The sequence below is a fragment of the Sebastes umbrosus genome, chromosome 3, assembly GCF_015220745.1.
Source record: "Sebastes umbrosus isolate fSebUmb1 chromosome 3, fSebUmb1.pri, whole genome shotgun sequence".
NCBI lineage: Eukaryota > Metazoa > Chordata > Actinopteri > Perciformes > Sebastidae > Sebastes > Sebastes umbrosus.
This window is the reverse complement of record NC_051271.1, coordinates 20,997,235-21,141,413: the sequence shown is the minus strand read 5'-3', so window position 1 is coordinate 21,141,413 and position 144,179 is coordinate 20,997,235. Positions and strand designations below refer to the sequence as shown.

Here is a 144,179-nt window from a genome sequence, read left to right as displayed (position 1 = left end):
CGAAAGCTGAATGGCAGTCCGATACCACTGGTGCCGATGTGGCCGGGGCTCAGCGCCGGATTCTGCCGTCTATTGCTTTCCACTATGCTGGATGTGTTGGATGCAAGGCTTTCACGCGTCCTGCACAGGAGACAACACAGAGTCAAGTGTTTGCATTCAAAATGCACTGAAAAATCTCACAGTGTGTCGCAGAAGTGGTGCTCGGCTAGAAAGAAGAATACCACTAAGATAAACTGAAACTATACTATATAAGAAAAACAGAGATAAATTCTGGTTGATGAAAATAATAAAAATTCTTTCCAGGTTTCCTTCATTAAAAAAAAGAAAAGAAAAATAAGCACAAAAGCTTTTTTGCCATTCATCCTGGAAAATACATTAAAATAATAATAGTACAAAATAGATTAAAGCAACTTTGAGTCGCAAAGTAGAAGCCTTAACCATATTAGGAGTTGATAAATAATGAAATTATATTCATACAATAACTTGTAAATATGTGGCACATGTTTCATGTTATGTCATTTCTAGTTCTACATTATTTTATATATTTAAGCCCAATATTTATGTTAAAAGAATACTTCAGGGTTCAATGTTAACGTTAATTTTTTCACTCAGAAATATACTTGCCCAAAGTCAGTTTTTACTTGCCCCTAGACACAGTTAATTATCTTATTTAATCCTTATTTAAGTAAATTAATCTAGAGTTTCGCCCGCATCCTCTAACGCCACCCAACTAAACTCCTGTTTCCAGGATAATTGAAATGCTCACTTGCGCTTCATCTCATAAACTTTGTCTTTGTCCCACCTCCATTTTTTGGAGAATACCTGATCAGTACTGCACATGTGCAACTCTCAACAGAGATGAGAAGGATGCGAGATGGCTCATTCCTTAGCTACTTCCATTTTCAGCTCCGGAAAAAACAATGTGTTTACTTCCTCTTTACAGTGAGTTGCTAGATTTACTAGCCCGGCATGGCATTATATTTGCCCCGGGCAAGCGGGCAATCCTGCACTATCTCAGGAGCCTACATATGTAGCATTTTTTAATAATATGTATTAAAGGGGCATTCCGTGTAATGTCTTCTGTAGCTCTGAAGGGAGCTTTCTCCCTGATGATGTCATCAGGGTTATTTTCTTTTAACTCGGATTGAGAATTTTTTGACAGAAAGCTTGTTACAGGTAGAATAGCATGTATCTAATGAAAGACGCCTCAGTTGCATTATGGGAAGTGTATCCAGTATATTGTTTTGAGTCAGTCCAACATCATCATGGAAGTGCAATATTAAATTGGTGGTTATCTCTTCTGGCAACTATCCGGTAAATTTTGCTGGTTCACAAGGGATTCATTTCACAAGTGATTAAACTGCAGCCTTGTGTTCATGTTTCACTCAAGGAGCAGAAACAGTTTGCTAGCTAGTACATTTGTTTGTCTGATAAACAGATGTTTGCAGTTGTTTATATAAAACTTTAAACTATTCATCTCAAGTTGATGCATTGTATCCATTAGTCATTTGCTGCTTTAAGCTGTTTTTAAGGTACATAACATGCATTTATAAACAAGTTGCTTATTACTGAATACTGACTGTTTCATCAAAAGTTGAAACAAAAAAAATGTATTTATTAGAATCATGTCGAAGGGTTAGTAAGCCATTTATTTGTTGCCATCGAGATGAAGGAAATACAACAAAGACACTTCCGTGTCCAAGCTGTGTGATTCAAGTTGCTTTAATACTAAATACTAAAGGTATTATTGTCTATTGTTTAGCATGGAACTGGTGGTAACCAAAGAAGTCTGAATCTGTGAATCAAATTAATTTAATTCAACAATTAAGTGTGTGCTTTACATGTGATCAGCTAACCCCAAAGCCAAGTTCATGGTCGAAACATATGAATTGTGAGCATGATGACACTGCAAACCTCTTATAGAAACAAAGATTTGTCCAGTCTTGGGTAGATTTCACTCAGAAATGTTACTAGATTGTTGTTAAAGCAGGAAACTGGTCCTTTTCACTGTTTTACCAACATTTGTCTGATTAAATGGGGAACATTGGAATACGTCACAAACAGCTGCTCCTAAAATAGCAAAACATTATATTCAATATAAACATACACTTAGTTTCCACTTTATTAGCTACACCTGTATAATCAAATGCAATCCAACCTCAATAATAAACATATAATTGAATTTACACATTGACCGAAAACATTATGAGCTTCTTAAAGATGGATGTTATATTGGATTGAATTATATTCTACATGTGTATCTATTAAAGTGGCCACTGAGTGTAGATACAAATTCAAGACCTGAATTTGTTTGTAGATGCACCAACCTCCATACTTCAGTCATGTGATGACAACTGAACAAACTCCGTCTAGTGAGGAAAACTGTGAGATGCAGCTGAATGCTCCAAAATAAAGCTAGCAAGTGGACCTTGAGACTTTTTTTCGTTTTGTCAAAATAAAAAGAGAGCATTCAGAGTTACCACCACCTTTTGTTTAGCTTTTTAAAACAAATTGAGGGACTTTAACTTACATTATATTACATAAAGACCTCCAAATGCTAACATCTGGTTTGACAGTAATCCAGACGCTTGGGGGTATTTTTGGTTGCACTGTGTTCTACTTCAGTTTACCACCCAAACTTTACCAATAATGCTGGTTTAAGACGTTTTAAGAGCAAACAGTTTGATAGTGTCATAGTTTATTTTGGCGCATACCTTGGGGAGTTGAATCCACTGTCCACCGTGACACTGCTGCTGTCCATGCTGTCCAAACGGGCAGAGTGGGCCGACTTCTGGCTGCTGCTGTTCTCCGTCTCCTTGGGGCTGAGTAAGGTCAGGTTGGTCTCCAGTTTCCGCTGCAGATCATGGTCCTTCTCCCGCTCCAGGAGCCACTGCATGGTTCCCTCCCCACCACCACCACTGCCTCCACCGTTACCACCCACTTCCCCGTGGTCTTTGTTGTCCTCTGCAGTCGCCAACTCTTTGTGCGAGTCCTCCTCTGCCTCTTCCTCTTCCTCATCATCTGATACATTATAATAGTCAAAGGAGGCGGAGGGGACTGTTGGCTCTAAGCAGCCCTGTAAAACTGCCGGTGACGCTGAGGAAGTGGCTGAATTGGAAGGCTGCTGGGGCTCAGGATTGTCTAGGGCCTCTGTTGATTTGGCATGTGAGGCTTTCCGCAATGTGCCGGACTTGGTGTAGCTGCTGTCCACGTAGCCTGTGGACAAGGCATTGTGTGGAGGTTTGAACAAAGTGTCCTTGCTGAAGATTTCTTTCCTCTTGATCACCATACTGCCTCCTCCCCCACCGGGATCTACATTGTGTTGGTGTGGCGTCAAACGGGCATTTTGCACCGGCTCCGGCGTCTGGCTTGGCGTCAGTCGCACTGAGCCGTTCTGTCCCTTTGCTGCCGACAAGTCCTCTTTGTACTCCATCGTGTGAGGAGAAGTGAGGTGAGGCGTTTGGCGGTCAGCCGGAGAGCCCTTTCGGAGTCCCCCTGATGAGGTTAATGTGTCATATTCTGATTTTGCCTGAGGCGAAGGGGCAGTTAGGATTGTTTCATTTGACGTATTGCACTGGAAGTACTCATCTGTTGAGGGCTTAGGAGAAAGTCCCATTAGCTCATTGTACGATGGCAAGCTGTCTCTGCTTTTGTTCCTCTCCATCGTACTCCGGATCCTTGACTCGTCCAAACTCCCTTTCCCCAAATCAGGCACATTAAAATCAGAGTGGAACTTAGCAGCAGAGAACATGATCCTTGAGTAGTGGGAGGACTTCTGCGTGGCGCGCAGGGTGCCGTCATCCGTGTAGTAATGACTACGCTCCTCCAGAGTGGGGTCAAAGTCTTCTGGCGCCCCCAGTGACGGGCCCTTGAGGGAGTTGTCCATGGACCGAGAGCGTTCCTTAGCTTGATCTGACCTCTCGTGACGCGACTTCCTGTCCTGATTGTGACTGTGACTTCTTTGCACTCTGGACTGGCACGTCCCGCGCGACGGCTCTGGGAAGGGCATCTCCGTCCGTCTCTTGGCTAGCTCCCCAGACACGTCCCACTCAGGGGTAACAGGGCAGTACGATTCAGTAATGTTGGGGTTGCTATGGACCAGGTAGGTTGCACCTCCACTTCGCCTGCGCTCCAAGGTGTACATGGCCTCCCGAGGCGAGCGAACTAACGAGTGGCTAAAGAAGCGGTAATCCCTTTCCATGAACAAAAGGTCCCAGTTTGAACCCTCAGACGGGTCTCCCCTGGAGGTTCGGGGCTTGCTGTGTGAGCGAGACTTCCCATGTAGGGTCCTCCTGTGGCCCCTCCCCCTCCTGCTCCGTGCACTGTGCTGGGCTGACCCCGCCTTGTTCTTCTGCGTACGCTCCTCCTCCAGCCTCTTCATCACAGCCGTGTGCCTTGCCACATTCTCCACTGTTAGGTCAGGGTTGATTCGGCGGATTATCTCCATCTCCACCTCGCGGGGAATGGCCGTGGTTGGCACTTCCTCGTCACGAAGAGGCCACTCCTCTGGGGGGAACTGGGCTGAGAAGGTGGCCAGCTGCCTCATTTTGTCCTTCTTGAAACTCAGCCTGAAGAGCCTGAGACCGAACCTTTTGGATTGCTTCTCGCCACTTCCACCGCCACCACTTCCTTCTTTCTTTTTGGTCAGAGTGTCACTTTTATAAGGGAAAGAAGTGATGCTTTTACTCTTTTCAGCAGGCTCTTGAGGCGGCGATTGCTGGACAGGAGGGGGAGTGGGAACAGGGGGATAAGGGTATGACGGCGGTTCTCCTCGGTGCTCCTTGGCTGACGTGTTTGGTGGAGGTTCCCCGCCCTTGTGATCCTTGGGGGGCTTACTTTGATGAGAATCTCCCCTGTGCTCCTTTGGTGACTTACTACTGTGAAGTCTGGACGAGTCTTCGCGATAGGAGTTGTATGAGTCATTGTGATTCTTGCGAGGAGGCCTCTCTCTCAGGCAGCCAGGTGTGGATGGTGTTACGTTGCCAGACGGCGGCGAAGTGCATTGCTGAGGTTGCTGCTGCTGCTGCTGTTGATGTTGCTGCTGCGGTGACTGTTGCGGTTGGCGCTCTTGCAGCCGATCATCCAGGTGATACCACTTGTTGTTGGTTCTGATGAGGGAAGGAGTGATAAAGTAGGTCTGGGGGGTGACAATGAAGTAGCCCTCTGGAGTTGGGTAGATCTTCCTCTCTCGCACCAGCATGTTCAGGGTATGTCGCAGAACCTCTGAGCTGGGTGTAGGCACGCCTGCAGGAAACACAGATCAGACAAAGTTGAAGCACAGCTTTACAAATTTCAGTTAAAAAAGATAGAGCTGAAATGATTAATCGATTGGATGTCCATCCATCCATCCATCTGCAACCGCTTATCCCGTTAGGGGTCGCGGGGGGGCTGGAGCCGATCCCAGCCGACATTGGGCGAAGGCAGGGTACACCCTGGACAGGTCGCCAGTCCATCGCAGGGCTGACACATATAGACAGACAACCATTCACGCTCACATTCACACCTACGGGCAATTTAGAGTCCACAATTAACCTAACCTGCATGTCTTTGGACTGTGGGAGGAAACCGGAGTACCCGGAGAAAACCCACGCTAACACGGGGAGAACATGCAAACTCCACACAGAAGGGTCCCAAGCCGGATTCGAACCTGCAACCCTCTAGCTGTGAGGCGCCAGTGCTAACCACTGCACCACCGTGCATCCGATTGGATGTCAACTATTAAATTAATCGCCAACTATTTTGATAATCAATTAATCAGTAATTAAAAAATAAAGGGTAAAAATTCCCTGATTCCAGCTTCTTACATGGGAATATATTCTAGTTTCTTTACTCCTCTATGACAGTAAACTGAATATCTTTGAGTTGTGGACAAAACAAGATATTTTAGGAAGTCATCTTGGGCTTTGGGAAATGGGCTTTCTGATGGACATTTTTCACCATTTTCTGACATTTTATAGACCAAACAAATAATCAAATAATCAAGAAAATAACCGACAGATTAATCGATAATGAAAATAATTGTCAGATGCAGTCTTAATTTTTTTTTAATTTATATTAAAATTGTTCAAATACAGGACATTTTGAACATTTTGTTGTTGAAGAAAAAAAACTGAGATTTCTTTGTCTTGCACAATGTGAGAATTTTTTGGGGATAAAATGACAACATAAAACTAGCTTGAGGGCTATTTTATTATGAATACAATGTGGAACTTGATGTTTCAGTCACTCACAATGCATGTTTTAACATCTATTAAAATGTAAATCAGACATATATAATCACGCCAGAGGCATATTAAATATGAGAAAAATAGTAGTGAAAGATGGAACTGGGTGAGGATGATGCAAGGTATTTCGTAATTTTTTTCAGCGCATGGAAAAAAAACAAAACTAATTATTGACATTATTTGAAGAGCCAACTAAACTGAAGTACTATTTAAACTTTTTCCCTTAAATTTCTCATCACCTTTTTTTAAATAAAAAAAAATGCATATTCTGCATCTTCGTATTCCATCATTTCATTCACGCTTTATATAATGCTCATGTGGAGTGAATTTTTCAAACGAAAGTTGCCATGTTTTTCATGAATGCACCATCACATCATGTAGAAAAAAAACAAGGCACGTAGAAAATGTAAATAACTCAATCAAATTGAACAGCTTAATGCTTCATCCACACACTTGAATCTTGCTTGACAGCACATGAATGAATGAACATGATTTTTTACAGACAGACTCACTGAGGGGTACATCAGAGTTTTAACAGCTATTTATTTGAATAATAATATAATAATAATTTTTTATCATTTTTAAAATTAATAATAGAATTTGTAAAAAATTAAATAAGAATAAAAATGACGCAATTCATATATTTTTTTAAATCCTCCAAATCATCCTAAAATGATAAAAACAAATGATGGCAGGTCTTTCCTGCTCCTCTTTAAAAAGTTTTAGGTGAGTTTTCACATCAAATAGGCTTTTTTTTTTTTTTTTTGTTGACTAACCCAACTTTTCTTAAATTGACAACTACCACAGCTCCCATAAATCCTTGTATATTTTAAGGAATGTCCATGACTTGTATATACTATAATACTGATACCATGACATGAATCTGTATGTAAAAACAATTGGTACTTAATAAATTAAACACTGCATTCCCAGGTGACTCCTGAGGATATTTAATCACCTCAAAAGCTTATTTAAATTACTAAATCAACATTACCAGTAGTCCATTTTAAACAACATCATTCATAACCTTTGTCTAGCATGGTCTTGTGTTGCCTGACATTACATCACCTTGTGTTTTTTTTAAACAGAAATGATGCAACCTATAAGTTCGACTCCTTTTCACTGTGGTATCATATAGAAGTAAAGATGAATTTGAGGGACATGCTTCCCATTACATTTGACTGACAACTTGGTTAAACCTGTACTTTTAAATGTTGTGTTTGAATACATTTTAGGCTTTTCTCAAATCCTGGATTTAATTGTTTTAATCATTTTAGTAAAGAAAAAAAATAACTATACTGTTAAAACATTACACATATTCAACCTGTTAAAATAAACAACATTGTAAACATTTTTTGGAACGACGTGACAATTTGGAGACGGTAAAAACAGATTATAGTTTTTTTTTAGCCACCTAAAAGAAAGGCCCACCTAAAAAATCAATATCAGTTTAAGTGCACACTATATTTAAAATATTTTCCAACTGGAAACTGAACTGAAAGTGAAACTTATCTATACTGTATTTGTCAACGGAGTCCGGTAGCTTTGAAGAGAGCATAGATAAGTTTCACTTTCAGTTCAGCTCCCCGTCGGAAAGTGCCGTCTGACAGCAAGATAAAGCGGTGAAAATATTCTAAATATAGCGTACACTTAAAATTATATTGATTTTTGATTTTCTTTAGGTGGGCCTGTCGTTTAGGTGGCTAAAATAAGTTTTGCTGCCTGTTCCGTCCACAGCAGTACATTGCTTTGTTCCCGCCTGCCTCTCTAAACTGAGGGCGCGCCAGCTGCCATCTACTGTAGGTAATACACAAGTGTAACAATGAATATTGGTCTGATTGTTTTTAAAGTATATAAACTAGTTGAGGTTTTTCAAATCACTTTAACAGAATGTGTTCATAGACAGTGTCATCACTTGTCACTTGTGAAGAAAACCCAAAACAATATACTGTATACAAGTAAACAAAATAGGAGAGGAGGATGGGACGGGGAGCTGAAGTGTTTTTGTACTTTTTAGGCCTGTTTCACCTAAAAGAGTGATTGTGTATTTAATATGAAAGATAATAATAACTTTGTCTATAACATGTCAGAAAATAATGAAAAAAGTAGGGATGTCACAATACCAGAAATTTAGTAGTTTATACCAATAGCAGTGAAATTCCACGATTCTCAATTTTCAATTTAATACCACAGTAAAAACAACAATAAATCTCATGTATGTCAACATCCACTCTTTATTACCGTTTGCATAATAGTTTTTGCATATTTATTATTAATAACTGATGATCCGCCTCAAGTTTCTCGCCAAAAACTGAATCTGACAAGATTACATTTGAACACATCATGATAACGTCATAATTTACCTTCGCCCAATATTCATATTTACTGAACGCATCATAATGTTACTCAGTGCAACCTCCGTACGTTAGCTGTTAGCTGAGTACCTTCACGTTTCGTATCACGTATCGGTTCTCGTGACATCCCTAGAAAAAGTCCACCAAATTTTTCACCGTGATCTTCAAATGTCTTGTTTTGCCCAAACAGAAGTTCAATTTCCAAACGTATTCTGCTTAATATCATATATAACAGAGAAAAGCAGCAAATCCTCACATCAGAGAAGCTGCTTGAAAAATGACCATTAAAATAATAAATCGATTATCAAAATAGTTGCCGATTAATGTTCAGACAATTGACTAATCGCTTAATTGACTAATAGTTTCAGATATATCCCTGTTGAAACATTATGATATTGCTTGCAAGATTTTACAGGATGAAATATCACCGAAATGGGTCCCTGAGGTGAGATCAGTAGATGTTTAAAGCCTACATAGATCACTACTTTGCTCTTTGAACCTGGCTTTTATGTTAGACACATGTAAAATGAAACTGATTAAAATAAGCAACACCTCAGAAGACAATAAACCAGATGTGACATATGCACGGATGCATTTTTACCTTTCAAACAACATATGCCACATAATGTATTCAAAAATCAGTTTCTGCATGCTTTAGTGCAGTCCCATTTTTAAGAAGGAGGTCATAGGAGCGTACCTGGGAAGCTGGCAGTGAGGTGCTCCACCAGAGCCTCCTGGTTGACAGACTTGTGGGCAGAGTTCATAGCAGAGATGGCCAGGCACAAGATCTCCCCCAGCGGGATGAACTGTGACTGGCTGATAGGTGACATACTGATCGGAGACACGTCACCTGCAGGAGGAGGAGGAGGAGGCACAACTGTTAGATCATGAATGAACAGCAGGCGCAGCGTGTGAAGCTATGATGTAATGGTCAAACAGCAGCAGTTTGCATGCTGCCTCTCACAGCTCCACCCCTCCTCTCCGTGCTTCCTTTAGCCTCTCGTTCCTCCTGTTTCTCGTAGGTTAGCAAAGCGAGGCAGCCGCTGCAGCAAACAGTAGTGCGAGATTCACCTGAGTCTTTGCAAATTATTCAATTCACATCATCTCACAAAAACAGAAAAAGGAAGCGCACACAATCAAACCCAACATATTTGAAAATTGATCAAAATATAAGTTGACTTAAGCGCCACATCGAGAGCTTACACACAGAAATTCTCTGTTGCCTTTGTTGAATTAAGCTGGCTTTGCTGTCAGCAATAGTGAGTAGTGAGATCATCCTACAACCAGACGGCCTCGCTTCAAGCCCCTCTGAGAGCAAACATCTGCCCAGCTGAAAGGTTGTAAAGCAACACACTGAATCCATCGCTGCAGCATCTGTGCCGTAGCTGACCCCGTCCTCTGACCTAAATCTGGTGATCGATGGAGAATCACGCGATAGACTGTGTAGAAAATACTCTCCATCTTTGATATCCTAACCTAACATTACGTCTCCTGATGTCCAAACGGATAAACAACAGAATTAATGTTGCCTCATTGATTACTGTTTTAATGTTATCATTTTACTATCCACACTTCTTTTACCTGAGCTGAAGTCTGTGCAAGGCCCTGTGTCCTCGCCACACTGAGCTGAATGGTCAGTTAAGCAACACGATGACGTTATCTCTGCTTAGTATCACAGCCCCTTAAGCTTTATGTGGCTTTACTCATATTTTTTTCTTTAGTAAACATGAGAAAAGCTGGATTTGCCAGTGAATTGCTCAAAAATATCTCCCTGTCCTGTGCTTTTTATAGTATAGTATAGTATGGGAATGAGGTTGTAGTATTTATGTTTCATATCTTATAATGAAGCAAGAAAGACAGCTCAAAGATATGCAAATATTTATAATCAAAGGGACAGAAAGGATCTGATTTTCTTGGTAAGTACATTAGTTTGTGATGAGATGTATTCTCAAACTAAATATAAATCTGTCACAAAATTTGTCGCAAAGGTGATGCAACTGATGTATCGTACATTGACTGAAGTTTGGGGTTTATAAAATGTTATACATGATGTAAAAAAAAATCATTTTTTAAAATACAGGTCAGTAAATATGAAGGAGATGGGAAAATGTGTCAGGAAGTAAAAAGGTTACAGAGATTTGGACCCACAGAAATACCGTTTTGAATTTCAAAATGAGCCAAAAGAGTCCAAAGATTTAGATTGAATAATTCAAAAATATATTTCTCCTTCTCTATTTTACATCATTTGATACTATATATATATATTGAAGTCATCATTTCCTACTTGATAACACGGACATTTTGTCCACTTTGAACTCTGCCCTTTGCCCTCAAATCAAACGGTGTCGTTGCTCTGCGTAGAAAGAGGGTGGAGCTTCTGTTTGGTGGGAGTGTCAAAAGACTCACCTGGCGCACGATAACTTGGCGGGGACGGAGAGAAATGAGGAGCAGGAGGGGGAGGAAGATGCTGCTTCTGCACACGGATGTCTTTCTCACTACGGGAGAGATTGTGCTCCAGCGGGCGTTCGGTAAGCTCCGGGCTGGGCCAGGCCCGCCGCAGATTGCTGCTGCGGTTCTTCTTCATCGTGACCCCTTTACCAGGTGGCCTTCACCCCCGGGGGCTTCTGGGATAAGGTGGAGTGGGGGTGGTGGAAGGGGGGAGGAAGGAGGGAGGTGGGGAAGGGGGGGGGGTGTGCAGGGGGAGGTCGACCAACCTCAGGCTCAGTGCCTCCCCCGCATCAGTAAGAACGTCCCGCTAGAGCGATCACACACCAGACATGGCAGGAACCAGTGTGCACCTTCACACACATACACACGTCTCATTTACATCCACGAGCAAGCTACAAACGACCGTGTTCGCACTGTGGGTGGTTGTCATCGGCTGCTGGGCTCTCCCAGGCTGATCTGGAGCGATGGCAGCGGCGGCGGAGGTGCAGGTGATTGCGCGAGGCATCACCCTTTCATCGGCATCAGTCCCAGCCACCATTTGTAGCATCCCCATTTGCATGCGTAGGGAGGCACATTACGTAGCCGCTCTGATGTGGGAGGAGGGAGCAGGAGAGAGGTGGGGGGGCAGGGGTAGAGATGAGGGAAATGGGGCATTGGAAGCAAGGAGGACGGCGAGGAGAGATTTCAGTGGAGGTTTTTGGGATCCGCTTGTTCCTTTTCAGTAGAAGGTAAAGGGGGAAGGAAGGGAGGGGACGGATGGATGGTCAAATATTCAAAGCTTAAGAGGCCCAGTCTTCGACAATAGCTCAATTCACCACAGGAGTGCTCGGCCGATCCCCGCAAAACAAAAGAGCCCACTTAAAAAAAAAACAGAAATAAAAGCTCCATTCACCCTAATGGGCAGTGAAACCTCAATAGTATGCCAAGCACCGGAGACGCCACGTTCACCTCCATCTTTATCCGATCAAGCACAAGACCCCATCGTCCTTTCGACAACAGCACACCAGGAGAGGGTGGGGAGAAAAAAATGGAGAGCATAGAAATAAATAAATAAATTTCAAGAATAGATATCCACCGTTTCCCGCAATCCAACGCAAGAAGCTCCCGAGCCCATCGCCGTAGCATCCATTCATTAACAGGGGGGGATGCAAACTCCAGTCAACGGCAAATCTCTTTCAACGCTAATGCTGCAGCTGCTCCCAGCACCTCCAGGAAGGGTGTGTGAGTATGTGTGTGTGTACGTGTATGTGTGTGTGAGAGAAAGTGTGTATGCGCGCATCCGCCTGCTGCGCGCGATTCTGCGTGAGCATGCATGCGTCTGTGTCTGGGTGATTGAGGCTGAGGGGAGGGGAGGAGAGGATGCAAGAGAGAGAGAGAGAGAGAGAGATTGAGGACATGCATAAGGCAGAGAGGAGAGCAACTATCAACAGCTCCAAACACACACAAGAAAAAATAAAACATATTCAGCTCTCAGATGATGTCCGGGGAATAGCTCAGGCTCTGAATCTTTGGCTGAATTTCCATCCTTCCCCTCTTGTTCCCTCTGCTCTTGAAGGATGAGGGGCCCCTTGAACCACCATCCTTCCTTCGTTTTGTGTCTCACCTGACAGGGCCACAACCGAAGGGAGTCATTTTAAAAGGTGCTGATTTGTGTCTTTCTCATTAGTGCTTTCCACCGGTTGATTCAGTAACTAATACCATGTGGAGCTGTCAGGGAAAAAGGACCAAAGCATCACCTTAATCACGTCCAGAGTGGCAGCTCCTGCTAGCTGCAGACTCCTGCTGACTCACATGTGTGGAGTGTGAATGGACGGTTGGAGGGACAGAATAAGGAGCAAAGTGAGAGGGCAGGACGGGCCACGGGTGGAGGAGGAGGAGGAAGGTGGGGGGGCGACGGTGTCACAACCAATCTGCTCCAGTTCACTGATACCAAAGAGAAAGAGGAGAGGAAGGGAAGGAGGGGTGAGGAGGAGGAGGAGGAGGGAGAGCGACACCACGCCAGCCATTTTATTTCTCAGTAGTGCTGCAACAGCCTTTGTTGCCATGACGACGCAAGCCGATGATCTCATAGCTGTTACCTTTGAGTGCTGTTCCCTTAAAGAGCCAGTTACTCAAGATAGAAGCAGACAGACACCACATAGACGAACTGTCTGTTATATGGACAGAAAATACACCATCGCATCGCTGCTGAAACACTGAGGTCCTTCAACACTTATCTTACAACAACTATAAGACACAGTTACACTAACTGGGAGAAAGGTGACTCCTGATAGTGGCAAGAAAGTTTCTGAAAAATACAGGTATCCACAGTAGGGCCGCACGATTTTGAAAAAATATCTAATTGCAATTATTTTGACTAATATTGCAATTGCGATATGATTTGTAATATTAGAGGAAATTATAATTTTTACATCGTTATTCTAATTTTTATAGAAAAACTAGGGCTGTCTATCGATTAAAATGTTTAATTGCGATTATTACATGATTGTCCATAGTTAATCATGATTAATCGCAAACTAATCGCACATTTATTATATGTTCAAAATGTATCTTAAAGGGAGATTTGTCAAGTATTTAATACTCTTATCAACATGGGAACGGGCGAATATGCTTGCTTTATGCAAATGTAGGAATATATTTATTATTGGACATCAATTAACAACACAAAACAATGACAAATATTGTTCAGAAACCCTCACAGGTACTGCATTTAGCATAACAAATATGCTCAAATCATAACATGGCAAACTGCAGCCCAACAGGCAACAACAGCTGTCAGTGTGTCAGTGTGCTGACTTGACTATGACTTGCCCCAAACTGCATGTGATTATCATAAAGTGGGCATGTCTGTAAAGGGGAGACTCATGGGTACCCATAGAACTCATTTTCATTCACATATCTTGAGGTCAGAGGTCAAGGGACCCCTTTGAAAATGTCCATCACAGTTTTTCCTCGCCAAAATTGTGCGTAAATTTGGATTGTTATTTAGCCTCCTTGGCGACAAGCTAGTTTGCCATGTTGGTACCAAAAGATGGTTTCCTTAGGTTTTCTAGTTATGATACCAGTATCTTCACTCTAGCTTTAAAACTGAGCCCGCTACAACCTATAAATCGCAAGTTGTGTTAATGCATGGCTGCGTATGTATCTTCCACCGCTCCTGACGGTGTATTAAATGAATAAAGTGTAAAATTGCCAATATGTCTTGTTTGTTCCTTGTTACTGATAGAGAGTTAAATCATCCAATCCACCAAACAACTCAGAACAAGAGTCAATTCAAACAGGAGAATACACTGTTTACCATTGGCAGAGCATTTTGGCAAATTTTTCTTGGGCGCTACCAACATAATCAGCTGTGCTGCTCATCCCACAAATGCATGATCCTTACAAGTTGGACATCATCGTGAAGGTAAATAAACAGGCTTTCCAACGATGTAAAATACAATGACCATTAGTACTAATTAGCACTTAACACAATGTACAGCTATTTAGAGTTGGTTAGTTTTGCAGGTATATGGTCAAAACCAAAGTATTAGATGAATTATAACTTTGAGCCAATGATGGTGTTAAATGAAAAGTCAGTGGATCACCATTCAGACAGACCAACATCTGTAGAGCCATCACTAGCGTGGCTAAACATTTTTGAAGAGTAACATTGTGTTGAACTCTCATAAAATGTTGTTACAGTTGTTTATATCATGAAATAAATTATCTCCACATATTTATTACACCTAGGTGACGTTTAATAACTGCTCTTTATCAGACTATAGCTGCGCATCAAATATCTTTTAGGTGAAGTACATCAGCTCAGAGTAAGACAACAATCTAATGCAGACTGAAAATGTCTAAAGGCTCGTGTTAACAATAAATTACCAATAAAATGTAATGAAATGAACCCAACATGCAAGATAAATCCCTCACAGATGTTGCATTGTGTTCACATTAACATATCAATAGTGGGATAGTACCATCCTGCTGTTTAAGACCGTAGTTCTGAGCTGTGAAAGGATTTGTGGCCTGTTACAACTTCATCCAACTTCCTTGCTAAACAGGATCATTTTCGCCGGTGGTCTGCCCTCCAGTGGAATATTTATGACAACACATGTCTTTTCACAATAAGCTCTCTAGGCCAGACACCGAATAAAGACACAAAAGACGTTTTTTGCCACAACAGCCTACATAACACGTCTGACATTAAGATATACGGCAACAAATCTCTTTGCTGCGTTAAACATTTCCCCCAATTCTCTACTGGGAGCCTCCCTTTCCTTCCAGTGGAGACCTCGGCTACAGCAGGGAATGCAGTGCCATAGTGTTTTCCTGAACAAATGCTCCACTTTTCCTTCCTCCAGAGCACACACTCCTCCCAGTCCATTGTTTATATCCTGCCAACGGATACAAAGTCCCTCAGTTAATCAGATTGAATTGTCAAAAATTAAAAAAACACTTGGTTTCCACACAACTTTTGTCTAAATGTTGTAATCCAGCTCAGCCTTGATCAAACACTCCCAGGCAATTTGGGGGATAATCTGCATTGTGTAAACACGTAGCAGTCATATGAGTAAATGTATCTCTGTATATCTTTACAAATCAGACATCAAAATGCATTTCCCTACAGCTACATGACTTCAGCCATCTAAGACTTAAAGAAAATTCAAATAATCTAGATTTTATTTATCCATTTTTTAAGTAATTGAGATTTTAATGCCTTCTTGTTTCCCTGCAACCTGTTTGAGTTTTTTCCTGTAGTCTTCTGTGCAACTTATGTCCATAAAAAACACTTTTTCAGATGTATCATTTTGCAAGTATACATAATGCTAAATGCTGACCTTCTACACACACAGTTAATGAACAGCCTTATTTGTCTAAACTTTGTTTAAACTTGTCTCGCCAACTCAAATCTTGACACTACAGCTGAGAAAATGAGTCACAGAAACTTGCAGCTCACACTAGAAAATCTACACTGCAGTGGTTTTCATCTGCATACTATATTATTATTACTTTAGGATTTCAATAAGAATAGCACCTCAAAAAGGTTTTGCATGCTCGAGCTGTTTCAGGTGATCTCAAACACAGTTAAAATTTAACTCCTGGTTGAATTCACATGAGCTTGCTATCAAACTAAAGATTGATTGTGCTGCACAATAATGTGGTGGCCACATCCCCTTGCACTGTTTCATGCATTGCAATGACACAACAAAATTACTTTTCGGATCCCGCTCTGAGTTCATTTCTATTCTATCGTAGATTATAGGTTTACTAGTGGTGAAAAATATATCTCATCTGCATGTGGACCAACGGCATATAAATTCTGTTGGTTTTGGCATTATAGAGTCTGGTGAGTTATTAGCTATAAGACAAACATTCCACAGCTTATCAGTGTTTGCTTCAGTCAGTGAAGCTACGTCACTTCCTCTGACAGACAGATACAGAAAAAAGCAGCGACACAAAATCCAAATCTATCTAAAATTTACCTTTGGACTATATAACCGGCCTTATTGAAGCTTTTCAATTCAATACAATCAATGTCTAGCAGCTCAATATAGAAATCTGATTACAGGAAGTTGCTACGCAGAGGTTGTAAGCCACCCAGATCCAGATGTTTCTCATCTTGTGATCAAGTTTGAGTTTATTAGCATCCAGACTCCCTGTTAACAACTGAATAGAAGCAGAATTTACAATATTAAAAAAAAATAGAAATATATCTATATTGTACATAATAAAAAAATGAAAAACAACAACAACAACAACAGAATTTAGTTATGGCCTAAACAGTAGCTATACTTGTTAAATATGAACTTGATGTTTTTTCAGAAGGTTCCTGCTTTACTTCATTAAAGTTTATCAATTTGATCTGATACCATGAAACCAAAACAATAACCTTTAAGACACTAAAACGCTCTCTAGACCTAAAGGGAACTGCAGATTTGGGAGATTTTTGTCTTTGGATTCGTCATTGCAAGCAACACCTTTCACATTACACAACTCATTTGACCCGTTGTTAAAATAAAATTATTGATTAGTGCACCTTTAAATATATTGCATTTGCTGTGTAAGATGGCACCACTGCTCTTTTCTCCAGAAATCTCATGTCGTATTTCCTTAAAGTATATTACTATTTTCTTCACCTATAGAACACAGCTGCAAACTTTACTTTTTTCCCTCAAATTGCAGAACAAATGCGTCATGTAAAATGTAATATTAGACATGCTTTTACAAAAGTTCAAGGAATCCGGCGTCCGCTTTATACAATTATCAATATATACCAAACTGACAAGTATTTTCTAACTTTTTCCCTGTTTTCTTTGCTTCAGTTTGATGCTGCTCACCGATGGAACTGACGATCTAAACTGAGGCTCTATTGGGTAATAGACATAAATAAGGTAATCTATGACAGGCTCAGCACGCCTCTATCTCATTTGGCACACACACACACACACACACACACACACACACACACACACACACACACACGCACACACACTGAGATAAAGAAGCTTTTGAGGGCAGTATGATGAGTGCAGCGGTTAGAATCTCTGACAATAAAGTCGTCCAAACCTGTCCTAACACATACATGAGTTATTACCTTGTCAGAAGAAGATGAGTATGAGTGTGGGAATGTTGAACTGGTCCTAAGTCCTGATTCCTCTTTCTGAAAGAGTGAACCCACCTGATAAGAAGCAGTAGAGTTTATAAGGTGAGATGCTGCCTAAACTCCTCTACTAAACTACCTACGACTGGTTTCATGTCCCGACTCACAGAGGGAGTAGACAATATTATATAAAAACCTCAGACGAAAGTATTTTCACTCACAAATATAAAAAAGGAGATGCATATTAGCATTTGCCAGCTATTAAAGATGTGTGGAAATCAGCATGAAACAACCAGCAGAGCTCTGAGGAGCCACAAACTGCAGAAAAGTATTTGGATTATCAAAGGTAACAGTCTCATAAACAAACACAGAGAAACTGCATGGACAAAGAGACACAGAGGTCACAAGCTGAAACTGACAAGATGTTTTAGGTCTCTTGGGGAACGTCTAAAGTCTCGAGTCCATCAAGTCCACCTCTCAAGTCTTGTCAAACACCCTGTAAATCACCCTGATGAAGACCCTGATGAAGACCCTGATGAAGACCCTGATGAAGACCCTGTGCCGTAACAGGTCGGTGAAATAAAGAAGAATCTTTCAATTAGTCAGTTAGAGTTGCAGAGCTGTTTTTTTTTCATATTTGGTTCTTTGTTACTTTTAGGGCTGCATGTGTATTGGCAGGAATCTAACGATACAATAAGTATCCCGATACAGGGGTTACAATACAATTTATTGCGATACTGTAAGCCAGGCGAAATATTGTGATTTTTTAAAATCTAATTTATGTATAAAATCTTTTTATGCAATCAGAACAGTGGGATCTGCATTTGCATTTATCACAGTCCCTGTAACATCCAACATCATAGCACTACTTTGAGAGGGTGCATATCTTTACAAATTAAATAAAGTATTGACTGAGTTAATCATTGCATGTAAACTATTAATTAAAAATCAATAGTGTTTTTTGAGAATCATTACAGTATCACAAATCATAATATTGCAATATTCAATATTTTCGATATTTTCTTACACCCCTAGTTACTTGAGCACCTAGTTTGCAGTTGACGTAAAGACAGTGCACTCATTGTTCCGGGATTTTATGGTGTAAAAACCTGACACTTGGATGTTTTTGCTATCAAGTCTCAAGTTAGCTCAAGTCTTTACGGTGTCAAGTCTCAAGTACAGTTAACTGAAGTCTGCAAGCAGTCAAGTCCAAGTCCTCATTTTTGTGACTTAACTCTGACTCAAGTCCACGTCTCAAGTCTACAGCTCTGGACAGACACATACAGTGTAAGGGGAAATACTGCTAAGTGGTACGAGTTAATATCGCCCACCGCAGTTCAAAGTTTAAATAACTTTATTTGTGTCATCTAGTTGACTCATTCTGACTGACTTTTGTGGTTGGAGGCCAAGATTTGTCAGATTAATTACATGTTATTGCCTCTATACACACTATACTTATTGTTAGTACTCTTAACTCTCTAAACACTTGCCTTTACTACTAATGTGTGCAACTTATCTAAAAGATTTTTTTTTTTTTTACTGGTGGATGAGTCTGCTTTGATGGGCATGTTTTTGTGGCCAAAAAACCTAGTTTCCAAAGCACATGAATGACAGCAACTTCAGTGCTGTCTCTGAAAACCTTCCCCTTTAAATCAAAACACATCCATGTAGAATGAAATGAAGTGGAAAGCAACCACTCTTGTGTAAAGGACTTCCTATGCAACTTTTAACTTCAGCTGAGTGCAATAGCATGATTATACATGTATCTTAAAGGTCCCATATTGTAAAAAGTAAGATTTCCATGTCTTATATATTATAAAGCAGGTTTAAGTGCTTTATAAATATTGTGAAAGTATCGAAGCGCTCAATATACAGAGAAATACACACAGCCCGTATTCAGAAATTGTGCGTTTGAAACAAGCTGTTAGGATTTCTGTCCATTTGTGATGTCGCAAATATACAATATTTGGACCATTAACACGGTTTTAAACGTAAACATTCTAAATGTGTCCCAGTTTATATCCTGGTTGCAGTGTATGTGATTGACATCAGCTGACAGGAAGTACACATGGACCCAAGCTGTTGCCAGGCAACGAAATTCCATTGAAATGCACTAAAACGGAGCGTTTCAGACAGGAGGGTAAATACAGGCATATTCAAGCAGACAGTATGAGGAAAATAAAGTTGTTTTTTTAACATTACAGCATGTAAACATGTTCTAGTAGAAACACAAAATACAAGTATGAACCTGAAAATTAGCATGATATGGGACCTTTAACATACCCACCTATGCACTTGATGTGAAAGCCCTGTGGTGGTTTGAGGGTCCGTCTGGTCCATCCGTTCCTGAGCACCTGAAGATGAACTTCTTGTCCCTGAAGCAGCAGCACATGCTCATCTATCCAGCCCAGGAAGAAGATCTCAGACAGAGCCAGTGTCAGCTCCTTGTTCCAGAAATGCTGCATGTTTACAGCTTTGAAACTGGCGAACACTTCGTAGCCGGTGTGATGCTGTAACTTTATGGTGGTGGGTGATGATGATGGGGAGTCCTCTTCATCTTCTCTGCAGACTTGAGACAGCACCAGAGCCAGAGAGAGCGGAGCGACGTCAAGGGACTTCTCCATTGTCTTTAATCAAAGTTAACTGTGACAATCACAGAAAACTACTGTTTTTAGACCACGCATGTCGTTTCTATCCAAAAACTGCCGGATAATCTTAACTTGATCAAACATATTAAAGAAATCCAGATGATCCAGAGTCTGCAGCACAAAGTTCAACACAGGTGCTCCATGTAAAAGCAGGGAAATAAGCAACCTGACACTGCGTCCTGCTGCAGCCAACTAACCCCTACAGTCAGAGTATTAGATACTGTAGGCCTATTAACAGCCACAAAAGAGGCGAGGACTTGTGCTGCGTTCAAGGGCCGCTAGTAAACTCCTAAATTACACTTTGCAAGACAATCAATGTCAGTTTTTTTTTTGTTAGAAATTGTTGTTTACCAATCTTAAGCTGATATAGTCATTTTTAATGTATAACTGAAACACCAAAAGAAGTCTAGCAAAGTTTTGTCTCAACAACATACTAATATGGCATAAAAAAAAGTGGCCAGAAAAAGAAACACCTGCAGGATTCAATTCATTTCATTTCAAAAATGTATTTAGAACATGTAGAATAAAAAAAAAAAAAAAAAAAAAAGATCATACCAACAAGTGGACAGTCAGAAACAAGTAGTATTTACATACAATGAAAAGCGTAAGAAAACATAAATTGTCATCACTTGATGCCTTGATTTATATATTCGAAAAGGAGTGATAAGAAGTATAACCTTATTTAATCCCACCCCTTCTCCATAAGTCAATTATTAATTATTAACCAGCTTCCTTATTGAGCCATACATATACTCTAATTAAATTTAATGCAATATCAACTTCAACTCAACTTTAACTTTGTTACCAAAGGGCAATGTGTCCTGCTGCAAGCTAACATTGAACAGACACACATATAAAGCATAATAAAATATCAATAATAATAATTATAATAGTGATGATGATGATAATAATAATGATAAAAATACTAGTGATAATAATAGTAATAATGAAATACATTATACAATATATGTAAAACAACCTAAACTACAATAGAGTTTAGAGCTACAACAATTAATTGATTAGTTGTCAACTGTTAAATGAATCACCAACTGTTCTGATAATCGATTAATCGGTTTTTTTTTAAAGAAAAAATTGATTCCAGCTTCTTAAATGTGAATATTTTTTGGTTTCTTTACTCCTCTATGACAGTAAACTGAATATCTTTGAGTTGTGGACAAAACCAGACATTTGAGGACGTCATCTTGGGCTTTGGGAAACACCTTTTCACCCTTTTTTGACATTTTATAGATCAAACAACTAATTGATTAATCGAGAAAATAATCGACAATGAAAATAATTGTCACTTGCAGCCCTAATAGAGTTGAATCAACACCAACAAATATGTTTCACAAAGGTAGCTAGTTTCTACCTTGAAATACTAGTATTTATTACAGGACTTCTGTACAGGGTTGCTTTATAATGTGCAGGGTTATCACCGCATATCCGTTATCCCCTATTAATGGACACTTGATTAGAATTAGAAGTCGTTTAGTTGATCAATAGAAAACTAATTATTTTGACAATCATTCATTAAATCATTAACAGTCATTTTTCATTTGCAAAAATGCCCCTATAGTTAAATCTGATATTTATGGTCTAATGCAAACAACACTCATACAATACAGTTAATACAATGAATCATTCACTTTTGATTGTGTATCTGCTGATTTTATCCCTATAATCTTAACATTAAAGGTGCTATTGATAACATCACAGCCACTAGATGTCTCATTCTCTCTCCCCCGTTCTATTGCATTTACTTCACAACAAGTCGTTGCCAGACACTTACCATCAATCTCAGCCATTTATCCGGGCTTTTCCCTACTAACTGACGACCCAGAGATACCACATGATACCAACATTGTTATACTATTGTCTCACAAGTCTTGGTAGAAATGGGAACCAACATAAGATATCTTCCACAGAGATAAAAAAAAAAAACATTCATTTAGGACCCGCCAACATTTTTAAAACATATATAATATTTTTTTAGGAAAAGCCATTCTTTTATTAGGCACATTTCTTTAAAAAATATTTGTCTACATAAAAATGATATCAATAAGACCCTTAACAAAGGGGAAAAATTGAGTGAATGTCATACTTGTATACTACTCAGGTGGCTATATTGAGGTGCAATTTGATAAATCAGCTTCTAATTTAGAGCTATATATTGTTGGTGTGTGTAGGTGTTGTTTAGGTGTCAGCTGTGAGCCTTTGTATTCAGTCCATCAACAGGTACTAAGTAGCCTGTTGTTGTTTGTGAGAGCTAGTTTAGGTGACGTGTGTCTGAGCTGGCTGTGGGGGAATCTGAGGCCCAGTTTTATTTGGCTCAAGGCCTCAGGATCTGGTGGCCCAGTTCTTCACACCTCGAGGCATGCCAAATCTGGAGTAATCCTGCCTGTTAACACTTGGCAGTGTGCACAACTAGACCGTTAGTTAACTCTATCTAGGAGATATAAACAATGCTGGCAAGACTTGATGGGAAAATTAGCACTTTAACTTTAGTAATATATATTAATGATCTTCACTATTCTTATAAGAGCCAAAAATAAAATCAGTAACACTGTTGAACAACACAGAATGAAGAAAAGTGTTTTTTATTTATCAGGAGAAACATTACACCAACCTCACAGTACCACTGCTTACAAAATAGTGATGATAAAAAAAGCCTCAAAGTGTAGTATATTGACATGACATACAAACTGGATTGTCAAACAGTGAAATGTTTTAACAGTTAAAGGGATTTCAGCTAGTTTGCTGTAAATATTGAAATATTTACTCAGCAACTGGATCAGTACACAATCAAATTGTGCTTTGTCTGTAATATATCACTCAATGCTGATAGTTACATGTAAAAGTTTGACTCACAGTTCCACAACAGTCCATTGGAAATGTTTTAAGGAGAAATATTAAAGCTAAGTGAAAAAGTAAAAGTGAAAAGGCGTCCTATTTGCCGTTTTATATTTAAAAACCCACAAGAAATACATGAGCTACTGCCTGATATAAAATGTAAACTTGTGTTCAAGTATGGAAATGTGCCTCAAATAAAAGCAAGAGGGCTGTCATTACTCATGCATGCTATGAAGCCTGACACAGACTCATATGAGGAAATTCGCAGGCAACCGTTCATTCAAAGAAATCCATTTTTAGAAAATGGAAAACATTAAAACCAACAGAACACAAGATAGCTTAATGGGTGTTCCTGGATTTGCTACACAACATTATCCTTTACTTTACCTCCTGAGGTCATCAGGTAATATTTCAGTAAATGATTGATTATTTTTGTTTGTGCATCCTTCATGTTATTAGTCACTACACTGACTCAATAGTGAACAAAGATAACACGGATGTAAAGAAAAGAAAAAAAACAGGCACAGAAATGACACATGATCCCTTCACAGACACTCAACTTATAATAAACTGCTGACTCATAAAAATGCTGATGCAGAAAGACCATCTATGGTTTCATGATTATTAAACAAATATAGAAGGTCAAACTTCCCAACAAACTGGCTCCCGATATGTTTCCCTGAAATGTGTTACGTGTAAACAGAAGAGAGGCATTCACTGGTAGAAAACTGGGAGCTTGGAATTACAAGGTTGATTACATGTTATCTTTAGATTCATGATTTTTCAATGTTATTTTATGCTTTTCTTTTACATCGACACAAACAAATACCATTTTAGGTTAAATGTTTAAAATTGAATACAAAACCGTTTCCTACAGGGATACAATTTTTAATTAATGCCTTTATATCTCCGAACTGTACTCCACACAGAAGGAACCTTATAATGCCAAGCTTGTGAAATTTGACTTTGCATCACATCTACTCTCCCTGAAAGATGTCAGCTGAGATATTCAGTCAGACGCTGTAAACTAAAATAATTCCCCATACACATCCTCAGCCTTTCTTCTGCGGGTGAAGGCTGAAGACGGCATTAAGGAGAAAAATACATCTCTTTGGTCAGCATTGACACAATGCATGGGATCTGTTTCTTTGCATCGAAGCCTGGTGAATTGGAGACCGACTCAAACTCTACTGCCACCTTGTGGTTCACTCGAGTCATGATGTGCAGGAGCTCCAATTCATTTCCATATTTGCTGATCATGTCACACAGTGACTGCATGAACCAGGATCCAGTCATAGTGTTCCTCCATGAGTAGTAGCCTGTAGACAGACGAGTGATAGAATAAAGGGTGTATCAATATAATAAGTCAAAAAGGGTACAATTAGTATACAAAAACACGTGTTTGTGTGTATGAGTGTTAACCTGGGGCTGTGGAAAAGGCATAGAGGAAGTCAGCTTCCACAGGGATCTTGGTAGTGCAATCATCTCCACTGTCGGCTTCAATGCCTCCATCCAGATCAGTGCCTCTGCAAGCCTATGCAATGTGCATGCAAACAAAACGACTTGGTTACAGGTTAGACCAAGTAGTCTCCGACAAGTAGCTCGCTACCGTTTCTGAGTGGCTCGCTAAAGTTTCAAAGAATATGTACATACATTTGCTAACACAAAATGATAATTTGTGAATCAGCTGTCAATTAAAGGAGTTACGCTGCTTTCAAGTTACATTAAATCAGTGACGCCATAACATTAGGCGATGTTAGCAGACTAGCAAGCGCACCAGGTTTGACAATGACTGCAGAAAATAGCCAGGCCAATAAAAGGCTAAACAAATGATCTTTTCTTAAGGAATGAGTACGATTTATTTTTGCATGAATGTGAATGACATATGTGTGCGTCTCATTTGCGGTGTGAGCATGTCAGTTGGTAAAAGATGTAATGTCAAGCACTCCTTCACCAAAGCCCACAGCAACTTTTGTCTGGCTCATAGCAGTCTCCAAACACAGAAGGTAAAGGAGCTGAAAACAATGTTTAAAAGACTCTCTGGTTTACCAAACTGCCGAAGAACGCCAACGCAGCAACAGAGTCTTCGTTTAGTGGCGCACATCCTAACGAAACACAAGAAGCCCTTCACCCATGGTGGGATTGTAATAGAGGCGATGACTGCGGTGGCTGAAACGTTATCAAGTAAGACGGAAATTAGGTTTGCTATTGGCGATGTACAACTTGGTGCTATGAGTAGCTCACGGCCACTTTCATTTTGTCAAATTAGCTCTCAGAGGAAAAAAGGTTGGAGACCCCTGGGTTAGACACTGGTAAGTTAATGCAGGAGATAAAAACAAAACTCTGGCTTCATCCGAAATTGCATACTATGCTCTACATACCCAATATGTGAAACTATCGTTCAACATACTTTTGTGTGAATAAACAGTAGTGTGAATCTTTTCTGACGCACTGAGCAGTAATTTACGTTTCATTTACGTTTTCACTTCCTGAGAGCCTCCCAGGCCGGTTGGAGATGTGTAACTATGGTAACCCGTGCCAACTTCATGTGACCAAACGATGATTTGTGAGAATCAAAGTCTGAACTAATTTAAAAATATTACACCTAGTGAAAAGTGAAATCTTATACTTACACTTAAACTGAAGCGTTATTGATGTTACAGAGCTGTCCGTCAACATCTGTTATGGCCGTCATAGTAACTACCGCATTGCATTGTGGGATATTTATGCCACCATAGTGTACAGCGTTTGCAAACTGAAATATTTCACCCGGAAATAATATGAAATTCGCGTACTATTGGTTTCATGCTAAGGTTTCGGACATACTTACTGTTTTAGCGTACTAAATAGCATGTTGGTTCGGAATTTCGGACACAGCCTAACTCTTACATACCTGGATGAAGAAGAGTTTGGGCTTTCCCACCAGTGATTTGCAGCGATCGCCTCGAAAAAGTGATGTCAGATACTTGAGCTCTACCGAGCCGTCCGTACCGAAGAACACACCCTCGTCTCCGTGACTCAACAGAACGCAGACGAATGAGGCGTAGCAGCTGTGATCGTCCTTTGACGCTGAAGACATAGAAATGTATAGCAATTAATATACAAGATGATATAAAAGACAGCAGCTGAATTGAGCCTTAGTATTAATTTGTCTGTGCACGTTTTGGATGAATTCTGCAACAAACTTACCAGAAATTAAAACCTGTTTCATCTGCTCGACTGACTGGTCGTTGTAAATCTTCACTTTATAGCCCAACTTCCCGAACACTTTCACCGCGTTTGCTGCGTCTACATCTGTACCGTTTCGTTGATTCATGCCTTTAAAAACAAAAACAAAGACAATCACGTTACTTGAACACAGTGAAAACACAACTACTTTTAAAGGAACCAACATCTCCAGTTACTTCCTCGCAATTAGATTTAACCTTTAGAACAGACAGTTGGATACAAAGCACATATTGATCTGTTTTCCTATCACTTTAAAGGCCATGCACACCCACACAGGTGATTTTTAAAGGTGATTATTTTGGCTGAGTAGACTTCTTCTCGTGACTGTAGGAGTGTTTAGACTCAGTCATGACAAACCATCTGAAAAATGTGTTCCTTAGCCTATTATTATTAGATATGATGCTGTTGGTATTTGGTTCACGTGCGACACAGCCATGGATTCAGGACGTTTTGGGAGCGGCCTTTTTTGTGCACGCACAACCTGCACAAACCCAAACTATGATGGTGGGATTTTGGAGTGCACTCTTTCTTATTAGTACATGACGTCTGGTTACTTCACATTAGCTCCACGTATCTTCAACTTAATCAGCCAGAAAATGTGAAAACACCTACAGAGGTGTAAATAATAAAATGATTGCTGGCTGAATAGCATTTGCTGTCACACTGTCATGGCTGACTGGGACATTTGAATAGAGCGGAGCCATAGATAATGTTGTTAGTAACACCTGTGCTTTTCCTACTATGACGAGTCAAAATGTCTGCTGTGAAAAAGGCAGTTTAATACAAAATATCCCTAAAATCTTAATTTTGTACAATTTGTTGCAATTAAGTGTTGCTTTTATTCAATCTTTTAATTAATTCTATTGAAATTCTCTTATTACTTTTTACTACTCTTAAAGCCTTTACACACCAGGGGCATGACAAATAAACAACATGAATATGCAAAATACTCAAAAAATAAAATACTCAAAATAAAATACTCAAAAATAAAATACTGCAAATATTATATATCATGGGCTTTTATTGTGAAAAGTAAGAACATAAGGAGTAGATCTGGTCTGCGCTGCCTTTGTCAAGGTTGAAAGTAGTAATAAAGTTTGCCATCCTGGTTCGGACTATGAAGCATGGATGTGTTATAAAAACTGGATATCGGACCCCAAGATGACGCCTATTCATGCCAATGATAATTGCTCGCCTGGCGCATACGCCAAAAAAGTTTTCTAACTTCCGGGTTTACTTCAAGGAGGGTGAAAAGAGGAGAGGTCACTCGCCATCAACGTGTCATATCTTTGGGGTACAACACATGCCAAGTAAAATCTGGTCTGCACTCGCTGAAATTGAGCCGATCGCAAAGCACGACCGCAGCTCCAGTTACACCGTGCATGTTATACCCCATACCCTGTGACCCGTGTCCCAGCCTCTTTCAATTGGCCTTGGTTTACTTCCGGGGTATGCGGCCCACTGAATATGTGAAGCAGTGTTTCTCCCGCTGGCCCTGCCCTCGGTGTGTAAAGGCCTTTAAGGGGGCGTTTTTTTTCATGCGATTAATTCGCACGTCAATATATTTTTTCGAACTGCTGTTTTTGTCAGGTGTACTTTCACACAGAATGTGAATATTACGCTGCAGAAAAGCGACAATTTTTTTTAGGAACAACGAATAAAGTCATCAACCAATCATGTTGTGCTGAATGGGTTGATTGCACCTATACTTACAACAACATGGAGGCTCCGTAGTCCAAACCAGGATGGTAAACTTTATTACTCCTTTCAACATTGACAAAATGTTGAAAGCGCAGACCAGATCCCCTCCTTCCATTCTTACCTTTCACAATAATGGCCCTAGACATATAATATTCACAAGAGAGTATTTCGCATTTCTGTGTCGTTTATTCATCATGCCCCCGGTGTGTAAAGGCCTTTAACTATGGTATAACTACATTGGCAAAACTTTTCAACTCAGACCTACTTTACCAAGTTTACTTCTTCCTACAGAGTTTATTGCATGTTATTATCGTGTGCTGTCAGACTACATCCTCTAGCCACCCGCCTACTGTCTGTCTCTTTGTCTGGAGCTTTTGTGTTCAGCATTGAACACATCTCTAGTTTGTTGGCTGCAGTAACTGTGGTCACCTGCTCTGTTTCTAAGAGTGCGGCTGTGAACCACAACAAGCCTGCTCACTTTTACACAAAATCTCATTGGCTCTTGCACAAAAAGCTGTAATGTTGTCTGAAACATGCGTGGGGGGTTACAGAGTGCACATATCTACCATAACAGGAACCTTGTGTTGGTTTAACAGGCTTAACCACAGCTGTTTTTTACCCCTCTCATATGATGTACTTATGGAACATTGTTGACCAAGCAGTCATGTGTACTCAGTTAGTCCTGCTAGACAGGTTCGTCAAACACAAGTCTGACAACAATAAGACCATCATACAGTAATTCTCACGCAAAGTAGACTGAAGATGTATTCACTGATATCCAAGGTGTTCTCGAACAGATAGAGGCACATACGGCTCTTCTGCTTTTCAAACTAACAGTACATTGCACAATAAAGGGCAGACAAGGACTAAGGTCAACTCAAGGTTTCCTACATTATCTCCAACTATTGTAAACATCAAGCCTTTATATCTAAAGAGAAGTAAGCGCTGGATAATCGTTCCCTGATCGATTCTTGAGGATTATGAACACCCAAAGGACACATGCCAATTCTGTAACGGCTGTTTTTCTGTATCCTGCCTACGCTAAAGCAAGACTACCACCATATCTTACATCAAACTTGAAAGAGGAACTATTCTATACTAATATCAAGCCGTGGAAACCCATGTGATGCATGCCAAGTCATACTGCAAGTCATGTGGACACCTGAACTTCCTGAAGAGCCACTGACAGTACGCTGCACTGGTAGTTATTGAATTGTCTAGTCAAATGCAATGATGCATACAAAAGGAATAGTACAGCTGCCTGCTTGTTCTCATTCTCACTGAAGCCAACACAAGGACTGTCTCAGAGCTAACTTCATCATCTAACTAACTGGCATGGAATGCAGTTGAATGGAATCCCCGAGCACACACACGTCGAGATGTTTGACCCGCTTTGTTGTACATGGAGATTTCTGTGTAAAGAACAGCTCTAGGCCACATATCATCATTCCTGCTGTAAATAACATGTTGCAACAAGCGGCTAAGATGCAGAAGGAGATACAAACACTACAAATAATCAGAGATCTACCTCCCCAACACAAACTTGTCACCACCAGACTGAAGAAAGGTGCCCAGAGATCTCACCATGGAGTTCAACCTAATCATCACCTCACAATTATAGGCAGTTTCACAAGCGACATCCCACGAAGGGGTCCGCTTCTCCAGTTTTCTGACAGGGATGTCCATCCTCGCACCAAATTAATCTACCATAACAGAGGGACCAAGTGGAGAAGCTTGTGTACACCACAGGCACCTCTACAGCCGGCTTAGCTCTTACTCCTAATGAAATATTTAACAGTGTACATTTGAGCCAACTGACCCCTTAACTTTGGGCTAACCTGTTAGTTTAGTCTACAGATTAACTAAGCCTTTGTTGCATTGTTGATCACATATGAATTATTTTATTCTATTAACATTTTACTACTTTTAACATCCTACGTTTTCTCAATCGCTTGTAAAGCACTTTTAAATTTAATTTATTTTTATATAGTGTCAAATCATAACCAAAGTTATCTCAAGACGTTTTTCATATAGAGCAGGTCTAGACCGTAATCACCTGTTCTTCTGTCAAAGTTCTTGTTGTTGATGATGATGCACTGGCCGATGCTGGGGAAGCTCAGGCTGTATCTGAAGCTGCTGTGGCCGCTGGGCTTGGCATCCACCTCCATGGAGCCAGAAGCAGACAAAGACAACTCTGACCTGGAGGGACAACAGAAAACATAACACTAGTCTTACTAAATACTTTAAGTAAGTGTAAGACAGGGGTCAACAACCGTTACTATCAAAAGAGCCATTTTAGGCAAAAAAATAAAAATAAAAATCTGTCTGTAGCTGCAAAACATTTGAGCATTGTGATGAAGGCAACAGTTTATAGTCTAAGTATATAGTATATAAGTCTAATACAGTGAGGGGCCAAAGTGCAAATGCACTATGGAGTATTAGGGCCACATTGAGGGAAAAAAAAACATCTGAGATTTACAGAATAAAGTCATAACTTAACGAGAAAAAAAAGTAGTAACATTACGAAAATAAAGTCATACCTTTACGAGAAAAAAAGTTGTAATATTACGAGAATTAAGTCATAACTTTACGAGTAAAAAAGAACATAACACGTAAAATTACTACTTTATAATATTATGACTTTTTTCTCGTAAATCTTACTTTATTCACATAATATTATGACTTTTTTCACTTAAACTTCTGACTTTATTCTCATGATACTATGACTTTATTCACATAATATTATGACTTTATTCACATAATATTATGACTTTATTCTCATAATATTATGACTTTTTTCTCTTAAACTTCTGACTTTATTCTCATGATACTATGACTTTATTCACATAATATTATGACTTTATTCTCATAAATCTGACTTTATTCACATAATATTATGACTTTTTTCTCTTAAACTTCTGACTTTATTCTCATGATACTATGACTTTATTCACATAATATTATGACTTTATTCTCATAATATTATGACTTTATTCTCATAATATTATGACTTTTTTCACTTAAACTTCTGACTTTATTCTCATGATACTATGACTTTATTCACATAATATTATGACTTTATTCTCATAATATTATGACTTTTTTCTCTTAAACTTCTGACTTTATTCTCATGATACTATGACTTTATTCACATAATATTATGACTTTATTCTCGTAAATCTGACTTTATTCACATAATATTATGACTTTTTTCTCTTAAACTTCTGACTTTATTCTCATAATACTACTTTATTCTCGAAATCTCAGATTTATTTTTTCCTCAATGTGTCCCTAATAATAAAAAAAAAAACAGTTATTAATTTCCATGTTTATAAGTCCACAGGGAGCCACTGGAGAGGAGCTGAAGAGCCTCGTGTTGCTTAGACACCGCTGATGTAAGATGACTGCAGGATAAGTAATGCACGACAAAGACCGGCTAGAGAAGCATTTAAACAGAGTTAAACAGAGTTAAACAGAGTTACAGGCCTGCAGCAGCAGTGCTTCATATATCACATGAATGCTCAACCAGTCTAACCTTACAGTCTAACAAACAGCTGTCATATGTAATAATATGATAATAACGGAATAGACAGTAGAGAGGAAGAGGAGGAAGCTTCACATCAGTGCCTGCCTGGTGACTCAGAGAGGACAAACAATGAGCTGCAGATAAATACATCGATCACCAACTAAATAAATCAATAGATAAACTCACTGCAGTCCATCGCCGCTCTTTGCGTCCGTGCGGTCTTCTCCAGGCATGTTTGCCGACATATTTCTGATCAGATACTTAACCACACAGTGTAACTGCACGTCCTGTGTGATGATAAACCCTGCAGACAGACTCAGATGCTAGTTGCTTAGCTCGACTTGCTGCGCCCGGCGAGTCAACAAAGATGCTGATGTCATTGAGGAGCAGCGGGGAGCGCTCGTTTTAAAGCCCGATGCCTACCGTGAGAGCGGGGCGGGTCACACAGGCCTCATGATGAGGGGTGGAGCTAGGTTTTTATTTTTATTTTTAGACATATTCAAGGGAAAAGAAAAACTGAGCATTTTCTCATTATTTAGATTTTTTATATAGTATTTATTCAATTAACTATTATTGTTTGTTATCACTATTAATTGTTTGTTATCACTATTATGTAGTCATATTATTTCTTTATATTAATCGTGTCTTTAGGTGGAGGCTTCAGATAAGCCCAGTGTTTTTTTTTTGCCTTTTCCTGCACTGTATATTATTCTTTTTTTTTTATGTTGTATAGTCTTAAATTGTGCAAAACAAATAAACAAACTAAAATAGAAAAAAAGTCTCCAATCACTCCATCCCCCAAAATGCTGTTTTAAGGCCTTCTCCACACTGTGAAGAATACAGTTCAGGTACTGAAATCTTAGTGTTATTGGCCTGAAAATGTTGGTCAAATTTAAATATATTCATTCTGAAAATACTAAATTTAGCCTGTAAAATACCCACTGTGTCAAAGTTCCAGTTTCAGGCTGTAAACTCCCCCTAGTCTGTAAATCCCCAAAATGTCCACAGAAAATATGTCCCTGCTTCTGATGTTGATGTAGTTTTTTTTTCTTTTTAGTTGTAGATTTCAGACTCAATTGTTATTTCTTCTTCCTAAATATTCTACTTTTTTTCATCCTGGAGTGGAGTCACATAATGTAATCACAAGCCTCTAGCTCAGGGGTTCTCAACCTTTTGCAACTGAAGGCCCACTTGTGATTGTCAAAACATTTCCGAGGACTACCTTCCCAAATAAATGAGTAAAAAACCTAACATGTTTATACAACAAATAATAAACTGGGCTGTAGATATGTGTTATGCCACTGTCAGCTGTAATGACCAAAATACATATTGTGCTTACCCTCAGTGAGACACTTGGGCTTGCCTCTGGGAAATAATGGGATCAAGTCGTGGTGGGATGGGTGAGAGGCTGACACGCAGAGTAGCATTCAAAGTTGCTTTCAGTTTGTTCCTTGCCTTTGATTTTGTGACAGTCACAATGGAAAACCCTGACTCACATAAATAGGTGGGGGTGAAAGGCAACAGAAATTTGATTGCCCGTTTTGACAGAGAGGGATATTGACTGGCAGCCAGTATCCAGAATGAAGCAAGGTCTAGGTCAAGGTCTATAACACTGGATATGTTGACATGAGGAGTGGCTTCCAAAGTTTCACTTAGGAGTGAAAACACATCAAATCGTCCCTCCTTGACTCTTCTGTTCCACAGAATAAGTTTTTTCTTGAAGCCCTCAATTTTGTCTGAAACTTCCTTCAATAGGCTTTGGTTTTACAGCAGCTGGCATTTTACCTCCTTTAGGTTTTACCTGTTCACTTTGCTAAATAATAATAAAAAAATAATCTAGTACCACTGCCTCCGCGGCCCACTGGATGGTGCTCTGCGGCCCACCGGTGTGCCGCGGCCCACTGGTTGAGAATGGCTGCTCTAGCTGACAGTCACCCATACAGTATAGATCAGTGATTCTCAAAGTGGGGTCCGTGGCACTCTGTCAGGTGGTCCTCAGAATAATTAGCTATAAATTATATAATTGTGCTGTATCTTTAACAAGTGCATATCTACAGATAGGGACTATTTGCAGCAATAAAACAAAGTATATTGTGTCCATTACTCCCACCCACGTTAGTTTGGGCCAATAGAAAGTCTGATATGATTGTGACACACAGCAATACGTTTATTATTTTTAAGTTGAAGCACTTACTGAAAGTCAGCTTTAGAGTGGTAAGTTTTAATATGTGGATTTATTAGGACTATGTCAGTAATCCTCACTTCCCAACTAGTTTAAGCCACTTTGTGATGCTTTGTTTGGGAAAATCAAAAACACCGATATGCACTTCATTTCCATTCAGACTTTAATATTGTCAACCTCTAACACAATCCTGCAAAAAACAAAAAACAAAACTGCATTGAAGGACAGAAAATGTTAAAAGTATGCTCAGAAGAATACATATTTTAACCAGTGTACACATGTTTACAATTACTGCACATGGTTTAGGAAAAGTTTTCAAAACAAACTCACAAGTCTTCAGAAGCCAACATCAAAAGTTGACAAATAGTCAAATCACGTAGGGCATGATAAATAATGTACGTGTAAGAGACACACCTTGAGTCAGTTTTTGAGAATTGTGGGAAATTGCAGGGCAAAAACAATCTTAGCTGGAAACAATGAAAGGGATGAAAAAGGTAGAAATTTCAGAAAAAAAGTTAAAACCACACATGATATGATGGGGCTAAAAATCAAGATTATATGTTGAAAAAGAGAACAGACAGAAACCTGTAAAATGTGTAATTTAAGAGACATGGGATAGCATCAAACTGTACATTCCTCACACACACTCTTCATCATGTGTTTAAATGATGTAGTAAATCACACTACGGGATGATTCAGACCAAAACAAATTAATATATTTAAAATAACGCTATCCAACTGGTAGAGGACTCATGATAACACAGACAATGAAGATGCATCCAGTTCTAAGTAAACAACAATGAAAAAAGCAAAAGTGCATCACCGCCATTAGATTCTCTATCAATATCACCAGTTAATATCACAATTACTTTGCTATTTAATATATTTACACAGAAATATTTGCAACATTATGTTTTGTGATCTTCATTTTCAGTGTTTTAAGTACACTTGAATATAAAATGAAATTTAGATTTTTGAGCAAACACACAGTCCTTCCATTCAAATAACGAACAGAGACAAATACAATGTCAGAAATCAGTTTTTGCATTTTTAGCGATCTCACTTCACACATTTCATTTTGTGCCACATGTATACGCACTGAGGCACTCTTATTGCTGTCTGTTAAAAAATTACACTCACGACTAAAATAACCTACATCAAGATTAAAGCTTTTGTTTGAAGGAAACCAGGAAGACAAAAACACTTGCCTCACATTTCCCTTCACTAATCATGAAGCCGGTAGAAATCAGCACACAGCTCAGCTCTGCTGCTCTTAAATTAATATCAACTGTTCAAATGGTGAGCCTCAACATTTACTTTGAAAGCAGAATTTAAATTATTGATCCAAGTTTTAGTGAGGGCATAAACTTAAGTTATGAAAATAGTTTAACATTAGTGTACTTGGGTGGAGAATAAAATAGAGTCAATCTCAGACACAATATGATTTAATCTTACAAGGCTCTTACTCACAATAACCTGGTCAACAGCAATTTAACACTCCATGTTAGCTTGAACACGCCCCTTTACAAAAAAAAAAATGCATCTGCTGCCCATCAATAATGTCAGGGGGAATGTGACATTGCTTCGTAGTTCGGGGTCATAGTGTACCACAAAACATAAGATTTTTCACAGGTTGTTCAGGGTCTACAGGACAGAATTACAGGGTTTTCTCTGTAAAAGCAAACGTCTGTTAGAATAAAGAGTATAGAATGGGACAAGATCAATTTATAGTGTAGTAAAGTAACTGTATATGTAATTTACTAACTAAAAAAAAAAAAAAAAAAGAAAGTTTCCCCTCGATGCAGGCAATAGTGCCACTGGTATTTTTTAATACTTCATATTTTCATGGTACTAATACATTTAATACCACTATTTCAATTCATATAGTATATTAAATAAAGAACATATATTCTATTCAACTTAATGTGCTACACAGAGAAATATTCCTCAATGAAAAACGTGTAGAAAAAACCCCCGTTACATTTTATTCTTCTATAATGAAAAAAGGTAGTTTTAAAAAAAAACAGACTTAATTGGGCCAAAATATGAGGAGCGGTAATGTAGTATAATCCTAATGAACTACTTTCATATCTCTTCACAGCTACCATGTGTTTTATAGGGCGGTTGAGGGAATAAAAATATATATATATAAAAAAATAATAATCACAAACCTATTTTGAAACGGACTAGTTGAGGGCAAAAAATGAAAAAAGACTAATATACTTCCGGAGTTGTTTTACTTCAGGGAATAAAGTAGCACCACAAATTACTATAAATTGAAAGGCAAACTCTGTGTCATGTCTTGGTGTTTGTGACACTTTTCATTTTATACCAGTCCAAAGATCATTGTTGACATATGCCATTAATTACTTCTTTAAAAAAACAAAACAGCATTTATCTCTCCTTTGTCAGAACCATTGAAGCATCTCTGCATTTGATGTGGTCTGAAACTGGTATAGTGAATATTTACTGTGTTAACATTGGGTATGATTGAACTTTGACTCGCAGTGGTGCTGTGCTGGGGAAGCTGCAATAAATTAATTGCAAAAGTAGTCATAATCAGGAGTTAACAACAAAACCACACACATAAATTACATGTTCTGTAGTAGCTCACTCTCTCTAAGCAAACTTGTATATTATAAGATGACATCTGAATGGATTATGCCTTTGATAGTAGTGCTTTTAAAGAAAATGCATAATGCAACTCAAAGAGTGTACCAAAGAACCCTGGGCTGAGAAACAAGCAGTGGATCAAGATAAACATCAGTGTTTGAGAGGCAGTAAGAGGGAATCCTGAACACTAAACAGCTGCAATGTTACAACAATGCTACAATGTGCATTGTATCTACGTTGAAGTCCAGATGCCCTTAACCCTGAGCAAATCACTGCTGGAAAAGGGGAGCTGAGTGGGAGTGATCAGCTGAAGCTACGGACATTGAAGATAGGTTGACGTCAGGCTTGAATCCCCTCTTTAGCTGACGGAAGGTTTGTACACCACAGAGGAAGACAGGCCGACTCAGCTGGGATCAGAAGATGTCAGGGCACGCGTCCCAGTCGCCTTGGTCCTTCGTCTCCCAGTAACCGCCCTTGTAAACATGCAAGGTCTCTCCGGAGACGGGGTCGTCTAACTTCTCAAACCACATCGATTGGTAGTTGTCTGAATGAGCGCCTTTAAAGGAAAAGAAAGAACATCTCTTACAAAAAATAAACTTAAGAGGGACCTAAGGCGAGGGTTAAGGAGCCACTGAGCCATGACAACACATCATGCCTGAATCAAGCCGATATGCCCTCACATGCTTGACTAAGAGATACTTAATGTTTCCGATCGCTTGGTCTTCAGATGCACCTTATTCAAACCGAAAGCAAAAAGGAGGCAAATTATAGACAAATCCAGTGACCGCTTGGTGTGTCGTAGTGACTACTGTTTGCTAACAGTACTAACTGGGGACTTTCAGCTGATAGCGTCCGTGGTGGATTGAAGTAACTAATGGTTGGCGTAAATAAAAAACACAGGTAAGTATGTATTTAATATTGATTTAAGGAAAATTGAAGGCGAGGACACAGCTATCGTCTCTACAAGCAACCACGACACATTGGACTGAAAGTCACCAGTTAACACGGTTAGCAGACACTTTGTACGTGTTGTTTTGTGATGCCGACTGAATGATGTTTACTTTGTGATTTGGTTGCTCTAGTTAGAGAAACTAATGTTATATTTCATAATAATGCCACAGTTAGTCAGTGTCTCAACCCACTAGTGTCGTTAGCTACGCTAGCTAAGATTAACTGACGTTACTCGTTTCATCATGTTAGGCAGCTGAGAACTGCTCAGGTTCTTTCCGAACTCCTTGACATCATTGTCAAAAGTAACGTTACATGGAAAGTAAAGGTAAAAGTCGAAAATTGTACACGTCAACACACATGTATTGTACGGAGACGCATTACAACTAATGCCCCGACTACTCAGGACCAAAGTATACTGAACAATGACAAGACAAAATGCTACTCTAAAGTATCCAAGTACTAGGGTTTGTGCCAGTTCTACAGTAAGCTACAGTCTTCTATAAGGTTTCCTAAGGACTACCAAGACAAATCTAAATAACAAAATAAAACAGGGGATACTGGAGAGCAACACTGATGTTACTTGCTTTTGACTTGAGTTCCATAAGGACCTTCATTGCCTTCCACTAAGAGAGACCAAGTTGCAAAGGATGTAAAGGGGAAATGGTTAACAGAGGGGTTTCTTAATCTAAATTAAATTACTAGAAAAATGTGAAGAAATTGCACTGTATGTGTTATGTCATGATCAGAATACTTGCTTAGATAAGGGGAGAGTGTTGGTCCATAAGGGGCTGAAAATAGAAGAATTAAGGATGAATCTGAGAGTTGAGACATAAAAGATTGGGTATGAGCTGATACGAAAGGCAGTGAATGAAATGTAAGAGGCTACTTGCATGCAACAGGTGTAAGAGGCGGAGAGTCCTCTGTGTCAGCTTAACATCAGCACAAAAAAAGATGTGAATCTACAACTCAAACAGTATCCACAAGCCACACAAATTCCTTGTTTATGTCCATTTTAAAAGTGCTGTGTGTAGCATTTTTAAGCCAAATACAGTGACAGTTAAATATACTAATAGTCAACAAAAGACCGTAGTCAAAAGACAATTTTTTTACCTCTTACTCGTACATCACTCCCTGTCACAAAGAGGATCTGCGCTTCTTAAGTTCAAGATTTGTCTTGCTATCTTTGTCTGCAGTACACTGCCCTCTTCCCATTTGTGCTGTAAAGTAATATAAGTTTTTGGCCAAAAAAAACCCCAGGTGATTTCCAATTTAATCTGAGTTGTTGGCAGTGGGCAACCTCCAGGTCTGGCGACAGGCAAAATGCCAAACTCGAGGCTTCAAAACAGCAGTCCACAAACCAATGGATGATGTCCCGGTGACTACGTCCACTTCTTATATACAGTCTATGGTTGTTGGCAGTGTAGAGGCTGCTATAAACTACAATCTTTTCAGTGCTGGTCTCAGTTGCGTAAGTCAATTATATTTAACGTCAAATTAAGAAAATTTAGTGATGTCAAATTGGTACTGGTATTGGTATTGTGTCAAACTGTCACTTGTATCTCTGTCCACTATGAACAAGCTGAAAATGCCGAATGAGGGAATCTTGAGCATCTTAAACCAAACAGCATGTGACAAAAAGCACGTTTTTTTCCAAAAAAAAACGGCTCTTGTTTGAGTAACTGTGAAGTCACTAGAATTGAGAACAAGCTTATCAGCCTCCCTTGGATATATTTGGGTCACCGCTCTGTTAAAATGCTACACAAAGCACCTTTAAAAGTTCATATTATGTTAAGCTACAAAGTGATACTTGCTTTCATCAGAAACCTCATGTGCTTCTGTGCCAGTCTCCACTGCATCAGCTAAATGGAACAGAAATGGATGAATGGATGGTACAAGTTGAATGATGTTGAAGACATTTAGCACCTTTCCTATTACACACAACATACTGTACATGTGTTTTTTTTGCATCTGGACTTGATAAATAGCGTAGATCAAGGGTGGGAAAAGACAGAGAAGAGTACTTGCTTTTCAAGGGTGAATCATTGATTGAATCCTCAGTGACAGCTTAGAGTTGAGACAAAGACAAGGTATTCCAAGACAGACAAAGTGGACATAAGATGAATGGACAGAAAGACATTGGACAGAAACACAAGACAGATAGATAACCGCCAAAAGAAAACCTCATTTCCTTCTGTTTTTTACCTTCCTCTGGTGAGCTGGCTGCTTTAACAGCCTCCCTCTCCCTTTCTCGGCGAACGATGCGCTGTTTCTCTTCCAGCCTCTGTTTCTCTGCGTTAGCCTCATCCCATCGGCCGTCCTCCATTAACCTCTGGTCGGGGCGCCGCCGACTGTCTGTTGGCGCCACTCCCTCTTCGGGTTCATTGAGCGCCAAGGCCAGTGAGGAGAAGAAGTACATGTTCTCTGCTCCCTCTCTGTAAAGTCATCACCATAAAAGATCAAAGCTACAACACTTTACAAGCTCCGTTAGTTTACAACCACTTTCTCAATACTACCAGAACTCACGGTAAAGGGTTCTTTCTCCAGATTTCTTTGGCTTTGAGGGTCTGATAGACGGTCCTCTGTTTGCCTTCAGTGCCGTTCTCACCTTTACTGCTCTGCATTACCCTGGAGAACTCCATCTTCTCATCCCAGGTTCCCGATAGCACGTGGTGGGCCTTCCCGTCCTTATCTGTTACTACTCCTGTTACCTGAGAGACAAAGACTTTCAGTTAAGAGTGTAATCAAAGAGCCAACAGTAGGCAGTACAAGGATTAACATTAAACACAGTTAAATACTACAGCTCTGCCATTAAGTCTACTTTTACAATGTAAACAATGTTGTATTATACATATTCCTGTAAAGAAGCATATCAGCTCTGGCTATATGAAAAAAAACAACAACTATAAGCCCACCTTTCTTGGTACATCTCTGGAGAAGTAACTGTAGGGAGCAAACTTGAGGTGGCAGCGATCTCCTGTCTTGTGGTTCACCACATCTATCTCCCCTGACTGGAAGGGGACGAAGGAAAGAGACAAATGTTTAGTTGTAGAAGAATTAGGACCTGATCAGACAGCGCATTTTGCAGGTGGAAAAAGTGGGTGCACTGCATTGCCTTTTTGTTGTCCAAACAGAGCGTTTTTGCAGGACGGGTTTTTTAAAATTCTTGCTGTGCAACTACCAAATGAGTGCTTAACACAAACCATGAACTGTACGCTACTTAATAGTTAATAGTACAAATTAAAAGAATGAATTTGCAGTATTATTATTGCTAGGCCTGCTGTTTTCTGTTCAGATCGTAGTAACTACAGTTGATAGAGTCATATAGCTCCGGGTATCCAGCAAAAGTCAATGAGAAATACGCTGGGTGTTTTTCTGATCAGAATTGAATTTTTTTCAACTTGAGGCGTTCATGCTGGTCCTGTAAAAACGTGAGGCGCATAGAGCAGTAAAACTCAAAGCACTCAGCAACGCTAAAGCAGCGCCCAAAACGATTCACTCTCATTGAAAACAATTACAAAAAGCCGCCCCAGGCTGCTAAAACATACTCTGTATGATCATGGCCTTAAAGGATAAACCCAGTAGAATCATAAGCAAAACGTTCCATTAAGACGACTATGTAGTTAGTAGCTGTGTTAAGGTTTTATCAGCTTTAAATTTACCTGGTCAATCCATAATTTTCCAACGATGATGTTGTGTACTGTCGTAGTCACTTTCTTCCATGAGTAGTGATTGTTGCTCTTCTCAAATAAACACTGGATAGAACCTGAGGATAGAGAGGGAATAATGTTCGACCTGGCAGTATTCATTTTTAACCTGCTCACCCAAAATATAAACGTCACATGTGGTCTGCACACACTCACCCAAAGGCATGATAGAGAGATATTTCCCTCTAAACTTGCTGGCCAGGGTAATTTCTTGTCTGAGGGTCCAGCCCTTTTCAGAGATGGCATGGTGAGCTGCAGCAGGTGGGTGGTGACTCACCTGAGAAGAGAAGAGCGATAGCAAGTCAAGATTTGACCATCACAATTATGTGATGGCTTAACACTATTCAATCAATTAAACATGCTTGCATAAACGTCCTTCAAGCATGCTTATATATTTCCAGTGTTTTTTTTCGATATACCTGTTCGCAGAGGGAGCGGTAGCCACAATCTTTTAGCCGATCAAGCTCAAAGGTTTCTCCCAGCAGAGGATTGAAGGGTTTTCCTGTGCGGTGGACAGTGGTGGAGTAGGAAGAGACTGTGAACGCGGCCACATAACACATCTGCTCTAGAGAGCTCTGACATTTAGCAGCCTTATCCAGCAGCTCGTAGTACTCCAGGTCTTCGGATAGACGTTGCAGCATCGAGAGGGGCTCGTTGAAATTCACCTAAAGTCACAGAGAGAAGAAGTGCTGATTACTTCTAGTTACTCTAATAAGGAAAAGCCACTTGGATACAAACATGAGTGAGTGTTTCTTACAGGCATTGGTATCTTTGAGAGCTCCTTTCCAATACAGTTCTTCATGATGCTCCACAGATTGAGGTAATAGTTGGGCTTGTCAGGGATGCGAGTCCGTCTTTGTCTAACTGGCTCTAACTCAAGGGGCTGTGGAGACTCTGGGTTGGATGCCAAAGACAGCTCATCAAACTGGAAGAAGAGAAGGCAAACAGCCTTAAGGGTCAGGTGACTGTGACGTGTTGATGAGCAGAGGAGGAGAAAAGTCAATACTAGGGCTGTGCAATTAATAGAAATTTGATCGAAACTGAAATATATATTTGTTAAAATCGCAATAGTTGTTAAAAGCAAAATGTCAAAATACCATTTTGATTTAATATTGTGGTCCTGGCCTACACATCATATTCTACAGACTTAAGAAACCGTCTTTGTTTGGAACAGGTCCCTATCAAAAAAAAATCATATCATAATAATTTGAATATGTTTAGCAATGAAAATGAGAATAATGATTTAAAAATCATCATTCCCTCTAATATCGTGACTCATATCGCAATTGCAATATCAAAATAATCGCAATTAGATATTTTTTCAAAACCGTGCAGCCCTTGTCAATACACATCAGAACTTCATCGCAAAAACAAAGTTGACCCACATTTACTGACTGATCGTCCATTCCAGTCTCACTGCTGAGCCCACTAAGGTTGCTGTTAGATCTCCTGGTGGACAGATAAACACATTTAAAACAAAGCAGTACACAAGGAGACAAAATGACAACAAAAAGCAAGGTTGATATTAAGAAATAAAACCAGTGACATTTGAATAAAAGACAGACAGTTAATCACCTGTGATACTTGGGGTCAGCAGGGACAGTAATAAACTGGTCTGGGTCTTCCATAGCGTCAAAGAACTCATTGTCATCATCCTCGTCACTGGCATCACCTTTTACTGAAACGGCACCTACGGTGAAGAGACGAATAAATGACTAAATAGCTCGACTGGCCTTTGTTGATTGGCGCAAGTACGTAGCATAGCGAGCATACTTTGAGTAACATTAAGGGTCCACAGACAGAAGCTTACCTTTGTTACCTAAGGTGGGATTGCTGAATGAAGAGGGGACTGTAGATCCTCTGAAAGCTCTTTCCAAGTGATTGTGCTGTTTGGCCAGCTGCTCCAGAGTCTCCTCCAGCCGTATCCTCTGGTCCCGTTCAACCTGTAAGGCCTTCGTCCAGCGCTTACTGTGGTTCTGGGCCAGGGAGAGGAAGTCTCTACATGCCTTGGGGAACAAGCAAAAACAAGAGCAACATTTCAGCAAAGGAGTCAACAGCAATGTTGTGCGTTCATCAGCAAATTTACTCTTTGTTGACTTACATTAATCATGGCATTGGAGGTGATTCTGAACAGTGTGGCTCTCTCTGTAACTTGTCTCATCTTTTCCCCCATGTCTCCTCCGACACGAATCCCCTCCAGTTCTGACAAAGACCTGTTATGTGTGGAATAAAATGAATAGGCAAACAAAAATAATTAAAGATAATATTGGTTTTCCTAAAGTAATCAAACTACACAGTCTGATAATCGATACCTTTGGAGGGCAGATCCATGCTTGACAATGAGATCATTGCAGGTGTTGAGGTCCTCCACCTTGCTGCCAAGTGTGCGCAGTGTGGACTGGATTTCTAAGTTACGGCAGCCTCCACCCTGTCCTGCGGAGGGGGGCGCTGCAGGACAATCGTCACCCGAGTCATCTGAGGGAGAGAATGGGGAAGATAATGAACAAAAACAAAACAAAAAAACAGACAGAGAAATACACACATTTCTGCCTGATATAGGTGCTACTGTATAAGCTGTCTCCAACACACTGTAAATTTATTTTCCCTCTCACCAGATTCAGCCTGCATGTGGACAGCCTTCGCCTTGGCGAGCTCCAGAGCAGTGATCCATCGTTGTCGCTCCACTTCTGAGCTGGCCTTCAAGTGGTAGGTCTGCGCACCTCCGTTGGAAATGACAAAATTGCACGAGTCCTCCACAGCAATATTGGCTGTGGCCAAGTTGATGGTGCCTCGGCATGTGTGACCCATCTCTGCCTGGGTCCTGGACACAAACAGAATGCAAAGTATCTGAATCCCTGTTTTGTGAATTAATTATTATTTTTTTCTTGTAAAGCAACTGCACATCTGCTTAAAACTGTACACACAACATGCTATATAAGTACTTATTAGGGCTGGGCGATATGGAGAAAATCAAATATCACAATGTCGATATTGCGATGATATTGTGGGGTTAACCATTGGTGCTTTTACAAAATATTTACACAGTGAGATTTTGATAAATAATCATCAGTAATGTGGATATAATGACGAAGTGGGTAAAGGCAAATAATAGAACTGCTAGAACAGATTGGTAAGTTCAGAAAATGAAATCACTTTACTGTAATGCAGCTTTTAAAACCAGGAAAAGACAACACTTATGTCATATTGCAATATCCAAAATCTAAGATGATATCAAGTGTCATATCACAATATCGATATATTGCCCAGCCCTAGTACTTATTTGAGTGCACTTCTCATTTAAATGTCCTTTAAAAGCTAAATTAAAAGACACTGGGTTACTTATTCATTTATTATATATCACCAATCCCTTTGTTAAACTCAACACACACCCCTCCCCTCCCTTAGGTACCTCCTTGGCTTCTTGTTGAGCCAGGGAAAACTCTTTTAAATTAATTGCAAATTCAGTCATATACATGTAACTTACCTGTAGTAAGACAGCAAGCCATTGCTCAGAACAAACCAGCGTCTCTGGTAACCTTTAATGTAGTTAGTCCACTTGAAGAGCCAACCCTTGTACGTGTCTCCAGGGGTTGGAGTAGGGGGCTTAGGCTCCGACATCACAGCAGCCTGTGGTTTCACTGGGTGAACTTATAGCCTGTTGAAAAAATAAAAAATAATAATCAAGATTTACATTGCTATTAATAGTTGGACATGCTACTGTTCAGCCTGCTTAATGCACAATTGACACATGAAATGTATGCACAAATTAGTCTTATGGTTGCTACAGACACTATCATGACAGAGTAAATTGGGTCGTTAATGTCAACACCATTAGATTCATTGTGTCATCCTATTATGACATACATTAACTTATCATTAGCTATACAAGGAATAATGATGTGTTGGTTTAATTTTCTTGTTAAAAAAATCAGCAAATAGTCTACTTGTCTCTACTAAACCATTAATTATAATATAAATTCCAGCCTGCTGCTTAGGTTTTCTGAATTTTTTATTTAAACTGAAAGCATTAAATCGAGACATAAATACTAACCTCCCAATGTTGGCTGCAATTAGTTGAATAGGGTGGAAAAAACATACTAATAGATATCATCATGAAACTTCCCCGGTTGATTACTTACATCGAGACAATTATTTTTTGTATTACAGGTTTTTTAGAAATTCTATGTTTAAATATGCAAATGAGGCATTATCTTATCGAATATGTTCTAATTTGCACACATTTCCAGAACAGAAATCTGAACAATGGATAAAGCCAGGTTAAAAACTATTGTTTCATTTTGTTGACATATAAGAGACAAAGATCTTTACTAAAATAATAGAGAAAACGGCCTTTAAAAGATACGCATTATAAAAATCCATACATCTTGAAGACACTACAGTTGATAGGGTTAAACATTTAACTAATAGATATCACCATGAAACTTCCCCAGTCGCATACAACAATTATTTTTTTTGTATTACAAGTTTTCTTAAATGTTATGTTTAAATATGCAAATGAGGCATTATGTAATGCTAACTTGATGAATTTAGGTAAAAATCGACAGACGCAAACAGACAAAGTAGTAAAATAGAGACCTAAATGTGTATTTTGGATGTTTTCTTTCCACTGGTCTGAAAGAAGACATGTGCAATTTTGTTAATATTCTGTTTATTGTCAATACTGTATATACTGCTCCTATTTTTATACTTCCTTCTATTTAAATAGTTCATATTTTGTTTCACTTTGTTTAGCTCTTTTTCACTGTGTAAGCTGATGCTTCTTGTTTCTGCACTATCCCCTTTGCTGCTGTACACTGCAAATGTCCCCACTGCGGGACTAATAAAGGAATATCTTATCTTATGTTAAATAAAGACTCATTTGCATATTTAAACATAACATTTAAGAAAACTTGTAATACAAAAAAATAATTGTTGTATGCAACTGGGGAAGTTTCTTGGTGATATCTATTAGTTAAATGTTTTACCCTATCAAATCAAATATTCTTTTAATGAGAACCAAAATGTGTTAATGTAACAATTTTGAATGCCTTTGTTTTAGTTTCATGACAGCTATTGCACATTTTGTGGCATGAGGTTAGGAACATGTCCAGTAGTAAAGAACAAGGGGAAGAAGTATTTATCAAAATTTCAAATGCATTTGGATTCTGATTATAAGTAGCAAAAGCAGATAGAAAATTGAATTCAGCTCTTTTTTTAAGTTAAATGTGGTTAACAACAGAACTCAAATTACAGTAAATAAAATAATGCAAAAATTAACACTAAATTATTTTTTAAAAACCCAGTTGATTAACATTTCCTCTCCTATGGTTACACCCTAACAGTTATAGTTATACATCACATAATTTTTTATTAAGATAATATCTTACCTTATCTTAAAATAGCCCAAAATCTCAAAATGGACCTGTGCATGATTGTACCTGTAGTGTCTCCCCTTAACGTTACAAGAGCTATGGACTTTAGGTAAATCCGTCGAAGCCCCCAAAACATGAATCGGGGATAAAGCCAGGTTAAAAAAATATTGTTTAATTTTGTTGACATGTTAGAGACAAAGGTCTTACTGAGGGAATTTTAGATATCTATTTTTTATGAATAAAATATATAAAATCAGGCTATGAATGATATATGAACAAACCTCTTATAAGATAAGATATTCCTTTATTAGTCCCACAGTGGGGAAATTTGCAGTGTGCAAAGGGGACAGTGCAGAAACAAGAAGCAGCAGTATATATTAAAAAAAAAAATAAAAAATCAGGATACAACACAGTGCAAAAAGCAAAACAAAAATAGACAGGCATTTAAAATATGAGCAATTTAAAAAGAAGGAATATTTAATATTTATTGAATGCTAACTTGATGAATTTAGGAAAACTCTACAGAAAAAGTATTAAAATAGAGACCAAAATGTATATTTTGGATGTTTTCTTTCCACTGGACTGAAAGAAGAAGACATGTTAAAATAAAACCAAAATCTCTAAATTGACCTGAGCATGATTTTACCTGTAGTGTCTCCAGAGCTATGGATGTGAGGTAAATCCATCCAAGGATGAATTAGCACACTGAGCTTCTTGTTTCTCTAATGTCACTATAATCTTTACAGCTTGGATTAAACATTAATATGAATCTGCACATTACAGCTCAGTGCTGACATGCCTCCTGTGTAGCTAACCTTACTGAACCATAACTCTCACAGACTGAGGACCAACACAGAGCTAACTACTGATAACAGTCATGTTAACACTCCGGCTCTCTGCCAGGATGACACACACTAGAGTCCAGTAAACACAGCCTGGATATACTGAAGGTACTTCGAGGTACTTCTAGGAACTAGGAGCCAATTCCCAACATCAAAGCTCCTTAAAACAGTGTCCGTCACTAAGCTCGCTGCTAGCTGCACAAACAGGAAGCTGTCAGACAGCCTGACACGTCCTCCTCCTACCAGCCCAGACGATCGCTTTACAACTCTCTCAGCGTTTCTCTGTGACATTAAAACATGACTGTCTCTTCATGACGCTTACCTTTAACCGTGCAGGACTCTAGCTGTTAACGTTGTGCATGTCGTGTCGGGTGAAGAGATGTGCTAGCTCTGCTGACTACTTTCATGGATGTGTTTAAGGAGAAGAAGCTACTTGGCTACAGGTTCTTCTGCTTCGTCTTCTTCTTCTTCTTCTCTGAGATTTTACGGCAGTTTGGATGCCGTAAAGTTGCATTACTGCCTCCCTCTGGTTATAGCAGAGACTGCATTATTGGTTATTGTCTTCATCAATACAGCAGCAAAGGGGATAGTGTAAAAAAAACAAGATGCATCAGCTAACACAGTAAAAAAAAGAGCTAAACAAAGTGTAACAAAAAATTAACAATTTAAATAGAAGGAAGTATAAAAATAGGAGCAGTATATACAGTATTGACAATAAACAGACTACTAACAAAATTGCACAAGTGGAAAATGATATTGCACAGTGAGAATTACACCTGAGTAAAACTGATAGACAGTTGGTGTACAGTAAAGTGCAGTTCTTGTCAGTTTTTTACAAGCAACAATAAGCAGATTGAGAATTGGACACCTTAACAGTACACTTTTCATTATGTGGAAAAGAGACAGTGGAGCATACAGTAACATGCAGACAAAATATAGAGAAAAGAGTCAAGTGATGAGTACACAATTACAGAAAACATGACAAGTAGAGGCCAGTTTATAAAGTAAATTAGAGTGTGGATGGTAGAAATGGCTGTTAGGTTTTATCAGAGTAACTGGACTAAATGCTGCAGAAAGGAGCAGTATATACAGTATTGACAATAAACAGACTATTAACAAAATTGCACAAGTGGAAAATGATATTGCACAGTGAGAATTACTCCTGAGTAGTACTGATACACAGTTGGTGTACAGTAAAATGAGAATTAATGGATTAATGAATGAATGAAAGAAATTCCACCTGAAAATATCAGGTTATTGTCAGTTTTTCAGTGTTTAAGTGTAAGTGGTTTACTGGGAGCAGTGCTGCTTGTGGTCTACTGGGAGCAGTGCTGGTTGTGGAGTCTGACAGCTGCAGGAAGGAAGGACCTGCGATAGCGCTCCTTCACACACTTTGGGTGGAGCAGCCTGTCGCTGAAGGAGCTCGACTGATGGATGACAGCTTAGCCATCATCCTCCTCTCTCCCACCACCTCCACTGTGTCGAGAGGGCATCCAAGGACAGAGCTGGCCTTCCTGATTACTCTGTCTAGTCTCTTCCTTTTCCGCAGCATTTAGTCCAGTTACTCTGATAAAACCTAACAGCCATTTCTACCATCCACACTGTAATTTACTTTATACACTGGCCTCTACTTGTCATGTTTTCTGTAATTGTGTACTCATCACTTGCCTCTTTTCTCTATATTTTGTCTGCATGTTACTGTATGCTCCACTGTCTCTTTTCCACATAATGAAAAGTGTACTGTTAAGGTGTCCAATTCTCAATCTGCTTATTGTTGCTTGTAAAAAACTGACAAGAACTGCACTTTACTGTACACCAACTGTCTATCAGTACTACTCAGGTGTAATTCTCACTGTGCAATATCATTTTCCACTTGTGCAATTTTGTTAGTAGTCTGTTTATTGTCAATACTGTATATACTGCTCCTTTTTTTATAGTTCCTTCTATTTAAATTGTTCATATTTTGTTACAATTTGTTTAGCTCTTACACTGCAAATTTCACCACTGCGGGATTAATAAAGGAATATCTTATCTTATCTTCTTATTTCCTGTTAGTTCCCCTACTTTTTACCATACCTTTTATATTTTGGATTGAGTCTAGATGCCCTTTTGTTGCGTTACACCAATTCTGTTGCCACTGTTGATTTAATTTTCCACTCTGAATTTGACAGTCTAATAATAATTTAAACAACTTGTTTTTTTTATACAGTGGTGGAAGAAGTAATCAGATGTTTTACTTCAGTAAAAGTAGTAATACCACAGTATAAAAATACTCTATTACATATAAAAGTCCTGCATTCAGCATTTTACTTAAGTAAAAGTACATAGCATCAAAATATACTTAAAGTACCAAAAGTAAAAGTACTCATTATGCAGAATGTCCCATTTCAGAATCATATATATTATATGACTGGATTGTAATTATTGATACATTAATGTGTTCATCACTAATGTTGCAGCTGGTAAAGGAGGAGCTAATTTAAACTGCTTTATATACTACTGGGTAGCTTAACCTATAATAATACACCAGAATTATTAGTTGATTATAAAATGTATATTAATAATCTAAATCTTTGAAGTAAATAGTAACTAATGTTATCAAATAAATGTAGTGGAGTAAAAAGTGCAATATTGGTTTCTAAAATGTAGTGCAGTAGAATTATAAAGTCGCATAAAATGGAAATATTCAAGTACCTCAAAATTATACTCAAGTACAGTAGTTGAGTAAAAGTACTTAGTTACACTCCACCACTGCTTTTTAATCACTTATTTTCCCAATTTGTCTGCTTTTTCATTACCTGAATGTGTTCGGATCCACATGAAAGTCATATTTCTCCTTCGCAGATTGTGATGATTACTGGCTGTACCTGTCTTCATGTTTGAGTGCTGATACAGAGTCAGTCACTACATTTTTTGTTGCTCTCACCTGTTCAGCCCATTCTAATGATTTGCAAAAATGACATTCAAATAATCTGACGTTCTTTTGCTAATTTCCACCTATAACTGTGAATCACAACTGCAGATCCCATCATATCCGTTTGTGGATCCTTTGATCCACAAGTACAAATCTAGTCCATGTACTTACAGTCTATAATGATAGTATTCACTAATTAAATCAGTGGTTTTGTTATTGTGCTTTAACTTAAACAGTCCCAGATCTACACATTAATGTTCTAATACCCAGACCGGTCTAATAGACCATACCACAGTTGAAGAATTTTCTATAAAACTGAAAGGGACACCCCGCAAGTTATAGTCATGTGCCTTTTAACAAACCATTGCAAGTCTGCCATCTATTGAAAGTATAAAAATCAACCCTGTTTTTAGACAGTGTCTAATGGAAACATTTGTGGAATGCATATTCACAATGTGGGGTTATATTCTCTCTAATTTGCTGTTAGTTAACCAAAATCAAAGGCCAACAATGACATTATTGAGCCATAAAGCATGGCTATCAGCCCACTTCCTGTGAAAAATGATCTAATGTATAATTATAACTGTTAGGGTGAAACCATCGGAGAGGAAATGTTAATCAACTGGGTTTTTAAAAAAATAATGTAGTGTTAATTTTTGCATTATTTTATCTACTGTCATTTTAGTTCTGTTGTTAACCACATTTAACTTAAAAAAAGAGCTGAATTCAATTTTCTATCTGCTTTTGCTACTTATAATCAGAATCCAAATGCATTTGAAACTTTGATATACTTCTTCCCCTTGTTCTTTACTACTGGACATGTTCCTAACCTCATGCCACAAAATGTGCAATAGCTGTCATGAAACTAAACAAAGGCATTCAAAATTGTTAAGTTAACACATTTTGGTTCTCATAAAACTCAATACTCTTCACCTTGAAAATTAGCAACACAGAAAACAATAACACATTTATGTAATTTGCACTAGTTTTATTGGACAACTATTTACTACAACAACAAAGCTTGTATGAAGTAGGCATTTACTTTACTTAAAACATCCTGTGTGTGTGTATATCTAAGCATGTGTCAGGGTATGATTGTGTTAAAGATAATTCACTCTCCCCCAGACTTATTTGGTGATGGTGTTTGCATTCATACTTTTCCCACTCCCACTAAGCACAATATATGGTGTTTTCTGAGATTTCTGCTTCTCTTGGAGCAAAGCCACCGTCCCTAGAGGAGTATCACTGCTGCTCATCTTCTTCAGCAGCGCCTCCTCCTCCAGCTTTTTCATCCTCCTCTCTGTCTTCATCTTTCCAGAGCCTTTCCCGTGGAATCGATGTGAAAGCTGCCTGAAAGCTTCTTTTGGAGTGAGCCTCCGCCCAGATTCATCCACGTACTCGATCTTGACGTCGGGCTTGTAGCCGTCTTTATCCTTGAAATCTTGAGTGAAGCCTCTGTATTCTTCTCTGCGGCTGTACTTGTCGTCAAAGCCCATCTTGTCCTCGATGCAGTAGTTGTCATTGGGCAAAGCGCCTTTTGTTGCCCTCACACGGGCTATCTTCTGCATTTCAGTGTCCAACAGACCTTTGTTTTTGCACAACAGCAAGGCAGCAGCAAGACCGGAGTTGACAATGGGCTCTTCATCCAAAATGGTGGCACAGGCTGTGGAAAAATCGGGCTGTTTCTGCTCTTCATCCAAGTTAACTGTGCTCCATCCAACATTGTCATCCAATTCAGATTCTGAATCTCCAGCATCATCTTTCTCTTCTTTCTCTTCAAAGTCCATAATGTCCTCTTGGTCCTCTCTGTTGCCGGACAGCCCATAAGTTGGAATATCACCAAGAGTTCTGCAAAACTCTGAGGTGGCGTTGAAAACAATGTTGTTCTTCCTCTCAGGATCATTGTCAATTTTGCCTTTATCGAGCTCTTTAATCTTCTCTGCCACCTTCTCCCCAGAGTCTTTGAGGAGCTGCTTTTGCTTCAGCTTCCTCTGCTTCTCCAGTTGTTTCTGCAGCTCCTGCTCTGCCTCGTCCTCCTCAATTACAGCTGGCTCAGGAGGTGTGAAGTCTTCGTCATCACTTATGTCCATTTCTGCCATCCTAACGTCATCAGACAGAAGGGGGATATCGTGTACCAATGTGCTCTCCTTCTCCTTCTCCTCCTCATCCTTTACTTCCCCACTTTCTTCATCCAGCTTCTTGCGGCCTCGACCGCGTGTCCTGGAGCCAAAATCAGTGCTGCGGGTGTCGTCAATGCGAAGCTCATCTGCAGCCGTCTGCTTCTCCTTCTTCCTGATTTTCCTCACACGGCGTTTTGTCTTTTTAAAGCCCACCATTTCCTGAGGTGAGTAATACTCAGAGGCGATGGTGAGAGCAGGCATGTCCAAGGTCTGGGCCTGATTATGTAGAGCCTCTCTCATGGCCTGAATCTCCCGCTCTCGCTCACCGTCAGCAAAGCCGCCTGTATTCAACCGGAAACTCTTTTTCTTTTCTCCCTCAATTTCCTCATCATACTTTGAAAGTACAATGCGGGGCTTAATCGTAATCATATCATCCACACTCTCCTCTTCTGCATAGGGCTTGTAATCAGGCTTTTTCTTTTTTAGCTCCACGTTCTTTTCTGCTTTTTCCTTGTCCACCATGTTCACGTTCACAAGCACATCTTCCTCCTCTTCGAGTACACCTTTGTCTTCTAGGGTCAGGATGACAGTCTGGCCCTCGTTGAAGGAATCCACCTTGTGCTGCACTTTGAGTCCCTTCAGATCTTGAGCTGTGTATGCATCCTTTTTCTTCTGTGCAAACTCCTCCTCTACCAGATTGCTGACACCAAACTCCTCATCCATCTCTTGCAGAAGTTTGGCTCTTTTCTCAGCCAATTCTTTTTCTTTCGCCATATTTCTGCTTCTCTCAACCCAGGCAGTTGTATCATCCAGCCAGTCGTCCTCTGCTATGGTCTTGACTTTCCCCAGTTTCTGGTTCTGGATGCGTTTTTCTTTCATAGCCGCGAGCTTCTCTCTCATATCTTTCTGCCTTTTGATGAGAACAGGGTTGATGGTCTCAGCCACCAGTGGTTCCTCTTTGGTGCCCAGCTCTTTCTTGTTCTCATTCAGCTCCAGAGGCTTCAGACCCAGCTTGGCTCTGAGTTTGTTGGTCTCCTCGACGCTGAGAGATGCGTCTCCGCTTGCAGACTGAGGCTGAGGCTGAGCATTGCTTTCTTCATATCCAACATCAACCTTCTCCTTCTTCACTCGTGGCTCTCCGGTGCTCCTCTCACCCTTGCTGCGGCCCTCTCGTCCGCCTCTCTCCCGGGACCTGGAGCGTTTCCGTTTCTCTTTATCCCGAGTCCCCTCTGCTCGGTCTGCAGCATCTCGGTCCTTGTGGCGATGCTTCTTATGCTCACGACGGTCCGTGTCCTTGTCGCGACTCTTCTCCTTGTGTTTCTTGGACGACCCCATTGTTTTCTTTTGAAGGTTGTAACTAAAAAAACACGCAACTGTTTAAAAACACTTGTAGTGTTGGATGATGGGAGGAAAAAAGGCTGCTAGTCTTCCTTCGCTGGTTAGCTCACATTAGCTGTGAATGCTATGCTGCTAAGTGACGACACAGCTCGCTCAGTGCGGAGGCAAAAACGAAACCTCACCTTCAATATCAGATATTACTCGACGACGAGTGAGGATGTGGAACAATTACTTAGCTGTGTGTTTTCTTCACGCCAGGTTAACTATTCCACGTTCAGGTACACAGCTCAATACGTCGTCTAAGCGAACGAACCTTGAACGACAATAAGACGGTTTCCGGGCGACACACACTTCCTGTGGTTGGACCTTCTTCTTCTTCTCTCAGTTTCTGGCGGATCGCAACCTGGTTTAAGCTGCATACCGCCACCTACTGGACTAGAGTGTCATGTAATTTTACACATTACTGCTACTCTTAAATTACACCCACCAATCCGGTGTCTCTTAAAGGTCCCATATGAGAACTATGAGGACTTTAAGAACTTTAAACATGCACTATCTGCAACCATATTGGACTCTAACCACTGGCACACTTTACACTAACTTTACACTATACATCCTCTATACCACTTTATAATCAGAACCAGAATCAGAATCAGAAAGGTGTTTATTGCCAGGTGTAAGGGGTATACACGAGGAATTTTCTTTGGCTTTCTTGGTGCGAGACAAATAGTATAATAACAAAGAAATAGATAAAACTTTAGAATAAAATAAGAATAAAAATGTACAATTAACAAAATAAGCTATAAAAACAAACATGATATAAACAGATAGTATAAACAGATAGTGCAAATATATATATATAGGCTATATATATATATAGACTGCACATATGCACATATTACATTTATTTATTGTACATACTACATTTATTTATTGACGGACTGCACACACTATGTTCACCGATTCACTCTGTGTATTTTATATCTCTATTATTGCTTTTATAATTTTTGTATACCTTTACCTCTCCTGTGTTTCACTCTGTTTGCTGATGTTGCTGCTTTGACACCTGAATTTCCCTCCGGGGATTAATAAAGGTTCATCTTATCTTATCTTATATCATGCTCATTTTCAGGGTTCATACTTCAGGTGCTCAGGAACGGATGGACCAGACGGACCCTCAAACCACCACAGGGCTTTCACATCAAGTGCATAGGTGGGTATGTTAAAGGTCCCATATCATGCAAATTTTCAGGTTCATACTTATATTTTGTGTTTCTACTAGAACATGTTTACATGCTTTAATGTTTAAAAAATAAATTATTTTCCTCATACTGTCTGCTTGAATATATCTGTATTTACCCTCCTGTCTGAAACGCTCCGTTTTAGCTCATTTCAATGGAATTGCAACAGAATTGCGTTGCAAGGCAACAGCTTGGGTCCATGTTTACTTCCTGTCAGCTGATGTCATTCACATACACTGCAACAGGAAATAAACTGGGACACATTTAGATCATTTATGTTTAAAAACATGTAATGGTCTAAATATTGTATATTTGTGACATCACAAATGGACAGAAATCCTAACGGCTTGTTTCAAACGCACAATTTCTGAATACGGGCTGTGTGTATTTCTCTGTATATTGAGCGTTTTGATACTTTAACAGTATTTATATCACATTTAAGCCTGCTTTATAATATAAAAGACATGAAAATCTCACTTTTTACAATATGGGACCTTTTCAGAACATTAATAGTGCCTTTCTGGTGCCTTCAACCCCCTCACCCTCTGTTCCCGAGGCCCGCAAGGCCTATAGAAAGAGGCTAGGTCACGGGTCTTGGGTTGTAGTATTACGCATGCGCAGTGTGACTGAAGCTGCGGTTGTGCTTTGCGATTGGCTAAATTTTTCTGCGCATGTGTTATACCCCCTAGGATATGAAGCGTTGATGACGCGTGATCTAGCCTCCTTTCTATAGGCCTTGGCTGGCCTAGAAGGGAACCAGGAAACTCTCGAGAGATTGTTGAGATTGAGGCAATGATCTCGAATAGTCGGGCAGCCAGTCTCGCGATAATTCAGATCCGATTTCGCAATTTGCGGGTTAGACACGACCAAGACAGCTAGTAATGTTATCCTGCCGCCTGCCGGATGGGAGTGTTTATACCAGGCCAGGATCACATCCATGAGTTGCTGCGTTTTGGGACCTGTTTTGGAACCGATACGACGTTTATTATCAATATCATATGGCTTTTTACCAGAATCAGAGAGAATCTGTAAAACCTTTTTTGTAATATATGAAGTAGCGTTACTAGGCAACGACGTTTCCTTCACCCTCCCTCTGCATGGTAATACAGGATATCTTACATTGTAAGCTAACTTAGCAAGCGCAGTTTTAAATAACATGACTAAAAGAAGACAGTGTTTTAAACCTGCTGCGTTTGTATCGTTAGCTAATGTTGATTATTCACTACAGTTTGCACACCCTTATCTCAGTGCGTTAACTAACGTGATTATAAAGCTGTAAAGTTTAGCTTCGCTAAGCTGAGATGTTTGTTGTTGCTTCCAACTTTCTATGGTGACATTTAAAGTTAGCTCCAGCTAGGTAGCATTAGCGAGCTACCACAGCAAGCTCGACAACTTTAGCATAATGTGTAGATTGTTTTGATCGACACGAATAAGGACAAAGTGTTGTTGTGTTGTGGTGAAGCAGCAGGTCAGCTAGCTGCTGCAGGTCGGGGGTATTGCGTGTTGCCATGGCGATTGTTGGACAATAACTAGGTCACAGACATAAAGCTAGTAAAGTTGCTCACATTGTTAACGTTTGTTCAATCTAACTACAAGAGGGGATTGCTGCACTTTCTCTGCACGTTAAGCTAACAGTAGCTGGTGGTGCTTATGCAAGAGGAGCAGTAGTGACAGGAAGCTCTCAGCTACTCTCATTGTGTGTTTTTCCCGGGAATCCGAGCGGGCCAAAACCCACCAACGGCAGCTAACGGTTAACGGACAAGTCGCAAAAATAGCCAGTAGCCAGTAAACCGTCAACCGTACTGATGTTTACAAGCTGGTCGTGATTGGAGAGTTAGCTAAAGTTAACGGCTCGTTGGTAAGACATGACGCATTTTAATGCTTTATTGTAAGTTAGCTGTAACAATTTATATAAAAACCGGTGTGCGTTATTAACATTAACATGCATATCAGTTTGTAACGTACGGTGAGTAAAAACGTCGTTACTGATAGCGAACGGTAACTAACGTTACTGTTGGCTAGGTAACCCAGTTCACATGGTTAAGTAGTTAGCTAAATGTCAAGTTTGCTGTCGTTTTTAGGCACTAACGTTAGGTTAACTTACAGTGACAGGTATGAACCACAACTAGTTAACGTTAGTTAGTAGATTATCTTCCATATATACTCCTGAAATGACCTTTCTTGTTTGTTGTTTTAAAGGTCCCATATCGTGCTCATTTTCAGGTTCATACTTGTATTCTGTGTTTCTACTAGAACATGTTTACATGCTGTAATGTTCAAAAAACACTTTATTTTCCTCATACTGTCTGCCTGAATATACCTGTATTTACCCTCTGTCTAAAACGCTCCATTTTATTGCATTTCAATGGAATTGCAACAGAATCGCGTTGCTAGGCAACAATTTGAGTCCATGTTTACTTCCTGTCAGCTGATGTTATTCATATATACTGCAACATGAAATAAGCTGGGACACATTTGGTATGTTTACCTTTAAAACCGTGTAATGGTCTAAATATTGTATATTTGTGACATCACAAATGGACAGAAATCCTAACGGCTTGTTTCAAACGTGCAATTTCCGAATATGGGCTGTGTATGTTTCCCCGTATATTGATTTGGTAGTTTAACAGTATTTATATAGCACTTAAATCTGCTTTATAATAAGACCTGATAAATCTCACTTTTTACAATATGGGACCCTTTAAGCTTGTTTAACATGCTTGTTGTTCTGTGGTCCTGTGTTCCAGCAAGCTGTTTCCTTGACTGTTAAAATGTCCTTTTCTTATAATGTTTTTTAATGTAGACTTGTATAACTTTCTTTTTGTTCTGTGTGGTGACCAGTATGCATTTTGTTGTGGATTCCAGCAAGCTGTAAGTGGGTGACATGGCAACCGGAGGGAGCCCCTTTGATGACAGTGCAGAGGAGCTGCACAACTGGACTGTAAGCAATGGCACTCTGGAAGATAGACTCAACAACCTGGTAAGGGCTCGTCAGAACCATATAGAAGAAAATTGAGGGGATCTCAACACTTTCTACTTTTATTATCCAGCCAATTTCCAACCATAATTTTGGAATTCAAACTCTAAAATGCAGTACATGTTGTTCTGTAATGTTAAGCTTACAGTCATGTCACTATCATGGCTTATTGATATTGATATGTACACAATATGCATCAGTTCCTATTAGTTTAGTTTATTAGGATCCCCATTAGCTGACGTCATGACACCAGCTAGTCCTCCTGGGGTCCGACACATAAATCAGAAACAATTATCATCATTAAACATCTCATACAAAAATCACTGTACTCACATTACCTTATATAAAAATGATGCCAGCAAATTTCATGCAATGAGGTATACATATTTCAAATCTTAAGACACCACATACAAACAAAAGCAAACAAACAAACAAATAAATAAAATATCAGCACGCCAGAAGAATCATTAACTATTCGTTCATGCAGTTAATTGCATTAGATACTTTCATCAATCTAGTATCCAACACAATGCCTATTAAAGTAAACCTAAATAATAATGCAAATGTTTTTGCTGTTGATCAGGACTGGGGTGTTCAGCAGAAGAAAGCCAACCGATCATCAGAGAAGAACAAGAAGAAGCTGTCGGCTGCGGTGGTGGAGAGCCGCCTGACTAATGATATTTCACCAGAGTCCACCCCTGGGGCTGGTCGCCGGAGAGGACGCACTCCTCATTCCTTACCCCACATCAAATACACCACCCAGATGTCTGTCCCAGACCAGGCTGAGCTGGACAAGCTGCGTCAGAGAATCAATTTCACAGACTTGGATGAGGTGAATTGTTTCTGTTCAGTGTTGTCAATATGTTGTTGTTAGTTCACATTCCAGGCATACAAGGATAGATTTTTTTGACATAAGGTGGCATGAGTGACATGCGGTAGATGTTTGGGCACTGGCGAGTAGCTCAGTCTGTGGATAGAGACACCACAATGAGCTGATGGTTTGACAAACTAATACAGAAACAGTTTAAAATAGAAGCCAGCATTGACAAGTCACATATGTTGTGGTTTAAATGGTTTTGTTAACTGGCCCCATTTGCTGCCATTTATATATGGCTATTGAGCTGTTTGTTAGATGGGGAGTAAGTGTGTGTGGTAATCTGTAGTACTGCAAGTATGAGATTCGTGGGATCACAGTGGTTTCAATATTTGACTTTTAAGGTACCATGCAGATTTTTTGACCACTACTTTTGCTGCAGAGAAACATCTTTATGAACAGGTCCCTGATTGTATGTCTTTGACCAGCATGAGCATGCATGGCACAAGCACACAGGTGTGTTCATGCTCATTTCTGCTGATTGTAGATAGCTAATCATGTCAAGTCTCACTTTTGACTCATGCCTTTTGTGGAATCTCAAAGACATGGAATAGCAATCTTAACGATTGTCACACTGTCACATAAAATAAAAAGTTGCATCACTTGTTCAGTGATAAAATTCCAATGCATTGCTGTGATGAACTCGCAGGGAGTAGAGGAAGTGATAGCATATTTTTCATAGTTTGGTATAGGGTTGTTTGACTGACCTTGTTCTGCTGTGGAAATATTTGTAAGACTCTTCTATCGTGGACAAAGCTGAAGTGAGGGAGAGGAATTTGTGTCAATGCAGCAGGGGCACTGTTTTCTACTTTTTGACAGAAAAGAATGATATAAAAACTGTTCATTAACATTGAAAAAAAACTGAACACCTACCGTATCTGTTTTTTTGTATTTAAAAGAAAATGTGCGGAAGCTTGAGGGGTGATTTGTCTGACTTGTATTTTCTTTTTTTACACAGAGGAGCATTGGCAGTGACTCCCAGGGGCGTGCCACAGCTGCCAACAACCAGCGCCAGTTAGCTGGAGAAAACAAAAAGCCCTACAACTTCCTACCTCTGCATGTAAACACTAACAAAAGCAAGGAGCTGCTCCCTCCCTCCTCCTCTGCCCCAGCCACACCAGCTATCACCAAGGAAACTAAGAAGCAGAGCCCGGGACTCAGGGATACGTTAACCCCTTTGGTTCCTACGAAGGAAACTCAAAGGCTCAGCCGTGGTAGCACCGACAGAGGACCATTACCGCACAGAGAATATGGGAGAGGAGAGTCGAGAATAGACAGCAGCCAGGTAACATTTTGTTTTGTTGTTGCCAAGGTTTTAGTCAGCTCTTACTTTTGTTAACTGCCACTTGAAGCTTTGTAGTCTGAGGATTGAGTGGAACAATGAAGTGTTGGTCTCAAAAACACACAGATCTGTGGGCTGTCAATCTATTAAAATATTTAATCGCGATTAATTGCAAACATTTTTATCTGTTCAAAATGTACCTTAAAGACCTCTTATCAACATGGGAGTGGGCAAATATGCTGCTTTATGCAAATGTATGTATATATTAATTATTGGAAATCAATCAACACAAAACGATGACAAATATTTAGAAACACTCACAGGTACTGTATTTAGCATAAAAAATATGCTCAAATCATAATATGGCAAACTGCAGCCCAACAGGCAACAACAGCTGTCAGTGTGTCAGTGTGCTGACTTGACTATGACTTGCCCCAAACTGCATGTGATTATCATAAAGTGGGCATGTCTGTAAAGGGGAGACTCGTGGGTACCCATAGAACCCATTTACATTCACATATCTTGAGGTCAGAAGTCAAGGGACTCCTTTGAAAATGGCCATGGCAGTTTTTCCTCGCCAAAATTTAGCGCAAGTTTGGAGTGTTATTTAACCTCCTTCGCAACAAGCTAGTATGCCATGGTTGGTATCAAGGGATTCCTTAGGTTTTTTAGTTTCATAGGATGTCAGTCTTCACTCTAGCTTTAAAACTGAGCTCGGTACAACCTCCGGAAGATCGATTGTGTTAACACGTTAAAGAAATTAGTGGCGTTAAAACAAATTTGCGTTATCGCGCTAACTTTGACAGCCCTAATCTTTACACAATTCGGTGCCAAACCATCAAGTAGATGCTGAGATATTTTACTGAATATTGTAAAAACTTTGACTTGCTGGTGTTGCTAGAGGAAAAGTCAGAGGATAACCAAAGTTATTAGGATTCATCCTCTTGGTACCATAAATGCCTGTACAAGGCAATCCATCCAATTTTGTTTTGTCAGAGTGATGGACTGAAGAACAGACAGACCAACATTTCCATCTCTAGAACCATGCTGCTAGCATGGTTAAAAAAGATATAGAAAATGTCATTAACTTTAAAGAAATTAGGTCGCTGAATAATGGAACAGAACTGGAACATGTTTTAATATAGAACAGATAGTTCTCCAGTGTAACACCCAAATTACGGTGACAGTAGACACTAAAAATAAATGTCGTCGATTTGATGAAATGTGTTTTTGAAAAACAAAGATCAGTTGAGTTTTTTTCTGTCTTAACAAATTTAAATGTGCAACCAGTAAAGTGTGTCTCTTTAGTAACCTGTTTTGGAAGGTATGTGTCTGCCAAGAATCCACGTCTCCGCCAAGTATAAACTGACAAGCAGCTACTATAGGAGAGTAAATCGACTGCATGTATGAGTGGCACGCATTTATATAGTTACATGTTAGAGAATATAGTGTTAGGTTCTTTAAATGTTAGATAAATAATTATGTTGAGTCAGCCACCATTACAGAGCTTATGAGGCTGATGTTAGCTATATAAAAAGTAATTTACTTTAATTTATCAGTTTTTCAGGGTCTGAAGCTCTCGTCACCTTTCAGTGCTACACCACTGTCATTCCAGTTTCTGAGAAACTAAACCAAGTGCATAGTAAAATGATTGCTTTTTCAGGTTGCCTGGAGATGTGTAGCATTTTAGGTTTTAGTTAAAGCAGCTATAAATAATAATGTAATGTAATATTGCTCTGTAAATGTTAATTGTGTGAATAAGCAACTGTTTGCTAACTAGCTATATCAATGTAATAGATGATGACATGTCAGTGTTATGTTGACAACTTCTGCTGCCCAGAAAAATCCGACATTGGAGGTTTAAGTGTACTAATCCTGCCTGGAATGACATTAACTTTACATTTAATTTAAATGAGTCCCTTTTCATATGTACACATGACAGTGTCTTTGTATCACTGCACTCCAGGCCACTCTGTGAAACCAGAACTAGGATGAAAGAGAGGGAGCGGTAGCGCAGCTGAAACTAGGCTGTATTTAGGGCAATTTATAAATATGCCACCCCTGGTGCCCAACCGAGTTTTGTGCCCAACCCCTTTCTGCCCTTATTCAGCCCAGTCTGAGCCGTCGCTACAGATACTCTCTCACCTTTCTTTACGTCTTTTTCTCTGTCTTCTTTTCATTTACTCTTCTGAAACCCACACCAATACACCACCCTCCTCTCTCCCCACGGTGTCAGGTGGTGAGCAAACTGGTACAGATCCGGGAGTACATCAGTAAGGCCAGCTCCATGCGGGACGACCTGGTGGAGAAGAATGATGTGCCGGCCAATGTGGAGCGCCTCTCCCATCTCATCGACCACCTCAAGGAGCAGGAGCGCTCCTATTTACGGTTCCTGCAGAAAATGCTGGTTAGTTTGTCATTTGTTTCTTATTTTTAATCTTTTTCAGAATGAATGTTGTTCTTTGCTTTTCTTATGCTGTCAGGCAATGGAATACAATTTCAGTGTTAGCTAATTTGTGGTTGAAAAGGAACCGGTTTGTTTTGTTATCCTGGCAGCTTGACACACATATATTTTTAATGGCTGTCTTTGTCGGTGGCCTGAAACACTTCCAACAGTCAAGTCATGTTTCATGTGATGATGAAATTAGGACATTCAGTAGTATGCTGCTTTCCATTGCTGCAAGATGGCTTAGTTTTGTGTTTGGTATCACTTTGCCTTGATTGGAGAATTTCTGTGAAATATATAGTAGTATTTGCCAGAAACATATTTGTTTTGTTATGCAGAGAGTTAAATTCACCGCAGTTGTTTTGCTCCCCATATTCCCACATGTTTAAACAGCTTGTACATGGTGGCATTCTCATACATGGAGCATTTTGGGGAGCACTTTGCGTTTTGAATTATTATCAGCTACTAAGTTTTTACTTTAACAATGCCAAACAATTGTTGATTACACTGCATACTTTCCTTTTCAGTTATCCTTGAGTCTCTTGCTGTTCTTTCTTCTATCTCTATAGACACGGGAGCATGACGAGGATGATGTGGGGACCCTGGACTCTGCAGTGGGCTCAGGTTCACTGGCTGAGAGCACTTCTCTTAACATTGAGGTCCGTTCCTCAGATGCCTCAAATGCAACGGTGTGTACATTTGTGCATTTGTGTTTCCCAAAAGGGAAGCAGGTCTCTGTTGCATTACATGTAGACATTATAAATATAATTAGTATAAGATAATTGTATTTTGTCTTTAAAGTCAGACATGCGGAAATATAAACAAGGCAATTTGTCTAATCGTCGTAGGTTAGTTTTATTCGCTGTGTCAGTACCTGACAAGCCTCTTTTACCTTTTCTGCTGAGTAGCACCGCAGCACTGAACAACAGTGTTTTGGTAGAGTCAGTGTTTGTGATGCTATGTGGATGTGAATTTTGCAGGGCGGTAGGCCAGAAACAGTGCGAGCTGACCAGAAGGAAGAGTTGGAGAATCTGCGAAAGCAGCACGAATTGCTGAAGAAGATGCTGGAGCAGCAGGAGCAGCTCCGGGCCCTGCAGGGCAGACAGGAAGCACTTATGGCCATGCAGGACAGTGCAGAGCAGGCACTTGCTGTGATTGAAGACACTGGTGAGATACTCACTAACACAGTCACAGGCCCATTCACGATCAATTGCAGACCATTAGTTGTGTGTTTCCAGAAGAAAACGTAGTATACATTACTTTTCTTCCAGACCGACGCATCGCTGACAACTCAGGTAGAATCCTTTTGATGAAAATGTAATTGCAAGAACTGATGATATTATGGAAGGCATATTTATTTATCAATATTTCTTATAAATATGTTAAAAGTTTCTACCACTTGAAGTCATCTTTAATGATTAAACTAGGGCTGTCAATTGATTAAAATATTTAATCGCAGGATTGTCCATAGTTTATCGTGATTAATCCCACATTTTTAATTAGTTTAAAATGTACCTTAAAGGCAGATTTGTCAAGTATTTAATACTCTTATCAACATTGGAGTGGGCAAATAAGCGTGCTTTATGCAAACGTATGTATATATTTATTATTGGAAATCAATTAACACCACACAACAATGACAATTATTGTCCAGAAACCTTCACAGGTACTGCATTTAGCATAAAAAATATGCTCAAATCATAACATGGCAAATTGTCAGTTAGCTGACTTAACTATGACTTGCCCAAAGAGGTCAAGAAAATGGCCATGCCAGTTTTCCTCGTACAAAATTTAGCGCAAGTTTGGAGCGTCATTTAGCCTCCCTCACGACACGCTACTATGACGTGGTTGGTACCAATGGATTCCGTAGGTTTTTAGTTTCATATGATACCAGTATCTTCACTCTAGTTTATAATTTAGCTCGCTACAACCTAGAAATCGCAAGTCGCGTTAATGCATTAAAGAAATTAGTGGCGTTAAAACAAATTGGCGTTATTATCTCGTTAACTTTGACAGCTCTAGCGTAAACAAATATTTTCCCATGTTTAATTAATTTGACATTTGCTGTTGTCATTAGTTGTCACAGAAACCACAGGCAGTGTTTCAGGCCTGAGCATCACATCAGAACTGAATGATGAGTTAAACGATTTGATCCAGCGGTTCCACAACCAGCTACATGATTCTCAGGTACAGTGGACTATGCATTTGGGCTGCCATCGCCTCCTTAAATAATAGCATTATGTCATCTAGAAATATAGCCTGCATTAAACTGTCTTCTGACTCTTACGCTGCAGTTTTTAAGTATTAATAATAATTATAACAGCATTCTATCAATGTCAGTATGTGAAGATATTTATTATATACAATTTGTTATGAAGAGACATAATCTATAATGTTGGCATGTCCACCTAAGTATACCTCTCATTTGATAAGCCATGTGAACTTTAAAAAAAATATTTCATCAAATGTGTTTTAACTTTTTAATAACAAATGTATAGTTCAAGTTTTCCATTATTTATGCCTTGTAGACTAAAGCAGTGCCAGACAACCGTCGTCAGGCAGAGAGCCTTTCCCTCTCCAGAGAGGTGTGCTGGTCTAGGGCTCCCCATGCTGTTGGTCCACCTCAACACAGGCCTCTCCTCCACTCTGCATCTGGTCCCCACACTGGTCTAGACACTGGGGCAGCAGCTGCTAGTGCCAAACTCACTAAACTCCAAGAACTCCAAGACAAAAAGCAAACCATGGACAAAATCCTGCAGGAGCTACATTCACTGAGAGACCAGACACTCAACAACAACTCATGTAGGAGTTTTTCTAAAGCCTTTTTTTTTTAAGTGATTCTGTGGCTTTTTTCCCTGTAAAGTGTAGATGAACTGTATGTGGTTCCTTGCAGGTCGTGGCTTGTCAACACAGTGCAGACTGAGTATGGGAAGATCTTCAGATTGTCCATCTGCTCTCTGCTCTAATGGGGCATCAGCTTCCACTCCCTTTCGTCCTTCACTCACGCAACACCAGGAGAGCTCCAATTCCACAGACAAGCTCAGGTACACACAAAAACACAAGCCGCTGAACAGGCAGGTCAGATATCAGCACCGGGGTGTTGTATAGAGTGGGGGTGGTGTGGTGAAACCTTGCAGCCACAAAACCTACTACATGTCCTTGTGTTGACAGTGTTCTTGAACAAGACACTCAGCCCCCCCACCCTTTTATAGGTGTGCTTTTCTGTAGATGACTCTGTACTTTGAAAATTAGTAGAGGAGGGAGTTGTGAAGACATTGTCCTGGCTTGTCACATCGCCTTTTTAATTATTTAGCCTAATATACTTCTGCATTTCACTCACACATTTTCATGTTCTTTTCGACTCCCCCACAGGAAGCTGAAGGAGGTCCACAAGCGTTTGAATGAGCTGCGGGAATTGGTTCAGTACTACGAGCAGACATCTGATATGATGGTGGATGCGGTCAATGAGAATGTGAAAGAGGATGATGATGAGGAAGAGGAGGAGGAAGATGAGACAGAGGACGGTTCTATGTTTGAGGCCATGTTTGACTCTGAGCAGGAGAACCGCCAGCCTGTAACTAACATCAGGTGTGTTTCTTTAAATAAATAGATGGTTATATAAATTAAATAAAAAATAAAAAAATCTGAATAAATAAAGGGCTGATTAGACTTTTATCGAGGCATAAATCATTATACTAGAGTTTCAACGATTAGTCAATTTGTCAATTAGTTGATCAAGAGAGAATTAATTGGCAACTTTTTTTTGAAAATGTATTTTTCAAGCAAAAATGCCAAACATCTGATCGTTTTATCTTCTGAAATGTGAGAATTTGCAGCTTTTCCTCTTCTGACATTATATAAAATTGAATATTTTTAGGTTTTCTGCAGTTTTTATAGACCAAATGATTAATCTATAAATCTAGAAAATAATCATCAGATAATCGATAATGAAAATAATTGTTAATTGCAGCTTTACATTATTCACAGATTCAGCTTGTGTTAAAATTGTTAAATTATACTTAAACACCACCAATGGGCTCCGCTAAAGTTACAGTATGATCACATTTAGCATTACAATAAGTCACAGTGTGTGTAATTCTACTACTGGCATTGTAATGTATTTAGGGCTGCAACTAATGATTATTTTAATGTTGATTAATCTGTTGATTATGTTCTTGATTAATCTATTAGTTGTTTGGTTTATAAAATGTCATACAATGGTGAAAAATGTTGATCAGTGTTTCCCAAAACCCAAGATGACGTCTTCAAATGTTTTGTTTTGTTCACAACTCAAAGATATTCAGTTTACTGTCATAGAGGAGTAAAGAAACCAGAAAATATTCATATCTAAGAAGCTGGAATCAGAGAATTTGTTTTTCTTCTTTTTTTCCGATTCATCTTTGCAGTTTTAGATGCATCCATAACTGTCACTGCACTTTGTCTTTAGAAACCCGCATCGCAGTGGGAACTGGACAGACTTGAATAGCCTGACTAACAGGCGCAGTGTCAGGAGCAGTGCCACTAACAACCGTGATGGCAGACTCAACACTGAGTGTGAGATCAACAACCGGTCGGCAGCCAACCTCCGCAGCCTCAACATCCCCTCAGCCATAGGTACACTCATGCACAGGCTTGCAAAGATCCTTGTTACAGCTGATGGTATCTTCCTTTTGGGTATTCATTTTATTATTATTGCATTTGCCTGCAGCTCACTCCTTCCATTTGACCATCAACACTGTATTTTAAACTGCCTCTTCTTTCACGCTTGTATTGACAGAGGCACAATGATGCAGACATATGCTGTATCATACTGTAGAATGAAATTTGAAACAGAAAATTCACATCCATTAGTTTGGTAATGTGGCTTTTATGACAGATTACTGTGGTTTCAGTTGCTCATTATTTAAAGATCTGTGTTAATGCAACATTTAAGGAGGGAAAGAGACCCACCTTTAAATGACATCACTTTACAAACTACCTCTGTTTAATTGAATCATTGCTCTTATTTAGAGTGCCAGTACAACAGGGACACTCCCTATAATCAGGTGAAGGATGACGATGAGGATGACGACGGCCTCGATAACGATGAAGGGGCACAGGCTGTGGCTCCAGACAGTGAGGCATCAGGGTCCAGTCGAAGAAGCAGTCTGGGGAACAATGGCGGTTTTGCCCAGAAGGTTCATCGGCACACAGCGAAGCAGAAACTCCGGCAGCTTCAGGAGCTGGTGGCCATGGTTCAGGTGAGGCAGACGACAGAATAATATTGTTACTTCTTGATTGGCAGAATGAAAGGAAAAGTTGCTAAATGGATTTGAAGAAATGTCTGACTTTGTCAACTCCTATTGGTAGTACTAAAACAGATGCTCGGTTAAATGTTTTTCCAGAGTGACGACACTGATGCCACAACAGCTAATGAGGATGAAGCTTTACACCAACAGCCAAATAATACCAGAGCTACTGCGGCCGGGTCGTTGGGGGCTGGATCTAAACAGAATCCCAGAGAACTCACTCTCTCCAGCAAGGCCAGGTAAAACATTATTTTGACTGTATTCTGAATGTTTACTTATTGTCTGTGTGTTTGTGGCTTGGATTAATTTGCATTACATCCAAACTATTGTGGACACAGGGAGAAGCTGTATGAGGAGAAGCTGCGTCAGCAGAAGCAGGAGCTGAAGCAGCTCCATGAAGAGCGCCAGAGGCTCATTGAAATCCAAGGCAAAATCCAGGACCTGCAGTGGGCTTGCCCTGACCTCCAGGTATTTCGCACGCACACGCACACACACACACACACACACACACACACACACACACACACAAACACACTCTTACTCATACTCTTACTCACATAATATTCCAAGAATCTAAACTAGGATTTGCTACGAAGCAGAATCAGCATGTAGAAGAACACTATAAACTACAGCCTCCAAAATATATGAATAAACACTTCAATAAAACAGTTTCAACAAAACTAGAACCTTCATGAAGGTAGTATTTATTACACGGCTGTTGTATTAGACTGGATTACTTTTAGCTAGGTGTACCTAATAAACTAATAAATCCCTTTTAAAGGGTTACATATTTGTATTTAGAAATATACCATTTTCACCTTTTGTGGTCTCCTTTCTAGTCGTCTGTGTCCAGCACAGTGAGTCAGCAGGGCTTGCTGAGGAAGGTTCCAGTTGCAGTTTCTACTCCGGCCACTGTCCTGGCTTCCTCCTCCTCTGGACCCCAAACTAACTCAGCTGTGCTGAAACCCACTGCTCCAGAAGCAGCTACTTCTTCAGTCACTGACAATGAGGTAACAAACTCCACCTTGCACACACAAAGACCCATGGCGACCACTAGTCAAATGTCACAGTGAGATCTTTACTGTCAGAACCTTACAGATTACAGTTAACTGTTGCCCTCTGTTCTTGCACTGTCAGCAGCTATGGTCTGAGATGCGTCGCCACCAGATCTTGCGGGAAGAACTGCGACAGCGCAGAAAGCACCTAGAGTCTCTGATGGCTGAACACCAGAGACGTAGTGGTCTCAGTGACTCTCCCTCTCCCAGGCGGATTGACGACTCAGAAGGCCTTGCTACACCCTCACAGCCTGTCAGTAGGGATGAAAGGTAGGAGACACACTGATCTAGGGGCCTGTCTCACCAAGTCCGAGATAGAAGTCCAATAGCTTAGTTATTTTTAGGGGTGTCATGATTCTCCAAATCCACAAATCATTTTGATTGTCGATTTAAAAAAAAAAAATTTCAGCACTGACTTTGTCATTGTTGGACTATGGAGTGCTGATTTGTAAAGATCGTAAAGAGGTTTTATGCCCTGACAACTGTCATTTACAATTTCAATTTTTTCTTCAAAAAAGAGGCTACATAGTATCAAGTATGATCATTTTTTGGAATGTATCACACTAAGGCCATATGGTGAAATTAAAATAATTTATATAATATGTAATAACAATAAGTTATTTCACCAGTCAATAAACTGTTAAACAACAAAAAGAAGATCCACTAGATGGCAGGAGGGTACTTTACAAAAACAGATTGAGTTTCTCAGAGTTAACGAGGTACACCTAAATGCACCATGACGTTCCTGTCAGCAGGCACATGCTTTACTGTACAAAGCGATGTAGACACACAATCTATTTTAAAGTGAAACTGTGGCTGAAATTGCCAAACAGTTCGAGGAAGGCAACATGTTACCACAGTGGTGACTTCAGGAAGCAGGAGGATTTTTACAGTTTTATTGTTTCTCCGTCATCTCCAACTCCGGCAGTGGCCGGACGCGTGCAAGTAGGCAAGGGTGGAGAGACTTTGAAGGTCAAAATCGAAAGCTCATTTTGATCGATTCTCGAATTAGAAAGATTTGGAAATCATGACACCCCCAGTTATTTTACATATTTTATAAGTAAAACAGGAGATAAAACTCTTACAGCAGCCACATTGTACAACATGAGCTCTCATGCTTTGCTCAAACATATTGTTAGAGCTGTTGTGATTAGTCTTACTTAGTTTTATTTATTTTTTAAACTGGAGTAGGGATTAAAACTGATGGTTATTAAATTCAAAGACAACATAATTTTACCATTTTTCCGATGTATCTTTAGGACAATGGCTACCTGGGGTTCCACTCCCTGCCACCTTGATGATGATGATGATGATGAAGATGACGATGAGGATGAATATCACTCAGAGATGGGTGCGGAGGAGGAAGAGGAGCATGATGATTGTGCAGAGAGCAGCTCTGATGACAACATCCACATCTACTCATCCAGCAGGAACCAGTGCTCCTACAGTAACAGGAAGAATCAAGGAAGGTCAGACGAAGTGGAGGCAGAAAGAATTCTATTGCACTGATATCTGTAATCGGTCTTTTAAAACATCTTTTGTATTTTTAGCAACCTGAAGCCTCCACCAGCCTTCTCAGGTGAAGGCAGTGGGAATCCATCGCTTCATAACAAGACTAGGGCAAAGCAACAACAGCAGCAGTCCAGAAGTTTGAACCAGTCTGCGACGAGCCAGCATGGAGGCACACGGCGACAAGAGAACCTGCGCTGGGCCTCTGAGCTCTCCTTCGCTGAGGGCTCAGGCCAGTGGCAGGAACAGGTCAGCCAGCTGCAGAGACAGCTGGACTTCAGCACCAGCATGTGTCAGACACTCCTGCAGGACCAGCAGGTTGGTGGACTGAACAAATACATGCATATACACGGACACTGACCGTGATAATTGACACAAGCTTGCACCGCATTTGAAGACTTAATTTGAAGTTATAGTGGAATTGTCAATGCAGCCACTGTTCTCTTGGACTGGATAAAAAGCTATGAGTGGAGACTCCACTCATAGCTTTTTTATCCGGTCTTTGTTTCGGTGCCTTTTTACTTTGTATTTTTAAACACAATGAAACAGTTGTTTCAAACAAAAAATTCTCTCACTTCCTTCCACAGACACTCTCTTACATGTTGCAAACCCTGCTGACAGGTCAGTACAGTGTGTTATCCAACAACCTGTCATCACCACAGGTCCACCTGGTCATGCACCAGCTCAACCAATGTTACACCCAGCTGGCTTGGCAGCAAAACAACGTACAAAGGTGAACATAATAGTACACAATAGTACACCTCTTTATTACTATCAAATAGTTCATCTTTTTAAATTTACTATTTTCTGTCATGCTTTTTTCAGAATAAAGCAGGTCCTTAATGACCTCCTTCAGCAGCATCAGCAGGCTTCCTCTTCAACAGCAGGTCGGCAGACACAGAAGCATGGCTCATCCCAGGAACCCAGCTCCGGTCCCTCTGCCTCCCCTGGTGTCTTCCTCCCCTTCTCCTCTACCTTTCATCCTTCAACCAACAACATGTCAACTGCTGCCTTATCCCCGTTCCCTCCCAGTATGTCATGAATATTTATTAGCTCTCGAGCTTCAGATTCTCAAGTCTCACACAAAACATGTCTAGAATGGAATGCATTAGAAGCAACAGAAAGCTAAAACATCTACATTAGGCTCAAAAGACAGGGTTTACAGTGATTTCTTTAGACCAACTAAAGTGATGTAGAGTGCTATTGGGATGTCAATACCAGAAATTTAGTAGCCAATACCAGTGAAATTCCACAATTTTCGATACCACGGTAAAAAGCAAAAAGTAAAACAATAAATGATGTATTTGAACATTCACTCCTTTATTACCGTTTGTTAGGAGGTTAATCCCCTCAGGTGATCAATAAAGCGCCTTCTTAAACAGGTCATAATTCCCTCTCTATTATGTATTTCATATTGCTGTAAAAACATCTCCTTCAAACAACTGCATTTATTCAAGTTTCTCACCAAAAACTACATTTTACAAGATTACATTTGAACACATCATGATAATGTTAGAAATTACCCTCGCCCAATACTTATTTGTACTGAATGCAGTATAAGGTAAATTGGCACCTCCCTTGTTGAAATCAGCAAGACATCACAGTCCTGCACGGAGCTAACAGCTAATTTTAGCAAGCTCTCGTCCTGCTGATTTCAACACAGATTTGTTGTTCGCAATGTAGCATCATCGGGAAAAAAATTAGGGTGCTTTCCCTGGACGCGTCGATAGTGATTTAACTGCGTCTCAAACACATTTTCTATCATCCCCGGGACGCTGTTAGTCTCGAGCCCTCACGGTACCTGCAGAAAAACAAGAACCGTCACATTTTCAGAATTTTGGCATCAATTTGGTACCGAAGTTTCAGTTCTCGTGGCATCCCTAGGTTCTAAAAAGCTTCTTCGCTATTCCAAAATCAATAAAAGTATGACCTTCAATATGTCATTGCATTTATGAAAATCTTTGCAATAAAAGTATAGAATGTTCAAGAAATTAATATAGAAAATGTAGACATTTTTGTTTTTTTATCTTCATGTAATTGTACACTGCCTAAACAGTGTTAATGTTGCGGTTACTGGTATGAGTAATCTTTTTCAATTAGAGCATTTGAATTTGTGATATATTTTAAAGTGACTCAGTCATGCAGAAATGAAAGGCCAAAAGTCCAACTGTCATGATTTAATTGATTCTTTGGATCATTAACACTTAAACGCAGAGCAAATTAAGTTTTTTTTCTTTTTCTTTCACTCTGCAGGCTTTAACTTGTATCCACTCTTCCCTGGTCCCATGGGCGAGTTCCCCCCGGGTGCAGCAAGTCAGGCAACCGCTGACCACCGCAAGCAGCAGTTAGACCCCAACACCTCAAGTAAAACGGAGTACATGAGTTTCCCTCCTCCACTGCAGCGCTCTCCTCTCAACACCACCACCACAGAGAGCAGGTATGTCCATCCCTGTAGCCTGAAAAGACATTTCTAGTTATTCATGTAAACATTATTGTTCATATATTTATTTTCCACGTGACTCCTTTAGACCATCTGGCTGGCTTAACACCTCCTACGCAAACAACACCGTCCAGCATCGCCAATCTAAAACCCAAGAGTCCCAAGAGTCTCCCTCCTCCTCCCCCATTTTTGCCAGTCGCCACCCCCGACCTCAAGAGTTTGACGGGGCATCACAGGAAAGCTTCAGCAGCATGCCTGATCCTGTTGACCCCACCACCATCACAAAGACTTTTAAGGCCGGGCGCAAGGCCTCTGCACAAGCCAACCTGGCCTCACGAAGCAAGACGCCCAATTCTAAGAGTCGTCGGAGGAGGAGCAAAGGGCACAACAAGAACAGTGAAGGTATCAAAATGGAGTTGAATCTTCTTTATTGTTTGCTGTAACCAAACTAGCAAGGACTTAATGAGGAAAATCTCATCTCAAGTGTTTTTCTTTAATTTGTTTTTGTATTTTTCCTCAGGCCATGAGAGTGACAGTGTTAGCAGCACTGCAGACTTTGTCCAGGAGAGGGCAGCCCTGTCTCGTCAGAAGGATCAGAATAAGAGTCTGTTGGACAAGCTGACTCAAGAGAAACTTGACAGCAAAACTAAGTTTGGGAACAAACGAAACGACCTCTCCTCTGGTGCGGGTCAAGCTACTTGTAGTGAAAGTTATGCACCCACCTCACCCCTCTTTTGTCTGTGTTTTTCTTTGTATACATTTAGTATCTGCATTAGGCTTATTTTACGTTTGTGTTTTTTTCCTGTAATTATATCATCTTGTCCTTTTACATTTTTTTTTTGTCACATTTGTCATGTCCACGTTTCATTTTCATTTTTGGTTGATTTACTTTGTTGTCACTTTAATTTATCTTACTCACAGCCTATGCTTGGAGAACACCCTTCCTCTCTAACAGAATTGCATGCACAGAAGCACCAGGTAAACTCAAATGCAAACCCAAGCATGATGTGGTTATTATGTCACCTAAACATCCCATGCATGATCTGTTTTTGTCTTAACCTAAACCAAATCTTCTAAGTTTGAGGACAAACTATTGTTTTTCACCATGCAAGTATCCACCCAAATCTCATGCTGTCAAATCTTGATCCTGTAGATGCAAGCAGCGACTTCTCGCTGTTTGAGGCACTGAGGGAAACCATCTACTCTGAGGTGGCTACTTTGATATCCCAGAATGAGTCCCGTCCCCACTTTCTCATTGAGCTCTTCCATGAGCTGCAGCTGCTCAACACAGACTACTTACGGCAGAGGGCGCTGTATTCCCTACAGGTACGTATGGACACATGTAACTACTGTACGTAGTATAATTGGATATATCTTTTTTAATGGGCTCGGATTACAAAATATTAAGGCTGATTTGTCCCTAAAGAGAATATCGGGTGAGTTCTTGTCTGGGTTCAAGGTCAGAAGGGTTGTTTGGCAGAATATCTGGTCATTTGACTGGTTATAGATGAGATCTCACAAACTATTTCCAGGCATAATTGGCGCTTTCTCAATCATTATAAACCATTTGAGAGTTTGGACCAAATGCCTCTGCTTTTCGGCAGACCAGACCTGCAGGAGACCGTTAGAGACAATTAGGAGGGGAAGAATGAGGGCTTTTGACATTTCAGTCATGAGGCTGGTAGAGACAATGGGCCCTCTCTTAAACCCAGTGCACAGCATTGCGCGGCGCTGCTGTCATTGCTAGTTTCAGACTGTGCAGCTGTCTTTTTCATGTCCAGCATCCACGTTGTGTAAGTAGCAAATGTACTTGTGCCCATCTGTGCGCCCGTGGGCGTGTTCGTCTTAAAATGAGGTGTAGTCAGGAGCTTTGTTGGTGCATTGCTAGTTTGAGGCAGCAGAACTTGATTGCGCCAGGTACAGGTACAGGTGCACCTGGCTTTTAAAGGGAATGGGAGATGACATTCTCATTCATTTTATTTAATTAATTTGGTTTAATAATCGGTTTAATAATTCATGTTATGCACAAAACACACCTATGATTAATTAAGAGACTAAATACAACCCCTTTCAGATTATGCGCCATTTAACTAGCAAAAGTGTTGAACACACCTTAAATGCACGTGCGCCATGCACTTAAGACCATGTGCTATAGATCGTTTAAATAGGGTCTTATGGGTTTTAGGTTGTAGGGTAAAGGCTGGTGGAAATGTGAATGTCTTGAACATCTGAGGTTAACATGTCTTAAACCATACAGATAAAGAAAAGATAAGAAGAGGATGAGAGAGGGATAAATGAGTCTCATCTTTCATTCTACTAGTCATCTTGTGTTAGTGTATATATTATGTTCTAATGAATACTGTTTAAAGTATGTTTTCTTGTTATTATTTATCTATTTAGTATTCTTCTTAAAATTGTATATAGATATACTGTATATATATATATGTAAGTTAGTTTTGGCAATAATTTCACATTCATGCCAGTAAAGCTTGTTTGAATTTAAGTGAGAAGTAGATGCACTTTAGTTTGAGTGTTGTCGAGGTGATCTAAAATTTGTGTAATTTAATCAGAATTTTAAATCAGTCAGAATTTTTAGACTCCTATAATCTGAGCCTGGCCTTAGATATAAATGCAATGTCCCCCTGAGAACTTATTCTCTCCCTGTGTTTCTGCCAGGATATCGTGACCAGACACCTGACAGAGAAGAGTGCAGCTGCGCACCAGATGCCCCCTCTTGGCCCTGTGGTGTGGGCTGCAGGCTCTCAGTCTGAGCTCACACCCAGTGAGAGTTTGGCAACCAGTGATGCAGTAAGAGACACATTATTGCTTCCCAGTGTGGCATTTTCACACATTTTTAATGTTTGTTCTCTTTTCTCCTAATTTAATGTGTCACTCCATAGTGAGGCCTCCACCAGTCCTGAAGTACTTCTCTCGATCCATATAGTCATCCTCCCCCTTCTCTTTTTTTAATCACTTTTCCTTCTTCCTCTTCTACATTTCAATACATCTTTCATTAGTTTCTCTCTCAGCCTTGTCTCCTTTCATCCATCCCTGCCTTGTCTCTTTTCATCCTTCCATGTCTCTCTTTATTCTCTGATTTTAATTTCCCCACCCACTATCTTCTTTGTCTTTGAATTTAACTTGACAGCAAGACTTCAGAAACCTGTCTGTAAAAAAAAATGACCCTCATTTCTCCACGCCTCTTTTGGCCAGATCAGACATGTGTTCTTTGTTCTGGGCCAAGGTCCCACGAGTTCTACTAATTGGGTGCCAGGCCTTTTTTCTGTTTAAATAATACCTTTGTTCAAGAATGATGGATGAGATGTCTAATTCTCCAAGTCAGAAAAAGGAGAATGGCAAGAGAAGCCACCATTGCTGTTAATAGCATTGTGCTGTTTTTTTTTAAAAGTGGATCTGTGATGAATTATCCATTCTTCTATAATCTAAACAATTGGGGGATATATATGTCAGATATATACTGTGAGTGACTCAAAACAGAATCTTGACCATTTTCAGGAGGTGGTGGAGAAAAACTTGAGGCTCACACAGGACACGATGAAGAAGAGGGATGATGCAGAATCTGTGGGCAATGAGAGCACCATGTCAACCTCCTCCAACCTGGAACCATTTGCTAACGATGACCTGGGTATAGTTATGCATGTTGAAACTATTTGGGACTGAAGCTTGTAAAACTGTATACCTATCTGAAACCTTTTTCGCATCCTGGTATTCATCTGAAATGCTTTGCTTATTGCCTTTAACTAAATTAAATTGAGGTACTACTACCTTCTTTTTCGAGAAGGACTACTCAGGACTGGTCTCAGGGTCAACACTACACGGTCAAACTAAAGAAGATTACCTTTCAGAAGAGGACTGTTTGGCAAAGAACAAATGTACTCTCAGATTTTGGGAACTTCAGTGACCTAGATTAGGAGCTGACATACTGTACTTAGTTTGATCCTGTAGTGTAAACCTGGTTACAGATGCATTAATATTAGGGCTGTCAATCGATTCAAATATTTAATTGGGATTAATCGCATGATTGTCAATAGTTAATCGCAAATTAATCACACATTTTTATCTGTTCAAAATGTACCTTAAAGTTAGATATGCTTGCTTTATGCAAATGTATTTATATATTAACACAAAACAATGACAAATATTGTCCAGAAACCCTCACAGGTACTGCATTTAGCAAAATAATATGCTACAAAATCATAACAAACTGCAGCCCAACAGGCAACAACAGCTGTCAGTGTGCTGACTTGACTATGACTTGCCCCAAACTGCATGTGATTATCACAACGCATTATTATCACGTTAACTTTGACAGCCTTAATTAATATCCATTACAGTCTCCTCTCTCTTGCTTCATTGATTTTGAACTTATTGTATCCCTTTTCTGTCTCTTTTTCGCTCTCCTTTCTTTGCTGCTCTGATAGGCAACACGGTGATTCATTTAGACAAAGCTCTGGCCAGGATTAGGGAGTATGAGCGCATGAAGCTTAAAGCTGAGTTTAACCCCTGCAACGCCAGCTCTACAGCTGCAGTTGACTCTGAAGTCTCAATTTCTGAACATCCTTCTGCTAACCTTGCTGACCAAGTGGAAGGTACCCAATCATATGATTCTGCCTGCGTACACCAAAGACCCGTAGCAGCACAATCATTGCCTTTCACTTTGCTGTTTAATTTTGCGGAATTTTTTGAATAAAATGATTTGTGTCTGTGAGCAGCAGGTGATGTGCGCTGTCCTCAGATTGACACCCAGCAGTTGGACCGTCAGATCAAAGCCATCATGACAGAAGTCATTCCTTTCCTTAAGGTAGGACAACCAACACAGGGAGCTGCAGAGAATGTACTGGAATTGAAAAAATATGAATTTACCATACTTGGAACTTATCTATTTAATTAAATAAGAGTTCTTGTTAATAATGAATTGCTAATAGTGCTGACTAATAAATCGTATTTTTTCATCGTCATCGTGATATGAACAAGCGCGATAAACACATCGAAAAGACTGCCTGAGCTGCGATACATAAGAAAAATCATTTTATTTAGGGATGATTACCAAAACCCGCAGAGTAAAAGACCACAACGTTAGTATTTATTATCAAGCTGAAGTCTCTCCCCTGCTATGTGTTCGGGCTGTGGAGGAGTTCTCCACACATACACAATCACACAGTGAATCACATCAGCTGTGTTCTTCATTCTTTTTAAACTTTACTCAGTATTTTCATGTCAGGAATATTATTAATATTTCAGATTGAGTTTATATGGTGACTTTGCTGTTGTAAACATTATTGATGCTGCTCTAGAAACAATATTTAACACAGTTCTATTTAAAATATTCAATTCTAATCTGGTTCCAAATTTAAAGACAACCAGGCTGACATAAGTATAGCTAATATGCACACTTCAATATTTGTTTATTTATCGCAGGTCATATCATCATCGCAGTATTCAAAAATGATATCACACATCACTATTTTCCTCATCGTACAGGCCTAATTGCTAAATGTTTTAAGGCTCAAATTGAATGTTATCAGTACTGGATGCGCCACTGTGAATATGAACTGTCGTTTAAGAGTTAAATCACTCTGTAATGTTCATGTTTTCTTTTATTAGGAGAACATGGATGAGGTGTGCTCCCTCCAGCTGTTGACAACTGTGCGGCGCATGGTCCTTACCCTCACCCAACAGAACGATGAAAGCAAAGAGTTTGTCCGCTTTTTCCACCGACAGCTGGGAGGCATACTGCAGGTATGACCAGTGACGATACCAATTTCTTCAAGTGCAGATGACACAAGTTTAAGCATATGATATGAAGAACAGCCTTTCTGATGTTTCCACTCTTTTCTCGTGCTCCAGGACTCTCTTAGTAAATTTGTGGGCCGTACTCTGAAGGACTGTGGAGAGGATCTTCTGGTGGAGATCTCAGAGATCCTCTTCAATGAACTCGCCTTCTTTAGGCTCATGCAGGATTTGGACAACAGCAGCAGCATCGCCTTGGCAGCCAAACACAAAAATAAGAAGAGGGCTGAGCAACCCAGTAGAGCAAAGCACAGTCTCAAGGTAAGTTGTTTTTTTCTATTCCCACTTTGTATTTGTTGATAATAAAATAAAAGTATGTATGACGAAAGAATGAACACTGTAGCAAGGAAGTCTGTTTGATTGAGACTAATTTGACTTTTTATGTTCCTCCAATTAGGAAAATACAATATCTGGTGCAGATAAATCAATTTCTCCAGCCTACACAGATGAAGACAAGGTTGGTCATTTTAATACTGATAATGAAAATTGTCAATACCACTTAGATCACCAGTAATCTGCTACAATCATGTCTCTCTTGTTTCTTCCAGGACCAAGATGAGGCTGAGCAGGAAGGTGATTCTACCCTCCGGGAGCTTTACCTGCAAACAGAGACGAAAAACAGCAGGAGCAGTGAAGCTTCAGAGGTGGAAGAGGAAGATGAGGATGAAGGGGATGGACAGGGAATCCCCCTGTCAATCAGTAAGTGAACATATTAAAAAGGGCCCCTTGGTATTATTTAGTGAAGAAACAACCCCCCCAAAAGAAAGCCAAAATCAGTATAAACTGAGATGATTACATTTTTATGATTTTATTTACTTTTGAAAATCAAAATATCTACCAATTCCTATACATTAAATGTTTTTCTGTCTAAATGCAATTTCATGTATATACACACACACACACATGCATGCATTAATGAAACACATGTACCTGTACATGTCATTCTTATCTGTTCTTTCTGTTCTTTCTTTCAGGTCTTTCTAAAGCAGAGACTCAGGCCCTGACAAACTACGGCAGTGGAGAGGATGAGAACGAGGAGGAGGAAATGGAGGAGTTCGAAGCTGGACCGGTTGATGTCCAAACATCCTTGCAGGCTTCTGCTGATGGACAGGTGGAGCAGGAGGTCAGTGTTACGGTTTGTCGCAGAGATATCTTTTTTCATAAACAACCATAACTTGTATTTTTGAACACACTTTTCTTAGTCTGACCTGTGGAATTGTTTCATGCTTCAGGGGACAACACCCAGCGAAACCCAGGAAACTGAAGCTGAACAGAGGAGTTCAGATAATGATGGTGAGGCCCTCCTTCATATTTTCAGTGGGAATTTCCTTCAAGCTAGAAAATGTCAAACTGGCATTTGTCTGATAGAAATCTTGTATTTTTAGACCCTTTGTTGGTCCATCATATTTTATAACATTAAAGGCAGGGTGGGCGATCTTGAGAAACGAGCATGAGTACACTATGTATATAATTCAAAAAAATTTACCAACCCTGCCCTTTAACTTTTCTTCTTTGTTTAGTAGCAAACAACAAGTCAGTTGGGACCATGGCTTCCACAGCAGAGAGCCGTGACATGGTGGCAAGCCAGAGTCCTGAGGAGGAGAGTAACGTTGGGGCAGCTGCTGCCTCAGAAGGAAGCTCCCATGAAGTCTCCGCTGATCAGGATGTCCCCAAGGAGTCAGTCACCTCTAGCAGCCCTGACACAGACTCCCCTGTCATGATTAATGTAGATGTAAGTCCAAGGCTGAAGATACTTAGTTTAATTAAAAAAACATGCTCATGATGTTTCTATTTATCCAATCAACATATTTTACCAAAACAGTGGTATGCTGGAATGAAAACACCATTATTCACTAGTAACACACTGAATACTTTGACCTTTATTGCTGCTGTTGTGTATTGATTTTATCAATATAATTGATGCAGGAGATGGGCTCAGGCAACACCAGTCAGAAATCGGATGAGGATGACTTTGTGAAGGTGGATGAGTTGCCAATGCAGCTTTCAGTCATGTGTGAGGTGTGTAACAGCTAACAAATGAACCACTGTTTGTATTAATTAAAGAGAAGCCAAGGTGTAAAAACATTGGATCTAATGATATACTGTGTGCTGTAACATTAGGAGGAACTACAGAAGAGAATAGTGGAGGAGCAGCAGAATAACAACCTGTCTGTAGAGATCCTCAATGGGAACACTGAGTCGCTGACTGGGCTCGTGGGAAATGCACAGGCACTGAAGGAACCAGGTATGGATTACAGTTTTGTTTGTGTAGTTGCCAAATACCCTAAAAAAAACCCAACACACTCTTTCTTGTTACACCTGCAATCGCTGGTTGATGGGCTGATGGCCGATTGGAAAATTGTATCGCCCAATCATTGTGTACGTGCATGCAGGAATGATCCACTGTTTTTGTCTGTACATAACTAATAGTCCATCACTTTTAGAGTAAATTATGTATTTTCCTTTTTGTTTTTCAGACACTGCTGGTGCCCAGAGCGTGTAAAGATTTATACCGATGTCTCCAAATCTACTGTTTTTAGCAACACTATGCTTGCACCCTCAATCTGCTCTGGATGTATGATTGTTGATTCTTTATCTGCTAGTTTAAAGGAGCAAAGGCTCATCATTTTGGTCACAAGTTAGCTGTTACTCCTGACGCACAGATACAACTAAACATAATCAACACTTAGTTAATTTTATTCCTGAATGTTTAATGTGATTTATGGGTAATCTAGGGAGGGGTTGTCTTTATGCTGCTGATTACTGACAGTTAAGCCTCTGTCTGAATCGTTGTAGTCCTGAAACTCCTGGTCAGATTCGCCTTAGTCTCCTTCTTGGTTCTGGGATCAGTTTAACATGAGTTGTGATTTTTTTAAATGTTTTATTTGTCTTGGCCTTATTGTTACACAGCTCGTCTTTTCTGCACTTGATTCCTAATTATAAGGAGATTACAGTAGGATGGAAGTTCAGTTGTAGCCTGGCTGACTTTAGCTAATTGTGTCTCCTGCTTGAAGACTTTTTCCTTTATATAAGAGCTCAAACTCAGATTTAACTTTTATCCCTTCAGACACATCTTTATATACTGTTCTGTTAATTGTTAGTCTCCATCGATTTTCATCTAATTAAAAATGTTGACTACAGTAATAAGTTTTAAATAATAAAATGCTGGACCTTTAAAAAAAAAATGGTGGTGTGCGTTGACACATTTTGTACATCAGTGTTTTCGTGTTTCCATGAAATTTTTCGACATACGATACTATTGATTTTTTTTCATGAAATTTTTCAACAAACAATATGACTTTTTTTTTCTTGAAATTTTTGAACATACTATACTATGATTTCTGTTCATGAAATTTTTCGACAAACAATATTATGAATTTCTTTTCATGTAATTTTTCGACATACTACACTTTGACCTTTTTTCATGAAATTTTTTGACATACTATACTATGACTTTTTTTCATAACATTTTTTGACATACTATACAATTGACTTTATTTCATGAAATTCTTCTAAATACTATACTGACCTTTTTCATGAAATCTTTCGACAAACATGAATTTTTTTCATGAAATTTTTGAACATACTGTACTATGACTTTTTCATAACATTTTTTGACATACTATACAATTGACTTTATTTCATGAAATTTTTGAACATACTATACTATGACTTTTTATTGAAATTTTTCGACATACTATACTATGACTTTTTTCATGAAATCTTTCGACAAACAATATTATGAATTTTTTTTCATGAAGTTTTTCGACATACTCTACTATGACTTTTTTTCATAACATTTTTCGACATACTATGACTTTTTTCATGAAATTTTTTAACATACTATACTATGACTTTTTTCATAACATTTTTCTACATACTTTAATAAGACGTTTTTTTCATGAATATTTTCAGATACTATACTATGACCTTTTTTCATGAAATTTTTGAACATACTATACTATGATTTTTGTTCATGAAATTTTTCGACAAACATTATGAATTTCTTTTCATGTAATTTTTCGACATACTACACTGACTTTTTTCATATCATTTTTCGACACTACAATTGACTTTATTTCATGAAATTTTTGGAAATACTATAGTATAACTTTTTTCATGAAATATTTGAACATACTATGACTTTTGTTCATGAAATGTTTCGACAAACAATATCATGAATTTTTTTCACAACAATGACCAGCTCGCTGTACATTATCCCTTACATAGTATAGTATGTCATAAAAAGTCATAGTATAGTAAGATTCATCGTCAATGAAAATAAGAGTTAGTTCAAGCCCCAAATGAGAAATCTCAAACAACTTAATTCACAATATAACCAGCTCACGAAACACAAGTAGAACCTTAAATTTGGGAATCACTTTATTAACCATCTTTAAAAATAAAAGTGGTCAGCTATGAGGTACATTTGTCAGTATCAGTGTGTGAAGTGGTGAGAGGTTAGCCATTCAACATTTTTACTTGCAACCTGGATAAAACAAACCCATAGCAGGGCCACAGTGTGGAGGCACAAAACGGTGAGTGTGGGCTGGATTTGAGAAATTTTACATAATTAATTGCATTAATTGAATTACACACAAGCAATCATCTCAGGGGTCCCTAAGCCCATGTTGAGTTGTTGAGACTTATGGACTCAATAACACATATATAATTACAGTAAAAGTGAAGGAATTTATAAGTTCAATTCACTTTCTTACCAATTTCCCTCATGACAGAAAAAAAGAAGGATTTAGTATTTTCATCAAAGTCTTAAGTATTTCTGAATCGTCTGAAAAACACAATTGTCAAAACAAACTTTGGTTCAGGTTATTTGGTTGCTGTGCAAACATTTAAAAAGGAACAACCTCAACTTTTGTCCCGAGATCAGCTGAGCTTGTCTCTATCGCAGCGTCTCTACGCAGATAGGTATTTACAAACTGATCAGGGTTCAGTGGTTGAGCCGTTACCAGGGCATGCAGGGGTTCGGGCAGTCGCGGATATACGACTCCAGTTTTCCCTCAGACACTTGCATCAGTGTTGTGTATGTAGTCAACTGTGAAAAACACAGTGAGAAAAAGTTATTTACACTGAACGAATCTTACGTGCTTTTAATTAATAAATAAAAATGGTAAAAAAAAAAAAAAGACCCACCTTGTTTAGCATTGGTTTGGTTGAGAGGACATCATACATGGTCTTCAACGAGATGTTCTAAAAGAAGAGACAAATCAAAGGTGTCTCACCACTTTGATTTTAGGTCTTAAGTACAAGTCTGATAAATTACCTTCCTGTTTTATCACGACTGAATTTTAATCCAAAAATATAATATTTATTGTTCTGAAATGGCCCGTTCTGCATAATGAGTACTTTTACTTTTGGTACTTTAAGTATATTTTGATGCTAATACTTATGTACTTATACTTAACTAAAATTGTGACCACATGACTTTTACTTGAAACAGAGTCGGCTCATCTGATTGGATGACCCACTTTGTACATTTGTTTTTACTTTTTCTGTTTTTAATGCAGAAAAAACTACAGAGTTTTAATCTTTTCATCACTTCATGTGTACTTTATATTTTTGTAGATAAATGTTACTGTGTGTGCGTGTGTATATACACACTATATTTTTACTGTAATTACTTTGATATTTATAGTTTACTTTACTTCTGTGGTATTGCTGATTTTCCTAGTAAAGAGTAAAGATCTGTCATCAGTACTCACGTTCTGTGTGGTCAGGTTCATGCACTTCATGGCAGGAGTTCTGCGATCATCCAGGAACAAAGGCTCCTTCCAGTGATCGTAGTTTGTCTCCAGGACATACCAGCGGCCCATCTTCACGTCAATCCTGCAATACAATAAGTGTTAGAGCCATTTTTGCTCTCATAGAATTATTATTGTTTGATTAATTTTCTCATGTGTGTTTGACATTAAACTGTATTTATGGGGTTATGATGAGTTTAGAAATAAGTCTCCACTCTGCTGCCCTTTAATACGCACTGTGGCAGGAAATGACACCACCTATGTATGATCATATAGATCAGAGTAATGGAGGAGAGGTGAGAGTGGTTAGATGGAGAAGCTGTATAATCTTTTGATCCCAAGCTCTTTTTGTTGTTCTTTTTTCAAAGATAAAGTTTACATTGATCTCAAATGTTTATACACTGGACACCTGGATTAAAATAAATGTAATGTGATGCAACGTTACAAGAATGTCCGCTATCGTTTGGAAACAAAGAGAGGCGAGTCCGAAACCACAACCCCGACTAAAGGTCAGTGTGGCTATATTCACTTTGTTAAGAAGCCACGACAATAATTGAATAAAAAAAAAACATGCGACATGCAGTGACACTAAAGCAGCTGATTTGTGTAACAAAGTTTAAATCAGGTGATCTGAAACCAAAGCAGTCACCAGTTCCTGGTTGGGCAAGTGATGTTTCATAAGAACAAACACGAGAAAAGCTGTGTCACTGTGACACTTTCACAAAAGACTGCTCCACACAAAAAGGTCAGTCAACTCAAGATAAATCACTGATACATTTCATTGTAATCTTGTAAGTTATAGTGGTTTTGATTTGCTCAGGGCTGTCTGATATATCATTCGTTGTTATTTTTAATCCAAACATACATGGTGATTAAGTACTTAAAAAATAAACCATGGACATTTCTATATCCAGGAAAGCAAACATACTGTATTGCTGACATTAATTGTATTATTTAACATTCTATGTACAGTATGTCCTGGGTATATGGATCTGTGTGTGTTATTGAATGTTAGTTGTAGTTTGATATTGTGTGCATATGGAGAACTGTGTGCTGCTATGTTACCTTTGTTCTCTCGAAATGCCTGAGACAAATTTCTCCTAAGGGACACGATACAGGCTAATCTAATCTAAAATGCTCTACATGTACAGAATAATCTCCAGTACTTACTCCAAGACATCAATACTGAGCTCTCTGGACCTGGTGATGATGCAGCCTTGGCCTGTCTGATTTCCTCCCAGGATGAAGTAAGCTGGAGCCAGCAGCTTGGTCTGAGCCAGGCGAGTTTTGGCTTCCTCGTAGCTGGTGAGAACAGGATGAGACTCATTGTTGGTGCAGAGACATCGTCGCTGCACACGGAGAGGCAGCATTCACTTTTTATGCATCACAAAACTGGATCCAGGAAAACTGAAATCTGCTTTCCTTTAAATCGTAGCTTTAAACTTCTGTTTGCCACCACCTTTTTTTTTTTATTAAACCTGGGACTATGCATTGATATAACACACTGAAGTATAAGTGCACTGTAGTTTTTATTCTTCTGATTAATTTGTTTAATTAAAATTTAGCTTCTTTTTTATCTTTTATTTTATTCTACTCTTTTAAATCCTTTTTATATACACATGTCTTTTTTTATATCGCCTTGTGTTTCTGGTCTCAATGCCGTTTTATGTCTTAAGTAAAGCATTTGAATTGCCTTGTTGTTGAACTGTACTATACTAATAAACTTGCCATGAAATTGATAACAGCAGTTTCTTTTTCAGGATGCTAAGGTACCCTGTGGAGTTTGATCATATTTTTTTCACATTTGTTAGTAATTTGCATCGTCTAAATCTAAAGACCTAACGGACATGTTGCATGCATTTTCTAACCGATAAAAAAAATGTGCAAAGCTTTTTCTTAGTCTTTTGAAACCAGCATTGTGTACATCAGCTTATGGCCTTTTTCTTATTCTCTTATACCGGTGCACCGCAACATTTTACAGCACATAACTGCCATCAGACATAGATATGCATTACTGTCCTTGATGAAAATGTGCATCATATCACCACTGTGCATGCAGCAAGAACACAAGCTTCAATAAAACAGGGACCTGCTCATAGAAACATGACTCTACAGCAACACTCATGGCCGAAAAACTCCACAATGTACCTTTAAATATCAAAGAGGAATGAATACCTGTTTGCATTTTCTAGAACAGAGCGAGTGAGGAAGCTCATCCACATCCCGTCTCTCTTCCCCAAGATCCACTCTAGGATTCCTGCACGTGAACAGATTTAGATGACGACAAGTAGTCACAAAACAGAGTCCTCGTCTCTAATGCCAGCAGAAATAGTGCTGAGCAAAACCGTTAACCCCTCACCGATGTATCCTCCGTCGATACTGAAGCGCTCATTCATAGTCAGAGTGAATATGTGCTAGGAGAGAAAGAAGAAAAATCTTTCTTACATACCAGAACTGTGCAAGAAGTACACACGACTCAACAGCTGTCATGGATGTTAACAATGTTTCATGCTGATTGAATCAAGTTATGACACTAAATGACTTACAGGCTTGATGCCAGTCAGCATGCCAACATATCCAGCAAAGTTCGTAGACTTAAAGACAGTCTGGTTATTTCTCTTGAAGTCGAGGTTGACCACCAGAGGCTTCAGCTTCTCACTAATGATCCATGACTTGTTTTTCACATCCCAGCTGTGAAGAGGGACAAGTCGGTCTCATGAGATGTTATCTCACCGGATCGGAGTCAAGAGTATCAAGCTTAAAAAAAATGTGATTCCTTACCCCATAAATAATCCAAAATCCAGATTTCTACCATGGATGAGGTTACCTGTAAGAGTGCAAAGCACAAAAACCTTTCAGTGCTGATATAACATTATTTTAAAGTAAATGAATCAATCTGATTCTGGACGATGACCCACCCTTAATGTCTTCTGCAACAACTGATGTGCACACAGTGAACACCTCATAGAAGATGTTGAACAAGACGACTTCACCTAGATTATGAAATATGAAGAAAAACAATTATAAAAAAAGGACAGACGTCAAACATTTTTAAAAACAGTTACTAAATATGTGTTTTCTTACCAAGAGGAATCCCTGAAACAGCTGCAATTCCTTTGATTTCATCGCCGAAAGGGTTTGGCAGTGTGTCCACCATCAAAGGCTGCAGAACATTATAAAAACACACTGCAGTCATAAAGCCGTCAGTGACAAAAATATGGCAGTTATTTCTAAGGAAAACATAGTTCAGAGAGCGAGAGAGAAATAACACTCACCAGTGTGACGTCAACCAGCTCAACCAGCTTCCCACTGGGCACAAAAGCATTAGCCAAGTCTCTGATGGCCTGCATCATGTTGACCAGCTTCAAAGAAAGAAAAAGTCAGTAAACAACATGTGATATTTCTGTGAGACGAGTTTAAAATACTTCTTCATTCTTACATCCGTTTTTTTGTCAGTAATTAGAGCCGTCCATCTCTTGCTGGGCGGTGAGTCGAGGTCCACTGTGTACCAACTGACCGCTCCTTTGAACCTGATTAAGAAGAAAAAGCTGTAAAACTACTGAAGCATAACGGTGCAAATGAAAACATCCTATTCACAACATCTCTGACTAGACGTGACTTTTATTTATGTTTTGAATTAACTTGAAATTTAATGCCTCGGGAGTTATACTGTAATGTGACAGCTGAGGCCATGCAGGCTAATTCTAATCTAAGTGTGGAGACAAATAGACGACTGATTTGTTAGTTAAATTAATCTCAAACCATTTTGTAGTCATTGTCATGTGAACATTTATTCTAAAGAGAAAGCACACATCTAACCTAACTAATTTAAGGGGTACTCCAGCAATTTATCTTGCACTTCCATAAATTTGGGGGACATCCAAGAGACAGATAATAAAGAGTGGTCGTCAAACTCGGTGCAGCAGACGCCAAGATATTCTGCCTTTTTTTCCTTTTATGGGTTAAAGTCCAAAACACTAGATCCTACATTTCCCCGATTACTCAATAGCTTTTTGTTACACCCACACCTTTCAAATTCCAAGCACCCAGTTTGAAATGTATTTCTGTTGCAGTTCTGTTGTCTCGAAGCAAAGTAGGGCTACAACTAACGACTCTTATCAGTTTCCATTAATCTGCCAATTATGTTTTAGATTACTTGTTTAGTATACAAAATAAAAATAGTGAAAACATAAGTTCTCAGAGCCCAAGTTGACATCTTAAAATCGCTTGTTTTGCACAACTAACAGTCCAAAACTCACAGATATTCAGATTGCAATGATATAATAGAGAAATATTTAGCAGCGAATATTTAACATTTATGTTTGATAAATGACTTAAATTATCAATTTATGGTAATACTTCATTTTACAGGTCCGGAAATTTAATGGTAATTAGGTGATAATTAAAAAGTAACCTATTTGAAATTTCTTTGGAATGACTGCCAAATTACCCCAATATTTACTTCAGAAATGTATCGAAAATTACTTTATTGTAAACATTATTTAATACTGATATAGTAAAATAGCATATAATGGAAGCGGCTGTGCGCTGCTCTTCATCTAAGGTGGAAAACCAAAACGAATAGAAGACCCTTCTGATCAGGCACAAATCTCACCATTGTGTGACTTATTGTCTGAACAAATGCAACCTGGTAGCTAATGTCATGATTCAGGGATTTTGCTTTTGTTTTTTTTCAAATAATTTATTTGCCAATTTTCATCTATTTATCAGCAGACATGGAAATAAAGCAAATCAATTAACTTTGTGTTCTTTTCCTGGAAATGTATTAAATAAATTACCAGCTATTGGGAAATGGCAGAATATAATTGTTAAATAATGTTTATAATAAAGTAATTTATAGGTAAATATTGGGGTAATTTGGTAGTAATTCCAAAGAAATTTTAAATAGGTTACTAATTATCACCTAATTACCATGAAATTTGCAGACCTGTAAAATGAATGTTACCCAGTTTATTAACAAGAGTCATCATAGCACACATTATACAGTGTTTTCAGAGATCCTCGTGTTGTGTAAACACTAGTTGTGTAAACACTAGTTGTGTAAGACTGGTGGATTGCCCAATTAATAATTCAACATCACTTAGTGAATCATTCCTAAATGTTCATTTTCTCTTTCCAGTAAAGGCTGTGTGATATTTGCTTATTAAAATAAACAGCAGCCCACAAAACAGGAAAACAAAATAATATCTATAATGTCCATTTCCATTATTTTTCCCCAATCAAACGCAGCATCTGTTAACTTTGTGAAGTTGTGAGTTTTCAGATTTTACGAGGAGCACTTGAAGGCAGCAGAGTTCAATTAAGAGACATTATAAAACAAACATCCATCACAAACAGTTAAACAGCAACCAAAGAAGTTAAACAGGACTTTTACAGTCTAATGTTACTTACGTGGGACCCTTTGGTGGATACATGTCTGCCAGACAGTCTTCTGTATACTGTAAACACATGAATATTAAAGGTGTCTGAGTGACTTCAGAGTGAAAACATCAACACAGCTCCACATGTTAGGCAACAACATCACCCCCAGGCTTTGTCCAATAACTGTGTTAAATAACACAATGCACACACAGACATGTCTCTTACCGGGGGGATAAACTGTGTCGATGAGACGGCAAATAAAGCCGCTAAACTTAGTAAAACCCAGAGACCCATGTTGGAGGAGTTCACTCAGACTGCTGCTGCTCGACCAGGAAGCTGCTTCTGTTTACCTCGTGACGGCGACCTGACTTTATGCACGAGGGGAAACCGGAAGTTGTTAAAGGGACATTACACGCCTTTTGTACAAATAAACAAGTGGATATTCACACGCGTTGTAGATAAAATCGTATAATTGAGAATTTTGTTTATTTTGTTTGCCATAAAATCGAATCCCTTTCGATAAAAAAATAGTAATTAAGCGACACAAACACCCCTCGAAACAGATCAGCAGTGGTTGGTTCCATGCGGAAGTGAAAATAGAGTCACATGACCACTCATATGGTTGACTGCTATTGTTTCCTCATGTGACACCTGCATGTCTATTAAAAGCATGGATACGACTGTGTGCATGTAATCGTTTCCTGTGTTTTGCCTCACAGAGTAACTTTACATCACACACTATGTGATCAAAAGTTTGTCCACATTTTTATTGCACAACAAAGACTCAAAGTAAATAGAGCTCCAAATGGTTTGAGTGGGTGGTAAGGCAGAAGAAGAAAAATAGATATACATAAACAACATATACAAACCAGTGTTGGGAAGTAACTAAGTACATACTGTATACTGAAGGGCTGTTTGAAGGACGTCCATTCCAGATGTCAGATTTACATATAAAGCTGAAGTAGGCGAGGTTGGGGCAAATATGATAAAAAAAAAAAGTTATTTTTATAAAACGGTCGCTATATCGTGACAGTACTGCATGAAACAGGTAACCTGAAAAAAAAACATGTGACTCTGTGTCCTCCAGTGCTCCTTACGGCATCTGCAAGATTTCACAGACCGGAGATAAAACAAGCAGTCAGAGCTGATCTGAGGTCTGCTGTCCATTTGCTGTCTTTGAGAGCTGGCTGTCAATCATTCGCGAACTCCGACCAAACAGTCACCTAGTTAGCGCTGATCAAATAGGAATCAATATTATGTTACGTTGATGCCTATTTCTCGACTCCAATGTTTTCAGAATCATCTTGTAGTGTACTGTTTAGCTGTAAAATGAGAAAGTTTGTGACGCCGCCGCCATTGTGAAATCTGGTGAAGGAACGCCAAGTACCGGTCACATGACCGGAGCACAGCCAATAGGAACGCTCTCTCAATGAAATGACCTGTGATTGGTCAAAGTCTCCCGTCACGGGCTAGATTTTCTAAAGCCTGCAAACAGAGCCATGAGGAGGTGCAGAAGTGTAGTTATCTCTCAGAACACTTGAATTACAATATGCTGAAAGGTTATTATGGAATCTTTGCCCAATGATGCCAAAAACATACTGCCTACTGCCACTTTAATGCTACTTTATACTTCTACTCCACTACATTTCAGAGGGAAATATTTTACTTTTTACTCCACTACATTTATTTGACAGCTTTAGCTACTTTTTCTCATAGACCGCTGATTTTTCCCCATTAATCATCCCACAGCTTCTCAGATTTATCTTGTGTCTCTTTGGAGGGAGCCCGACCACTAGGTTGGGAACCACAGGACAAAACCACCAAACTGAATGTGTAAAGTATACAGTATTAACAATCTAATAACGTAATATAGAATACATCAATCAAAGGGGAATCAGTCTGCAGAACGAGTGCTTTTACTTTTGATCCTTTAAATTGTTTTGCTGATAATACTTCTGTTCTTCTACTTCAGTGGGGTTTTTAAGTGAGTTTTACATGTTTTCTTTGTATTTTACAGAGTTGTATCAGTGTTTTTAAGGATTTGTGTACCTCTTCCGACATTGATACACTAAACATGAGACATCCTATAAACCAAAGGTTTAACAAACAGTTGCTCCACAGCAAAGTGAAATTATGGTTAATTATTTACACAGCATACTGTAGGTCAATGGATCATCTGAATTCTATAAATATCTCCATTAAGATGAATTCAGCTGGCTGATAAAAAATACACAAAGACCAATAAAACTGATTTGACCATGTCCTTTTATTTAAAATATTAAAAACAAAACAAAAAAACATACTACATTAAATGGCCAAATCTTTAAAATCAAGACATTTACAAAGACATGGCAGTATTCTACAAAGTTGAGCCTTCACTTGCAGTACCTGTCTGCTTTCATTTTGGCTCTCCTGTAATGAAAAGAAAGACATTCAGTGTTACAGTATGTGCCTGCAATCAATCTATTTTCTGTTATTATTATTATTATTATTAATTCAATGTCTACGCCTGTGGCATATTTCCTTTTTTAAAATATAAATATATGTTGCTAAGTAATACACGTAAAAAAATGTATGGAAGCTGGTCCCATTGCAGTGAGTGTTACGCTTAATGTAACATTTTTGTCTGGATCTACACAAATCTCTCCAATATATCACTGTAGGAAGACGTGATTAAGGGTAACGGTTACAACAGCAGAAACATAATTTAGAAATGTATTCACCATCTTGCCTTTTATACTCCGCATATTATTTTATTTTTCCTCAACCTTTCAGTTGAAGCTTAACATTTTAACTGTATTTTCTTTTTTAAAACAGAGGAACATTTTTCAAAAGCAACTCTTCATAAGTATTTAAAGGTATCCCTTCTATATTTTTTATGAACACACATTAACAGAAATTTCAGTGAACTGGAAGTCAATTAAAACATTGCAAAGTGTACCTCGTTACTTTCATATGTTGTGGATGGAGGTTTACAATTTGTTTGTATATATTACTCAGAAATGTAACTCAAAATGCCAGACTTTTATCGGCCTTGTATTTCACTCTGAGTGCTTTGATGGATTACTGTATATATTTAGCACAAATTGAACACTGTGAGTGAAAACGAGGAATTTGCAGCTTGATTTTATACCTTGATGTATAAATTCCCTTTATACATGAAGGAACAATTAAGGAAGAGTGATAAGAAAAAATAAATAAATATGTAATGATCTTATTTCCGCACCTGTCAAGCAAAGCTTCGTGAAACTTCCCGTCTGTTCTGGCTCTCTTTAGCGTGGAGGAGTCTCCCTCGTTAACCCTGAGCCGCCGATCTTGAAAACTCTGAAACTTCTTCCTGTAATTCACACAGGAACATTAATCAGATTATTACAAAAAGGATGTGCAAAGGCAAATGACTCACCACCCGATACACACACACACAAAAAGAGCCTCACCCTCAAAATTACTGACATTTTCACAACTTATCCTCTTTTGAGAGCTGACACTGAGGCTCTAAGAAGCTACAGTAAATCTTTGACAAAAAAATCCAAACAATAATCCCAAATACTAACTAAAGCAGAATATCTAAATGTCCAAGCCGACTACCTGCCACAAACCAATATATACTGCACTATTATTTAAATATTCAATGAAGGCTGGACGTGGAATTAGTTAATGAGGTTGGAATATCCTCCTTATTAATCAAAATTTCAGCTTGAATCTATACATGTATCTAAATACGCTCTACCAGAAATTGAGCAAGGCACCACGTATGGTTTTCAAGCACTGGTCAATTTTGAGATTTTGGTCTATTTTGCTTCCATAACAGGTCTTCTTTCAGATTAATGGAAAGAAAACATCCAAAATACACATTTAGGTGTTTATTTTACTACTTTGTCTATTTGAGTCTGTGGATTTCTCCTAAATTCACCAAAAGTTACCATTAGACAATGTCTCATTTACATATCTAAACATAAACTTTTAGAAAACTTTAATTACAAAAAATAATTGTCTTAATGTAAGCAATCAACTGGAGAAGTTTCATGGTGATATTTATTAGTAAACATTTTTTACCTTATTCACCTGTAGTGTCTTCAAAATGTATGGAATTTTATAACACATATCTTTAAAGGGCGTTTTCTCATAATGAGTTTTTTCTCACTCTGAGACAGAAATCTCCACTTCAGTGGCACTTACATACACCAAACTTTCCCATTTCATTCCTATCTATATTCTGAAGGTTTTTTTTACCGAGGGGTTTGCTCATATATCATTCATAGCCTGATTTATAAAACATTTTATCCTTAAAAAACATGGTGAAAATGGATTTTTTTTTTACAACTGTTGACAGAATTTTCTGCTTTATGGAGTAATAAAAAGAGATTTTCCCTCCGTAAAAAACCTTTGACTCTAATATGTCAACAAAATGAAACAAGAATTTTGAACCTGGCTTTATCCAACATTCAGATTTCTGTTCTGGAAATGTATGAAAATAGCACATATATGATAAGATAACGCCTCATTTGCGTATCTAAACATAGAACGACAGAAAACTAAAAAACAAAACTATTTGTCAAGTAATCAACTGGGGAAGTTTCATGGTGGTTTTTATTTGTTAAATGTTTTACCCTATTCACCTGTAGTGTTTCCCCTTAAATGTGCATCTTAAAACATTTATAATTCTATTATTTTATATTTAAATGCAAGTAATCTTAACAATATGTTCAAATATCTACCACAGCAGTGCCATAAACAAGCGACGCATCCAGTCAGAAACTTCTTTGATATTTAGTCTCTCTTTGCTCTGCCTGTGTTTTATGATTCCCAAGCTGCACTCCATCCTGAAAGGCATTTTAGACGCTAAACACTACATCAAGACACAGGCTCAAGGGCAGCCATTATCAACATGTCAACATGATGAGTCCATTTCCCCAGCATTCATCTAAAACAAATAATAGAGCGGGAACACAAGCCAACGCATGGCAAGCAAAAAAACAGCTTCAGACATATTGCCTGGAACTTAATAGGCTGCAGACGGGCCGTATATATAAAACACTTGCAGCGTCGGAAGCTGAGATGCGGTGTTGCCCGCTTTCTCTTCCTGCTCTAACAGCAGACCATCAATTGCATCTTTAAAGGCGCGGGACTGATGAGGCGGTAGCTCAAAGGCGTCATCTCACATCCAGTGATTTTGTTGTCAAAATCTTGTCGGTACAGGCCGACACAATGGGAAGATAATAGGAAGGAAATCACCCTCAATTCCCCTCAATCACTATAAAGTGCTTTAGCGCTCGTTTCAGAGGAGGCTGAAAGGTATAGGGCTTAAACCACAAAACATCAAGCTGTTGAGAAACACCGGTATGATTATTGATACAATGCGACAACAGCTTAAAGGCAAATACCACTTCAAAGTCACTTCCAGGGTTTAAAAAAGGAGAAACAAAAACTGCAAGAGATACAGTGTGTGCCTCACTGACAATAAATTCATTCTATACATTTTTTAAGCTATAGAGTGCTGCAGGATTGAGTCCTAAAACCTGGAAATGAGTTAGCATTTTATTCTTCCAGTTCCCTTGTCTGGAAGTCAATGGGTTTTTTGAATGGGTTTTAGTTAGATGCCTGAAATAAGGTCTGTGGTTAACACAAGCTGAAAAGATTTTAACGTTTTGTTCTACAATATAAAATATGTCGGTAAATATCCCACTCGAGAATTTTAAAGCATTTACATGTCGTAAATAAGGCGATTGCCAACAAGCGGCTAAATGAGACTACAAAACGTCATCACGCCGACTCGTCCACCTTTACCGCCTCGTTGTGTATACTCGTTGTTTATAGCCTAATGTTAGCATTTTACTTCTGGCGATTGCATTCACACTTTAAAAATCAAATGTTTGTTTGCCACAGATCTTATTTTCTGCAATAATCCAAAACCCAATGGAAAAATCCCATTGACTTTTTGTCGAGGGAACCAGGGCGATGCTAACTTCCTGGTTGGCCTACAAAAATACATCATCATCATACAGCACTCTAGTAACTAAAAATAATTTTCACAACATCTAAATGGCTAGATGGATGTTTTATGAGGCATTGTAGCGAACCACTTATCACATATCCCAAATTACTGATGTATGTCATGTGATAACGACTAAACCATCTCCATGACAACTGAACAGCTCATCTTGTGACCCAGAAAGAGAGAGCCCTACAATCCAATCCAATACAGACTATTATTTGTAATTGTTTGTATGTGTGCTTGTTTATACTGTTTGTATCTGTATATATGCAACACTGTGTGTGTGATAGCATAACTGCATACTGTGTATCTTTTATTCTTGTATTTTATCTTGTTTTTATTTTCTATTGTCTCGGCTTTTTAATGACTGTTTTTAATTGTATTTAAATGTCCGTCTATAATGTGTTTCTTTTGCACTTCTGTCTTGATGCTTTTAATGTTTTATGTAAAGCGCTTTGATTTGCCTTGTTGTTGAAATGTGCTATATAATTAAACACGCCGTGCCTTATACACGTTGACTGGAGAGCAGCCAGGGCACACGTTTCTCATTGTATGAAAATGCCTTGGCATTTTAATGCAGAGGAAGAAGTATTTGGGTGAAAGAACTTCTGACTGGCTCCTAAATGTCACCTTAAATGCAGCACAAAAGGGTCTACTGGACCTAACAAAGAATGGCAGACAGTTAATTTGAAAGTTGAATGCAGAGAGAAGCCAACATGGGTTTCCTTCATTTGTTATTGACTGGGCTGCTTGTGTATTAAGTGAGAACTGAAGTTATACATAGTGGAGGTTACGTACACATAATTGACCTCGCAAGACTTCACGTTGCCTCTGTCCTCTTCTGCAATCTCATCTTTACGCTTGACCTCTTGTTCTGCACTCGATCTGATCTGCTCATCATTCAGGGAACAAAAAAAAAAAACAGAAAGCAGGAGAAGTTTTGCATTAAATATCAATACCTGGAACCCCCTGAAGTGAGGTCACATAACATTTTCCCCTTCCATCTCAACAGTCAGGACCCCACAGAGAGTGCATGCTTAAAATGAAAAGGATTAACATGCAACCTTGTGGAAGAACACAATTTACACATCACCTTCACCATCTCGCCATCCCCTGCTGTCTTGCTCTTGGCCTCGATGTCCCCACTGTCACTGTAGGAGATGAAACAGCTATTTGCTGCCATGAGAGCCATTTTGCCCTGAGGCAGACCAGGAAGAAAACAGAGGAGGAGGCAGTAGATTAGATAGAATTGCAGTGGGATTGGTTGTTGTGACAGGCATGAAAGGTTGCCTGATATTTGATGTAAAAGAGTCTCAAGGTTGTGCTGGGCGGGTTGTTTATAGGTTCAACAAAGCATCAAGGCGAGCGGTGCGCTACAGTGATAAGGTAGATGCATTCTGCATAATGAATTAGTTGCTTTTACTGCTACTACCGCTAAGTGCTATCTCTCACGGGCTAAACTCTAATCAGCCATGAGGTGAGCCGTGAAAGGCAGTGGGACAGGAGAAAAAAAAAATGTGTCCCTTTTTACATGATGTGCCACTACTGCAAAAAATATGTGCTGTTATTTCAAATACCAATCGTTGTTCATGGGCATCCATGGAAATAAAAAAAAATACTTATACAAATACATTCTAATAAGTATAATTCTTGTTACATTATCTATACAATATTCATTCTTGCATTCTTTGCACTGTCATGCTGTCTTGCACTAATTGTACCTACAGGTAAAAGTGATGACTATTTTTAATATCGATCAATCTGCTAATTATTTTCCTCAATTCACAATTGAAAAATGCTCATCCTAATTTTCCAAAACCCAAATTAACATATTCAAAAGTGTTGTTTTATTCAGACAACAGTCCAAACCCCAAATTATTCAGTTTATTATAATATATGACAAACAAAAGCATTAAATAGTCACATTTGAGATGCTGAAAGCAGTGAAATGTTGGCATTTATGCTTGAAAAATAACTATAGTAGTTATTATTTGCTGATTACTTTTCTGTTAATCAACTAATTGATTGTTTCAGCTCTACTTGTACTGAAGAGAAGATGACCGCACACTTTGCCCCAATAATTTTGTAATTTAACTGATTCCATCTAAATTAAGAGAAAACATCAACAATGAGTATGTTTACATGCACACTAATATTCCACTAATATTCTGAATTTGATATGAATGTAAACGGCATATTGCGTTCGGATATTCTGAATTAGGCCTTATTCCGAATGGAGCATTTGTCGATTAAGACCTGGGGGATATGCCGATATTATTCGGGTTTTAGGAGCATGTTGTATACAGCACATTCGGAATATGCCCTGAGCTCCTCAAATGGACCAGATGATGATGATGTTAAGAATGGGGAAAAATACACGTTAGCCAGCTGACTTGTTTAGCTAAATGGGTTGTTTGTTGGTCAGCATGACATACTGTACGTCATGGGGACATTTTATGTTAATTGGGCGGAACGCATTGGCCGAAATACAATTTCGGAACCCATCGACTATCATCTGACAACGATTTCGCTTTTCATTGTTATTATATATTTTATTGGTTTAAAATGAGCTTTTAAGCAGGCAACTTGTGAAACAATCCAGTCGTACACACCGTCTCTCAACTCCAACTCCAGTTTTGCATCTTAAGTTGCCAGTCAGACTGTAAACAATGAGCAGCGCACGGGAGGAAACAAAAGGAAGTCTTGGCCTGGATATACGCTGGCTACACCGGAACCCCAGAAATATAAACCCTTGCTCCCAGAGGCTTATCCGTCGCCAGACCAAAAGCCCATGGGTTCTGACTTCCGAGACGGCCTGCATGTCAACAGGGTTAAATCTACATATGTACCAAGATTAGAAAGAACTTTACAAGATCCACTCACGTCCTGGAAGACTGCTTCCCATTGTTCCCTGGAGCCAATGGCATCAGAGCGGCCCACTACCAAACCCTCAGAGTTGATGCCCAGGTATTTTCCATATCCAGACTTCAAGGCTATCCTGCAACAGGAAGAATTACCAAATTAAATTCTACGATGGCGGTACAATGACACAGCCTTTTCAATGCCTCAAAAAGACAGAACAGGCTACTGTGATTTTTATTGGGAGAGCCGATATGTTATATATTTCTGTGGCTTTCCGAAATATTTTGTCTTCATAACAGGAAAGGTTTAATAATATCAGTAAAGGGTTAATCTGAGATTCACAACTGAAGCTCCAGAACAGGCAACACCTCCACAAGGAGAGAGTGAATTACTCTTGTTACATTTAGACACTATAAAAGTCCCTGCAGAGGCGGGGTGCTAAAGCTGATGCAAATACAACGTGCAGTTTGTCTTTGCTTACTCACCTTGCGTCTGAGAGCTTGATGGCAGTAAACTGTTCTGGGGGGTCGGGTCCTTCATCATCTGAAACATATAAAACAATGTTTACCTTTTAAAGATTTTACGGCTGTTAGTTTTGCTTTTTAAATGGCTTCACATTGGTCTATCATTTAGAATTTATCATTTGTTTAGATTTGTTATTAATGAGGCTCCTCTACCTGTTAGGAACAAAAACATGTTGCAGTAGGGCGACTGCCAAGTTAAAAGGATAGTTTAGGTGTTTGGAAGTGGGGTTGTATGAGGTACTTATCCATAGTCAGTGTATTACCTACAGTAGATGACGGTCGGCACGCCCCCAGTTTGGAGAAGCAGACAGGAGTACCAACACGGGAGCAAAGCAATATGCTATTGTAGACGAGGCCGGCAGCAAAACGTATTTTAGCCACCTAAAAGACAGGCTCACCTAAAAAAATCAATATCTTTTTAAGTGTATGCTATATTTAAAATATTTTCCAATGGGGAACTGAACCGAAAGTGAAACTTATCTATACTATTTTTGTCAACTGAATCTGGCTGCTTTGAAGCGAGCACAGATAATAGAGTTAATAGAGCCAGCATATTTTCACATCTTAAGGCCTTTGCATATCAAGTCCGTATTTTTCGTACGAAATTGTCGCATGTTTAAAAATCAATATGACCTGGCGTTTTGTCAATCATGTTTACACGCTGACTCCGAAACTTTCGTCCATCAGTTTTCTGAAAAGGTTTCGATTTCGTTTTTTTCATTGACCTCGCAAAAGAGGAAAATAGGGTTGTTTGACCACTCAGAGCCACCGTCCGTGCAAACGCCATCATCCAAAGTGGATGATAAACATTCACTTCATCTCCCTGCTCAAAGCACTTTACAATAAAGAAATAAAAGAATATAGAGATGATTGTGAAAGGTGATTGCAGAACAGCTTGTAATCAGGGATGGTCACAAGACAAAGGATGTAGGAAAGATTAGACAGAAATGATTGTGCTCTGGGCAACTAAACAATAGCTTCTAACTAATGTCAATCATTCATTAGCCCCGTTTAGAACTACCGATATCCAATGCATCCATTTAATTAATTAATTAATTGTCTTGCATTGGACTCAGTGTGCAAGGTTTCTGTGCTTTTTTTTCGTTCTAAATATAGCATACACTTAAACTGATATTGTTTTAGGTGAGTCTTTCTTTTACGTGGCTAAAATACATTCTGTTGCTGGCCCCGTCCACTGCGCTGTACTGCTTTGCTCCTGTGCCGAACTCCTGTCTGTTTCCCCAAACCGGGGACCGTCATCTAATGTAGGTAATACACTTACTGTGGATAAGTACCTCATACAACCCCACTTCAAAAGACCCAAACTATCCCTTTAAAATATTCTGTGATGCAAGATGTTTGACCCATAACCAAATTTTGGGCACTGATCTTTTAGTTTAGACTAAAAAAAAGCTTTTGCCACACAAAACAATATTTAGTATTTAATTAATTACTATGCAACAATTATGTGCCAGTATTAAAATGTGCATAATTTCTTCTCATGGCAAGTTTATACTCGAGACCTGCTTCATGTTTTAGTAATGCATTTCTTGTAATTAATAATGCAAACCCTCTGGCTACGTAGCGCTGTGTTGATCTGGGTCCATGTCACCAGCACTGAGACATTTGGAATAAGATACGAAACGAACTGTTGTGTTGCATTTAAATAATGCTTTACTTTATACAGAGGTCTCCCTGGGTTCCTCATGATTTCATAACAGTGACCTGCCTGTGATTAGGTCACTTCCAGACCTTTACAATAAATCAAAGTTGCGTCATACAGACATCAGGTCAAGGGAGAGCAGAGCCTGCGAGACATTAACGAGGAAAGCATTAATAAAGTAGAGCTAAAATGTGACACAAGCTGCCTCTTCAAAGGGCTGATTATCTCTGGAATATGTCAGATGGTGAACCTCGGAGTTGGTAAGAGAACATCAGCATGTTTCCTCTGACCTGAAAGTGGCTGTGAACACTTTTCTGCAGTCTTCTAAAACGCTGTATCATCCACACCGCGGTGCCTGTGCAGAAAATCCAGTAAAGTGGGGAAAATCTCTAATCTCTCTTTCTATACTGCTCTCGCATCCTCTTTCATCTCCTAGAAATGAGCTTATGTGCATGCAGAGGATGAGGACCCACTAAGGGAATTGGGATGTTACAATCTCCCAGCCATTTTCACTGGTTCTCACAAAACGTGTGCTGAATTAATTGTCAGTAGTGTCTCTTTACGGGCAAACTGTTTCAATGAGCACCACTCCCTCAGAAGAGTCCCGGAGGCAGGAGTGAGTGAAAACTCAGAGTTGACTCTGTCCTTACCCTTAACTCAACCCCTGTTCAGCCTTTTTAGTCTGGTGTCTGGATTTACTACTTAAATACTTACTGCTTTGCGGACTGAAGGTAAAACCCGCCCTGTCATCTCCACAACGCCTGCAGCCTACAGTAAATGTAACCTCAAAATTGAGTTTTAAGTTCCTCAAGTTTGTACAAGTGTGGCATAAGTGAGCATATGTAGAATTTTGAATCTTCCTCTAAAATGCAGGCAAAATGAGATGCAGAACAGCTTACATTCTACAGGGCGCTATTTTTGCATTATAATCCTGCTTTGCAATTTCCCCCAGGTAAAGTCTCAATCTTTTCTTCTGTGCTACATATATAGATGCATCATCCTGGGTAAGACTGGCTGATACGGATCAATATATTAAGATAACTACTCCAATAAATACTTTATTGTCCCGCAGGGAAATTTGTCTTGTGCTCCAAGCCACTGCATCACACAACATTCATAAAAAGACTTGTTCAATATCAGTATATATCACAATATGGCAGTTCTACGCAAAATTGCATATAAATGAATCAAATTGATGGTTCAGTTCAATACAATTAAATGTGTTCCTTCAGGTGGATCTCTTCAAACTAGGGCTGCGACTAACAATCCTTTTTATTATTAATTAACCTGCCAATTACTCTCTAAACTAATTGTTTTGCCTATCAAATTTCAGAAAATAATGAAAAATGCCTATTATAATTTCCCACAGGCCTAGGTGATATGGTGGTGTTAAAATAGCTTGTTTTATTCGACCAACAGTTTAAAACTCAAAAGATATTTTTTTGAATATTTTAAATGACAAAGAAAAAGCATAAACTCCTCACATTTGAGGAGTTGGGACCAGGAAATGTTTGTAATTTTTCCTTGATTATCAATTAATTGATTATTAAAATAGTTGCTGATTAATTTTCTCTTGATCGACTTTAATCAATTAATCAAGTAATTGTTGCAGCTCTTCTTCAAACATATGCAACAAAGACCCTAATAAGTAACTTAGTTTGGTTTTATTAGAATTTGTCTGAAACCATTAATTGGACAACAGCATTCTGCAAAACGGTAACATGACATGATCATATCATCAATATACAATTCAACGTGAAGTACAATAATATTGTCTTATTGCTCAGCCATAATCCTGCGGTTTAGAGCATTATTCTATGTTCCATGACATAACATTACCTAAAAAAAACACTTACAAATGTGTCCTTCTGGGTTAAAAATGCAATTGAGCATTAAAGATATGCTCGTGGAATTAAATATAAATGGTTAAAAATCTTTGTAAAATCGGAATAGGACAATGGGATAACTGTTCTCCATGGACTACTATTAATCAATATCTGGCAATTATTTTGAGTGAGAAATATGACATGAAGCGGTAGAAATTTTTGCCATCATTCAGCCAGCGAAAGCAGAAAATGGCACCCAAAAAAATACCTCAAAAAACTTGAATAGAAATATTAGTACAAACTGCTCTTTCATGCATAAAAATAAACGTTTTATAATCGAAAATAAATTATATAGTTAAACTAAGTCAACTATCCCTCCTCATAATATAAATGTTCTACTGTGCTGAGAAGAAGTGATCAAGTTGAGTAAAAGCTACTAGAGCTGTGTGAATGACCCGACTCCTGAAAAGACAAATTCTGAAGTCACACCAGTGCGTCTTCTTACCTTTGTGTGGTGCGCCAACTGTGAAAAGCCCACTATCCAGGGCATGGATGTACGAGTTGTTCTGCATCTCTATGGCAACCGTTCCAGTGATTTCCCCCAAGGTGCTGATAGCCCACCAACCACCTGGTGAGCAGAAAGGCCCATGTCACACAAGGTCTAATGACACATGGCACCGCTGTGTGCTTGAAAGCAACAGAAACCTTAAAGAGGACCAATTATGCTTTTGTGCCCTTTCCTTTAGTGCGTTTTATAGTTTTTTTGTGCATGTAAAAGGTCTGCAAATTTACAAAGCCCAAAGTCCACTCCAAAGGGAGTTACTCTTCCCCACAGAAACACTGCTCCTGAACTGCCTGAAACGCCTCGTTGGAAGCAGGGTCTGAAATTAGCGCCCAGCGCCCGCCACCCGTGAAATGCCGGTAAATTGTAGCGGCCGTTAAAATTATCAGGCCGTCTGCCGCTTTGGCGGACAGTGAAAACGCTAGGGATGGGAATCAAGAATCAGTTCCTGTTGAGAATCGGTTTCAAGTTATCCGATTCTTTGGTATCTCATGCCTCCGTGACTATCGATTCCTCGTATCGATGCTTTCCGCCAGATGCATGCACAATGACGTGACGCCATACGCATGCTGTATCATGTTTCAGTATGTTTGGGACCGGAACCAAGGCGGAGAAAAAAAAAACTCTCAGCACCGTGGCACTAAGAAACGTGAGGGGACGCACCCACAGGTTCATTATCAATTATGATGCGTTCAATCTCTATTTGGTAAAAATTTGTATTGGGCAAAGGTAAATTATAACGTTATCATGACATGTTCAAATGTAATCTTGTAAAATGTAGTTTTTCATGAGAAACTTCAAATTAATATAGTTCTTTGAAGGAGATAGATTTCGAAAGTAGCAGGTCAAATTTCTGGTGGCAGACAAAATCAAACACTTGCCTGCCACAGTGGCAGGCAGTGACAAAAGTTAGTTTCAGACCCTGGCTGGAAGTCCTGCCTCTTCTTCTGTACCGTGGTGATGTCACAAAGTAACACATTTGCATAATACCTGCATAGTGGCTAGTTTGGCCCTCAAACAAAGCGACTACAATACACGACTTTAGCCCTGATTTTCCGCTCCAACAGTTTTTGGAGCTCCCCACCCAAAGTCCCAGATCAGAGGCAAATCAGCCTTTGCCCCCCACTCGCACATTGGCGCTTGAGCGTTATGTGTGAGCTGCTCAAAGACACAAGCCCAGAGGCTTGCTGATACCTCGCAGACACAGTCCAGATATCTAGCATGCTAAATATCTGGACCATGGGCAACTAGTATAGAAACACAAAATACTGATTCTACTGTATATCAATAATTCTTTTCAATTATGCACATAAATAAACCTTAGATTTATGTGGTCTTTAAAAGTTCTGATTGGGCCTTGAATGTTACTATTGGCTGATTTTGACAAAGAGAGATATTTCTATACTCTATTCTTTTGAACTTGTCAAGCTCATTTACTCCCATCATATTGCAAAGAGCATGAAAAATAATTGTCTCACCCATCTACAGTACATGCTACAAGAATATTCACTGCGTAAAAACTGAATAAGTAGGATTTGTGCGATGTGGTTTGCAAACACAACATTCAAAGCTGGTCCCTCCTCCCTGGCTCAACGACACTAGCCAGCGAGTTCAGCGATCTTCAGTCTAGCTAGCTAATGGGCAAAGTATCTGTTTCCAGACAGGAGAATTTAGTGGAGCTTCCTGAGCTTCTGACTCTGACGACACTGATTACAGTGTCAGCCCGGGCAGAACAGAGCCTTGAGGGAGGAGAAGAGGCTGAGGAGTGGCAGCTGGAGGCGGAGGCAGAGGCAGAGCGAGGGGCAGAGAAATGCCCAGAAACATCCTGAGCACAGCAAAACGAAAAGAAAAGAGAAAATACAAGCTGAGGACAGGGCCTCTACAGATACACACACACCACACACTTCTATTGGGTCATAAGTGATGAGAGGGATTATTTTTGGTAGTCTATACATTGTTATACATGTTACTCATTGTGCCTATATAATGGAAAAATGAACAGGATATCAAAAGTCTTTGGTTTGCTCCTACAATTTAGAAATACAGTATATACACATACCAACAATATCAGCCTTTTCCTCGTCATCTCCTGCTTTTCTCTTCTTATCTTTATGCTTCCTCTTTTTCCTGTGAACAAATAGAACAAAATGTCTTCATTAGTAATTAGCTTGCTAAATTTGTAATTGCACAGCTAGGCCTTGCAAGCATACACTAACCTGTCAGGTTATGGTAATGGAAATTGATTATATATTCCTTGAAAATGCAACTGCGAGATTTTTTTTCCTCAATATGAATTATGAATCTCTAGGGCATGAGCTGCAGGACCTTCAGAAAGTATTCAACCTTGTTGACTTTAAAGAGTAACTTCACACCAGGAGGAAAAAGCAGTGTTTCACTGCCCGGTCTGATTTAAAAGTTTCAATCCAACAGTGATGTCACAGGGTCCTGGAGTACACCTGTACATCACTGCAGCAAGATGAGAGGTTAACCCACTGGACGTCAGCAAAAAGATGATGTTCAAAAGGGCATGAATTAACTCTTTAAATGAATGTTGTTGTGCTGCAACATGAATTCAAGACAAATTGATTTTTTTGTAGACAGTATATTAAAATTACCTCACAATAATAAAGTGAATTTAAAGTTTTTTATTTGTAAATTATTACCTGTAAATATGAAACCCAGAAATGCCTCAAAAGTAAAGCAGATTACAAGGTTAAAGGGACTGTTTGTAACTTCTTACACGTATAAATAAATCCAGTTCGGTGTCCCATGCGCGCTCTCGTGTGGCTACGCTGTTCAGACTCAGACTCCAACACAAACTACACAGAAGCACCAAAACCGCAAAGTTATATCTAGTGAAGCCTGTCTTGCAAAACAGGGTTGGAGTTGGCGGTCGTAGTACGAGGGGGAGACCGTAGCTTTGGTCGCCAGGGCCGGAGTCTCTGCTGTACTCTGCTCCTCTGCCTGCCTGCCTTAACTCAGCTCGCTCCACCTCACGTTCATGAGTGCACACTACACACTGCAGAAGAGTTTGTTTAGCTCTGAGAATATCTGGTAAATGTACAGTGGACGTTTGTGCAGAAATAAATGCTGCAGCTCCTCCAGACCAACAGAGGTTTATCGTGTCTTGTGAAGTGACAGGGCTCCGCAACGAGTTACATTATCGTCTCCGACCGGGTGCCGGTGTCTCACCTGTTTTCTCCGTCCGCGGTCGGGAGGATGAAGCTGGAAAAGCCAACACTAGGATCAGCAGTGATTCATGGAGAGACCTTCGTCTGGTAGAGTGATATTGTGGTTTTAGCTGACGTGTGTCGCTTCACTGTTTTGAGCGATGCTCGTTCAAGTGTATTTAGAGCGAGCACAAGCGCGAACCGCTGATTTTCGTAGACTTAGCGGCCACAGGTGTCGCTGTTAACAAGCATTTCTGATTCTTACAAACAGTCCCTTTAAAGTTTTGGGTATTTCTGTGTGTGTGGTTGTTTGTAATTATCCTCTCAATCTGACTATCCTGTTTTTATTCACAGGTGGCTCTAGAAAGAGTGAAAGTAGTCCCTATTCATTTTCCACTTCACAATGTACTTACACTCTAGAGATGTGGTGTTTCTCTGAACAGTTTCTTGGGCTTCACTAATATAAGCTCTGTCTACTATGACTAATATTTATACTTTAAATCAACAGTTTGCCACAGCTGAACTCTAACTAAACCATTGTTTGATACCACGTTGATTAGATCTTGAGGAGAGTTGTTTCTTGTTCTTTGTCAGGGTTTGGTGTTGATCTCATGGTGTAGGTAGCTGTGTGTTATGAATCATTTTGAGACTGTGCCTACCTGTTGTTTATGTTGCTCAGGCATCTCCATCATTAGCGAGCAATAAATGGTTAGCAAGTATTTTTAATGCACCTGAAATACTTGACCTCAGGTTATCTAACGATTCTGCTGACGCTAAACCTACTTTAAGACACAGTAACGCCAGCTTCTTCAGGTAAAACTGAACCACTGTTGATGTGTTTAGCTAACTAACTAACTAGTTAAAGAAGACGATAACGTGTTAGCTAACAGCTGAGTGTGTCACCATGGTGATAGTTAAACAGTTAACAACGGTTGCTAGAGGAATAAACAGTATTCTAGAACACTAACGTCTGTTTCACGTAGTTAGGCAACAATAACGTGTTAGCCTCAGCTAGCGTTAGCATAAGCTACATAAACCCAGTTGGTTAGCCGTGAATAATAATGCAGATGGCAGCGATTAGTGGTACTAAGTAAAAGAAAAACACTTACCCTTTGCTAGAACCTTTCAAAACCAGTTTGGTGGATTTTACGTGAGAATATTCAGCCATTGCTTCACCGAGCTAGTAGTTAGCTTAGCACGGCTACCAGGCTACAGAGACAGTAGTACGGCGGCCGCGGAGGGACATTCAACGTCTGATTCAAAACACATCCAACCGCTCAGTCTACGGTAAGCAACATGAACACCTTACTGACCTTACTGACCTTACTCACTACTCAACCTAAACAACATCATTCCTACTGTAGGCTACACTGAGTGACTTAATGTGAAATATGTGCACACTGTATTGCAAAACAACAGTCAACAGAAAATAGTATTCTAATATCCTATAAAAAACAATAGGTCTTTAATTTTTGTCAAACTATTTTAATTGTTGTTGACACTGTGTAATAGAGGTGATACAATTCAATACAGATATATGGTAATTAATATATATATATATACTGTAATTCATAGATAGATATATAGACAGACAGACAGACAGATAGATAGATAGACAGTGTGCATGTCACAGCCTAAGGGACAACCACATAATAATAGATGTATCTCACACTGCCTTTTATTTACTCCTCTACTTCATGTTTTTTTTTTATTTTTTACATTTATCCTTTGATAATGCAATATATTGTTATTAATTGTTTTGTATTTGTTTGTTTGTTTTATTGACACAACAAACATTAATTACTTCTTTGTTGTTTTCTTCCATTTACATGCATGTTCTTTTTAAATATCTATATATTGTAATTTGCTTTATGAGTTGTATATATATACATATATACATATATATTTTTTTAATTTATTATTGAATTGACGCTTTGGCAATATTGTTCACCTGACAATCATGCCAATAAAGCAAATTGAATTGAATTGAATTGAATAGAATTGATAGATAGATAGATAGATAGATAGATAGATAGATAACATACACCTAGAAAGAATTTAAAAAATAAATAAATGTGTAAATATGTTTGTAATGTTTTAAAATAAAGAGAGCTGTGCATTGCTGAAAATAAAGATGATGGAATGTGAAAAAAGATATCTTCATCGAAACTTTTGGTGATGTTAGGACTTTATATTAAATGGAAAAAAAGAATATTGGTTGATATAATCCAGACTGAATAGGTTGGGAATTATAGACACACATTCATTTGCAGACGTACTTAAAAACCTCTAGGTCCCCCCTCGTCCATATGAATTACACAACCGGTCATGGCACTGCACATCCAGCCCGTTCTCATTCCCAGGATGTCAAATACCGAGGCTTTGCCACAGCCGTCTGATGTTAGATATACCGGTCTTTCCATTAACTGCAATGTAAACCCATCCGCATCAACATTAAATGCCCAGAGAAAGTGCTGTGGTGACGTTTAAAGAGCGAAAGAGACGCACAAACACAAGGCTTTCATCCAGGAGACTGCTGTTCAGATCCACTTTCATGTTACAATCAGCTGTTCGTTGTCCCGTGTTCACGACTTCCAGTGTGATTTTCACTGTATAAATATAGTTGTTTTAAGCCCAACCATGTTGCCTTTTCCCAAACCTAAATACAATTATATTTCCTGAACCTAAGCAAGTCTTTTTGTTTAATTCACAACATTAAGCATGTGTTTACGGCGACTGAAAAGTGACGCAAAGGGGTCTGACAAAGTGCCAGTATGCGACGAGTTGGGATGAGAACGTGTTGGCACATCCCCAGCACACACTATTCACATTATTTAGATTCCCATGGTTACCACTATCTGTGTTGTTGAGTTATTGTCATGCATGTAAATAGCTTCTGGGAGCTGACTTTGGTTAGGATATCTCTACCTGTGTGTCCAGAGGAGTGAAACTCCAGTGAAAGTGGATGGGAATAATGCAGGTGGCCTTTGAGCAGATAGTCATACTCATACAATCATCCCACAGGTCTACTGTTTTTTCCTAATCTGCACCTTTGAGCCTTTGAGTGATTTTTGAATATCCGAACTAGCTTAACAGGTACATTGAATGCATTTTATTTCAGATGTAATCATAGCAGATCATAAATCATAAGAGACATTTTATTATATATACTGTATCTGGATTGAGGTCAGGGTCTGAAGAACTGGCATTTGTCTCTTCTTGCCAGCAACGCACGCACGCACACACCAGAAATTTTCAATATTCTCTGAGTCAAACCTCTGAGACCTTTGCCTCAAATTTAAAAATAGCCCCACTAATCGACTGTTAAGGTAGGCAGGGGAGTGACCTCAGGGATGGTGTCCTCATATGACAGTTCATGCTAATATTGCCTCATTTAACAGGAATGGCCCAATCAGGAGGCTGTGACAGGAGCTAATAAATCATCTGTGGACACTGTCAAGAAGTAAAATAAATTAGACAGTGGCTTGTGTTATCTGCTCAGTGCAGTAAACCTCAACAGGTAAGAACTCAATCATCCAACAGCAAAAAAAAGTGTCTTCAGACGGGAGAAAAACAGATGAGGGCTGCTCAAAACTCAGCCAGACTCACCATAATAACTCCAGCACAAAACACGTCTTAACTGATGCAGAATAGAAGCTGTAATACCTTAGTGAGACTCCTGGTGTTGCTGTGCTTGAGGGAAGTTGGTTCAGAGTACGAAAGATTAATCTGGTCAGAAAAGTCTGGTAAGCTTTAAGGAAGCTAGCCAGTGGGGCTTTCAGAAGTCATGAATCAACATTTTACCCTGCTTGAACTGAATCCCACTTGTGCTTCATTTGTCAAGTTCAATGATACTTTGACAGCAATCCCTGTTGTTGATGGGATTAAACAGTCATAAATTGTACTGAGAGAGCTGAGTGGTTAAGCCTATAAGTACTTAAAAAGAGCTGACAGAAGACAGCGTCAAGCAAAATAGTAACACACAGAACCTGATGCTATAGCACCTGATTTCTGCAGACCGATATAAAGGTACCACCCTCTAATACATCAACCCAATGCCTTAAATAATGCCTTAAAATATTTAAATAAATAATTCACGAATGATCAGTTATAAACTCTTAATACGGACAACATATGGGTTGCCAGGTTGTGAAAAGTTCCTCTTGATGGTTTATCCTTTCTATTTGGTAATGCAATCATAAATAAAATGTTTACTCTCCAATAAGCAATCAAACCCAGTTTTTTTAACCCATTTAGCAATAGCCATTAAATATATTTATATTCTGTAATTACAAGGGCTGTCAATCGCTGTTTATCTTTCAAAATGTACCTTAAAGGGAGATTTGTCAAGTGTTTAATACTCTTATCAACATGGGAGTGGGCAAATATGCTTGCTTTATGCAAATGTATGTATATATTTATTATTGGAAATCAATTAACAACACAAAACAAAGACAAATATTGTCCAGAAACCCTCACAGTTACTGCATTTAGTATGAAACAATATGCTCAAATCATAACATAACAAACTGAAGCCCAACAGGCAACAACAGCTGTCAGTGTGTCAGTGTGCTGACTTGACACATATCTTGAGGTCAGAGGTCAAGGAACCCTTTGAAAATGGCCATGACAGTTTTTCCTCGCCAAAATTTAGCGCAAGTTTGCAGCGTTATATAACCTCCTTTGTGACAAGCTAGTGTGACATGGTTGGACAGCTTTAAAACTGAGCCCGGTACAACCTCCGGAAGATCGATTGTGTCAATGCGTTGACAACCCTAGTAATTACCTCTCCATAGTGTAGTTGTATATTGTTATTAATGGCAGAATCTGCCATTCCCACGCTGGTTTTAAATTGCCAGTTGCCACAGGAAACTATGCATCCATGTAATCCAATGTTACTATTTTAAAGGTCCAGTGTGTAACATCTGGCGGCATGTAGTGGTGAGGTGCAGATTGCAACCTCTCCCTTGTGCCAAGCATGTAGAAGAACTATGGTGGCTGGCGTTAAAACGTGAATGGCCCTATCTAGAGCTTTTGTAAAAGTAGTGTATCATTTAAAGAATAGCAGAGCCAGTGCGTAGAATGTGTGTGTACGTGGGAAGTGAGTGGTGTAGCAAGGGAGAAAGAGTTGCGGAAAATGTGTGTGAGCGAACAAGTGAGCTAGTGGAGCAGAATACAGAGTTAGTTTAGCTGTGAGAATATCAAGTGAATGCTCAGTGAAAGTTGTAGTTTGTGCAGAAATAAATACTGCAGCTCTTCAAGACCAACAGAGGTTTCCTGTGTCTTGTTTCCCGGCGGCTGAGTGGAGTGACGGGGGTTAACTCTGGAGCGAGTAACGTAACTGACTCCAGCCCAAGCAGGAAAATTTTACAAAGTGGTTTGTCTTTCTGGGCTACTGTAGAAACATGGCAGCCGGCTCCACGAAGAGAGGACCCACTCCCTATGTAGATATAAACCGCTCATTCTAAGGTAACAAAAACACAACGATTCTTATTATCAGGTGATTATACACTAAAGAAAACATACTTATTAATATTATATCCCATTTCTGCCAATAGATCCCCCTAAATGCTACACACTGGTCCTTTAAACGACGGTGCCTATTTTTGCTTATGAAGTCTACATTCCATTTGTAAGAGAAATAATTAATTTTTTCACAATATAGTCTTTCTTTCATAAGTCATTATTAAAGAGGATTGTTTTTTTTTTTTTACAATTATCCCTCAAGTATGCAGTTGATGTTATGAACTTGTTGGTAAATGAATTTTGGTCCAGACACCATAGCTCTTTTCCAGACAGTAAGTGGTCCATTTAAGGGTCTAAATGATGAATTAAAGAGGTTGTTAAAAACACAATGCAGGTGTAATGCTGCTGGAGAAGAATAAACACCAAGCCTTTAGTATCTTATTGTTTATATATTCAAACTTAAAGCACCACAAAAACTAATACCCTACATCAAATCCAACCAAAATGACATGTCCAGAACACTAAATATTCTACAGCTATTACCTCGTCCTGTCATCTGTATATTTATTGCCTCAATGATACATCACAATATCAGTGCTCATGCTTTGCCATCTCGAATACGAGTTTGATGGAGAAAATCCTTCTTTCAAAATGTAGGATGATTACAATTTATGCAAATAATGTAACAGCGTCACACCTCTCACAGTCTAAATGTTAGATCTGTCATCTTGTGAAGGATGAGTTAATTCAGGAACACTCCTATGTCCTTTGTGTCTTTCATGTCCTTGTTAAAGTGCCTTTTGTCTAACAAGTCTGCCTGCTCCATTAGCTGCCTTTCAACTGTGAAAAAGCACATTTATCATCCTTTATATATACTGTACAAAACCCACAACAGTGCTGACAAGGAATTAACTCCTTAATGCTGATGTGAAACCTTCCTCTTTTTTTGTTTTTGTCCCCTAACCTGCATCACAGATGATAAACAAGTGCAGTTTAATTTTTTATTTGAGCCAAAGGGTTTGATGATGTCTGTGAGTTGTCCATCTGCACCACTTTGATCCAGACTCAAATATCTTGACAGCAAAGGATGGATTGCTATGAAATTATGTACAGACATTCATGTTCTCCAGAGAATGAATCTAAATGAATTTGGTGATTTGGTGTCTTTTCCTCTTGTACCACCGAGAGGTTGACATTTTTGGTTTTGAGTGATATATCTCGACAAATGTTGGATGGATTTTTTAAAACATTTTTCTTTTATTATTTATTCTAATTTAGATATTAAAAGTTTCCAGAGAATGAATCATAATTAGCGCCCAACTGATATCTTTGAGGCCAATATCCATACTTGAGAGCTTAAAAAAACAACAAGAGCCAATACTGTTTCTTTTTTTGCATAATATTAAAACATAAACAGACATGTTTGTTAAAATCTCTTCACACTCCTCGAGGGCGCTGGCGCCTCGGCTGACTTTACTGTCTTTCAGAAGATGTAGAAGGCTCTGTTGCAGAGCTAGACTTAAGCTACTGGTATCACATTAAACTGGAAAACCTAAGGAATCCTTTGGTACCAACCATGTCATTGCGTGTCAGGAGGCTAATACAACTCTCTGAATGAAAAACTGGGTCCCTTGACCTTTGACCTCAATATATGTGACTAAAACTGGGTTCTATGGGTACCCACGAATCTCCTCTTTACAGACATGCCCACTTTATGATAATCACATGCAGCATAAACTGATATTGTCCATAAAATTGGCCTCACCACCAATTTATCTGTCGAGCTCTAATTCTAATGATTTTGGTGATCCTTTAGTTGCGTCCGAAATTCCATACTAACTTGCTATTTAGTATGCTAAAACTGTATGAGACTTTTTAGTGTCCGACACCTTAGTATGAAACCAATAGTGCGCACAATGCATACTATTTCCAGTAAAACATTACAGTATTTAACGCTGGACACTATGGTGACATAAATATCCCACATTGCAATGTGGTAGTGACGACAACATTCATAACGGACGTTGACGGACAGCTCTGTAACATCTCTAACGCTTCAGTTTAACTGTAAGTACTTTACTAGGCGTAATATATATTTTAAATGAATTCAGTCTTTGATTCTCACAAACTGTCGTTTTGGTCAGATGAGGTTGGCATGGGTTACCATAGTTACGCATCTCCAAATGGCAAGGAGGTTCTTGGGAAGTGACGACATAAATTACTGCTCAGTGTGTCCGAAAAGATATATACTACTGTTTATTCACACAAAAGTATGTTGAATGATAGTACACCTATGGGTGTGTAGTGCATGCATTTCAGACAAAGCCCTTCACTTTTTGTCTAGCGCACCAGAAGGTAAACATTTTCAATTATCCAGTGAAATGTGTCTCAACATTCCCTAAAGGTTTGGCACAAAATGTAGCAGACTATAGACATTTATGGTTCCTGTATCCCAAAGACTTTGGTGGTCCCCTAATTTAACGTTGCTGGGGAGAGGGACGTTTGGACAACCTGGCTTAGCAACAGAAAAGTGGCAGAAAATGGATGTATGGGTATTAAAGGAACAGTGTATAGCATTTAGGGGGATGGCAGAAATGGAATATAATATTAATAAGTATGTTTTCTTTTGTGTATAATCACCTGAAAATAAGAATTGTTGTGTTTTCGTTACCCCTAAAATGAGCCGTTTATATCTACATAGGGAGCAGGTCCTTTTGACGGAGCCGGCCGTCATGTTTCTACAGTAGGACAAATCAAACACTGGCTTTAGATGGGGCCATCCATGTTTTTGCGTCGGCCACTGTAGTTCTCCTACACGCTTGGCACACGGGAGAAATTTCAGTTGGTTGCAATCTGCAACCTCATCGCTAGATGGCGCCGGCTCCTACACACTGCCCCTTTAAATGGTTCCCACATGTTGTTGTATTGCACAAGCTAATGAGGTCTCGCATTTCAACACACTCCTCACACCTTTCTAATTACTTCTCTCTTTGATTTGTTTATTGTGCCTCTCTTTCTCTCTCCTTATGTGCCTCTTTCAGCTGTTTTTCTATTATTTTTTTATCCCTATCCAACAAACTTTTTCTTATGAAGTCTCTTCTGTCACCCCACCCTCCACCTCACCCCGTCACCCCCACCCCCTGACCCCCTACTGTCCTACATCTGTCACACGTAATCCTCCAGTGGGGATTTCGGTGATAGAAGGTTAAGTTGCTGACAGTGTGGAGCAGGTGTTTTCATAAGTGGCAGCGTGCTGTTACATTGCACTTTGGCCGCACTCTCACTTTGTCAATGTCACCGCTCCTTCACGATGTGTTTCCTCGGCTTTCACGGTGCGTGTTTGTACAGACTGACGACGTTTATGATGTGGACGACATCTGAGAGAGGGAGACTGATGAAGATGGATCAAGTAGCTCAGTGCCCCGGGGCTGCTTAGTTAAAACTGGTGTAATGATGTAATTTCCTGAGAGTGACACTGGGGAGGAGAGTGAGATGTTGGACAGGTGGAGAATTTAAATTTATGGCCTATTTAAGCCATTCTGTGTATGTAACTTGTGGTTATTTTCTGTCTATATTTCACTTAGATTGATGACAATATTTAGGTTAGATGTGAAATAAATCACAGCACATAAAGGTGCATTTGAGATCTTGATTAATAACAGTTATTACATCTTATTTATCATCCCTTAATGGCAGCTTTTTAATAACACCATGAAGTTTTCTGCAATGCATTCAGGCTTCACTTGACTAAAATGACCTGTCATTGTAATTATGTAACAGAATATTGCATCTCAGGTTGTGATTGAAAAGAAAAGAAAGTGCCTAACACGCGTGTTTATTCTTGTGTTATTAAATGGAGGGCGCAGAAACATTTATCAACAAAAGACATATAAGTAAGAAGATTAACTTGGGAAGTGCAAGGAGAGCTATTTATCCTCGGATGAATAGAGTGCCTGCCTTAATACTTTTCATGGTGGACTGGACTGCGGTATTACTTGACTTCATGGAGCTCTGGGTCTGGAAATTGACTACAGTCTACAGTCATTTAGAGGTCTTATGGCAATTTCGCTGCAGGTTATGGAAGAGAGGAGTTCAGCGAATGGATAAACACCTGTGACATTTCCTTTCAGGACTATGTTCAAGGTAACAGCTTCCACACTACCCTTTTTTCTCTCATCTCTTGCAAGGTTTTGAACGCCTCCTCCCAAGGAAAAATCTCTCCACACCGGATGTTATTTCATTATTTTAGTCCATAAATCACATGTCTAACATACTTCATTTTGCTTTTGACATTGGGTTAATTTAAAATGTAGATATTGACCTCCTGATATAATTGAATAACTAATTAACTGATATCGCACTACACAAATGTGATGTGAATTCATTAAAATTTCCTTTTAATAAATGGACTAAATGTTATGCATTATGGAATCCTCTCCAGTCATCCCTTTGGCTGCGTCCGAAATTGCTATTTAGTACGCTAAAATAGTATATGTGAGATATTTTAGTATGTCCGAAACCTTAGTATGAAACCAATAGTGCGCAAATTGCATTCAATTTTCGGTGAAATATTACAGTATGCAACGCTGGACACTATGGCGGCATAAATATGCCACAATGCAATGCGGTAGTGACGTCAGCGTTCATAAGAGATGTTGACGGACAGCTCTGTAACATCAATAATGCTTCAATTTAACTGTAAATGTAAGATTTCATTGCGAGGCATAATATATATTTTAAATGAATTCAGACTTTGATCTCACGAACCGTCACTTTGGTCACATGAGGTTGGCATGGGTTACCATGGTTACACGTCTCCAAATAGAGGTTCTCAGGATGTGACGACGTAAATAACTGTTCAGTGCGTCTGAAAAGATACATACTACTATTTATTCACACAAAGGTATGGTGAACGATACACATATTGGGTATGCAGTGCATAGTATGTGATTTCAGACGAAGCCTAAATGTTATGCAGAGGGTCAGAGGAGTGTCTTAAGATGTACTAACATGTACTGTAGTGTGCTCGTAGGTGAAATTGTATTTTAAAGAGGACCTATTATGCTTATTTTTCAGGAGCATACTTGTATTTTGGGTTTCTACTAGAACATGTTTACATGCTTTAATGTTAAAAAAGTGCTTTACTTTTCTCATACCGGCTGTGCTGCAGCACCTCTTTTCACCCTCTGTCTGAAACGCTCTGTTTGAGCTCCTACCCCCCGCCCCAGTCTGCTCTGAATAGTCAGCTGGCCAACTGTTGTGATTGGTCAACCAAACCAAACTCTTTGGACTCCACTCAAACTAGCTTTGTATAAGGGCGTGCCAAACTAGCCACTAGGCAAAGTGTGTTACTTGGTGACATCACCACGTTACGGAAGAGACTTCAAGTGAGGCGTTTCAGGCAGTTCAGGAGCAGTGTTTCTGTGGGGGAGAGTAACTCCCTTCGGCATGGACTTTGGGCTTTGTAACTTTGCAGACCTTTTACATGCACAAAAAACTGTATCACACACTAAAGGAGAGTGAAAAAGCACAAATACATAATAGTTCCCCTTTAAATAGTCTAAAAACATAAACTTTAATTCTATCAATGACCTCTTTCGAACATATGTTACTCATCAAGGTTATAGAGGGAATAAAAGATGTTGAAAACTTTTACAGCGTTTTACAGCCCGCTGCCCTTGAGGACCATGTTCAGTGCCAGGTTTTATAAAAAGTACACAGACTTCTGTCTAATTATAAACTTTCTGAAACCAGTAATTTTGTGAGCCACTGAAAATAAACTTCTTTTGGTGCAATTTTTCTGTGCGTGGATGCAGGACCGTTGCAGGCGTGTATTTTTCCAAGTTAAAAAATGATGACCTGTATACGTCTCCCTCTCTCTCTCTCTCTCTCTCTCTTTCTCTCGCTCTTTCTGTCCCATTGACAAGCGCTGTGGTTTTTGCTCTGACTGGTTAGTGCTTGCTGTCTGTGGCTCTGCTCTGTTGGCTCACGCAGTCTTGTTCTTGCTTCAGAGCACCCCAAATCCCGGCATCACTCCTTCTGTCACTCCCCCTCCCTCCCTCCTGTTTCTTTCACTCTGCGCTCACCGTCTACACAGTCCTTTCAACCCCATTTTCACAGACCTTGAGATTGCCTTCCATCAGTTGTGAATGTTAAAAGAGACTAATTTATTACCCAACCCGGGTCCCTCTGCAGCAGGGCCGATGAAGCTAGTCAGGCTGCAAGAATGACTCATCCAGGCCTGCAGTCGTGCACAATTCCACTGGGTGGCAGTGTACACGCACGGCTCTGTGCATCATAGCACACCTAAAGCCCAGCATGACATGCTCCCCACTGATCGCAATTTGCCATGTGAATTTCAGGCTGCATCCTACTGTATAATGAATCAAGATTAGATATTTTTGAGTCATGCATATATGTATGATTCAGATGAACAGAGAGGAACTCCTGTAAGGTTTTAGTTTGCCTTTAGAGTGTGGTTCTTGGTTAACAAGAAGCGGCTCTAATCCAAAAAAGATGAATGTAAAATGGTATTAATTCATTTCTAGATAGTATACAGGGGAGTTTTCTTTATTAAAACACTCTAAGAGTCACCAGTTTGAGAAGTGATTTTGACAGAATAGCACACAAGAGTGAGTTTAGCTGCATGGAGGCAAATGAATCGCCTTATTTACACACTCCATGGGTGGTATAATCTCCCCCTAATTATCCCACTGCTCTTAATAAACTAATTGCACCCTTTTCTGTTTTGAATTGAGTTGCGCCGTAGGTTTTGCAGTTCTTGAACATAAATGCAGTTTCACATCAAACATTTCACCTCCAATATCTTTCGTCACTGATGGTTTCCTCGGGTATTTGCCACATTACTCGCTGTGGTTGTGCAGCATCAAGTCAAAAAGCCTCTCAGAGTGTGAGGGGAGTGGCTAAATAATTCACAGTCTTGTGTATTTTTAAACTCATCCTTGCATTTATAATGCAGAGCAATTTGAATCATATGACACTGACACGCTGTTAATCTTTTAGTGACTACACATCTCCGTAAGGCTTTTATCTGCAAATCACTGGCAGTTAAGCAAATACACAGGATGCACTCACACACACATACACAAGTTAGATTCGTAAGCGCGTGTTCACTTCCTTCTAAAGCTTCACAAGCACAGATGGCCTCTTGTTTTCCTCTAGTCCTTCTAACAGAAAGGAGTTACTCGATCTGACATCACCTGCTACAAACTGGCAGGAGTCCATCAGCAGCTCTGAATCGGGTCCAGAGATGATCAGCGCTGACTGAGAGAAGATATTTCTTGTCATCATACATCCTAAACAATTTAGAAGCTTTAAAGTGCTGCGTTTCTTTAATTAAAGACACCTCTTATTAATAGGCAGTGTACTGTACACAGCACACAGAGGAGTGAGAGAAGATGGAATGAGATGGGACATGAATCACCAGCTGGATCTGAACCAGGTTTGAACCCACAGTCTCACGAGCATATGGTAATCATGCAATAATGAACTGTTGTCTGCTGCGCTCTCTGCAAGGTATTCTCCCGAACATATTGCAACGTGTCTGTTCATACCGCGGTGGCATTGGCACTCTCCAACACTCACACATGCACCTTCCTTACAACCCCTAACACTCTCTGGGCAATAAATGATCGTCTGAACAAATCATACTGAATCACACACAGATTTGAACGCTCACCAAAGAGGGCAGGGTGCTGTGTTTGTTGTCTTACATCTCTCTTCAAAAATGTCAGTGTTATTGAATACATTTGTCAATGACAATGAATATGGATTTTTTCACTCCTTGTAGCACGTTCAACTCACACGATGAAGCCTTTTGTTTTTACATTATCAATATGTATTGGGAGGAATCATAGACTGTATATAAGAAGTGGATGTAGTCACGGTGATGTCACCTATTGGTTTGTGTATTGAAGCCTCAAGTTCGGCATTTTGGTCGTCGCCATCTTGGCTTTTTGCAACCGGAAGTGACACGAGAGGGTGGAGCTAAGTACAAACGAACGCTGAATAAGACATTTTTAAGCGACCGATAATGTTATAATTAAAGGTGCTATTGATAACATTTACAACATTCAGCCACTAGATGTCGCATTCTCCCTCCTCCGTTCTAATGCATTTGCTTCACAACAAGTCGTTGCCAGGCACTTACCATCAAACTCAGTTTTTTTCCACACTAACTGGCAACTTGATCGCTGACGACACAGAGATACCACGTGATACCAACGCTATCATACCAATGGCTCACAAGCCTGGTCAGAAATAGGAACCGAACGTCAGATATCTTCCACAGCAATAAACAAAACATTAATTTCAGACCCGTCAAAATATTTTAAATGATTTATTCACAATCATAATAATTTTTTTAAGGAAAGCCATACTTTTATTCTGTCAATCTCAAGGTAGCCACGCCCTAAAGCATTTCCTGCTCTATTTATGGTCTATTTGACTCTAAATGGGACCATCATTTACTAAATGAACATCATGCTGTATTGAAGAAGACTTGAAACTAGCGATTGAGACCATAAACTCATGTTTACAATGTTTACTGAGGTAATAAATCAAGTGAGAAGTAGGATCATTTTCTCATAGATTTCTTTTTGCAACCCGAGGAGTCGCCCCCTGCTGGCTATTAGAAAGAATGCAAGTTTAAGGCACTTCAGCATTGGCTTCACTTTTCAGACCCGGAGGTTGCCCACTGGGAAGAATAGGATGGAAATGCAGTTCAACGTGTGAAGTTTTACTGAGCTACATGTTTTGGGGAATATGTAATAATGCCTTTTTTTATCAATATACTGACAAAACATTAATTCAGAACATACATTCATACTGAACATTTTTCAAACCTTATGGTATCCTCTTATGGCAACTAAAGCATGATTAAGGTATTTATGGCTATCAACAAAGTAGGATTGCTTCCTGCATCACATTTACAAGATTACCTTCCCAGGTGCTGACGAAAACAGGACTCATATATCAAAATCAAAAGTCAATCGTGCACACTGTGAGGCTGCGTGCCAGTTCATATTTATTAAATCAAGTGCAGCTGTGTGAACAACTGGTTTCCCCACAGGCGGTGTTTATGGTTATGTTTAAGCAAGTGAAACCATTTGGTTGTGGTTAGGGTTAAATATTGAAACTGATGAAAACGGATGTAAACCCTGGCCTTCAGTGTTGAAACACTTTGTACACTCCACTCACTAGTTGGTTTTTAGGAGAAGGGGTTGGCATGAGAGGGATTCAAGGTGCCAATAAAACAAAATTCAAGAGTATGTGGTGCTTCTTGTATTTGGTGTTATGGTGTTTCTCACATAATCAGAAATGTCAAAACAACGTCAAAACAGGTAAATCGGGTATTTCTTGTGTTTTAATGCATTATGCAAATCACTTGAATTGCTTTTATGTGTGAAATGTGCTATATAATTAAACTTCCCAAGCCTTGCCTTACTTTACAGACACTCACTTCAGTCAGGAATGATGCCTGTTGCACTCGGTATTTAAATCAAGGCTGCAGCATGTTTGTTAAACAGGACTGAAGTATTGATGAGGGCGGGCGATCTCATGTTGTTCCCTGCAATCAGACGCACTGCTGTTCGAAAATAATCAGCCACACTGACACAGTTTAAGTGAAAAATCAATGCAGAATTCCTCGCAGAATTCTTGAACTTATTAACCACCATTTTCCGTATGCTAATGACTAAAATCATTGTGAAAATACAAAATTATAATTTGTTAAAGTGAAGTGTTGTTCTTAACGTGATCTCATGGGAAAGCGTACGAATAGCACAACGTTTTAAGGACATTCCATGTGTCATGATAACGCATTTTAGGCTTTTCGTGTGTCATTTGTATGCCATACAACAAGACAAAGGTAACATCCACAGTTAGGTTTAGGCAACAAAACCACTTAGTTAGGTTAAGGAAAAACATTATGGTTGGGGTTAAAATAACTAAGTAAAATGCGTATGGAAACAATGTTACACTAGTACGGAAAAACGTACGTCATAAATGTCACTAAAAAACACGTGACAAACGTCAATAACGTAACTTACAAAACAAAACACCGGTCTCAAACACCGATCTCTTTCTACACTACACTACTCTCTACTACATGACATACAAATGACATGCCAAACGCAAGAAAGGCATTGTTATTGCAAGTTAAATGCCTTGCACATTATCGTGTCATTCATATGCCTTTTCGTGCAAACGAGTTGTACAAATGGATGGGTGCAGGACCTGCCGATTTTCAGACTCAACGACCAGAAAATCCTCCTTTGCACAACCGCCACTCACCACATACACATCTCTCTGTGTGACCACTTACCAAGGTCAACACTGCATCACATTTAGTCATTACAGCTTGTCTTTGGTTAAGTTGTTTACTTTCACAAAGTGTGCTTTCCAGCCAAACACTGATGTTGTTGCTGTTGTTTCTGCACTGTTTTGGACTAGTTGCTGTAGTGGTGATTAGCTGTTAATGTGAATTTTTTATTAACTAATTCACTCTCAACGCCTCAATGAACCTCTGCTCAAGCCATGGGCGATTCTCAGTTCAAGTACACGTTGCACATGTATGGCTGGAGTAGCATAGTCCTGGACATGTTGAGGCTCTCCTGTTTAAAATGGAAGCAGTAGTGCGGATACAGGGGATTGTAGACAGTGGAGAGAGAGATAAGTGGGCCAGGGACTCATGTTTGCTGCAAGATGACCCCAAAATCCACACTTTCGTCGGACATGTCACCCCTACTACAGATTTTACACACACACAGCAAGGCTGTTTGTCTTTCTGGAATGGAAGACTACTGCCATCATTATGCAGACCCTGTTAAGCCACATGTAGTGCCAAAGTCCCTACAGCACCTTCGTGACCAGGGAAAGGATGGATGTGAACTGTCTGTCCTGCAACAGACCAGAGAGGGACATGGTAACAGAGACACAGCTATATAAGCAAACAAGGATCATTAATATTTTGACAAAAATTGAATGAAAGTATCTGAATGTGTAAATTTGCAAAAAATCCTTAGCAATAAAACGGGCTGTATAGATGATTACCTTAAAGTTCGCCGAGTTGTGGCTGGAAAACGTGTTTAATATTCATGTCTTTGTCTTGCTTGTTCTTGCTTAATAAAGTTGACATTTGACCTTTGACCTTTGCTTGTGCTAGCTGTAGCTGTACTAGCATCCTTGTTGTCCACATAGATGTCACCGTGCCGTCTCACCAGCAGGTGTTAAGATTTGTTGTCCTACCGCTGTACGTGATTGCTGTTCTACAGACCTTGCAAATGACAGACTTTTGTCCAATTTTCCTTCATTCTTATAAAATCTTAATGTCTTCCAAACTTTAGATTTTAGATTTGATGGTGCACTGTAAACCTTGTCGGCGATGACATTGTCAGACATGTTGTTGTCCTCACAAGCAACGCTACGCTGACGTTACAATGCGGGAGTTGATGACCTTTTACAAGAGTGGAGATGGTCTATGGTGTGTGGATTGATACGCCATGCAGAAAGAGCAGCAAAGCTTCAGCCGACTGATTCTTAACTTAAGAACTGAATGGTTCATGGCACATTTAGATCGATTCGTATTGAATGAATCGAGTGAATCGTTACACCCCTAGTAATACAATTTTGTAGAAATAATTTGAGCATGTGTGGAAACGTTTAGTGCACTCAGATATACTGTATATATTTGCACATGTATGAACAGTTATTGTAGCTGTAGAAATTTGCGAATGCCTTTACAGTACAATCAGTACAGATTACATAGCGTGAAATGACACACCAAAAGCAACAATGGTGTTGTTATTGCACGCAAAATGACTTACAAATTGCAGAGTCATTCATACACCATTTGGTGAAACTGGGCTGTTTTTTACAATTAGAACCTGTTTGGCACACTTGAGTAGTTAAAATAATGTTTGGAAAAGAATGTTTTTCTCATACCACATCTTTGAGTTTATATCAACATCACACAGTTAAAAGATAAATTATCAGCTGTTACAGTGTGTTAAGCTATAAGTGCTACAGTGTGTTACTGATACTGTATTGGCAACTAGTCCCTTTCTTCTTACCCCATTCTAATCCTTTAGAAATTGTGTGTGGATTATGCACAAAGGAGACTTTTTAGACACAGATTTGCATGTTTGGATTAGTAAAGCCCTGTAATGGAGGCTCGCAGAAAGCCACCACCATCTTGTTCCGACACACATTGAACCGAAGCACAGTTGCTTTCCCTTTTAACTACCAGACATTACTCGTCTGACTGTCTGCCAGCTCAGATAATTTCTTGCGAGGAGAAATTTGTTCTGTTGCTTATAAATGTAGGAAGCGGAGGGAAGAGACTCCCTTTTTAAATTATCAACCTCAGTAGCCAATCTCCTCGCCTCTACAACGTCTTCAGAACAACAGCTACTAGATCAAATACACTCATTTGCATTTGAGGCGTCCAGAAAATTGAGTGTGAAGCATGGTATTCTGTTTGCGTGCACCCTTTCGTGACACCCAACCAGTTTTTAATATATCTGAAACACAATTTACATGAATATATGGAAGAAAATACTAATTATAATGATAATTTAAACTTTTGTGTGGCACTCGGCTCCCCGAGATCGCATCCTGGCTGTTTTTTGACACACTTGCCAGAGGAAAGGTAGGCGTCTTACGGGATTCACATTGCATCTAAACACATCTTTGTTCATCCTCTGGAAGGCAGAGCTATGAGCTTGTGAAAGATCTCACTAACACCAAACAGGAAGTTACAATATTTGTCATTGCTCTCTCTTTGTCTGTCTCTTCTCTCTCTCTCGATCCATTTCAATTAGATTTCTCTTACAAACTGTAAACATAACCAGGAGTTAATGATGTGTGAGAATATTAGCGATGTGTGTGTGTGAGTAAGAAATGATTCTGCCTTTGACATAAATAAATATTGACTGTTGAGATGTTGGGTGTTTAGCTTAATATCATCATTCAGGATGGTACTAAAAAACTCTGCCCACCTTACCCTTAAACACAATCTTCTTCACTTCATTTGGTGTCAATCTTAAATTCGAATGACACATACATGGTCAAAATTACCGAGGGTGACATCTGATGCAACTGTGGGTAACACCGAGTAGAGATACTAAGCATTCATTACTGTTGAGTGAAACAATGGGAGCAAGCAGTGTGCAGAATGCCCAGTGGCAGTCAGAGAGTTCCCCCTACCTAGTGCTCCAGTGTTATGCTGAAGTCTTACAGGTCACTTATACTAGCAGCCGCCGCATCACCTCCGTCTCCCAGAGAGAAGCTCTCAGCCTCAACCTGCCCTGGTTTTGGGGAGTGACTGGGCAGGAAAAGAGCCCCGAACTCACCTGTGCATGTGCATGTAGCTGCAGAGGCAGAGGTACCAGCGTTAGCTCTGGGTGTCTCCGCTACGTTTTCATTGTTATTCTGATTCAGCTTTTAATGACTTCTCTTTGACATATTTCCCCCACTTGATTCGTACTGAGTCCGTATTTTTAACCGAGTGTAACCATGATGTCGAAGCTGGAAAAAAAATCCACTGCTTTTCAACGTTTAATGGGGTAATGTAATGTAGGTTTTCTATACACAACATTTGCAACAGCGCCACCCATGGAAGAAGGCCTTACCAGTAACAACCGAGTATTTAATGGCAATATAAGAAAAAGAAACACCATACTATATTTTTTTGAATTCATATGTGTGAGTCAATTTTTAACAATTTAAAATAAAGAGTGATGGATATAGTTGACTTTTAAATGACATTTTTTGTGACTATTGCAAGAGATCATTTTTCCAGAAGATTCAAATTTTGCTGTTGAGGCTTTCAGGGGGTCTCAAGTGTCTATCCCTGTATTTCACACACTGGTAGCAAGTAAATATGAAGCCTGACCAATCACTGAGGTTAAAATTAGCAAAGAATTTCAAATCGTTTCAAACCTTTTATTTAAAGCTGCATTTGTCATGGCTGGTGTGCACAGGGCAATGAGGGAAGGATTCCAATGCAGACATAGGAGGTAAACATTTCAGTGATTTATTCACAAAAGAAAAGATAGAATTTGAATAAAATCCAAGGGATGGTAGGAATGGAGCAGAGGAAAGTACAGACAGACAGGCAGGAAGGTACTCGGGGTCCGAGTCGGGGACAGATTCGGGTTTCAGTGGCTTGAAACCAAAGGCAGGAACTGGGCTGGTATATGTAGTGAGAGGCTGGTGTGGGAATGAGATGCAGATGAGAAGGTAGGCGGGAAAGGCCAGACAACTACAGAGTAGACGAGGGAAGTGGGAACAGGTGTGTAGATGGGTGGGGCACACAGGTGATGGGAAAAGTAGGGAAAGTCTGAGAACATCTGGTGGATGGATGGAAAATGGCAATAAAGTGAATGTGGCTGGAGAGGAGGGACAAAGAGACGCACTGTGAGTGCATTCATTTGTGTATTTATTTATTGTTTGCCACTTATGGGCAGCTGAACAATCTGAAAATACAACATTGATAATGCAAGAGCCACAATTTGAAAATAAAGTTCATGGATAGATACCAAGTTTTTATAGATCAAAATGTCTCATGAGGCAAGATCCCCCCAAAATATGGATTAATGCAGCTTTAAAGACTAGTGTTATATGTATCAGGTGTTTTTAGTTTTAACACTAATCCACAGATAGCTGGTGGTTCTTAGTTGCCTCCAGAGTGAGAAAGTTGCAGTACAGGAAGTACCCTGAGAATACCACGTTCTGAGCCCAGAGAGATTTACACATTCAAATATAATTTAGACGTGCAATTCGCACTATGGTTCACAGCATCTCCATGGGTACCAGGCGCAGTGCATTTGTATTCATCACAGCACAACAAATGCAGTAATGGCTGTGGGAATTTCATAACAGTAGTGCCGCGTTTAACTCCGGAAAATGTGAATAATGTGCCTCCCTATTATGTTTATTAGAAGAGAGATAAATAACACAGCATCTTTAAAATATGACCATGACCCATATTCAACATGAAATATTAATGGGTGCTTTAATAAATATTATAAATACACAGTGATGGATTCAAACACATTTATGGACACTTATATTCCAGCATGGATTTCCTCCCATTAGCACGCATAAAGAGCACAATTACGCTTGAATCCACCAATAAACAGATATTACAAAGCAAACCAAATGGATAAAATGAGCTGTGAGTATTTTCCTCCAAATGATTAACCTTCCCATCACACAGGTGGCGTGGCATTACCATACCAGCTTGTCCTGTGCCACCATTCAGAACAATGGAAAAACATAAGCTTATTAAATGAATAGGGGTGGATTCACACGGGCATCGACAGGCTGACAGAAAGAGGAGGTGTGCAGAACCATATGGCTCTGTTTACACAGATCACTTCAGCAGCAGGGTCTTGTTATATTACCAATACCGTGATGCTTTGAAGGTCATCTTGGTCGAAACAGATTTACGCTGAAACTGTAGCACACACCTCATACCTGAACTCTATTTGTCTGTCTGTCTGTTTGAGTTACAGTGTTAGCAGGTTAAACAAATGCAAGTCAAGTCAGTTTATCCTGGCTGAAATAAAACACACACACATACACACAGAAGTCCCATTCATCAGATATCTTCACTTCATCCTGGCGCCAACGCCTGGCAGCAGCACCCCGGGTTATTTTAGACAAATCAATGTAAGCCTCCTAGCTTTCAAACATACACGGTCATGAATATTCTCATCAGGTACGGACTAGTGGCCAGTCAGGACCTTGCTCAGAGGACACCCAGGGGGCCAGAGAGGAACCAATCACGTCTTAGCGTGAGGGTCACCGGTGATTACGATGCAGGGCATATTTTTCATTAACATCCGCTGAGGCGAGACAGCGTGACACGGGCCACAGGTTGGTTATTCATTCCTTACAGTTTCTCGCGCTTTACAACTGCAACTCTACCGCATTGAAAAGGGAAGATTTCACCATGTGGAGGAATGTAGCAACATTAAAATGAAACAGGTCACGCTGGGAAGCTGAGACGATTTTTGCAACTTTTGAACCACATCTCTTAACTCAATCGGAGCTATCAGTGCAGTGAGTCACGACTGAAATCCTATGGACACAGTTATTTTTCATGACCAAGAGATGAATTTAAAAGCAAATCAGGTCCTCTTGTTTAAGGAATAGTTCTACATTTAACAAATAGGCTTATTCACTTTCTTTTTTAGGTTTAAGTGAATACGCATATTTCTCAAAATGTTGACCTATTCCTTTAGTATAAGTATAAGTGTTGGGATGCAATAGCCTAGCTTGACAAAAAGACTGGAGGCAGAGGGAAATGGCTAGCCTTTTAGACCATTGTGGTTTTTAGGGGTGTTGTATGGTTAAACTACAGTATTTCTTGACGACCGTTTATATCCATCTACTTCTTTATACTGTAGCTGGTTTCCTGCTAACCCCATTGTGAAGACATAACATGCAGGGATGGCAGTTCGATCCCCGGCATCCCCGGCTCCTCCTGTTCACATGTCAAAGTGTCTTTGAGCAAGACACTCAGGGTTGCCAGGTCTGTGTGACAGAGCCAGCCCAATGACCAATCAAAACCAGCCCAAAAACAAGCTCAATACCAGAACTCAAATGATGCCCCTGCCAAACCATATGCACTGCTTTTAAAGTCCAAAAGCATTGCTGTCATTGGCAAATGTATTGTAATATCTACAATGTCACACCAGCGTGCAATAAAAGCAGCTTTCTCTAAACAGTTCTTTCACCTAGATCGTAAAATGGTCTTGTGTAATTAGATATAGTTTATTATGAATGTGTAAATCATTGCACTGGCGCATAGGCTAACCTGTTGCTTTCTCTTCCCTTTTCCCTCCAACCTGAATGTACTGTTTTTTACTTCATGTGTTTACTTTAGACTAATCAATACCTTATTTCAACCGAAACATCATTTTGCTAATCTTTGTATTTCTATCACATACGCATAATCGAGGGGCGGGCACCAGCGGGCGGAGAGCAGATACCTGGGGAAATTGTATTTACTCTTAGCATTTTTGTTTATCCTATTTCAACTGGTACACCTTATCCTGTTAAATCACAACATTTTAATAATATACTCACAATTGAGAGGTAGGCGCTGGGGCGTGGAGAGCATTAGGCATGTTGTGTATGTGTTTGTGCATGTGTGATTTGTCCCATGTCCATGTGTGTACGTGCTTATCTGGAGTGAGTTTGGTAAGATTTGGGTATAAATAAATAATTTCATTTAAAATATGGATTTTTGTTTATGTAATCTGGATGCATAATAGGTCTACCAAACCAGCGGACAAGAAAATCAACAGCTCTTTTAAAAATAGCTCAATTCCGTGGGAAAACCGCAGACCTGGTAACACCCAAATTGCTCCCGATGGTTAGACCAGCCTTTGCATGATAGCTTGCTGCTTTTGGTGTGTGTGAATGAGAAGCAAAAATGTAAAGTGCTCTGTATAAAAGCACAATATAAAAGTAGTCCATTTACACAAACATGTTTCTCAAAATATTGAACTTTTCCTTGACAACCATCTAACTCGTACCTGAGTCTGAATCACTCTGATTCACCTCAATCACTTACCGATTTTTAAACTCAATTCTGGGCGTTAATGTCTCAGGGGGCAGAGAAATGTATTTTAGTAAATCCATTTATTGTTTGTCTCCACTTCTCTTGCCCATTAGCAAGCACAAAATGGCTCATTTATCATCTGTGAATGAATTAGCAACCAGGCTCCAGATGTCCTCTGCCTCCACGTGTCTTCTGCGTCTCCCTGGATCTGTCTTGTCTCGTCTCCCTCCTGTCTCTCTAGAAACGCTCTCAGTATGCTGATGGTGCTGCTCTGATTGGCAAGGCATTAGACAGACACAGATGAGAGATGAGAGAGGGAGGAAAGAGGAAGAGGAGCGGTGACGGTGAGAGTAAGTAAAGAGGACAGAGATAAAGTATAAATGTGTTTGTAGTAAAGCACTAGAGAGAGACGGTTGAGGACAGAAGGGGCTGAGAGGCGTAAAAAGAGGAAGAGAAGAAAAGAAAGTTTTACATAGGTAAGTGAAAAAGTAAGTGCAAGTGCACTCATGTGTGTATGAAATATTTCCCCTGCCCTCTCCTTCACTTGGTATTATCTCTCAAAGAGCCAGTTCGACTCAAGCCGGTGTTTTACACCACAATGCACTGCTGCACCTTCCTTTTGAAGATGTGATGAACGTGCAGGTGCAAAGCCAAGCAGTTAGGTCAAAGATAACTTTCAACGTATCCTCATACAACGGTTCGTATGATATCTTTCAAAAAGTTAATTCTCATTTTTTGTGCGTTTTCCTACGAATGTCCAGCAACACGTGACGCACATGTCAATATCTGCTCCAGTCTTTTTTGAAATAAACTTCTTCAACAAAACTACTTGGCTAGGTTGAGGCAACAAAACTACTTATGTTCAGGAAAAGATCATGGTCTGGATTAAAATAATTTAGGAAGTGGCATTACTTCAGTACTGAAGTTACAGAACAAATAAAGCACCTTGTCCAACCCTGTCTCCTACAAAATTAAATTCCCATACAACAAAACTGCATTCTTCGTTTTGTATGTATTTTCTCACGGATTACGGTCACAGTTTTAAACACGTGGTTGACGTTGTAAATTAAAACATCATGGTTTGGCTTAAAATAAGTATGTTTGTTATGTAATTTATGTTACAAATGTAAATAAAAATAAGTGAATGTTGACTTCTGGTTTCACACTTGGATATGAACACCAGCCTCCTGGCTGAAAGTCCGGTGTTTTTTCTACCCATCCATCCACCCCAAATTCCTTCATACACGGAATTCGCTCTTTATACTTCCTGATTCACAATTATGTGGATTACATACATTCTGTGGGATATCCACACGAATCACAGTGCAGTACTTTAGTAGTTTAGGTACAGTATATAGCTACAAACGGTGTATGAGAACAGCCTGACTGTGTCTCTTTTGGCCAACAGGAAGCTCTGAATTCAAACCAGTGCTTTCATGAAATGCATCTGAGCTACTGAAGCCCTATATTATTGAAAATAATCCTTACAAATAAGATCATTGTTTTACTTTTATTTCTTCATGCTTCACACATAAAGTGATGTAACGTGGATACCAGTCTGCTTCAGAGATTTTTTTTTAAGGATTTAAAGCTGCATTTATCAAATTTTGTCCACCATGGGGGAAAAATAACCCCACAAAAACAAGCTGACAGACATCCATTTTTGGGTGCTTATCCGGGTCTGTTTCGCGCTGGCAGCAAGAAAAGCGAAGCCCAAACCTCCTTTATTCCCAGCCACATCCTCCAGCTCCCTCTGGGGGATTCCAAGGTGTTTCGAGGCCAGATGGGACATGTAATCCCACCAACATGTTCTGGGTCTGCCCCGAGGTCTCCTCCCAAATGGGTGTCCCTGGGAAACCTCCAAAGGGACGGGAGGTGTACAGGAGACATCCTTACCAAGATGCCTGATCCACCTCAACTGGAACTTTATAGAAATGTTAAGGCCCTCTGAAACATCCAGCGACAGAGTAACATGGTCACTAACGTTGTCTGTCTACCTTTGGGTTCTGGGCAGGTGTGATAAAATCAGTTTCTAACCTTTTTTGCTGGAAACAGCTGCCTATGGGGTTTGTCTACTGTAATGCCATGTTCATTGGCATTAGTAGAAAATATCTTTTCTATCTGTAGCTTGTTCAAAGTCCCACTGCCAGGATTTCAACTGTGAGCAAAGGGACAACATCAAATTTATAGGTTCCCAACTCTGCCTTTGGAACTGATGAACACTGAACAAACATCTGTGTTTGTTGGAGCATGTTTGATTGGTGTGCCGTGGTCTGGGCCTTGGTATATTGGTGAGCTGTTAAGCCTTGCTGTATGCTTCCCCTCCACCCCTTAAGATCTGCAAAGATTTTCCTCCACAAAGGTGATCGTGGCTTTGCTGTCAGTGTTGTTAGACTAGGAGTGAACCTGCCCATGGTGATTTCTCCTTTAAATCCTCTTTCCTTCTTCCATTTAAAAAAACAAAACAAAACATTTTTATAACTCTGCTTTTAAGTGACTCTTTTATCATTTTACTATCTTTGCTTATATATGTTTATTTTCCCTTTGTTGTGATTCTTTTTTATTTTTTTAGTTATTTCTTTTACCTGAATGTTTTACTCTTTCGTACTTTGCAACCCTATTTAGAGTGCAATTTAAATAATGTTAAGTTATTATTATTATTGATCAGAACTGCAGAGACTGAAACATATAGAAAATGTATCGGTTGCAAAAACCAAAACTGAATTATCAGCAGTCTCTACAGAGGTAGAGACTGCTGATAATTCTCTGAGGGTTTGTCACTTTGAGAGACCCTTTTAAGATAAAAAGCATTGATTGAAATATTAATTAATGTACCATGGGATGATTTAAAATATACAGTGTATAGCAGTGTTTGTGTGGATAGTCATATAAATGCAAAAAAGGCTGAAATGCAAAAAAAAAAAGTGAAACACGCTCAAAACAATAGTTGAGACTTTTGGCTGAACAAATCAAATCAAATAAATAAAAGAAACACTTTTAAACACTATTAATCCCACCAATGGACAAACGCTGACACAGAACAGAACTGAACTGTACACAGAGAAACACAGTAACACACAACAACAACATGCAAACAAACAAATACACTAAGGAGTTAAAATGTTGACTAAAATCTTGATGATGGTAAAAGAAAAGATGGAGCATTTAACGGAAGAGATTTAGAAGAGATTTTTTACGTAACGTTGTTACGCTTGTTTGTGCGTTTCTGCAGCGTGATACAAGGCTGATATGAAACGTTTATGAAACGTTGGCTATTTTTGGTTCAGAAACGTAGACATTCCACTCATCCCGTGTTGTTCTGGCGACTGGATTTAAGCGAACCAATAAATAACATGAATTTGGATCTTTGGACAACGTTTTGATTAACTGACTTCCTCCCACACACAGACACACACTTGAACACACTCCACAGTCAAAGAGAGAAAACTGTGTGTTGCAGGTACAGCCATTAGGGAACAGCACCAACTGAACAAGCACTTCATTTTGAGTGTTCCCAGGAGAGTGAATAAGCCTCTGGTGTTGTTGAGAGATGCAACATAATTGATGATTGCTAACACTTTGCTATGGTTCTCTGTAATGCGACTCTACCTGTATCAAAATGCTATGACAGTCGACTCCCTGCAGGGAGAGGCTAGTCACTATTTCTGTCAACAAAACAAAACCCCTCTTTGTTATTTTCTCCCCTGCTGGCTGAAAATAACTAAGAGAATACTCCCTTACATGTTGTTTTTCTCACACTCCTGCTCTAGACAGAAAAGAAAATGCCAATAGGGGAGTATTGAGCTGGCTAACGGTCTATGACAGTGTTGCTTTAGTAAGGTGTGAGTGACATTAGAGAGGAGGCGAGCGTGTAGGTGGAAAATTCAATCAGGTTGTGAGTCTGGTGTGCAGAACAATCCTACAGACGCTGAGTGAATAATTCTAACTCTTTGATCGGACCAAATCATCTCAGGACTTCGGCTTTGCTGGGTGTGAGGAGATACTAAAGAGGGCCGGACCTGAAGGAGAAGGACGAGGAGTCATTGCTGAGCTCGGGAGAGGGAAGAGCAAGGAGGTGAGCGCTGCCTGTAGTGGGTTATATATGTAGGAACTTGTGAATGTCTGTATTTGTATTTTTCCATAGCATGATATGTTAATACAGGCAAACCATAGACTGTATATATAAGAGGTGGACGTAGTCACCGTGACGTCATCCATTAATCTGTGGACTACGGTTTTGAAGTCTCGAGTTCTGCATTTTCGTTGTCGCCATCTTGGTACTTGGCCGTCGCCATGTTGTTTTTTTGCAACCGGAAGTGACACGAGAGGGTGGAGCTAAGTACAACCAAACGCTGAATAAGACATTTTTAGGTGACCAAAAAGGTTATAATTAATTTTCATGAAATGAAAACACACTGTGAAAGGGTTAAAGTTCTAAGACGAAAACACGAACAACTCCCAGACCGGACAACGCCGTGGTAGCGACCTGTCAATCACAAGGTAGCCACGCCCTAAAGCATACCCTGCTTTATGGTCTATTTGACTCTAAATGGGACCATAATTTACCATATGAACATCACGCTGTATTGAAGAAGACTTGAAACTAGTGATTGAGACCATAAATTCACGTTTACAATGTCTACTGAGGTAATAAACCAAGTGAGAAGTAGGGTCATTTTCTCATAGACTTCTATACAATCAGACTTCTTTTTGCAACCAGAGGAGTCGCCCCCTGCTGGCTATTAGAAAGAATGCAAGTTTAAGGCACTTCCTCATTGGCTTCACTTTTGAGACCCAGAGGTAGCCCACTGAGGCTAACAGGCCCAGTGCACTCAGGGAATCAGCCAGCCTGTCAGAGCCGTGCATAAAGTCTGAAAATATGGACACATAAAAAAAACATCCATCATGGCTCATTATTTGATCGCTTCATCAGTCTGCTTGTGCTCTGCAGATGGGCTGAGTTATGAAATAATAATTAGTCAGTCAATCCACAGATGATGAGTGATGGACGACTACGAGGTACAGAGAAATACTGAAACATTGGAAACTTCTGTGAATTTCAAAAGCCCACTGAGTTCATTCTCTCAGAGTGGATGAGTGTTTCTGCTCATTTATATGTTATGTGCTCGGCCCATTCATATAGTTTACATTTGTCTGAGATCTGTCCGCAGTAAAAAGGGTTGTTGCCTGCAGGGGCAGTTAGCGAGGATTCAGACCAGAAAACAGCCCTGCATTAAAACAGTGCAGGGGGCTGCGTTGGTGATTTAAGATGCTGGTGAAACAATGAAATGCAATCCAGGAAGTCCAGTTTGAGGAACAGATGAATGAATTTGAAGGATTATCAGATGTCGAAACACAATGGTTTGTAATACTAAACAGGATTTTACAACATGGTGGAAACTATTTTATGCCTCTGCGCCTGTGGCAGCCACGACTGGAGTCATTATGTTTTTGGGTTGTCCGTCTGTACGTACGAACGTCCGTCCGTCTGGTCGTCTGTCCGGTCCATTCTTGTAAACACGATATCTCAGGAACGCCTTGAGGGAATTTCTTCTAATTCGGCACAAATGTCCACTTAGACTCAAAGATCAACTAATTCGATTTTGGTGATCAAAGGTCAAGGTCACTGTGACCTTACATCTGTCCAATTCTCATGAAAACAATATCACAGGAATGCCTTGAGTGAATTTCTTTAAATTTGGCACAAACATCCACTTGGACTCAAGGATGAACTTATTAGGTTTTGGTGATCAAAGGTCACTGTGACCTCACGTCCGTCCCATTCTTGTGATATCTCAGGAACGGCAGGAACGGCTTGAGTTAATTTCTTCAAATTTGGCACAAACGTCCACTTGGATTCAAGGATGACCTGATTTAATTTTTGCTGTCAAAGTCACCGGACCTCACAAAACACATTCTGTGGTAACAAGACGATCACGAGGTAAATACGGCATTCACGTCACAAAGTACTCCATCAGGAATATGCGCTTGCATGTATTTGATTGGCCAACGCAGCACCTTGTCAAACCCTATCTCCTACAAAATGACGTTCCCATACAGCTACACCGCATTCTGAAGTACGTTTTGAAGGAAACGTTTTTTCTCCCGGATTACAGTCGCAGTTTCAAACACGTGGTTAATGTTGTAAATTAAAAAAAAACAAAAAACAAAAACACAACAAAACTATAGGTTATGATTAGTAAAACATCATTGTTTGGCTTAAAATAAGTAGGCTGTATGTAATTTAAGTTACAGATGTAAATTAAAGTAAGTGAATGTTTACTTTTGGTTTCACATGGGACACAAACATGGGTTTCCTGGGTGAAAGTCCTGTGTTTGTTAGACCCACCCATCCACCCAAACCTCCTCCCTACATGGACTTTGTAGGACTTTGATTAGAAAAGTTTTTGTGATATGTCAAAAACAAACCACCTCCACAAGTTTCCCTCGAAATTTGATTGACAATGTAGTTTCTTTGCATCGGAATATCATTTTTAGGAGACCAAGCTGCTTGGCCGGATGACTTACTGCGGCAAAAGTTTTGCCAGGCGACCCTGAATTGGCACCCATGATTAAGGACTAAGTCAGGAATTCCTCGCCTCTGGTGCTTAGATTTTGACCATTTTTGGTTTAATCTGTCTCTCGCAAACTTCATGGAAGTGCAACACTAAATCACAGGAGTAGGCCTTTGACATTTAAATCTTACCAAACACAAGTTACAAAGGTTTTATAAGAGGTTATAAGTGGTGACAGTGACCGCTTTATGAAATCTCAACAGAAATGTGATTCACAGATCCAGGGTCTGTGTTTTGTTGTACATCAACGGAACAAACATCTATATGCTGCTCATGAAAGTTGGACACGTCTAAGTGTAGAGAGATGATGGCATTTACGATATGATCAAAACAAATGGGCTGAAACACTATGTAATGACTCCCAATGTCTGGAGTGAGATTGATGGAAGAGGTTAGAGAAGTGAAGTGACTGATCTCCACACACAGCAGTGTTTCTCTTAATTAAAATAGGTGTTCATATAAAAAAGGCAAGATTATTGGCTTGATGTTACGCAAAAGAGTGTTAATTAATGGCATACTGGGCGTGTGGAGCAGGGAACACCTGCCACCTTGATTTATCACTAGAATCTGTTTCCACTCTTGACAGATGATATATCACAGATTTAACAGAATCCTGTATCTACACCCATCCGATGTTTAGTATTAGTTATACGATTATTTTGATGTCTTTTCTGTTTGATGAAACACTTGAAAAAGACACATTTTTGTATTAGCATGCTGTCTTTGTTGTATTGTAACTATTGTACCAGGATGCATTCAAGGCTGAACACATTCCAGTCCACATCCCTCCAATGCACCAACCAAACAAACATAAACCTCAATTTTCTTTTGTTTTTATATGGAATTATTGTTATTCAGTAAACTGTTCAATTATATTCTCTGTAGATTTTATCTCCCAACATTAAGGTCTAAATGCTGTTTCAAAGCCTTCTTCACAAAATAAAATTATGTTTGAGAAACACTGAGGCTGATTTTTTTAAGAAAAGCTTTTGATTTAACATTGATGCACTGAGCTGTTTGATATATTTTGTAAAAAAAACAAAGAAAAAAACAGTTCAACAGTTCAACAGTTCAAGTTCCTTATTCATTTACTTTTTGTTAGTCTAAAAGCCGTCATTTAAAGCTGCATTAATCGATTTCTGGCTGCTTGGAGGCAGTGCAACATGCTGTAAACACAACACTGACATATTATCATGATATGGTGAAAGTGTTACACATCCAGCAGGTACAGAGAAACATTAGTGTTAATTTTGAGCTGTTTTGTGTCTATGTGATGGATTCAATGATTATGTGCAATATTCACTATTATTGTGGCTCTGTTTTGGTTTCCACCATCTCCTGAGGGAAATATGTGGCCTTTTAGATGCTAAATGCTCCACTATGTTCACCAGCTAGCTGCTAACTTTGTCCGTCAGCTGTTTGGTTCTGGGTATGTAGCGAATAGTGTTTTTATTGGAGCTGTTTTGCTGCCTACTGTGACTGGAAACAACACTATTGAGAGCAGTGAGAGTGAACCAAAACAGTGAAGCCAGCCTGGTCTCACCAAATGGCGTATGAATGACATGGTAATTTGCAAGTAATTTTGCATGAAATAACAACACCTTTGTTGCTTTCGGAGTGTAATGTGTATGCCATGTAGTCTGTGCTGTGTACTTCCCAGTACGAACACTCAAATAGCCCTTATTTAAATCATTACAACCTAAAAGTTTTAAAGTGCACTAATAGCCAAGGGAGACCGCTGTTTGTCCTGTGTGAAACCAACATGTTGTTTGTCTTTGTGTTCACAACGTTAAGTTTCACTTTCACTTTCCATGCCAAACCATGCCAAACCATGATGTTTTTTCCTAAACCTGACTAAGTGGTTTTGTTGCCTAAACCTAAGCAAGTGTTCAAGGGGTCCTGACAAAGCGTCAGTATGTGAGGAGTTGGGATGAGAATGTGTTGGCAGGACGTGTTCAGTGGTAACTATGGCGCTGGCTGAGCCACATCTCAGTTACATAGTATACTGTATGTCTTTGCCACCTGTGCCACCAGGACGCTAAAATAACTCAATTTATAACAAAGCACTCCAATTTTTATGGCACACATATTTTCCATGATGTTTACTTGTGGGTTTTATTGGTCTATAATTCTAATTTATTAGCATATACATCTATAAAACACCACCTACGGACCTTTTTAACTGCACTGTATATTCCCATAGCTTCCCCCCACACAATGTGAGTCGTGTTTGTGAAATCTGATGGATCACAAGATTTGCTCAGAGCTCCTCATCTTTGTTTGAGTGGGTAGGTTGTGTGGCAGGACCCCTGATGGTTTATATGGATGACAAGTTCAGGTGTCGCTTCACAGACCCGTCTTATCTCCCAGTAGATCACTATCACAGGCTGCTGCAGTGAAAAATGTCACCTCGGATGTCTAATAGGATGTTACTCATTTCCACAGTCGCTGATTTTGTAAATGAAACCACTGGAATATATCTAAGTGACAGACTCAAATAGAGCTAATAGCAAATGCAGAGCATCTTGGCAAGGACAGCAGGCAATAGTGTTCAGTGTGTGACAGGAACATATTTACAGCTAAGTTGTATTGTTATAGAGAATTACAATACCTCATGATAAGGGTCTATATATGCACAGCATATCAAAATAACAGAACCACAAACAAAGCTTGACTGTAATGGGCATCCAAACTAATATGGCTGCCCTCACAGAGGTGCATCCAAGTGGTTTTACTTATCCATTTTCCATTTTCTCATTCACACCTTATTTACCATCCCACCGATCTCATTTGCATTGTAATGATTAGACTGTATGCATGCAAAATAGCTTTTTAAAAATGGTTTAATAGTCCTAAATATATTCATGAGATTCCCGGGAGAGTCGTGCCGACCTGTCACGGTGGGAACTCACTGCTAACACAAATAAAAGTGACTGCAAAAATCCTCTGCTCTTCTTTCAGTGTGTAAAACTGGAAAACCCAATGCTCAGCCAAATGCTTCAGTTATGGTATATGTGGAGAAAAGATTTATACATTTTTAACATGGACAGCCGCATATCAGATAGAGACAAAGGCAACATCTATATGCTGTGTGTTTTTCAAAAGGCCCGGCTAAAACTACAAAAACTATAACATGAATCTTCAAGGCTTTACTTTAAAGGCACAGTTTGTAGGATTTGGCGGCATCTAGTGGTGTGGTTGCAGATTGCAACCAACTAAATACCCCTCCGCTCACTCCTCCCTTTCCAAGACTGCGGTAACGTGAGCTACAGAGTGCAAAACCGTGGTAACGCCCTTCATCTCACTCAGAGGCCATCCTTACCATAACAACACTACTTTAGGAGCAACGGAAGTCAGGTGGCGGCTGGCGGTACCATGGTTTTGGACTCTGCGGCTCACGTTACTGCAGTTTCTCAAGTATGTCGGAGAACTATGGTGGCCCTCAGGTAACATAAAAACACAGAAGTCTCTCTCTAGAGTCAGTGTTTGGTTTGTCCGTTCTGGGCTACTGTAGAAACATGGCAGAGCAACATAGCGGACTCCGACTATGTAGCTCATTCTAAGCTAACGAAAACACAGCGATTCTTATTTCCAGGTGATTATACACTAATGAAAACATGAATATCATATTCCATTTCTACCAATAGATCCCCTGAAATGTTACATACGGTTCCTTTAAATAGAATGGTAAAAATACTGACGTTAACATAAAACAAAGTAAACTTTCTAAGGCTTGTGATAGAATAGCCTACTGTACAACAGTGTAAGAAATCGATGTCTGAAATATAGACAAGAGGTTTTAAGTAAGATTCCTCAGGGGTTAAACATCCTTGAGCAGCTGTTCAGCATTTTTTAATCCCATCTTTATAAACCTGTCTCTTCAGCACCGTTAACCAGGGAGAGATGAGCTGGAACCGGGGGCAGCTTATGGCGAAATAAAGCTTTGATAATGTCATTGTCTTCCATTATGAAGGCTGTAAAGCTTTCAGAGCAGAGTAACGGGGTACTAACTAGATGCCAAGGTCAGACAATAGAGAGGACTGACGAGGCTTGTGCACCCTTATCACGTCTTCATGATATCTTTAACATAAAGCAAAATGCTCTGTCCAACCTTCCATGTTTTCCCCCCAAAGATACATCATCCTAAGGCAGTAGCTACCACTGAAGACGCTGGGGTCATGTCCTCTGCGTTTTATTCTGGGAATTTATAGGTTAGCAACCTAGGAGAGTTACATGCTACAATTTAAGTGTAAGTTTCAACTCATCCCAGTGAAATATCTCAGTATCTACTTGATGGACTGGCACAACATTTTGTACATGCATTTGTGGTTCTCATACGTTCCCAGATGTTCCAGACCCAGAGAACAACAATAGCCTAGTTTACTGACAGGGCAACAGGGCATCCAATGGATCAGATGGACTCCACCTCGCTGGAGTTCGAGGCCTGGTGTGTAGGGCTTATATATTCAAACAGTTTATTATCAAATATTTAAAGGTGCAGTGTGTAGGATCTGGCTGCATCTAGCGGTGTGCAGATGGCAACCAACTAAAACTCCTGTGTGCCAAGCGTGTAGGAGAACTACGGTGGCCGACGCGAAAATGTGAAAACGCAAATGGCCCTAGAGCAGTGTTTGGTTTGTCCATTCTGGACTACTGTAGAAACATGGCAGCCGGCTCCGTTAAGAGGACCCGCTCCCTTTGTAGATATAATAGGCTCCCTCTAAGGTAACGAAAACACAATTCTTATTTTCAGGTTATGATACACTAAAGAAAACATACTCATTATATTCCATTTCTGCCAATAGATCCCCCTAAATCTTACACACTGTTCCTCTAATATTTTACCTTGTGTGAATGGTAGTTTGAATTTCAAATAAAAAGTGTATGTAATAATCATTTAATAATGAAGGATTCAGGTCTAATTGAATTAAATGTACATACAATACTCTAGTTAACTGAATAATAAAACATTTAGGGACTTTATTTCTGGTGTATTGTCAAACTTTTCTGAGGATTGGATATTGGTGGGGGACTAATGACCTCAACATATGTAAAGTCCTGGATATGCATGTGTCATTACAAAATGTCACAAGATGTCATATATTGGCTATTTTTGTAGCTCTTAGAACAGTTGCAGTTTCTGTGAACAGGTTTGCCATTGCAATTTCACATTCAAAGTTTCAAAAACAACCGACAAAACTTCAGCATGGTGTTCAACTTAAGCTAAGCTGGAAGTACATAGCATAAGAGACTTCAAACTTCAGAAACAGAGCTGAAGAGGTGTGAATTAAGGGAGAGGGGCAGAAGAAGAAAGCAATGGTATTTAATTCACCCAACAGTTCTTAATTGGATTTTGCTTTGATGTCCAATACCAGTCACCATGGGATGGAAAAAAATGAGGGGCTTTTCTTAAGGGAGATTTATTTTACGGGCCGTTAAATGTTCCATATTTCATTTTTAACTGGAGACTGGAATTGCAATTACTTTGAGTCGTTTTTTAACCTGGCACTATATTTGAAAACAATTTTCTGTGTGTGGATACGTGATGGATGCAATGATGATGTACAATATTCACTATTATTGTGGATCTGTTTTGGTTTCCACCATCTCCTGAGGGAAATATGTGGCCTTTTAGATGCTAAATGCTCCACTATGTTCACCATCTAGCTGCTTTTTGTGGATATCAAGATTATTTTCAAATGGGTTGGAACAGTTAGTGATGCTGCAGAAAGAAATGATAAAATCTGTCAACTTGAAGGATCTCACTGGAGATATAGTAGTGTCAGCTCTTATTTATTTGACTGAAATTCTTAAATCCCACACATCTCTTAGCTACTCCAAATGTTTGGCAGGGCAGTGAAATGTTCAAAGACATTCCTGAAATTAATTAAGTCACCATTCAGTTCTTCATGAGTTCATTCTTCACTGTGCCCTTGTGGATAAAAAGACACTTAAAACCTCCAGTTGATAAATCAATTTTATAACAATTTGACAAATGACTTGAACCTTGCAGGTTTGTAGCGATGTTGCATCGTGGGATGACACATTAGGCTTGAATGCATGATAGGAATGGAGATGTTGTGGATGTGAACTTTTCATAATGTAGTGCTTACAGAGTTTTGACAAAGATAATCACAATGCTATTTATTGATTCTTTTACACTGACATAGAAGAGCAACAGATTCAGTGTACGAGGAATTATTTTTCTTTCTTTTCTTCTGGAGTTGGTATGAATTGGGTCTTTGTGGTTCTTTTTTTATGAATCAAAGCACAAAGCACACAAAGCACAGTTAATGGAGCATGTCGCAGGTGCACATGTGTGGAATACAACGTTTGGTTTTCATTGCTGGCCAAATCCAGAGGTGGGATTAGGAGAAACACTGTTCATGTGTCCCAAACTGCCTCCATGTTTTGAACAAACGCTCAATTTTGAGTTCAAGTGAACAAACTTGAACTCAATAGGTGGAGAAAAGGTTAGTCATTGTCAATCAAATCACTGCTTTCCTTTCCTTTAAAATCCACTGCACTCTGTACTGGCACATTTTTGTGATGGAAAAAAAAAAAGTCTTGATCTTGCCACAAAAATGTCTCCAGAGTGAAATCTGATGTCCTTGTATGGGAAGTACAGAACAGCCGAGGGGGAATATATGGTGCTTCAAATTAAATGAGCTTTGGGAGAGATAACACATTTTGTTACCCAGTTGCTGCTCCAAGGAGAATCACTGGCTAATGTAGGAGACATTTTAATGATATCAGGTAATGAGCTAAACGGTAACTGGAGGCAGACTATAGGGACAGTTTGCTTACATCCATCAGTTAGACCTTGACACAGCCACAAACTCTACTCCATGTGCCACAAGTTCAGTAACAATTATTCAGCCTCTGTATGTATAGTTAGAGGTAATGTAATGGTAAAATACTGTATCTCATTTAGCTCATTTAAAGGGATGTACGTCAAATGAAATTTGCCCAAAAATGTCATCCCTAAAACAGGCTTATGGGCGGCAACCTCTGGTTCTGAAAAGTGAAGCCAGTGCGGAAGTGCTTTAAACTTGCACTCTTGATAATAGCCAGCAGGGGGCGACTCCTCTGGTTGCAAAAAGAAGTCTGATTGTATGGAAGTCTATGAGAAAATGAGCCTACTTCTCACTTAATTTATTACCTCAGTAAACATTGTAAACATGAGTTTATGGTCTCAATTACTAGTTTAAAGTCTTCTTCAATACAGCATGATGTTCATTTAGTAAATTATGGTCCCATTTAGAGTCAAATAGACCATAAAGCAGGGTATGCTTTAGGGCGTGGCTAAGTTGTGACTGACCGGTCGCTATCACGGTGTTGTCCGGTCTGGGTGTTGTCTGTGTTTTCGTCTAACAACTTTAACCCTTTTACAGTTCGTTTTCAGTTCAGGAAAGTTAATCGTAAAAGTTTCTTTGCCTAAAAATTTCGTATTCAGCATTCAGTTGGACTTAGCTCCACCCTCTCATATCGCTTGTGGTTGCAAAAAAAACAAGATGGCGACAGCCAAAATGCCAAACTCGAGGCTTCAAAACCATAGTCTACTGACCAATGGTCAGCACTTCTTATATACAGTCTATGCCTATATGGGCTTGTGAGTACAGTTCACCAGCATAACTGATATCACAGAGCATGATTGTGCATTTAGCACCTTTGACCTGGTCTGAGCAGGTGGTGACATAAACTCAAACAATAATAATCCTTGAGATCAAAAGTGCTGCTTATTGTTGACACAGCCACCCCTGCGCGTTTCCTCTGACTTTGAAGGTCACAGAATACCAAACATGCACAGACACGCTGGGGCAGTTTTTTGCAAAACAGGCAGGAAACTAAAGTTATCGTCCTCAGGCTGCCACCAAAGCCAAACCCCAAGTTCTTAGTAGGAGATTCAGTTGTCTGTATCAGAGACGACATTTGTATAACAATGCTCTCCCACAGTGCCTTGGGTCCCTTTACCAGAATTTCAGTTGTATTTCATTTATATCTTTTTAACCGAAGAAAGGTTTGTGCAATCCATGCACTGATCTCTAAAATCCATGCAGGTCTATCAAATGCTGAGGAAATACGGACTGAAAGCATAAAAAGAGGATAAGCTGGCAGGATAGATAGGGTTCTGCATGAATATATTAAGAGCATATCTTTCTGCCTGTGTATGTCTAATGGTTAAATTAAATTTCCACTTGCCACTATTTCTTTGTATTATATACTGATATTTGTTGTCAGTTCCGTAAGTTATGGTCAAAAGCCGCAGTGA

At 39.4% G+C, this 144,179-nt stretch overlaps 7 protein-coding genes across 24 annotated transcripts in view; 1 reads left to right on the top strand and 6 right to left on the bottom strand.

The window, feature by feature from the left end:
• Window positions 1-20,465, bottom strand: part of stox2a (storkhead box 2a) — a 21,195-nt gene extending 730 nt beyond the window's left edge. Inside the window, exons 1-4 of one of the 2 annotated variants that reach the window (XM_037765109.1) lie at window positions 19,903-20,465; window positions 9,276-9,428; window positions 2,715-5,244; window positions 1-120 (exon numbers count right to left, since the gene is read on the bottom strand). The exon at window positions 1-120 is cut by the window's left edge and continues 730 nt beyond it. In XM_037765109.1, coding sequence (XP_037621037.1) covers window positions 1-120; window positions 2,715-5,244; window positions 9,276-9,428; window positions 19,903-20,239 — 3,140 coding nt within the window. In that variant the 5' untranslated portion in view covers window positions 20,240-20,465. Of the gene's footprint in view, window positions 121-2,714; window positions 5,245-9,275; window positions 9,429-10,984; window positions 12,888-19,902 lie in introns of those variants that run through there. The other variant, XM_037765110.1, reaches the window with a different exon arrangement.
• A 2,379-nt stretch (window positions 20,466-22,844) lies between these two features.
• On the bottom strand, window positions 22,845-31,952 carry casp3a (caspase 3, apoptosis-related cysteine peptidase a). Its single transcript, XM_037765420.1, has 6 exons — window positions 31,755-31,952; window positions 30,099-30,241; window positions 26,303-26,431; window positions 26,007-26,182; window positions 24,536-24,647; window positions 22,845-24,432 (listed from the first exon to the last, which is right to left on the bottom strand). Exons 1-6 carry the CDS (start codon window positions 31,811-31,813, stop codon window positions 24,203-24,205), a joined length of 849 nt encoding a protein of 282 aa, XP_037621348.1. The 5' UTR covers window positions 31,814-31,952; the 3' UTR covers window positions 22,845-24,202.
• Window positions 31,953-33,890: 1,938 nt separating this feature from the next.
• Window positions 33,891-47,718, bottom strand: LOC119485199 (oxysterol-binding protein 1-like). 8 transcript variants are annotated; one of them, XM_037764583.1, is made up of 18 exons: window positions 47,555-47,718; window positions 44,503-44,673; window positions 43,631-43,839; window positions 43,331-43,493; window positions 43,120-43,231; window positions 42,838-43,024; window positions 42,594-42,708; window positions 42,404-42,467; window positions 41,776-41,943; window positions 41,438-41,683; window positions 41,175-41,295; window positions 40,974-41,077; window positions 40,227-40,322; window positions 39,838-40,022; window positions 39,517-39,746; window positions 39,340-39,378; window positions 39,126-39,173; window positions 33,891-36,919 (listed from the first exon to the last, which is right to left on the bottom strand). In XM_037764583.1, the coding sequence occupies exons 2-18, from the start codon at window positions 44,634-44,636 to the stop codon at window positions 36,777-36,779; spliced, it is 2,364 nt and encodes a 787-aa protein (XP_037620511.1). In that variant the 5' UTR covers window positions 44,637-44,673; window positions 47,555-47,718; the 3' UTR covers window positions 33,891-36,776. The 8 variants fall into 8 exon arrangements, with proteins under 8 accessions (XP_037620511.1, XP_037620508.1, XP_037620509.1 ...); XM_037764580.1 differs by having other exon boundaries at window positions 42,829-43,024; window positions 47,555-47,717; XM_037764581.1 differs by lacking the exon at window positions 47,555-47,718 and adding an exon at window positions 47,037-47,446 and having other exon boundaries at window positions 42,829-43,024.
• Window positions 47,719-51,119: 3,401 nt separating this feature from the next.
• On the bottom strand, window positions 51,120-53,979 carry sart1 (spliceosome associated factor 1, recruiter of U4/U6.U5 tri-snRNP). Its single transcript, XM_037765397.1, has one exon. The coding sequence runs from the start codon at window positions 53,599-53,601 to the stop codon at window positions 51,274-51,276; it is 2,328 nt and encodes a 775-aa protein (XP_037621325.1). The 5' UTR covers window positions 53,602-53,979; the 3' UTR covers window positions 51,120-51,273.
• A 1,714-nt stretch (window positions 53,980-55,693) lies between these two features.
• On the top strand, window positions 55,694-81,712 carry pcm1 (pericentriolar material 1). Of its 10 annotated transcripts, none has more exons than XM_037765389.1 (41): window positions 55,694-55,945; window positions 57,711-57,825; window positions 58,406-58,654; window positions 59,655-59,981; window positions 62,215-62,385; window positions 62,994-63,113; window positions 63,405-63,591; window positions 63,696-63,719; window positions 64,502-64,611; window positions 64,953-65,226; window positions 65,318-65,468; window positions 65,797-66,012; window positions 66,872-67,038; window positions 67,435-67,664; window positions 67,809-67,951; window positions 68,051-68,180; window positions 68,552-68,722; window positions 68,853-69,037; window positions 70,027-70,236; window positions 70,318-70,594; window positions 70,864-71,009; window positions 71,102-71,307; window positions 72,530-72,713; window positions 72,805-73,118; window positions 73,237-73,398; window positions 73,638-73,694; window positions 73,870-74,042; window positions 75,393-75,524; window positions 76,233-76,362; window positions 77,159-77,326; window positions 77,450-77,538; window positions 78,342-78,476; window positions 78,585-78,788; window positions 78,925-78,984; window positions 79,076-79,226; window positions 79,502-79,650; window positions 79,760-79,820; window positions 80,048-80,259; window positions 80,454-80,546; window positions 80,649-80,772; window positions 81,005-81,712. In XM_037765389.1, the coding sequence occupies exons 2-41, from the start codon at window positions 57,730-57,732 to the stop codon at window positions 81,028-81,030; spliced, it is 6,414 nt and encodes a 2,137-aa protein (XP_037621317.1). In that variant the 5' UTR covers window positions 55,694-55,945; window positions 57,711-57,729; the 3' UTR covers window positions 81,031-81,712. The 10 variants fall into 10 exon arrangements, with proteins under 10 accessions (XP_037621317.1, XP_037621318.1, XP_037621315.1 ...); XM_037765390.1 differs by having other exon boundaries at window positions 68,850-69,037; window positions 80,051-80,259; XM_037765387.1 differs by having other exon boundaries at window positions 68,850-69,037.
• A 1,176-nt stretch (window positions 81,713-82,888) lies between these two features.
• Window positions 82,889-90,046, bottom strand: asah1b (N-acylsphingosine amidohydrolase (acid ceramidase) 1b). Its single transcript, XM_037764743.1, has 14 exons — window positions 89,894-90,046; window positions 89,699-89,745; window positions 87,726-87,816; window positions 87,562-87,648; window positions 87,371-87,449; window positions 87,205-87,279; window positions 87,068-87,113; window positions 86,833-86,977; window positions 86,646-86,700; window positions 86,462-86,543; window positions 85,457-85,588; window positions 84,248-84,371; window positions 83,679-83,735; window positions 82,889-83,580 (listed from the first exon to the last, which is right to left on the bottom strand). Exons 1-14 carry the CDS (start codon window positions 89,960-89,962, stop codon window positions 83,491-83,493), a joined length of 1,179 nt encoding a protein of 392 aa, XP_037620671.1. The 5' UTR covers window positions 89,963-90,046; the 3' UTR covers window positions 82,889-83,490.
• Window positions 90,047-91,915: 1,869 nt separating this feature from the next.
• Window positions 91,916-107,577, bottom strand: frg1 (FSHD region gene 1). Its single transcript, XM_037764744.1, has 9 exons — window positions 107,380-107,577; window positions 105,160-105,227; window positions 103,044-103,166; window positions 99,011-99,068; window positions 98,547-98,661; window positions 96,757-96,861; window positions 96,462-96,553; window positions 92,895-93,005; window positions 91,916-92,080 (listed from the first exon to the last, which is right to left on the bottom strand). The coding sequence occupies exons 1-9, from the start codon at window positions 107,436-107,438 to the stop codon at window positions 92,044-92,046; spliced, it is 768 nt and encodes a 255-aa protein (XP_037620672.1). The 5' UTR covers window positions 107,439-107,577; the 3' UTR covers window positions 91,916-92,043.
• Window positions 107,578-144,179: the final 36,602 nt, after the last annotated feature.

Excerpts from the sequence above, each read along its gene's own strand:
- sart1 (XM_037765397.1), bottom strand. The coding sequence starts at position 53,601 with ATGGGGTCGTCCAAGAAACACAAGGAGAAGAGTCGCGACAAGGACACG.
- LOC119485199 (XM_037764580.1), bottom strand. The coding sequence starts at position 44,636 with ATGTCGGAGCCTAAGCCCCCTACTCCAACCCCTGGAGACACGTACAAG. Across the intron at positions 42,468-42,593 it reads GCTGACCCCAAGTATCACAG|GAGATCTAACAGCAACCTTA; the intron begins GTGATTAACTGT and ends TCTGTCCACCAG. Across the intron at positions 41,078-41,174 it reads TCTCTCTATCATGCCTTTGG|GTTCTATCCAGTGTTTATTT; the intron begins GTGAGTGTGTGC and ends CTCTATCCTCAG.
- pcm1 (XM_037765387.1), top strand. The coding sequence starts at position 57,730 with ATGGCAACCGGAGGGAGCCCCTTTGATGACAGTGCAGAGGAGCTGCAC. Across the intron at positions 70,237-70,317 it reads AACAGGAAGAATCAAGGAAG|CAACCTGAAGCCTCCACCAG; the intron begins GTCAGACGAAGT and ends TTGTATTTTTAG. Across the intron at positions 71,308-72,529 it reads CTTATCCCCGTTCCCTCCCA|GCTTTAACTTGTATCCACTC; the intron begins GTATGTCATGAA and ends TTCACTCTGCAG.
- asah1b (XM_037764743.1), bottom strand. The coding sequence starts at position 89,962 with ATGGGTCTCTGGGTTTTACTAAGTTTAGCGGCTTTATTTGCCGTCTCA. Across the intron at positions 87,817-89,698 it reads TATCCACCAAAGGGTCCCAC|GTTCAAAGGAGCGGTCAGTT; the intron begins GTAAGTAACATT and ends CTTCTTAATCAG. Across the intron at positions 84,372-85,456 it reads CTCAGTATTGATGTCTTGGA|GATTGACGTGAAGATGGGCC; the intron begins GTAAGTACTGGA and ends ATTGTATTGCAG.
- frg1 (XM_037764744.1), bottom strand. The coding sequence starts at position 107,438 with ATGGCTGAATATTCTCACGTAAAATCCACCAAACTGGTTTTGAAAGGT. Across the intron at positions 99,069-103,043 it reads AGTTGGCGCACCACACAAAG|ATGATGAAGGACCCGACCCC; the intron begins GTAAGAAGACGC and ends TATATGTTTCAG. Across the intron at positions 98,662-99,010 it reads ATCAAGCTCTCAGACGCAAG|GATAGCCTTGAAGTCTGGAT; the intron begins GTGAGTAAGCAA and ends TTCCTGTTGCAG.
- casp3a (XM_037765420.1), bottom strand. The coding sequence starts at position 31,813 with ATGTCGGCAAACATGCCTGGAGAAGACCGCACGGACGCAAAGAGCGGC. Across the intron at positions 30,242-31,754 it reads AAGAGCGGCGATGGACTGCA|GTCAGAGTTGTCTTTGTCTG; the intron begins GTGAGTTTATCT and ends TTGTCCCTCCAG. Across the intron at positions 26,432-30,098 it reads GAACTTTGACAGAAGAACAG|GCATGAATCAACGAAACGGT; the intron begins GTGATTACGGTC and ends TTGTTTTTAAAG.